The sequence below is a fragment of the Hippopotamus amphibius genome, chromosome X, assembly GCF_030028045.1.
Source record: "Hippopotamus amphibius kiboko isolate mHipAmp2 chromosome X, mHipAmp2.hap2, whole genome shotgun sequence".
NCBI lineage: Eukaryota > Metazoa > Chordata > Mammalia > Artiodactyla > Hippopotamidae > Hippopotamus > Hippopotamus amphibius.
The window spans coordinates 76,562,050-76,706,228 of NC_080203.1; the positions used below are offsets into that span (position 1 = coordinate 76,562,050).

A 144,179-nucleotide genomic window follows, 5' to 3' on the forward strand; every position below is an offset into this window, starting at 1 on the left:
GGTAACTCCTTCCTATCAGCATGAAACTTCATAAATATTTATTGCAATGATCACTTTTTATTAAACATATTTATTTATATGTCTATCTCTCATTCTAGACTTTAAGTGCCCTGCAATCAGAAACTGGACCTTGCTTTTGTATCAGCATCTAGTGGACTACTTGATAAAAACAGGTGGCTCAATAAATGCTGAATGAATGAATGAATACCATGTACCCATCCAATCAACCTAAACCAAAATTCTGGAAGCCATGTTCCATTCTTCCTTCTCCACTCACAAATGCCAATTAGTCATCAAGTCCTGTTGATTCTATCCCCTAAAGAACTCTTAAACTCATCCCCCTCCTCCCCATCTTAATGCCACAGCTCTAGTTCAGGCTCCATCATCACATGCTTGAACCAGATTTACCCCCCTCCAAACCATTCTCCATACTACTACTAGAATTTTTTTTTAATTTTTTATTACAAAAATAATACATTATTGTAAAAAAATTCAAACAATATAGAAATAAAAGCACAATACCCCACCCAGTATACAAACAAGCATGTAGCCCCCTCCCCTCCAATCCCATTACCCAGAGGTTATTACCATGAACAGTTTTGCGTATATCCTTTCAGACCTTTTCCTTTACATATACAAGTATATATAAACACATATAAATATACACACATGGTTTTATCATTTAGAAAAATGGTATCACACTTGTTACATGATTCTTCAATTTCCTTCTTCATTCAATACACAGAAAATTTCTAAAACACAAATCTGATTATATCACACCACTAGAGCTCATTGTTTCTCATAATATAAAATTCACATTCATTAGCATCAAATTCAAAGCTCTTGATGATATGCTTCCTGTCCATCTTTCAGTCTCATCTCTAGCCATTCCAGCATTGAGGGACTGGAACATAAACCACCCTAAATCCTTTCTGGAACAAGGCAGATACAAACAAACAAACAAACAAACAAACTAGGAACACACTCTGCCATTTGTGGAGTTCGGCCTTTTCACTTCATGTTATACTCTGCCTGGACTTTTCCATCTGGCAAGCTCCTACTAATTATTCAACAATCAGCTTAAACATTACCTCTAGGAAGACTGCCCTGACTTTTTCAGACATGATCACTCCTCGATTTCCCCCTATACTTTATATCTAGCTTCTTAATTGCGCTTATCTCACAGTACTATAATCATTTATTAACATATTTTGAATTCCACTCCCCCTCCTCCAACTTGATGGTGAGATCCTTTGGTAAAAGGAATGTGTCTTATTTAACTTTGCATCCCAAGGATCTGATAGAATGCTTATCATGGAGCAGATGCTCAATAACAAATCTGTTGAGGATTTTATGATTCTAGGAACATTTACTGAGTACCTATTCTGCACAGAACCATATCCTAAGCATGAAAAGAAACAGAAGACACAGTCTTTGCCCTAAGGAACTTACCATTTCCCTACCATTTCCCCTGGGGGGGGGAGGGACAGAACACATTCACATGGCAACATACCATTTCTGACATATAGGCTATTTCAAAGATATATAGCTATTTGCCTCCAATCCATTTAGGAACAAGGCATTGTATAATCAAATAATAAAATAATGGGCAGTTCAGTTTGTCCAATAGGTTTATGCTTTCAGCGTGGCACAGAGTCCACTAGAATCCAATTCTCTGTCCCAGCAGGGGGGCTGTCACCTGTTCCAGCCTGCAAATTAGAAAACTGAGAGGATACCATGCTTGGAAATTTTCTAAAACATCAAGAGGACATAAAGTTATTAGTTCTTTTATAATTTCTCTTCCTTTCCCAGGAAAAAAAATGATACTAAGAGCAATAAATGGAGTTAAAGGAGGGCACTGGAGAAGAAGGAGATTACTCTCTTTTTGTTAGTGGTAAGGGGAAGAGGGTTGCTTGGTTTTAAATCAAAAGGTGGTACAGCCCCAGGAAGATCAGCAGAGGTAATTTATTATCATTTACTTACTATTTTTTAAAGGCTACGGTATTAGTTAATCTGGTGATTTCAGGATCAGACACTGTACAAATATAAACAAATGGGGGAAAGGTGAATCACCTAGGCTGGAGAACAGGGAAGGCTGACCAAAGAGGCCCAAAGGAAGCCTCATTCATCAGAGTCCAAGTCACTGTCCCCAGCAATGGAGTGGAAATCCTCACTGTCCTCCTCGTCCTCTGACAGGTGGACCTGGCTTAGTACGCTCGGCCCAGAGCGCTGCTCTTCCTCCTCCTCATCTTCTTCCTCCTCTGATACCTCATACCCAGCGATGATGCTGAAGCTTGTGTCTTGGGTGTTCGACTTGGGATCAGGCTCCTCATAGCTCCCATAACTGAGAAGAGAAACATGTCATCTCTCAAGCTCGGACACCATCCTCTAGCTGACCAGTCCCGATCTTGGTGCCACCAAGGGATCAGCCCATCTCACATCCCCTGGACACTAAAATGACGGTTCTGGACTGTTCTACAGGTCCCTGAGAGAAAAATGATCCTATTCAAAAACATCAGCTTGCCAACTTCATATATGCAAGAATCAGAATGAAAGAAACTCCCCTACATCTAAACAACACACTGCCAGTTTACGTGACCATAAATGCTCTGACAGCCTCATAGTTTCATCTACCATTTACAGCTTCGCTCACCTACATATCCAATTAGTCAACAGTCCTGAAGATTCTACCTTTTCAATGTATCTTGTTTCTATCCCCTCCTTTCCATCCCTATTCTGCCTGCCTTGGCTTAGTCTTTTGTGATCTCTGGCCTGCACCACTTAAATCAGTCTTCATGCCTCCAGTCCTGCTCTCCCCCAATTAATTCTTCACATTTCTGCCAGAGTGCTCTTTATTTTTGTTTGTTTGTTTATTCTTAATTTTACTTTAAAAGAAACACAAGTAATGCATGTTCACTGGTTTAAAAAAATTAGAATATACACCAGAAAAAAAAATCACCAATAATTCTACCACCCAGAGATAATCTTTTGGTATATGACCTTCCAAATTTTTTTTCTATGCACTTCACTTCGATGCTTAAACATTTTTTTTTATTTACAAAATTGGAATAGTCTACATACTCTTTAGGAATCTGCTTTTCCACTAATGTTTATAATGAACATCTTTCCATGTCAATAAACATACATCTATAGCATCATTTTAATAGCTGCATGGTATTCCACTGTATGGCTGTAACATGATTTATTTCACAGTCTCTCACTAGAACATTTAAGCTGTCTTCAATTTTCCCACTATTAGAAACAATGCTGTGATAAACATCCTTGTACAAACATCTTGATGAAGGTACTTTATTATTCCCATGGAATAACTTCCTAGATATGGAATTTGGGGGCCAAAGGGGATGCACATCTTTTAAGTTTCTGATTTATAATGATAAATTGCTGTACCTCTCTCACCTACCCCATTTTATCAATTTACATTACCAACCAGTCGTTTCAGAATGCCTTTTTCCTCATGTCTTTTCCAACACTGGGCATTATCATTCATTTTAATCTTTGCCCATCTTATAGGTAAAAAATTGCATTTCATTGTTTTATTGCATTTCTTTGATTCTTAGGGAAGTTAATTTTTCATATATTTATTGGCCATCTGCATTTCTTTTGTGAATTGTTAATTCATGGCCTTCGCCCATCTTTCTTTTGGGGCACAGAGCAATCTTTCCAAAATACAGATCTGATCATACTACTCTCATTCAATGTCTGCCCCAAGTTTTCAGGCCCTTCATAATTTGGCCCCTACCTACCTCTTTAAACTGTCTATATCACACGGATCACGACCAAAAGCTCCAGCCACACTGAGCTACTTGCCTTCTCATGTGTTTCATGCCTCTGTGTCTTCATACATGCTGTTCTTGCGTCTCTGGGATGCCCTTCCCTTTCTTCTTCATTTAGCTAATTCCTATTCTGATTCCGTTTCTCTAACCAGCTCCCCTACTCCACTCCTACCTAAGTCCCAGAAAACTCCTGTCATTGCCTATCACAGCACTTTTCATGTTACACTGTGATCATCATCTGTTTGCCTGTTTTAGATTTCCCACTAGACTGAACTCCTTGAAGGAAGGGAGCTGCTTCCTTCCTAGTTGCTTTGGCACTTGTGATAAATACTTGCTGGATGAATAGACTCTTAACTGCTTGCTGCATACCTCTGGCTTAGCTGTATCATATATACCTTAAATCCAACATGTCCAAAGACAAATTCATTTTTTGCCCCCTTTCCCACTCCATCTAATACCTGTTTTTCCTCTTTCTTATCTCAGTGACATTCCCACTCATTATATATCTAATCTCCTTACCTCCTAAATCCAATTGATATACCCTCTAAACAGCTCATGAATATGTCCCTTCCCTTTCTTCCACTCCTAAAAGATCCTAGCCGAATTCCTTATCATTGCCGTAGAATCACTTAACACACAAATTTGATGTTACTTTCTTTTCCTTAAAGTGATGATTCCCATTAACCATAATCCAAATATCTTACCATGCCAATTAAGGTCCTCTACAATATAATCCCTTGCTCCCTCTAGGGTCACAACTCCCAGCAACCTCCCTTCAGTCTGGAATTTACTTTGCTATATTTCTATGCCTTTGAATATACTGCTCCAGCTCTAAGGATCTCCTCACCTGCTGCCACTTATCTACTTAGTAGATTCCTATTCATCCTGTAAGGCCCAGTACAAATCTTCCTCCATCTGTGACACTTCCCCTGATTACTCCAAACAGAGAGAGATACTCCCTCCTCAGTGGTGACTTGGCACTTTGTACTTAACTTAAGCTATATACCTCTTACCACACTGTATTTTTAATAATTTTGTTTGTATCAGTCTCTTCCACTAGACTGTGAGCTCCTCAAGGGCAGGATATGTCTTGCTCCTCTGTGTATCCCCAAGGGCCTAGCACAGTGCCTGGCCCTAGTAGGTGCTCAGGAAATGTTTGATGGATGAAAGTAATCTGATGCTGGGCCCTCTGACATCATAGCTGGGCACTGATGCCACAGCCCTGTAGAGTGTGGCTGCCGATTACCTGATGTTGCTATCCTCCAAACCATGAGAAGCCTCCCCACCGTCTCCCTCATAGGACATCATGCTTTCTTCATTTTCCATGCCCATCCTTGTGTTCTCCTGAAGCATGCGGGGCTGTTTGGGTCTTATCCCACCAGATCCCACATCCGAGTCACTTCCACTTTCACTCAGCTGGATAGCTGTGAAAAGAGACAGATCCTGAGATAAACTCGACAGAATTAACATCTTTGGCTTAGTCTTCCAGAACTAGTTAATCTCATGCATCTACACAGGCATCCTGCCTAGACTCCTAACCTCAGAGGATTGCCTAGGGTCAACATTGACCAGATCTGTAGTTTGGAAAGTGAATTAAAAAACTATTTCCTTTTTCCATTTCAGCGCAATCTATCTGGGTTTCTTGGTTTGTTTGTTTTTTTTTTTCCTATCACCTCCTCCTATACTCTTCCCCTGCCATCAACATTAATTCACAAAACATCCCAAAGCAGGATCTTTTTTCTTAATTTTCCTTCCTTGTTGCCACATATAACGCTTCTTTCTCATTTTTATCAAGTATTCAAATCAAAGCTGCTGCTTCGGCATTGCCTTTTACTCTGTCATCTTTTGTACTTCCTATGCTGTATTTCTTCACCTCTTCTATGACTAATGAATTTGATGATCCTATGAGCGAGTGCTCAGTACCCTGAGGTCTATTAATGGGACTTCAATAAAAGAGAAGCTTCTGGCAACAGCATATGTGGCCCAGAACTCCCTCCCGAATCCTGAGGGTGCCATGGTGAGCTACGTACCAGAGAAAGGATTATCTCCTTCTTCATCACTCCCGGCATCTTCCTCATCATCTTCTCCTTCAGACATAAGCAAATCCTCATACAGGACACTGGCTTGAGGCTGTTGCACAGTTCCCTCCTCTTCATCTGCAAGATCACCATCTGCATCTTCACCTTCCTGAATGAGACCAGTTGAGGATCAAAGTCCCATTAATTGACCAAGTAAGAGACCAGAAGCCACCACCAGCCCCCTCGTGCTGCCTTACAAGAAGTTAAGTAACTTTGGTGGATAGATTTGTTTAGCTGGTTCCAAAGACTAAACTCAGATTGGGCCTCACTATGGAGACCCTTTGATATCACCTGGGGATTTGGCCTGTCCTGTACTGTTGGGGCTCCTACCATATAAGGGTATAATGTAACCATAAGCTTTCTGTAAGCATACTCACTGGGGCTGGAGTCTTAGGTTTCCCATCCTCCTCCTCATCATCATACCCTTCAATATCTACATCAGAGTCTTCCTCGCCCAGCCTACCTCGGCCCTGGCGCATCTGAGTAAGGAACACAAACAGCACATCATTGAGGGACGTGCCGGTAGGAGGAGTTAACCAAGGGCTCTCACCCAGGACAGGTGCTCCTCCCTGATATCCCAGCCAACCCCACAGTTAGTGGGGGCTGTTTACACAGCTCAAGGCATGTGCATTTCCCCCCATTCATTCTTTGGAAATCACAGGTAGGGGTTAGGAAAAAAAATAAACCCAAAGAACAGGAAGGTCTTTGGTGTACTATTACTGTATCATCACAAGGAGACTCCTCCTTACTAAACCAAGCTTTCCCTAGCTTTTGTTGGACTCTTTGGGACAGGAAAAACCCTCCTGGATTTTGCACTTGCCAGTGAAACCCTGACTGAGATCAGCTGATAAGATTTCTGGCTTCACATCAGGAGGATCTGCTGACACCTCTAGAAAAGGCCAATTTTAAAGACTTAATTTTAAAAATAACTTTGATAACTCATATACAGTAAAGTAGCAGGGCAATTATTTTGAACTCTGTTTCTGAATGCAGTTGGTCTTTCTAGTCACCTGTCAGGCTACTGTGGATGCTTCACATACTTTTCACACTTGTGCCATCCCTTAAGTTCTGCTATGCCTGACCTGCCCACAGTGACAGAAGACAATGCCAGTCATATCACCTGCCACCATCCCACCCTGAAACCACATTTCCAGGCCTTCGTTCCCAGGGCCAAGGGGTCCAATCATCATCCTTAACACATGTCATATATCACCATCATCACTCCCCCATCCCTTACCCCCAAGCATACTACCAATCTCACAAAGAGAAAAAGAATATCCTACCTGTGTCATCTGCTTTTCTGGAGTGGCAGTGGGAATATCCAGGACAGACATATTGCTCTCATCTTGAAACACAGAGGCATCTCGAGACATACTGAGGGATGTGTTGGTATCATACAAATCAGGAGGCTGTGGCACAAACCATACAACTTAGCTTCTATTTAGTAAAGGGAGTAAGAAATACAGAGAACTCCCCTTTAGAGCATTCACTGCAGAAAAAGGTCATGCAGAACAATCCATTTAAAGAGAAAACATAGTTTTGACACAGCTTTATGGACAGGTTTTTGGGATTCTCACAAATGTTGCTCATTCTAGCAGAGAGGCATCTGATGTATATGATCAGAAGCCTGAAGCAGAAAAGCATCAAAGCTATGGGACAATTCTATGTCCTAACAGCCTTTATGGTCAATAACCTAATTTCTTCTAAGCCTTGTCTTACTGATTTTAGGCCCAGGGCTTCATACCAGTGCTATTTGGAGCCTTTGGTTTAGCAAATGAGATAAAGAAATTTCAATTCCAACCAGAGCATGGAATGGGGTAATAGCTTATGAGCTCACCAGAGGATGCTACAAGGCAAAATGGTATGGTGAAAAACCATGGACTTTGGAGTAAACTGCCCTGGGTTTGAGTCCTGGCTCCACCATTTGGTAGCTGAGTAACTTTAACAAATTGCTTAATTTCTCTAAGCCTTGGTTTCCTCAACTGTAAAACATGGATGATAACGTCTACCTCACAAGGTTGTTTGGGAGAATTAAGAGATGTGTATATGCTCCTTACCCAATGCTTGGTAGTCAACAAATTATAGCTCCCTTTCTTCTTCCCTCTCCTGAAGAGAACAGGGATTTAGCAAATGGACTATTCAGTGAAAGGAGGGCAGGAGCAACTAAAAAAGAACAGCCTGGAAAAGCAGGAAAATGTTCTCTAAATAGCTGGCTGAGGGTAGAAATATTACGCGGCTATTAAAAAACGTTTTCAAAGACTATTTACTGAAATAAAATGCTCACAATGTAATGTAACGTGAAAACAAGACACAAAATCATAATGACCAATTTCACTTTAAAAATGTGTCTATAAACACACACACACACACACACACACACGTTACAGATTTGAAACACACCAAAATATTCACAGTGGTTGGTTCTTTCTGAGTGGTGGACTTGATTTTAGCTAACTTATTTATTGTGTATATTTTCCAATTTGTCCCAATTGAACATTACTGTTATCAACAAAAAACCCACACGTGTTACTCTGTTGTTGGATTTGTTGTTGTTTTTAAAGCAAACAAACAAGGCCGATTGGGAACAGGGTTTTGGAGGAAGAGAGGCAAAATAGAATTCAAAGCATTACAGTGCAGATACAAACTGTTGTGGAACAAAAGAAGAGAAAATTAGGGAATGAAACGCTATGTGGGAAAATGTAAAGCAAGCAATTTTAGATAGTGTTAAGCTAAATGTATGGTGCAGTACAAGCTGGGTAGTAATAGTTGAGTGAAAATACATTATTGATTACCACCATTTAGAGCTGGAAGTAAAGTATGATTACTGTCATGTTTCTATACAACGAAACTGTATTATGGCAGGTTAAAACACAAACACACCTTAATAGTATTTGGGTTTGAGTGTAGTAAGGACAATCACTCATGTGCATCTCCTTCAGGTTTAGAGGTAATGAATTGGGCTTACTATTTTAAAAATGTGTATATATGAGTGAAGGTAATGATGAAGAGTGAACTGGAATAATGAAGAGGCAATATCTACATCCTACTCTTCACAGGAGATCCTCTAATAACTGCACCAAACAATAGCTACTGCTCAGGAGGGAGAACACTTGCCAGGTTTTCCTCAGCCATTTGAGATAGCGTGAGAGGGGAAGGGAAGAAAGGAAAATGACTTCTGGGTCTAAGGCTTTGACTCACCAAAAGGCTAGCCTTAGGCTGTCACAGACCAGAGAAAGCCAGTGCCACTCAGTTGCTAGACTCTCTTGACGAATGATGGCTAAAACCCGGCTTTAACTTACCAGAAAGGGTCTTGTGGAAGCTGTGGGCCTATTAGCAAATACGACCTTCCTTCCTGGGCAACATCACTCACCCAAGCCCCCTTGACCCAATCTGCCCACATACTCCAAAAGCCTTTCCTTGTTCTGGGCCTGGAAGAAGTATCTTAGGGCTCTTTATACTTGGCCCCTCAGTGACCTAGGTTTTGGGGTGAAAGAGAAAGTAAAAGATAGATGGGGAGAGTGCATGAAAGAGATATAGACAGCAATTATCCAACAGAGATCACACGTTATTAGTTCAGAGTGAAACCTGAGCAGGTGGGAAAAAGTTTTCCAGTAGGGAATTGGGAGGAATTTGCATTAGAATATTTGGTTAAATTTGAAAGGGTCTCTGAGAACCCTGTAGATGACTTTCATACAGATAAGGAAATAAACATTTACTGAATGTCTACTATGTGCTAGGCAAATGACCTTGTTTCATGTTTACAAATCTTGAAAAGTACATTTCAGAGAAAAGGAAACTGGATTAGAGAGGTTAACTTCCCAAGTTCACAAAGCTAGATAGTAGCAGAGCTAAGACTCAAACCCAGGACTGTTTTATACCAAACTTCATGTACTTTCCACTTTACCATAGTGCCTCCAATACAGTTATATTCTGGTAAGGCCTAGTCTTCAAATATGCCGGCCCTTTAAGAGTACAGTATAGATGAAACAGACTCTTAGTATATTCAAGGGTCAGATCAGAAAGACTAAAAATTTCTTATTAATCTGGCGCTCTAGTGTTTGACATGAAAATTTAAGAACATTTACCTGTCTTCATTTACGAGGAGAGGTAGTCAGTCCAGGAAAATGGGTGACATTTGAGCTACACTGAGATATTTCAGAGGAAATGAGTAATCAGGCATCTATAAGGCACAGGAACAACGTGGCCCATGTCTATACTCTAGGGATGTCCTAGAATCTCAATGCATGGCACAAGGGAGCTCCAGAGACTCAAGAGGATGCCTCTGGCCATGGTAATCAAGAATCTGGTATTCCTAAATACTGCCTAAATAACTAAGACTCCACCCCATTCATTCATCCCATACCTGTCTCTACTGGATTCAACAAGGCTACCAAGACCCATGGCCCTCACTCACCTTAGCCTTTGAGAAGACAAGAAAGCACACGAAAGGCATATGAAGAGGAAGGACAGAGAAGAAGGGTGTCTCAGTAAACACATCTGTTAACATGCTCCCAATTTCCCAAACCAATAAGAAAACTGTAAGAGGAGGTTTCTAGTCCTCAGACTCACCTGAGGTGTATAAGGCCCTGGGGTCATTGGGTCCAAGCTTTCTAATTCTGCTTCCTCCAAAGCTGCTTCTTTAGCTGTACAAATATCCTTCTCAAGTTGAGTCAAATGCTCATCGTACTGAGAAATAAAGAAATTTCGTGAATTCATTCAACAAAAGTTGTAAAAAGAGCAAAGGAAAATCCCTGTCTTCAAGGAGCTTCTCTTCTAGTGGCAGGACACATGTGATCATTAAAGTAAATAATTACATAGTTATTAAAAACACTTAGTGCTAGGTAAGAAAATAAAGCAAGGAAAGAAATAAGGGATGTGGGTTGAGGGTTGGGGTGGGATAGTACATTTTAAAACAGGATAGGCAGAGAAAGCCTCCTCATCGCTCTAGGGAACAAAGGGATTCCAGAAAGCTAGATCCTAAGGGGACTGCCTCTTTACCACTTACCTCAGTCAGTGTCTGGTAACAGATGTTCATAATCTCCTGAGCAGTCTTAGTATACTGACTTTCAGGCCCTATAAATGAAAAAAGAGAATGCCATTACCTTTGCAGACTTTAATTCCAGAAACTTACATTCTGTCGCCAGCAGTGGTGTCCCCTTATCCTAGATCCAAAAAATCATGCTTCAGCTTTAACTTGGACTCTTGCTCTACTTTCGGAGGTAGAAAATTTTAAACACATACAAAAACAGAGACTCTAATAAAATGAACTCCCATGTACTCAGTGTCGATGATTATCAATACATGGTCAATCCTGCTTCATTTACACCAACTTTCAAACTCTTCCTGAATTATTCTGAAGCAAATTCCAGCATTTCATTTCATCCACAAATTGTTCAGTATGTGTATTTAAAGACTTAAAAAAAAATAATTATGTATGATACTATAATGGTAGATACATGTCATTATACATCTGTCAAAATCCATAGGATGTACAATACCCAGAGTGAACCCTAATGCAAACTACGGACTTTGGGTGATAATATGTCAATGTAGATTCATCGATTATAACAAATGTACCACCTGAGTGGGGGACGTTGATAACAGGGGAGGCTGTGCATGTATGGGGCACAGGGTACATGGGAACTCTCTATACCTTCTGTTCAATTTTGCTCTCAACTGCTCTAAAAAATAGTCTATTTTAAAAAAAACCAACTATATTACACCTAAAATAGTTAATAATAATTCTTTAATATTATTAAACAGCTAGTCAATATTCAAATTTCCCTGACTGTTTTACAAATGTTCTTTGACATTTGATTTTTTGGAATCATAATCCAAATAAGGTCCACACACTGCATGTGACTGATGTATCTCTTTAAGATACTTAAGCTACTAGGTGATTCTTAACCAAACTACACAGTTCCCCATACAGCTTTCGTCACAAGTTGCAAACTGGTGTCTTGCAGGTCAATCCAAATATGGCTCAAAAAAAATCAGTTCAGGTGGTGATCGTTTTGTAATGTGCAGAAATGTCAAACTGTACTTTATACCTGAAACTAACATATTGTTGTAGGTCAATTACACTTCAATTAAAAAAATCACTTCAGTTTGTGAAAATGGATTAAGCTGTGCACTCATAATATATACACTTTTCTGTATGTAAACTATACCTCGATAAAAAGTGAAAAAAACCTTAATTAGTTGGCAACATTTAACAATCAAGAGATTTCACATAAAAACCCAAATGTCTGGCTCCTTTTAAAAAATTAAAAGAGGGGCTTCCTAGGTGGCGCAGTGGTTAAGAATCCGCCTGCCAAAGCAGAGGTCACGGGTTCGATCCTAGCTCCAGGAAGATCCCACATGTCGCGGAGCAACTAAGCCTGTGTGCCAAAAAAATAAAAAATTAAAAGATGTGGCAACACAGGGTCAGTATTCTCACAAGGCACCAATGGGCTGGATCTGAGTAGCAGCTGCCCCTTTTAGATAAGGCATGTGTTTCCCAGGTTACCATAGTCCCTACCAGGTCTGCTTAACTCCTTTATGCCTGGAGCCTGAAGGCATCTGAGTTTTTATTCCCTGCTTTAAGTGCTTTATAATATTCTTTAACATACTGTTCATTCACCTACTCATTCATAAAACATTTCTGAGTATCTTCTAGGTGCCAGACATTAAACACAGAAATAAGTAAGATATAGACCATATCCTCAAGAAGCTTATGGTCTAGCACAGTGAGATAGACTATAAACAAAGGGGGTGATACAATGCAGTGAAAAAATATATATAGGATTCAGTAGAGGCATAGAGGAGGAAGTGGCCAAATTCTGGGATGTAAGAGGGAAAGAAGAATTAAGTAAGGCTTCACAGAGGAAGTGTTCCTTGAATTAAACCTACTACTTATCAGGATGTAAAGGATAAAAAATATACCACATGTGAAGTTTTCATGCCATTGCAAGCTATTATACAAACAAATAAGTCTTCTTCAGTTAAAGCCTCTCATAAGCATAGGTCATCTATTCTTTATAAAAGATGTAAAATAAAGTTGTGTCCTCATACAAGCTGACTGTGCCAAACACAAACCAGAAAGAAAACTCAGTCAACCAAAAGATACTCAGGACACATATAAAGACAGCCAGAGCTGGCTCACAGTCAAGAACAGTTTGAGTGATAAGAAGACCGAAGTTTCTGAGTTCTAATCTCCTACGGCCACCAGTAGGTTGGTCCTCAAAGTACTGACAGAGACAGACTGCAAAAGTTATCAGACAAGCTTTCATGTTGATAGAAATGCATGACAAAACAGGCTGCACAGAGGTTACAGGCCTCCTTCACCAAGCCAGTACAACATCAGCTTATTACAGTATCCTGGCTCTTATACCTACAAGGACCTGACTCATCGCTAAAATTCCAGCCTATGGATTAAGAATTCAGCGCTTCAGTTTTGAAACCTAAACATAAACCAACCCTTTCAATATCTCAATGCTCTCATTTATAATACAGGGAAAAATTAGCTTTAATACATTTGCAAAGTTTTCTCTCTTACTTCAAACCATTTTAAAGATGTGACCTCTTCATTCCCCGTCTTCTTTGCAACACACAACTCTAAAGAAATACCCACTAATAATACCACCAGAATATAAAAAATACACTTATTTATAAAGCTGATACACTTCTCTATGTGTTTTGATTACCACCTGTGTCTGTTCTCAGTTTTTGACAGCCCATGCTCTCCAGAGCTACAAGGGTTTCAGCTATTTAACTCTATTACTCTACTATATGCAAAATGGCACTGATGTATAATATTTTTGATGAAAGATGGTGGTGGTGGTGGCAAACCACTGTTAACACCACCGTAAAAGGATAAAAATACCCAGATATTTTCTTATCCCTACCTATACCAGAAATTCTTGAATGGGGTGGTAATGAGAGAGATCCACGAACCTCTTGAAACTGTAAACAAAATTCTGTATGTAATATATATTTTTTCCGAGCAGAAGATCCATAGTTTTCCATCAGATTCTGAAAGGGGTCCATAACCACCTCCATAAAGCTAAAAATATTGCTCTACATTCGGCAGCAATCAGGTGCTTACTAAAAGTAGAACAATCAGCTTTAAGTTTCACAGCTTAGGAAGAAAAGAGTCATCCGGTGAAAAGACGTACACAGACAACAGGGCCTCTGCTGGAATAATAAAGATACTGGGGCTATTGTGGGGGAAAAAAAGAGTAAGTAGGAACTGAATTCCAATTTCCCAGTCCACAAAGGATTACTATACAGAAAATCAGAATTGATAGAGTAATTTCCAGAATGACATGAAAATGAATATGAAAGATAAGACTGTCTATGAATTATCACTGTGTCCTACAGGAGAACAAGCGACCCATTTCCAAAAGGAATGTTTTTTCTGAATATATCTTGTTCTTCTCTCTCCTTATTTAGTAAATCATGGCAAAGCAACTGCAAATGTCAAAGAAATATATTTATGTTTATACTTTGCCTCATTCATAAGGATTGGCAGTAGCCTACAGAATCACATGTAATTCAAATCCAAATGTCCTTAAATAGTGATAATTCCAATGACAGCTTTGCAAAGTTGATATTCCACCAAAATCAAAGAAAATTCCCTTTGTCATTTCTAAGTTAATTTCCCTCTTTAGTAATGTCAGGAGAAAAAAAGAAAGTTATAAGCTTTCTGGTTCTAGTTAGAGAGGAAAGCAAGTATTACTGCTATCTAAAAGGTTTCAGAGAAAAATACCAGTGGTGTTGGTGAGCTGTCCTGCACAACCAAGAGAAGGGGTTCTGTGATCACTCGGAAGCTCACATTTCCTTTGAGAACATTCCCACAAATTCTAAAAATAACCTTCCTCCTAAGAAGATGAGCACTGTGCCAAAACAAGCATAAATCATTATCCTGACAGTGAACGGCATGGGGGATATGCATGTGTTGCAATGTGACTCATTAAAATTAAAAAATAAAATCTCAGTAGCAGTAGAAAGATTTTTTTAAAAAATCAGTGCCAGATTTAAAAAGAAAAAATCTGCACAGCTAACTTCTAAAGAAACCAAAATTACTAAATTCAATCATGCATAGTCCACAGATCCCCCAAAAATGAGCTTGGGCTCTCCCAATTCTTAGATATTTATCTCAAACTAGGTCCAGAAAAGGTAAAAAGAGAAGTGAATCTAATCTTTCGGACTGTAGCTAGGCTCTTTACGTTAGGTATGACGTGGATCAAATGCAAATTAAGATGTTTAGTTTCCAAGATAAGAGGTTTGAGCTCTCAAACCAGAGTAACAGAACCTCACTCAGAATCTGGACTAGAAACTCAAGAAACTAGAAACTATCCAGAGGGGAACTGGGGTAATAAATCTCACTGGGCATGGGTAGGATTTACATTCAGGACCTACCTGATAAAAAGCCCCAAAGAATTAAAACACTTTTTTTCCCCAAATGGAGCATTCCATTAAGCAACTTAAAAAATAGCTAAACACTCATATGTCAACAATTAGAAAAATAACAATATAGACAATTCAAAACACCTTTTCCTATAGAGTAAAATTTATAACAACATAACTCTTCATTTTTAAGTACTTACTATAAGCCAGATACAGTGCCAGGCTCTGATGATACAAAGATAAAAAATAAAAAACAGAACAAACAAAAAACAAAAGATAAGTCCTTGTCCTTGATACCCTTTCATAGCTTCACGAAAGATAATTTCAATAACATACCAAGCACTAAGGGATGGTAGAAAAAGTAGCAACTGTGTTAGAGAATGAGGCAGTGTTAAAGAACACTTCCCTGACATTGTGTTCATCAGGTCAACAGTGATATGCCAACTGCCAAATCCACTCAACATTTTTCAGACTCAACCCTAGAAGTGCTATGTTACATTTACAATTGACATTCACTTTCTTCCTTGAAACTCTCTAAACTCGTGCTTCTATAGCACCACTCTCCATTTTTTCTTGGTACTGCACCTCTTTCTTTGGCCATTAGTTCATTCAACAGATATTTACTGAGTGTTTACGATGTGCCAAGCATTATCCTACACACAGGGGATATAAGACAGACGTGGTTCCTGCCTTCATGGAGCTTACAGCAATCACTTATTAGATTTAGGCCACTAAGTCTACCTGTGCCCATTTTTCTTTCTATACTCTTCACCTAACTCTATATGACACCAACTATAATAGCTTACACAGAATAAACACAGGGAAGTTAACATTGATTTATATCCCTCATGGTAATAAGGTTTTGTTTTGTTTCTCCTGGCACCACAGAAAATACACTGCCTTGAAAATACATTACAAAAACTCCCAAGCTGAAAGAAAGCCTGTTTTTCTATATCTCCTTTTTCTTTTAATAAAAAATAATCTTTATTTTCTGGAATAATGTTTTAGAAAATGTGGGTTTTGTTGTAGCCCTAACATTTTCTGGTGCATATTTGTTTTCTAGTATATTATATCTCACTCACCGTAAGTACAGGACTTTCAGTGAGATGCTGCCTTATAACAGATTGCTGTATCACTATTTACTAGCTCAATACAGTACATGAGAAGAAGGCAAGTTATGGACATATGTCTATTCCCTATCAAATTTAAGCAGATACTGAATTCTTGAACAAAGAAGTATTCTCACAGAAATGAAATCTCAAATGACAATTACCACTGGGCAATCTCCCTCTACTTCAGCCACAGTATTTTTGTTTACTTTGTATACATACACACACACATATATGTATATTATTGAGGTATAGATGATTTATATTATATTAGTTTCAGGTGTATAACATAGAAATCCAAAATTATCATAGATTATACTCTATTTAATTATAAAATATTGGCTGTATTCCCTGTGTTGTACAACATATCACTGTACCTTTTTTATACATAGGAGCTGCCACAGAATTTTTTTAAGTTGACGTATAGTTGATTTACAATGTTGTGATAGTTTCAGGTGTACAGCAAAGTGATTTAGTTATACATCTATATATATATTCTTTTTCAGATTCTTTTTCATTAGAGGTTATTACAAGATATTGAATATAGTTCCCTGTGCTGTACAGTAGGTCCTGTTGCTTATCTATTTTATATACAGTAGTGTGTATCTGTAAATTCCAAACTCCTAATTTATCCCTCCCCTCACCTTTCCTCTTTGGTAACTGTAAATATGTTTCCTATGTATGTGAGTCTATTCCTGCTTTGTAAATAAGTTCTTTTGCATTTCTCTGTCTGACTTACTACATTTAGTATGATAATCTCCAGGTCCATCCCATGTTGCTACAAATGGCATTATTTCATTCTTTTTTATGGCTTAGTAACATTCCATTGCGCGCACACGTGTGTGTGTGTGTGTGTGTGTGTGTGTGTGTGTGTGTGTGTGTATTACATCTTCTTTATCCATTCATCTGTTGATGGACATTTAGGTTGCTTCCATGCCTTGGTTATTGTAAACAGTGCTGCTATAAACATTGGGGTGCATGTATCTTTTTTTTTTCTTTTTTTTCTGGCCACGCGCCACACAGCATGTGGGATCTTAGCTCCCCAACCAGGGATTGAACTCGTGCCCCCTGCAGTGGAAGCATGGAGTCTTAAACACTGGACCACCAGGGAAGTCCCTTTGCATGTATCTTTTTGAATTAGAGTTTTCCTCTTTTCCAGATAAATGCCCAGGAGTGGAATTGCTGGATCATATGGTAACTTTATTTTTAGTTTTTTTAAGGAACCTCCATACTCTTCTCCATAGTGAGCAGCAACAGTATTTTTAAAAGCAAAGTAGAAATCCAATTTAGGTTTTTTCCCAGAAACATTCAAAATGATATTCAGTTCATTCTTTTGCCTTTTTGAGTCATATGTGGACAGATTTTACTTTAAAAAGGTCACATACTTAGAAGAATGAAAAATTTCCATAATATAATGTCAAGTGGAAAAAAGAAAATTATAGAACAGAATGTATGCTTTCATTTGTAAAAAAAAAAAAAAAAAAAAAAAAAAAAGTACATGGTATGTATAGAAAAAGGCCCAGAATGCTTCACACCAAAACTAACAGTACTCTGAAGAATGGGGTGGGAAGAGGGGAAGGACAGGGAGATTTTTCCTTTTCACTTTATACAATTCTATATGGTTTGATTTTTTTTTAATGTGCATGTAATTTTTTATGATAGAAAATTTTAATTTAAGTTATGTACTTGAATTTTACAGAAATAATTTGGCAAAGATTTTAAAACACTGATAATTTCCAGTGTTGGAAAGGTTGTAGGGAAACAGGCATTCTCCTTCACTGTTATTTTTATTTTTATTATAAACAGGTACGGCCCTTTTGGAACACAATTTTAGAACATCTATCAAAATTTCCTACAAAAATATTCCTACAAATGTGCAAGGATATCAATGATGATACATATATGTATGCTATGGAATACACTAAAAAGAATGATAGAGATCTCTATGTACAACAATAAGACAGGATCAGTAAAGATGTCAATTCTCCCCAAACTGATCTATAGGTTTAACTCAATTCCTATCAAAATCCCAGCAAGACTTTTTTGGAGATACAGACAAGATTCTTCTAAAATGTATGTGGAAAGGCAAAAGAATAAGAAAACCATTTAGAAAAAGAATAAAGTGAGAGGAATCACTCTACCTGATGATAAGACTTACTATATAGCTACAGTAATCATGGCAGTCTGCAGAGAGACAGATACATAGGTCAGTGGAACAAAATAAATCCAGAAATAGACCCACACACTTAACTGATTTTTTACAAAGGTGCTCAAAGCAATTCGCTGGAGCAAGAACAGTCTTCTCAACAAACAATAATGGAACAACTGGACATTAACAGGCAAAAAGAAAATGAACCTCAACCTAAATCTCATACCATATAGAAAAATAAATTCAAAATGGATCATGGATTTAAATGTACAACACTAAAACTATAAACTTTTAAAAAGAAAATATAGGGACTTCCCTGGTGGTGCAGTGGTTAAGAATTCACGTGTTAAGAATCCACCTGTTAAGAATCTGCAGGGGACATGGGTTCGATCCCCAGTCTGGAAAGATCCCACATGCCACAGAGCAACTAAGCCCCTCTGCCACAACTACCAAGCCTGTGCTCTAGAGCCTGCGAGCCACAACTACTGAAGCCCACGTGCCTAGAGCCCGTGCTCCACAACAAGAGAAGCCACCTCAATGAGAAGCCCGCACACCTCAAAAGAACAGCCCCTGCTCGCTGCAACTGGAGAAAGCCCACACACATCAACGAAGACCCAACACAGCCAATAAATAAATAAATAAAATTTATTTTAAAAAAATAAATTTTAAAAAAGAAAAAGAAAACATAAGAGAAAACCTTTGTGACCTTGGGCTGGTTAAGCAAAGACTTCTTACAGACACACTAGAAGCACAATCCAAAAAGAAAAAATTGATAAATTGGAATTCACCAAAATTAAACATTTCTGCTCTTCCAAAGTGACTGTCAAAAGACTGAAAAGGAAAGATACAGACTAGAAAAAAATCTCTGTAAATCATATATCTAATAAAGGACGTGTACCTAGAATATATAAAGACCCCTCAAAATTCATTAATCATAAGGAAACAACGCAATTAAAACTGGAGCAAAGAAATGAACAGAACTTCACCAAAGACAACATATAGATGGCAAATAAGCACATGAAAAGATGTTTAACATCAACAGCCATTAGAGGAACGCAAAGTAAAAACACGAGACAGATGAATAGATACAATTTTTTAAAACAGTGGTAATACTAAACACTGCAGAGAAACTGGATGATTTGTACCTTGCTGGTGGGAATGCAGAATGGTACCGGCACTCTGGAAAAGAGTGTGGCAGTTTCTCACAAAACTACACATACATCTACCATCACATTCTTGAGCATTTATCCCAGAGAAATGAAAATTTATATGCACACAAAATCGTGTACACAAATGTTCATAGCAAAATACTGGAAAACTGTATGTCTTTAATGACTGAATGGTTGAACAAACTCTAGTAAGATAGAACACTACTCAATTTAAAAAATGAATTACTGACATAATTTGGAGGGATCTTGACAGAATTACGCTTAATGAAAAACAATAAATCTCAAAAATATTGTATTATTCTTTATATAACATGCTCAAGTTTTAAAACTATAGAGATGGAGAACAGCTAAGTGGTTGCCAGGGAACAAGGAGAATGGTGGGTGCACGTGGAGGGACACAAATACAAAGAGATAGCATCAGGGAGTTCTTTTGTGATGACAGACCAGTTCTAAACCTTGACTGTGGTGGTGGTTATGTGATGGCATAAAACTGCATAAAACTATACACACACGCAAATGATACTGATTTTTTTAAAGGTGCAAACTGAGTAAAGTCTGTAATCTAGTTAATAGTAATGCATCAAGATCAATTTCCTGATTTTGATATTGAACCACAGCTGTGTAAGATGTCACCACTGGAGGAAGGTGGGTGAAGGGTATATAGGACTCCACACTATTTTTGTAATTTCTTGAATCTAAAAGTATTTCAAAATAGAAGCCTAAAAAAGAGGATCAGGATGTATTCATGAGCAAAGAGACCAAATTACAGAATAATTATCTATAAAAATGACAATTTTTGTAAAAAAAACAAAAACAAAAGTAAGTTAAAAAAACCTATTTATGTGTAATTATTAAACGTTTTGTATAAGTACAGAAAAAAGCACAGACGGATATACACCAAACTGTTACCTCTAGGGAATAAAACTATGGGAGATAGGAGTGGGAAGGCAGGAAGAAGCTTTTTTTTTTTTTCAGGAGAAGGAAGGATTTATTACTTGCAGCAAATAAGGAGAACACTGGGGATCTTTCCCAAAGCAGTGTCTCCAGAAGAAGCTTTAACATTTAATTCAATCTATTTCTGTATTGTTTGACCTTTTTATTAGTATGAATTATTAAAGAGGTCTATCTGACAGGAATGTGAATGGTAGGTTAGAAAGAGGTAAGTCTAAAGACTGGGACATTGGCCAGGTGACTATTTATGATAATAATCTAGGCAAAATACAATGAAGGTTTTAGTGATATGCGGGAAGCTGGGGATTTATTCAAGGGAAAGAATCAAAAATAACTCTGAGGTTTCCAGATATAGCTACTCAGTGATGCTAGTACCCCATTAAACCCAGATTGGAAATAGTAAAGGAGTGAGTCAAGTAAAGGACAGAGGGAGAAAGCTGGAATAGAGAAGGATAGTAGAACATTCAGTCTGAAGCATGTTTCAAGTCCCACTGGGACATCCAAGAGGAAATGTTCAGCAGGTGGTTAGGACATAAATAGATCTTTGCCCAGAATAGAGTTGAGTCATCAGCAAAGAGGTAGCAGTTAAAGTTGTAGGAACAGGCAGAAGAACATTCAGTAAAGGAGACTGAAAAGGAATGATCTAAGAGGTAGGAGGAAAGTTAAGAGCTGAAAGTTGTTATGAAGCCAATCATACTACAGTTTCAAGGAAGAAATGGTCAATAATGTCAAATACTGGGGCAGTGAGGTCAAGATAAGGACTGAAAAGTGGCCACTATACCTGCAATTACATAATCCTGTTTACTTGGTATGCTGGGCAGGGTAGAACCAGATTAATGCTGAGTGAGGCATGAATGGCAGATAAAGAATAGGAGAGAGATGTTATATATTCATTAAAAAAAAAAAGAAAATACAGAAATTCTGATTCATGCTACAACATAGGTGGTTGAACCTTGGAAACATTATATATGCAAAGTGAAATAAAAGCCAGACACAACCAATGACAAATATTCTATGTATGGTATGATTCTACTCAATGAGGTACCCAGAAGAGGCAAATTCATCCACAGAAAGTAGAATAGAGGTTACCAGGAACTGGGGGAATGGGAGAATGGGGTTATTGTTTAATGGGTACTGAGTTTCTGTCTGGGATGATGAAAAGGTTCTGGAAATAGACAGTGGTGATGGTTGCACAACATTGTGAGTGTACTTAATGCCACTGAATTATAAACTTAAAAATGGTTAAAAAGGTAAATTTTTATGTTGTATATATTTTACCACAATAAAAACAAAAAAGTCAGCTGTGAAGAGAAAGAGAAAGGATGCCAGCAAAGGGCTGAAGTAGGATCAAAAGAGATTTTATACTCTTCAATGATGTGAGAGACTTAACCTGTATGGAGGAATACTTATATCTTGGCTCCCAATCTAAGGAGAGTCATTGGCAGAAAAAAAGAACCTTAATATTTATTAACGGCCAAACTTACAGAGTAAGTAAGGATGGACTTAGAAACTAGTATACAGAAATACTTTAAGCATTATACTAACCTATGAACAATACTATTCTACAAACTGACTGAAACCTTTAGATTTAATAACCACTTTGGGTGGGGGGGAGGGAGCACATGTACAATAGTAGCAAAGCTTTTAAATTACCTAGGAATAAACTCAACAAGAAAAAAAAGTAGATGCTCAATATCAACAAAAACTATAAAACATATAGAAATAAATTAAACAAAAGATGCCTAGAAATTATACAAAAAAACCTAGACGTCTTTGTTGAGGGAGGTAAAAGAAAATGTGAATAAATGTAGAAACATGAGCTTCTAGATAGAGAAACGTATTATTATAAAGCTATACACTCTCTTCAAATGAATCTAAATTAAGATTTCAATATCTATCTATCTATCTATCTATCTAACAAGTTAGAATCTAACAAAAATGATCCTAGAGCTTATTTAGGATAATTGGGTAAAGATAGTCACAGCAGAGGAATTTAAAATTACAAAGTCTGCATGATGATCACAGTGATACTATCTGGTGATAATAGCGTAGATTAGATAAACAAAACAAAATAGAAAGCTCTAAAATAGGTTCAAGTATATGTAATAATTTAGTATATGATAAAGGTAGCATTTTGTACTAATGTATGAAAGGATAGACTATTCCATAAATACAACTTGGACACTTTGGCTAATCCTTTGGAAGAGAAAATAAGTTAGATATTTACCTTATACCTTAGATTCTATTTTAAAAAATCAATACACATTCAAATGTTTAAAATGTTAATATGTATTAGAAGAAAATATAGTTGGATATCTTGGGGGTAGGGAAGGTCTTTTAAACAATTATACCAAAGATAGAAATCATAAAGGCAAAGAGTGATAAATGTAACTACATAAAAATGAAGTTTCTATATGTCAGAAAATATTATAAAGCTAAAAGACCTCTGGGCATGATAAGAGTAACTGCTATCGGACTAGTCTTCCCACTGTAACCAGAAAACTGGAAAAAAAACATATGAAACAACTGTTTCCAATCAGGAAGTATAGGACTGTGATTGTTGAGAGAAAGGAAATAAAAGAAGAGAGCCCTACAATTGTCCTTGGCTTTCTGCTGAACCCAAGAAAAGCATAGCAGTCTCGCTAAGCCATAAAGACAGATATTGGAGTCTGAGGAGGCTAAAGCAGCTGGAAATTGAACTGGAGAGGAGGGAACTCCACAGAAAAACAACCTAAGATCTGCAGAAAGGCTCTCTCGGGTCTTCGGCTGAATACTAAGCTGCATATGTATTTGACAAAACTCCACAAAGAGTCCTACAAGCAGAACAACTATTAGAGCTCGCACAGGGTTGGGAGTTACTCAAACAAAAGTGTAGAAAAAAAACTACCCTACAGATTTTTGGGGTAAATTTATTTTTTATCTAATCTCAAGTGCAGGATCCCACTGAGAATTCTAAAACTTCAGGCACTCAGATTTTATGATATATGATCTACCTATCGTAGGTAAGATGGCTTCTTATTAAAATTGACTTTTTGGTTTGAAGAACACTGGAGGAGGAACTTGCTAGGAAATTCCTTGGGAAAAGGGATTTCGTCACGAATAGCTCAGCATCATCTACTGGTACAGACTGTGCAGTTTATCTTAAATTTAATGAAACATTAAGTATTAAGGCCTCTTTTACGACTTTATGGCTTTGTTAAGACAAGCAAAAAGTTTGGGTTGTGTTTTTCAGACAGGATTTCTTTATCTGTATGACTCTCTCACTGACATGGAATGTTGTGTGCCTTTTAAGACTACTACAAATAGTTCCAATCCCAAGTTTTGGGTTTCCTTGATTATTAATGTTCTTTCAAATTAATTTGAACATGAACAGAGGCTCTGAGATTAATTAATTAGTACCTATGTGGTATCGTGATGGCCTAAAGGACTGAACTCTTATATTAATGTGCAGTCCATCACCACCAGCTCAAAGTACAAGACTGAGTCCTCCAATGTGTGCTGCATACTTTCAGGCGCAGTTTCATCTGGAATATTACTTATCTTCCACTTGTTGTCCGATGATCCTAACCTTAGTACTAAGCATTCTAGCTATGTGCAATACAGCTCATGTGTTATATACATGACAATATAGGATAAGTCAATGAAGGTATACAAAATGCCATGGAAATATGCCACTATGCACTGTGATATTATGTGTGAAGGAGTTGAATGGAAAGAGTCAAAACAATGTTAACTAGAGATACCATTATACTAATTTTCATTAGTAAAAGTTTTTGAAATAAAAATTTTAAAGCAGGTAATAGATGCCACATGGACTTTGTTACTATTAATTAGAAACAGAGGCAGATTCATATCTGGCCAAACCAATGCAGTTTTAAACAAACGTTATTATTTTGTGTATAGTACCTGATGGTAGGAAACATCTCATATGTGCCTTCAACTCCATGATGGATGTCCTTTTAGTATAAAAAATGTCACATTTCTTATCTCATGACACCACTAACCCTTACAGCCCTATTCAGAGGTTTCTTATACTCTCACTCACTGGTTAAGGATGGGTGGAAGACAGCCTTCTGGGCTGTCCACTGCTGCTACCAAATTATTTCCTTTCCCTTGGGAAAAAAAAAATGCCTCCTACTTTGAGGCTTGTTCTCCACTATGCCAGAGGTTTAAAACCAGCTGCCTTGGAGCCAGATTTGGCCTGCAGGTAGATGTTTTTATTTGGCTTGCAGAGTTAAAAGTTTTTTAAACTATTTGCAAATATGTAAAAATTGGGAAATGTCACACACACATACACACAAATCCAGACTTCCAGCTTGTCCTGAAAAATTAAGATACCTAGCGACACTGGATACTCATCTCCTTAGGAAAACAATCAGATATAGTAAAGTACAAGCCTCTTTAGGTGGAATATGTACTTCTTCCAGTTTACCACAATCCACACCTGGCCCACCTCACTCATTTACATTACTTGCCTGGCCCCTATAGGCCACTTGAGTTTGAGATCTCTGCTTTTCACCTGTACTCACCATCATTAACCTATTCACATTCACCAAGGAGTTACACACTTGGCACAATCTTCTTGCCTCCAAATCCCTCCCCATCATGGTAGGTTACTCTAATGTTCACATGTACCACTCATCCAAAATCCCGCCAAATCTTCACGCCAATGGTTTGCACCTCCACTCCAGCCAAACATATCCACGGCTATATCCAGAATGCTGTCTTTACTAAAAACCACTTTACTTCTGAAAGTTTCAACTCCATATCCTACGCTTCCTTATCACAGCCTTGTATCTGTCTAGTTTTTTCATTCTCTCTCTATCTCTGATCTCAAGGAAACTTGCATCCCCATTAACTCCTGTCTCTATCAAGCCTCTCCTGGCTTTAGTTCAAAAACTAAGGCAATGTGTAGCAGTATACTGAAGTAAGCTATAGGATCACTGTCATTTATCTTTCTTCATCAGCAGTTTTCCTTGAAGATGGAGGTGGCGTGGGGGAGGATATAAAATAATTTGGTAAGAAATTCGAAACATGTTAAAGCACAAAGAGATTTTGCCTAATACAAAATGTGTATAAATTTAAAAGATAAGACATGAATTGCCAAAGAAATTTCAAGCTTTTGCAGAGCTGCTTTGGGATACTCCCCCAAAACCAGAGGCTATGTATTCACAATCCTCTGCTATAAAGGGACCTTAGGTGATGAAGTTTGAGACGCTGAACCATCAACCTTTTTTTTTCTTGCTAACACTGTCAATTCCCAATCTTTCCAACACATCCAGAAACAAAATCCCAATCCTGAATCAATTCTATCATCTGCCTTCTCAGTTTCCTAATGTGGTTTGATGAGCACTGACAAAGGAAATTACCCAAGTGTGCGAACTGATGCTGTTATAAAAATTAATGGTCTCCACCTTCAGCTGGACCCTCAAAGGCTGCTCAGTATTTCTGAAATGTCTCTAAGTCAGCTCCTTTTCAAATTTCCAATAACAGACAATTCCAAACCTTTACATTTCTCTTCAAATTCTCTCTCCTACTACCTCATCCACTCTTAGCAAAACACCGCACTTGCTACTCTGCAGAGAAAACGAGAGGCCATTGGCCAGAAACTTTCTCAATGTCTATATTCCCATTCTCATAGGAATCCTATCTCATATTCTTAATTTTCTTCTCTTTCACCTATACAAAGGTCCCCTCTGTCCAACTGCCTTCAACCCCTCCAACACATTGATTACAGTCTTCTGTCTTCCCTTCACAGGCAGATTTCAGTCTCCACCTAATTCTCATTCATTTATATCCTCTGCAGTCTGGCTTTCGATTCTACCACTGCACTGAAATAGGTGTTCTAATGACCGTTCTCTTTGGTCTTCTTTGGACCACTTGATCTGTTGGCCATTTTCCTCTTCTCTTGGTTTCCAGGACATTACTCTCTTCTGGTTTTCCTTCTTTCATCCTGGTCACTCCTCAGTATTCTTCGCCTGATCCCTTAAATGTTGGGTTGGTATTTGTCAAGTATACTCTCATCCTACATTCACTCCCTCTTTCTTTTTCTCTAAGTTTATTTATTTATTTACTTATTTACTTATTGGCTGCCTCGGGTCTTTGTTGCTGCTGCGCAGGCTTTCTCTAGTTGCGGAGAGTGGGGGCTACTCTTTGTTGCGTTGTGTGGGCTTCTCAGTGCAGTGGCTTCTCTCATTGTGGAGCATGGGCTCTAGGCATGCAGGCTTAGTAGCTGTGGCACGTGGGCTCAATAGTTGCAGCTCACAGGCTCTAGAGTACAGGCTTAGTAGTTGTGGCACATGGTCTTAGTTACTCTGCGGCATGTGGGATCTTCCTGGCCCAGAGATCGAACCCGTGACCCCTGCATTGGCAGGTGGATTCTTCACCACTGCGCCTACATTCTTAAGAGTGGTTCTTAACTTTTTTGGGTCACATACAACTTTGATAATCTGATAAAACTATGGACTGAAAAACATACAACCATATTTCACCTACAGTATCAGAGCGTTCAAGGAATGTACCCTACTCCTTATTTGAGCTCATCTACTTATATTTTTATATGATGATTTGAAAAAATATCCATAAATACAAATAGTACAGACTTCTCTTCTGAGCTTTGGGCCTCTATATAGCTAACTATCTACTTAAAGTCTTCACTTAAATGTCCTACCTCAATATAACATAGCTGGGTTTCCCTGGTAGCGCAGTGGTTAGGAATCCGCCTGCCAATGCAGGGGACACAGGTTCAAGCCCTGGTCCGGGAAGATCCCACATGCCATGGAGTTACTAAGCCCGTGTACCACAACTACTGAGCCTGTGCTCTAGAGCCCGTGAGCCACCACTATTGAGCCCACATGCCACAACTACTGAAACCTGCGTGCCTAGAGCCTGTGCTCTGCAACAAGAGAAGCCACTGCAATGAGCAGCTTAGGCACCGCAACGAAGAGTAGCCCCCACTCTCTGCAAATAGAGAAAGCCCATGCACAGCAAGGAAGACCCAGCACAGCCAATAAATACATAAATAAATTTAAAAAAATACAACACAGCCCAAATTGAACTCTGCCACTTTTCCTCCAAAACCACTCCTCCTATATTCCCTATTAATAGTCAGCTGTCTGTACCCACAGGTTCTGCAACCATGGAATCAACCAACCGTAGGTCAAAAATATTTGCAAAAAAAGTTTCAGAAAGTTCCAAAAAGCAAAACTTGATTTTTCTGCACACTGGCAATTATTTACATCGTATTTGTAACTATTTACATAGCATTTTTATTGTATTAGGTATTGTAAATAATCTAGAGATGATTTAAAGTATATGGGAGGGACTTCCCTGGTGGCGCCATGGTTAGGAATCTGCCCACCGATGCAGGGGACATGGGTTCGATCCCTGGTCCGGGAAGATGCCACATGCCACGGAGCAACTAAGCCCATGTGCCACAACTACTAAGCCTGCATGCTGCAACTACTGAAGCCCATGAGCCTAGAGCCCTTGCTCCGTAACAAGAGAAGCCACAATGAGAAGCCCACACATGTCAATGAAGAGTAGCCCCCGCCCGCCACAACTAGAGAAAGCCTGCGCAGCAGCAATGAAGATCCAACAGAGCCAAAGGAAAAAAAAAAGTGAACAACAAATTAGAAATCACACACAAAAAATAAGAAAGTATATGGGAGGATGTGTGTAGGTTATATACAAATACTATGCCATTTTATATAAGTGACTTAAGCAGCTGCAGATTTTGGTAATCCATGGGAGTCATGGAACTGATCCCTTGCAGATATCGAGGGACAACTATATTAGTAAATGGCACCACATGTTTGCCCAAGTCAGAATTCTGAATGTCATTTGACTTATCCATCCTTCCAAAAAACAGAAATTTTTTTTAATTACAAAAGTATTTCATGTTCAATTAAAAAATTCAAACACCTAAGTACAAAAAAGTATAAAGCGACGATTATCTTCCACCTCTCTCCCTTTAGTAATTCTACTCTATTATCAGCACTTTTTCTATGTATCTTTTCTTAAAAAGCATAACTGAGATGATATAAAGTTATGTGTTATGTCTTTCTCACTTAACATTCTAAGTACTTTTGTCATTAGTTTTTAAAATAAGCTTTCAATCTTTACACAACAATCCATCACACAGGTGGCACAATAACTAGTCATTCCCTTTACATTAACTGCTCAGGTTATTTCTCATTAATATAAATGACATTATCATGAACTGCTTTGTCTATATCTCTGATTAGGATAGGTTATCTTGCTATGTGCTAAGCACTTCCATACATTATTTTATTTAATCCTCATAATAGCCCTCTGAGGAAGGTATTATTATTTTCCCCATTTCACAGATGAAAAAGCAGAGTCTAAGTTACTTGTCCAAAGTCACACTGCTATGAAGCGGTGGGGCCAATATTCAAATTCAAGTCTACCTGACTATAAAGTCTGTTCACTTAACTATTTTTAAGTTTCAATTCTGTCAAAGAGCTTTCTAAAAATGTCTAACAATTTTATACTGCCAACAGCATATGTGAAAGTACCTGCCTCACTAGCATTCAATTTGCATTTCTTTGACTACTAGGTACAACTGAATATTTACCCATTTTCATTTGGTGTTTAATTTTTGTCTTCTGTGGTTTGTCCATCTGCCCTCTGCTCATTTCAAATAGCATCTTCTGGGTTTCTCTTGTTGCCTTACACAAGCTCCTCATAAATCTGCCCTCTATCTTAAGGCAGTCAATACCAGGCCAAGCATTCTCTCTGTAACACTCTTACTTGCTTATTACTTGTTACACTCATTTTTAGACACTTGTGAGCCTGCCAACTTCTATTATGAGAATTTTGGCTGATTAGCTTTAGGTGTTTTCAGGAGATAATAATGGAGACATAAATGACCTGACAGAGGGCACTTCCACTTTCCAATCAGCAATAAGAAGGGCACAAGGGACAAAGCAGATTCTTTTAACCCAACCCAGATGCAACGAAAACGGAAGGCTCATCTCCTACCACTTCTCTTAATGAAATAACATAGTTCTAGTCAAGTACAATTCCCTGAACTTGCCCTGTTCTTTCATTCCTCTATGATATTCTATTCTCTATACCCAGAGTACACATTTCCTCATCTGTCTTTCTGGTTGTCCCCTCCATCACCTCCTCCTTCTAATTCTCTGTCCCTTCTATCTGGCAAACTTACAGCCACACTACTTTGGCTGCTGAACATTGTGGGAGAGAAGTCATATACTCATGTGGATTTTTAGCTGAGACCTCAGTATGCTAGGCAATTCTCTCAAATGCCCTTAGCTCCCTCTTCTGTTTTGTTTCAGGAGTTATATGGGATTGTCATTTTTCTGCTTAATTCTTTCAATTTAGGATAAAGTAAAAACTCTTAAGTATGGCATATGGCATACACTAGGCCCTCTTATGATCTGACACCTGTCTACTTCTCTACATATAACCAGTCGTTTATCAACACGTACACTTAACTGCAACCCCAGTAACTTGTTTCCTAAACCCAAGATGTAATTTCAGGCCTCTGTGCCTTTACATATTGCCGTTCTCCCTGCCTAGAACGCTTTCTCCTCCACAGTTTTTGGTTAGCAAACTCCATTGATCCTTTAGAACTCAGCTTAAGAAAACTCTTCCAGAAAGCTTCCTCCAATCCCACTCTGATTTAGATATCCTGTTTCTATTTTCCTTTGGCACTCTGCGCATGCATCTAGCATATTTAAGTTCTGCAATTTTTCTTTTCTGTTTTCCCAACTAAACTATAACCAATTTGGGGGCAGAGAACATATCTAATTTGACTTATATTTGTAACATCTATCAGTACCAGTACATATTAGGTGCTCAATTGATATTTACTTAACAAGTAAGCCATTCTAAACTGAACTTTATTGTTTATGAAGCCTTCTCTAACCCTTAGGTGAAGGTGCTCCTTCCTTTCCTCTAGGGCACTTTGTACATCCTCCTAATATAGCTTCTGTCAAGCTGCATTTTAACTGTTTCTCTTCATTGACGTGAGGACAGTGATGCCTTTCCCATCAGTAGATTAAGTAGCTAGCATAGAACCTGGCATATGTTGTTCAAACAGTTCATATATTGAGCAAAAACTCCATACTCTGAGGAAGCACACCATGGTCTATATTTAACACATTTCCCTAAGCTCCGTCTAAGGGCCTGGGGCATAGGTGAGTTTTCACATCTCATGGAAAGCAGCAATGGCCCAAAGAAATATCCATTTGATTTTTATTCTCGTCTCATTTTTCTGTGCTTTCCAAAGTTTAGAAAATAAATATACATTGTTTTTTCATCATTAAACATAACATTAATGATACCAAACTGTACAGAACACACTAAAGTATGTGCCTGTTTTTTTTAAAAATGCAGAGTAAGTCACTTGACTGATGCTGCTGACTATCGCGGCTCAAGGCTGCTTTACGCACTTAAATTTTAATAATGCTAACTAATGTTGGATGGATATATTGATGGAAAGAGGAAAAAAAGGAGAAGTACCCACCATTGTATTTAACACTGTTGGCCAGAATAAGGTTGACATCGTCTAAAAAGCTCTCCCGACTCTGATACTTGTGCTTGGAGATATTCTGTGATTAGAAGAATCAGGGACTCAGATACACATACAAAGTTACTTGATTTTAAAAAGACATTTTAGACCAAGTCACTCACCTTACGTATGGTCTCTAAATCCATTGGACTGACAATCACTTTGTAATAATCTGGAACAAACTTCTTATTAACTGGGTGATGAAATGGCCAAGACTAGTAAAAAGAAAGCATGAGAAATTAAGTGGAAATCATTCTTTACACCAGAGATTCTCAACCCTCATTGGGTCACAAATATTCTTAAGACTCGGACAAAAGCTATATACCCTCTTCCCAGAAAGACACATAATCACACAAAACTGCATATAATTTAAGGGGGTTCATGGATTCCTTTAAGGGTTCATGTGCCTTGACAGGGTAAGGACCCCTGCTCTATATTCACAATTAAAATCTCTCATTCCCTAGTCCCATGCAGAAGGTTTATAGCATTACTGCATATACAACATAACGCCTACAATGCAAAAGGAAATGCAGTTCAGAATTCCCTAGGGAGGATCATTACAACAAAATGATACATGGAATCAACATGGTAGCCCTGCCATAAAGTTGCAAAAGACAAAAAATGAAACAAAAGACAACAAAGACTGGGTAATTATCAAACTTTCATTTGTTAAGAAGCAACTCTAAATCCAAAGCCTCACATTAGCTGGCATCCTAATTTCTCTCCAGGGCTATTCAGGAGCATTATTAAAATACTCAATGTCGAGGAAGTACGCAGGAGCCTCCTAGATAGCTTCCTCCACAAGAGGGCAGACAGCAGGATCAAGCAGTATCAGCAGTATTTCATTCTGTGGAACTGAAAACCACAGCCACAGAAAGATAGAGAAAATGAAAAAGCAGAGGACTTTGTACCAGATGGAGGGACAGGATAAAACCCCAGAAAAACAACTCAATGAAGAGGAGATAGGCACGCTTCCAGAAAAAGAATTCAGAATAATGATGGTGAAGATGATCTAGGACTTTGAAAAAAGACTGGATGCAAAGATCAAAAAGTTTACCAAAGACCTAGAAGAGTTAAAGAGCTAACAAACAGAGATATGCAACACCATAACTGAAATGAAAAATACACTAGAAGGAACCAATAGCAGATTAACAGAGGCAGAAGGGCAAATAAGTGACCTGGAAGGCAGAATGGTGATAATCACTGATGTGGAAAAGAATAAAGAAAAAAGAATGAAAAGAACTGAAGACAGCCTAAGAGACCTCTGGGACAATCTTAAATGCATCAACATTCACATTCTAGGGGTCCCCGAAGAAGAGAGAGAGAAAGGACCCGAGAAAATATTGAAAGAAATTATAGTTGAAAACTTCCCTAACATGGGAAAGGAAATAGCTACCTAAGTCCAGGAAGCGCAGAGAGTCCCAGGCAGGATAAACCCAAGGAGAAACATGCCAAGACATATCGTAGTCAAAGTGACAAAAATTAAAGACAGAGAAAAGTTATTAAAAGCAACAAGGGAAAAACGACAAATAACATACAAGGAAACTCCCATAAGGTTAATGGCTGATATCTCAGCAGAAACTCTGCAAGCCAGAAGGGAGTGGCATGATATATTTAAAGTGATGAAGGGGAAGAAACTACAACGAAGAATACTCTACCCAGCAAGGATCTCATTCAGATTTGACAGAGAAATCAAAAGCTTTCCAGACAAGCAACAGCTAAGAGAATTCAGCACCACCAAACCAGCCCTACAACAAATGCTAAAGGAACTTCTCTAAGCGGGAAACTTAAGAGAAGAAAAGGAACTACAAAAACAAAAACAAAACAATTAACAAAATGATAATAGGAACATACATATCGATAATTACCTTGAATGTACATGGACTAAATGCACCAACCAAAAGACACAGACTGGTTGAATGGATACAAAAACAAGACCCATATAAATGCTGTCTCGAAGAGACCCACTTCAGACCTAGGGACACATACAGACTGAAAGTGAGGGGATGGAAAAAGATATTCCATGCAAATAGAAATCAAAAGAAAGCTGGAGTAGCAATACTCATATCAGATAAAAGAGACTTTAAAATAGAAATGTTACAAGAGACAAGAAAGGACATTACATAAAGGTCAAGGGATCAATCCAAGAAGAGGAGATAATTATAAATATACATGCACCCAATGGAGGAGCACCTCAATACATAAGGCAAATGCTAACAACTATGAAAGAGGAAATGCAAGGCAGAAATAGAGACACAGATGTAGAGAACAAACATATGGACACCAAGTGGGGGAAGCGGGGCGGGTTGGGGGAGAATGAATTGGGAGATTGGGATACCAAATTGTACACTCTAAATATATGCTGTCTATTGTCTGTTAACTGTATCTCAATAAAAGTTCTTAAAAAAAAATTAACAATGAAAACTAAACAAAAATCCCCGAGGACAAAACATTTGATCAGCTTCGCAACCCAGTGGTGGCCAAGCTAACCTGTTTCCTAGGTTGGAGTTCTGTCCAGAGTTTGTCTAAACTCAGCAGGTTTTCCCCCTTTGCTTGGCTCTCATTAAAAAATTACTGTGTCAATCATAATTTTTAAAAATTATATAAAAAATTACTCAATGTCAACAACAGGAATAAAGAACCTCTCTATATCACAGACTCCTGGCCTCTTTGATTTCAATGATAATGCACTCATAAAGCAAAAAGGTTTCTTTTTAAAATTATATACCAGTTCGAATTGACAAACACCATGCTCCAGACTCCCCAACATATATACACATGTACACACCCTTCTGTCCTTTCCTCTCCCCTGTACTATCTTCACAGTATTTAACACACAAACCACTTACATCTGGAACTGCCATCATTTTCTGGGTGACAATGTTGTCCAGAATAAAAGAAAATGCCACTTGGTCATCATCATCCAGCAAGGGGTTGATAGCTTTCTCTAAACGAGCCAATTTGTCTTCTTTCTGACATGAAACAAAACAAAGGAAAGGCAGAGGTTTCCCTGAGATGTAATCACCATAGAGTATTAAGGATAATTTCAGGTTCAGTTGTCTATTGCCCTTGTCCCAAAAAGTGTAGCTTTGAATTATGGACTATTCAGTTCCAGACAAAAAGTCCAGATACGATAAATAATATTCCAGTAAAAGGATCAAAAGAGATGTATTCTATCTTCTATTCTTATAGATCATCAAAAATATACATCCCGGGGCATCAATAGCTTAGTTCCCACAACAAAAACACATTCACCAAATTAAGTTTTAATATCACACTGTTTTTGCCGTAAAACTATTGCTGAAAACACTGAAAAAATTATTGTTGATTAGTGACTTTGTGTAAGGGAATCTAACCCAATAAATTCACTTCAGACTGTACTACGAAAAAGTTTGTGTATCAACTGCTCCATATCCTCACCCACTAAAACTCAGCCTTTTGTTTTAAGTCTTTTTAAATTTTAGCCCTTCTAAGGTAGGTATGCAATGTTAACTAATCATGGTTTAAATTTGTATCTCCCCAATGATAAATCAAGTTGACAATCTTTTCATGTTTACTGGCCATTTGGTTATCCTCTTTTATGAAATTTCTACTTCAATATTATCATCATCATACATTTTTTAAGCCTGTAAAGGTGCCATTTTTTTGTGGTTAGGAAGATGAAATATAGATAATCTTTTAAAAATTAAAAATTCTCCCTGCCAAAACAGTCTCAGCTTCAGCTCACTTCCTGGGAAGTCAGTTTCCTTGGCCCTTTCTACAGAGTTACGTGAATCTTAGATTTTAATCGTAGCTCTAATATTTAATAGCCATGATGCCCAAGACAAGTCAGTTTCTTCTATGGACCTCAGTTTTTCCACCTACAAAAGGGAGGGATTAGACTATATGATTTCTAAGGTCCCCTCCAGACTCTAACGTACAAAAGACCCACTACTCCCTCATTTCTCTACTCTTCCTTCTGTTACATTCCCTACTTCCTCAATACTGGTACCTGCCAGCTTCGAATTCTACTGCCTTTCTCTCATTTTAAATGTCTTACCTCTTTAAGTTTTTCATCACAGAGATCCAGCATGGATTGAGAGATCTGGGTCAATGAGTGCTTCGGCCCTAGATTACAGAGGAACAGTAAGAGATGAGACCATTAAAAATGTGAGGCAAGAGCTAACAACACCTCTCTAGACTTTTAACTCATTTTCTTAATCACCTAATATGTGCCAGGCACTAGCCTAGCTGCTGGGTTAGACAGATACATCAGTCTCATCTCCATTTTTCAGTGCCTAACACATAGCAGATGCATGATATGGATGAATAAACTAACTTTAACTCTCTCCCTTATTTGTGTATATCCATACATATTACTGTACTGCTGTCGACACTGCTGCCTTTACTACCTTGAATATAATACTATGGATGAGGAATGACAATTTGTTTAAGGATGGCTAAAGAGATCAATGAATGATTTATAATCTTTCCATACTTAGCATACAAAATTTGTGATTGCAATTTTTGTTTGCAGAACTCATTGGTTGTGATGTCCACCTGCTTATGGCTACCCTAATTTTAGCTCATCATAGGGATAGTTAAAACATTTTCATCTAAAAAAAACAGTAATTCTGGGGGCTCCCCTGGTGGCACAGTGGTTAAGAATCCGCCTGCCAATGCAGGGGACACAGGTTTGAGCCCTGGTCTGGGAAGATCCCACATGCCATGGAGCAACTAAGCCCACGTGCCACAACTACTGAGCCTGTACTCTAGAGCCTGCAAGCCACGCACCTAGAGCTTGTGCTCCGCAACAGGAGAAGCCACCACAATGAGAAGCCTGCACACTGCAACGAAGAGTAGCCCCCATTCTCTGCAACTAGAGAAAGCCCAAGCACAGCAACGAAGACCCAACACAGCCAAAAATAAAATAAATAAATAATAAATTAAATTAAATAAACAAACAGTAATTCTAGCTACTTCCTTTAAATATCCTTTGCTTATCTTCCTCTGTCAATTCTTTCATGTAAGTGCTCCTCAGAGCCTAAACCTCAGCTCTTTTCTCAACTGCTTATTAATTAATTAGCAGGGATTTGTTTATTCATTCAACAACTGTTGACAATGTCAAATGACAACTGTCTGTGATGTGTTCAATGATGAGAATAAAGGGAAAATAAGACACAGTTCCTACCTTAAAGAGTTCTTGGTATAGTCAAAGAAAATGACATGAAAATAAATCACTGCAAGACAGGGTATAAGTGCTTGAAGTATCTATGAATGGAATGATATGATGTCTGGAAATACAGACTAAATAATGAACAAGATTGGCCATATGCTGTTAATTGTTGAACTGGTGAATAAGTACACTGAAGTTTATTTACTTTCTCTATACTTCCATATAAGCCTAACAATTGCCATAATAAAGTTTTTAAAAAGTGAGTGTAAGTGCAAGTAGAGGAATATTCTGATTACTATGAACTATGGAGGAGTTGCAACATGTTTTAAGTTGTTTTACAACAATTAAATCTGAGTACCAGGGAGGAGTAGGGAAGGCTTGTTGTGACTGACAATTGAGCAGTATCATTAAACAAGAGAAGTCTATCAGGTAGACAGTAGGGTAGAAAAACATTCCAGAGGGAGGAAAAAGCATGCAAAAACATATAAGTAAGCAAATTCATGGAAACATGAAGCAATATATTTCACAACAGGAATCACAAATAGTTTGGTACAACGGAATACAGGTAGGTATGTGTGGAGGAGAAACAGGAAATGGAACTTGGAGAGACAGAAAGGGACGTATTACAAAGGTCTCACAGGAGATACAAAGACACTGAAGATTTTAAGCTAGAGAGTAACTTTTCAAATTTGTGTATCAGAAAAAAAAATACCCTGTCAACAGTATGAAGAATTAAGGCAAGCAGCAGAGAGAAAGTCTGGAAGCTATTGCAAGAGGTGAAACAAGAGATGACAAGGGCTTCAACTAAGATAGCAGCAATGGAGACCAAAAGGAAGGGGGTGTACTCCAGCAAAATTTAGAAGGTACAATTATGGAACTTAATGATCTATGAGTGCAGGGCAGGGAGAGTGGAATCAACAATGACCAACATTTCTAGGTTGTACAACTAGATGGACAGTAATACTACTGATGGTGCTACTATTACTATTATCAGCATCTGGGTATGAGGAAGAAAGAAGATTAAGCTAGAGGGGGATTTAAGAAGGAAGTCATAACTTAAATTTCCAAATTTTTACTAACACTGCCACCTAAGTGATCCACAGGTACCTCAAACTCTGTATTTTCAAAGTTAACTGTTACCTTCCCATTGCCCTTCCAAGCTGATTTTTGTTTATGCATTTATCTTTGCCAACTTGAGTGATAGCTGGACCTAACAAATTTATTCTTCCTTTGTATGTGTCTGGTACTCTGCTAGGCCCTCGGAATACAAAGATGAATAGTCTCTCTAGGAGGTCACAAAGTGGTGGGAAAATCAGATATATAAACAATTATATATAACACAATAAGAGCTATAAAAGTTGATTTAATTGTGTTGGGGGGCACAGAGGAATGAAAAACAGGTACTTTGGGCAATTTGAATAAGTCTTCATGAAGAAATTTGAATAAGTCTTCATGAAAAGATGATATGAGTTGGTCTGGAAATATGAATGGAAAGGGAATAAAGGGCATTCCAAAGGGCGAAGACTGTGCAAAGGCATGAAGACATGGTATAGGATATTTAGTGAAATACAATGTTGAACGTGGCAGGAGTCCATAGCTATAGTAGGTATGGAAGCCAGTCACTGGAGACGAGACTGGATAAATGGCTCAGGCCTGCTTGTGAAAGGCATTAAAATCTAGGTACTACTATTGTCCCATGTGTACAGGTGAGAAAACTAAAGAGGCTATGGGAGGTTAATAAATTGTCTCAGGTAATTCAATTAGTAAGTGGCAGAGCCACGGTGCATACTCTATCTGTACCCTTAATCCCTACACTTACATATGAATGCTCAAGGATACAACTGGAAACCAGAAAACTTTAACCTCCATATGCAGGAGCTATACTGTTTCTTGAACTCTTTAAGACTCAGAAAACAGACTTCTTCCTCCTTGTCTTTCCATCTTTTGAGCAAAGTGGACATATAACAGCTCCTATAACAGATTTGTAGACCAAATCAAAGACAAATATGGTCACAAGCACACACTCGGCAGAAGTTCCATCCACACTGAATGCCTCTCCCTTCTATTTACCTAGGCTCACTTCTTTCTCCCACTACTCCCCACGAAATTGTTTCATTTCAACAGACTCCAAATTCTCTAGAGGGTACATTAAAAAGTAGGAATAAAAAGAAGCAATATTTATTAGATGATTAAAATATACATTACCTGATTTTCCTAAACCCCAAAAGCACTAATACATTGTAGGTCCTTTCAGTCAGTCCAATCTAGTCTGAATTTAGGACTAGTAAGGGATAAATAAAGATCTGACAGGTGACCTTTGCAGTCAAAGAACAGGTGATTCTTACCATTGTAGGTTGCACTATTTTTCACAATTAGCTCCAAATGCTCTCTGAACTCTTCCCGAGATGGGTAGAGGCGTTTACGCACATTTTCACGGAGCGTTTGTAAGTCCATTGGTCGGGTGATGATTTTGTAGTAGTCCTTTACAACCTTTGCATTGACTGGAGTGTGGAAAGGATATGTCTGTGCAAACAAGAGCCAGCACCATCCATGAGCAAAGAACATTTGTCAGAACCAATTTCTGAAGACTCCCACATCTTACCTGTCTCTACCTGGCCATCAACTCTCAAATCTCTCTAGATGGAGCAGGTCTGACTGTTTCCTCTACTAACTGTTAAAAAATAAACAAAAAACTATATCCCAAAGAATGAGGAGTTCCAGGTTTGTAGGACTATACTCTACTGCCCTCTATCTGAAATCAGACAGAACAAAGGGCCTTGCCATCCATACTGTAGATCTGAATGCAGTGAACTCACATTTGGAAGATCTCTCATGTCATTGATGATAGACTCCAAAATGGATGACAATGTCACCATAGGGTCTGTCCGGCGCCGGTGAATGGACTTATGAGGTCTCTAAGGAGAAACAAAAAATCACAATGCTTCTTTAGTTTAAAAAAAACAAACACAACACAAATATATTTTGGAAACCTTGTAATGAACAGTACACATAATTCTCAGGGCAAGGCCAAAGGGAAAATCTAAGGCTATATCAGGGCCATTGCTTAGAGGGCTGGGGGAATTAATGAGAACCCCATCTGGTCCCAGCAGCAATCTCAATACTCACATTCAAATAGTCACAGTGAACAGTGGTTCCAACTCGCCGTTTCTTCTTGGGAGGAAGTTGCTGTTTAGGGAACTTGAGAACCAGAGATTTTCTGCGAACCTCATCTGCACTGCAATCAATAACACTTTCATAGCGTGCAGTCCCTATTCCTAGTCCCCAGAAAAAAAAAGCAACTACGATGAAAAAGTCCAAAGTACCTGAGCATGAGCCTGGGGAGGAAAAAGCCAAACCAAAGGCCAGACATCCACATTCTAAGGCTCAGATCAGGCAAGGGCTCATAGGATCTCCAAATTAATAAAGAACTAGGCAAGTCACAACTTCACATTAGTTTCCTATTTGGAAGATAAGGGAACTAGGCTAAAGGAATTTCAAGAATCCTCCCAGCTACAAAATTCTACCTTAGGGTTAAAGGGCTAGGAAATTTAACTTATTCAGAATAGAAACAAGGAAGAAATTAAAGTTGGTTTGAAAAGAAAAACTAGTTTGTGTCTCCCTCAATCATTAAAAGCCCATCCACCTTTTTGCTTTCCATCATATGGGATCAAGATACTACATTTTCCTTTTCTAATGTGCTTCAAGATATGACTACTATAGATATTGATAAATTAAATTAACAAGGATGGAAAAAACCCCTCATGTCTAAACAGAAACAGAAACAAATGAATATAACTGCATAGCAAATTAAAAATTATACACTCAAAAAAGAATTCAAATATATTTTGACTATAATACCCTGACTGTACAACTTCCAATCCAAGGACAACAAATTACAGGAAACACCCTGAACCTACTTTACAGGTTTGTTGTTGGTAGTAGTATTGGTGTTGTAATTCTATTTTGTACATATCATAGGACAGAGCAAATGAATAAATACATTGATGCTGGGAGCCAAAGAAAGGATACAAATATAAAACAGAGGAAGATAAGGAAGAATCTGTAAATACAATTTGAATTGGAGTTATGGTTTTGGTGAAGTTGTGGTGAAGTTATGGTGAAGTTGTGGTGAAGTTATGGTGAAGTTGTGATTTACAATATATGTATATTTCCTAGTTCTGTCTACTAAGATCCTAGAAACAATGACATCTCAGTGGCAATGAGCATACCTAACACCTAAATAGTGGTTTCTAAATACCATTTCCCAGTAAAAGGAACCAGGACTCCCTGAGAAATGGCTGATTCTGGGTCTGGGACAGGGAAATTTCAAGGAGAGCCTGGAGCATCTCATGCCAGAAAGCAAAGAAGTTTTCAAAATTAATAGAGTCACTTCAAAAGGACACAGGATCTAGCTTGAAGGGATAAAATTTGGGACAAACTGGGCATCAAAATTAATAATGATGTTAATGGATTTTAATATATTAAAGTTTACAAAAGAAAGAATTTCAGAATCCATAGTAATACCCAAACAAAAAAGGGAAGGGGAAGTTCTTTACAGAATGCCAGTTAATGTAGAATGACAGAATTAGAAAAACCACCATTAAGCAACCCCCAGTGTAATAACTGAGTTAGGTAATGATCATCAATGGCTATTAAAACTATTGAGAGAGAGACTGTTAGAGAACAGGATATTCACCCACATGTTAATTACAATGGAACAAACATACCTTTATTATAGAGGAATCTGGGGATTACCACTTTAATAGGATGATCAAAATACTGAGAAAACCTGACATTATATGCTTCCTGATGTAGTGCAATAAGTACATAATATCACCTATGTTGTAGTCTTGCCAAAGACATTGACTCTGAATAGAATCAATGCAAAACCAGACAAATCCACAAGGTGGAATATTTTATGAGACTATTGGCCTGGGCTCTTCAAAAACATTCAAAGTCATGAAAAACAAAAAAGGTGGGGAGGACAGTTCTAGGTAGAGGGAGACAAAATACTTCATGTTAAGCAAAGTTTTTGAGCCTCAGATTATGCAACAGGGTTATTATAGTGATCGAATGTATGTAGAGCTCATAACTGAGATGCCTGGCTGATTGAAAGTATGCTCATATGTTTGTCTTTCTGACCCCTATCATCATATGAATAAAAATCTGTAAAATAAAAAAAAAATCACTTCTCCGAAAAAAAAAAAAACACCTTAATGTTTGAACTGGAATTGGATCCTGAATGGGGGTGAGGGGCAGGCAATAAAGGACATTGAGACAACTGGGGAAATCTGAATAAGGTCTGAATATTAGATCCTATTGAATTTATGTTAATTTTCTTAGGTGTAGTAATAGTAGGTTTGTTATAGCCTTATTCTTAGGAGTTGTGTACTAAAGAATTTGAGTGAAATGCCATGATGCCTACAACTTCCAAATTTTTCAGCAAAAAGAAAATGTTTTAGATATATAAAGATGAAACAAATGTGACAACTGTTAACAGTTGGTGAATTCAGAGGAACAACATACTGTATTATTCCTTCAGCTTTTCTGTAGGTTTGCAATTTTCAAACTAAAAGGTTAGGGGAGAAGTTTTTTTCTAATTTGAAAACTTTTCTACTTGATTATCAAATTCTCTGAGGGCAAGAGACAGGTAAGTATAAGCATAGTGTGTCTCCTCAATCTTTTTGGATGGTCCATTATCAGAACATCTGAGATCATGGACCTTACAAATATTACAACTGCCTGGAAGTAGAACAGGAAGAGCATCTACTATATGCCAGGCATTGTACTACATGCTTTATATAGTCTCCCTCGTTTTACCTTCATAGCTGCCCTTATAAGGATGACTCTACTTTGTAAATAAGGAAACTAAGCCTCAGAAAAGTTAGGTAGCAGGCCCAAGGGCAAGTGGTGGAGCCGATGAGCGCTTTACAAGACTGTAATCTTCATTACTGGCAACAATTACTGAGGAAAATCCATCAAAGTTCCTACGTCCTCAGTTCCATTTCAGAGAACACATCACATTCACCCCTGCCACCTCCAGCAGATCTCTCCCATCTGCTCTTACCTCTCAATTAGCTGCTTCCCTAAGACAATCTTGGTCCCTTCAACCTTGATAAGTTCTTCATTATCATTATGGATGACTGTCTTTTCCAACTCCTCCTCCTGCTCCTCTGTCATGGCAACAGGGTTGGAAGGTGGAGCATTTGTTTGATAGTAAAGGGGGCAGAATTTGTTTGTTCTCATGTGCCCAATGGCACCACAAGCCCCACATTTCAGCTGCAAAAGAAAAAGTATCAACATGTCAGAGGTAAGCAGGCTTCTTCATGTTAGCTTTAAGAAATATAGAGAAGGTAGAAGAGAAAGAAAGGCAGGTCTGGAACTTTTATTCTAATAGAATCGTTATATACCTTTCAAACAAAAGGCACTGGACAAAAGTGCATGTATGGAAATGACAAATTAAAAACAAAATGAAATCCAGAGACTGAACATTACTTTAAAAACCAAGTCAGGAAGAAAAGGGTGAGGATTTCTACCCCTAATTTAAGTTGTAAACTACGAAAATATTAAATATGCAGAAGAAAAGCTATTGGAAGCCCAAGGTTGCATTCAGCAGCACAGGCCGCCAGCATGGGTATATTCCCAGCCTCAAGGAAAAGGCTTAATAATACCAAGTCTCCAGGAATTCCCTGGTGGTCCAGTGGTTAGGACTCCATGCTCTTACTGCAGAGAGCCCAGGTTCAATCACTGGTCAGGGAACTAAGATCCCACAAGCCATGCGGTGTGGCCACACACACACACACACACACACAATCTCCATCTTAGTTTTGTAATTGCCCTCAGTTTCATTTGTAGAATGGGATCAATACTGTATCATACAATACTTATATAATATCACATACAAGAAAGAAACATTAAAATACTTAATGACTTCAGTATGTGTTAACAGCAGTTCACATTTGAGAATTTTACAGTTTATAAAGTGCTTCCTATGCATTATATCCCTTAACACAACACCACTGTGAGACAGATATCATTTTACAGAAGAGAGAACAAGCTTGGAGAAGTTATGGTCACAGAGCTACTAAATGGCAGAACAAGAACCTGAACCCAGATCTCCTCTTTCCAAGGCCATTGCGCTTTCCACTGTACCACAGTTGCCTCATTTTGTGATGCATGTGACAGTTATGCACAGTCATATCCGGAATTCCACCTAAATTATGCAAAGCAACCTGTACTGTATGTTTTTTTCTGTTGCTTCTTTTAACACATGGAATTTAAAAACAAGATGTAGGGGGGCTTCCTAGGTGGCGCAGTGGTTAAGAATCTGCCTGCCAAGGCAGGGGACACGGGTTCGATCCCTGCTCGAGAAAGATCCCACATGCCGCGGAGCAACTAAGCCCATGTGCCACAACTATTGAGCCTGCGCTCTAGAGCCCGTGAGCCACAACTATTGAACCCATGTGCCGCAACTACTGAAGCTCACGCACCTAGAGCCTGTGCTCCGCAACAAGAGAAGCCACGGCAATGAGCAGCCCACGCACCACAACGAAGAGTAGCCCCTGCTCACTGCAACTTAGAGAAAGCCCATGCACAGCAATGAGGACGCAACACAGCAAACAAATAAATAAACAAATTTATATATTAAAAAAAACAAGATGTAGGGGGACTTCCTTGGTGGTGCAGTGGTTGGGAACCCGCCTACCAATGCAGGGGACACAGGTTCGACCCCTGGTGGACTGGGAAGATCCCACATGCCGCAGAGCAACTAAGCCCGTGCACCACAACTAGTGAAGCCCGAGTGCCCTAGAGCCTGCGTGCCACAGCTACTGAGCCCACATGCTGCAACTACTGAAGTCCATGCACTCTAGGACCCACATACTGCAACTACTAAAGCCCTAGGGCCCACAGGCTGCAACTACTGAAGCCCACGCACCTAGAGCCCGTGCTCCACTGCAATGAGAAGCCACTGCAATGAGAAGCCTGTGCACCGCAAAGAAGAGTAGCCCCCACTAGCCACAACTAGAGAAAGCCTGTGCAGCAATGAAGACTCAAGGTAGCCAAATAAATACAATTAAAAAAAAACCAAGATGTGTTTATATAGGTACATAAATATACATGTTAAAAAAAATCCACCACACCTATCTCAACTCACAGAAAATATTTCCAATAGATGAAGTATAAAATGACACCCAATGACACCAGATTAAGTCTGGTATTGTCAGTGCCAGTTCCAATAGTACTGCTAACATCCAATTGGCCACATCGATTCAAATCTTTCCACAATACTGCCCTCATTACCAGTAAGGGAGGATGCCAAAAGCTAAGGGAAAAGGTATGCTTTCTTCCTTTGCTTTGTTAGTTATGATCACACTACATACACTTACTTTTAGATCAGGACGCTCCTTCATTTTTTTGGGCTTCTTCTCAGGAGGACCCTTAAGCTTCTCCTTTTCCTGGTTTCGCTTAAGCCGCCTCAGTTGCTCTTGAATCCTCCGCCGTTCTTTTCGCATCTCTTCTCGATGCTGTTCATCAAAAAGGGCAAATTTTCGACTAAATAATGGGAAAAAAAATCACAGGTCCATAAGCAAACTTAAACCAAGAAGACTATCCTGATAGCAAACCTCTCAGAACTAAAGTAATCATCGAGACTGAAACAAAAGAGGCTACCCGGCATTCCCATCTTCCCTGCTCATCAGTCTTCCATGTGCAGAGAGGTACCTCTCGCAGAATGAGAAGCCCTGAGGAGTCCCTAAGATTTCTGCCAGCCAACCAACGAAAACACAAAGGACCCAAGTGGAACTAAAAACACACCTTTATTTTGCAGCAAATTTGGAATTCTCCCTGTGATTTGTTTAAACCCAAAGTTCTAAAGGCAAGATGGTTTCCAATTAACACAGACTTCCAGGGACAACTGTGCAAAACCCTGTCACTGAAACTCAAGCATCCACCCTCACCCCCTTCCCCATCATCCTTCTTATCACACTGGGAAGTGGGGAGTCAAACTCACATGAATTCCTCATCTTTTGTGGTCCGTATGCGCACATAGGCATCAATGACAGCTGGCTTTCGGACCGTCTCACAGCGAACATATTCTTTCCCCTCTTCATCTCGAAACGTGCGATAAATCTTGAGACAACGGCCAGTGGCAGAAGAGTTAAGGCTAGTCACAGAAGCTGTGTCATCATCTCTGTGATTGTTTCCTGATGCTGCTGAGCCTGCTGCTGCAAGGCAGAAAAAGATTTCCACACATTCCCCCTACCACCCAAATGGGGTTGAGTGGAGACCCCGAGGCTCAACATGCCACAGAACTATGGTTCTACAGAAAGCACCAAAGTCACCACCAGCCCCAAGAATACAGAGTTGTCCTTTCCTGACTTCATTTTAACACTGTCAATGTTCTCATTTTTATAAGTACAAAAAGTTCTGAAAGGATCTCAAAGAAACGTGTGTTATATGGGGGATAGAAGAACAGTAGCTGTATTCTGATTCCTCTGAACAACAGTGCAAGAGGAAAGTCCAAGCAGGAAGTAGTTGATGGTCACATTACAGAAAAGCACCCAAGCACCCAGGGGAAAAAATGGCACCACAGAAAAAATTCAGAGTCTTAAGGCCTAGAGTATGCTTCTCAAACTTTAATATGAATCATCTGAGGATCTGAGGATTAGAAAATACAGATTCTAATTCAGTAGGTTTAGGGTGAGACCTGAGATCCTGTAAGCTCCCATGTAATGTAGATACTGCTGGTCCAGGACCACACTTGAGGAAAGGCTTTACAAAGTAGTCAGAACAACAAAATTACACAAAGCTTTTACAGAGAGGGAATAAGGGAAAGACTACTGTGAGTGACAGTAGTCATTTAAACCTTCATCTCCAGCCTTTATCCTCTCTCTCAGTATCTACATCCAAGTTTTCAATTGCCTGCTTGACATCTATACTGGGGAGTGTCATGGGGACCTCAAACTCCACATATTACACCTTTCCTTCTTAAACCTGTTTCTTTTTCTGAAATTTACTACTTTCATCAATGGTACCACCATCTTTCTAGCAAGCAAGAGTGAAATTTTAAGGTCACTATGATTTTTCTCCTCTTTTCATTCCCAATGACCACATCCCAAACCAGTTTAGGTCTTCATCATCCTCACCCTCAACTTATGCAATTTTGGGTTGGTGATTTTAAACTCTTTTTAGGGTCTAAGACTCCTTTGAGAATCTTCTTAAAGCCATGGATCTTCTCCTCAGAAAAGGCACATTTGCCCAGAATTGTACATGTGATTTCAGAGGGCTCGTGAACAACCCCCCAAATTCATCCACAGATTCTGTATTTAAAAATCTTACCCTCTAGATTCTGTATTTAAAAATCTTACCCTCTAGGATGAATGCTCAGAAAGCTCAATTGATGTACAGCATTGATAGCCCTGGCTTGGCCAGGCCTAATACAGACAGAGGCAGTAGTGGACTGGCAGTATCTCTTCAATTTGTGCCCCACAGACAAACCTAGAGTCCAGTTTGCAGAATCTTTCTACCTCATCTATAGGCTTTTCTACACACTCATTCCCTACTTCTTCTGCCTCCAGCTTTACCTCGGTTATTAGTGTGCAGTTATTTACACATTTTCAAACTTTCTTTTCCTTGTCTGTCTGTCTGTGAAGTCACTACCCTCACCCAGTAGCATCCGCTGCAGTTCCTTCCTCTCCTGCTCCTCCCGTTCACGTGATAGCTGAGAGCTGGTTTTCTTATTCTGCAACATGTTCTCAATGTTCTTTCCCATTTCCTCAAAGTCACTGTCTTCAGCTGAGCTGCTATCTGTGTCAGTTGATAAGACTTCAGTTGATGACAAAACCCTAAAAACAAAAAACAATGTTAAGAGAAGGGGAAACATAAAAGTGTAGAAAGAGCTGAAGAAATACACTTTTAGTTTAGGCAAGAGTAGGAAATTGACAAATCAACCTTAAAAAAGAAATATTCAAAATCCACTAAGACATGGGACCCTGAACAGAAAAGCTCCACAAAATTTTCCTAGAAATTTAGTCAACAAGGCAAGTTCAAAATATGAAATAGTACAGCAACTCTCTCATAATTCCTGGAAAAAGCCTGAGAAATAAATCAGTACATTGGTCATTTTTAATAGGGCATTACCATCCTCTAACCACTAAGCCTTAAAAAAAATCCCTACTGTCCCCTATCATGACTGTAATGGCCACCAGGCCCAAGTAGGCCACAAAAGTTGCCATGGAACCTAGCACTTCTTGCCATTCAAAACCTTTGCCAAATTGCTTTGAAGGGAGTAGGTACTCCGGCGGTATTATGAATAGATACCACCCTGAAATTTCAGATACCTGACCACCTAGTCACATTATTAGGTGACTTTCTCTTCACTATAAAATAATGTCTGGGACCCCTCCCCTTTCCAGCTTGGATTTTCTGCAGCACTAAAACAACACACTTGTTCTGCAGGTCGAAGATGCGCTGACATTCCTCTTTGTAACGCTCCTGATGCTCAGCCACAGAAAACCTTGATCCGCGGGCAAATTTACTCATGGGTCCCTCTCCAGAGCGGGCCTGTTCTGTTGACATTGTGCGTACTACGTCAATCACTTCCCAGCGGGACAACTTCTTAATCTAGAAGAGAGAGAGAGACACACACACACACACACACACACACACAAATCATTGAGGGATTTCAAAGGACAAACCAGGGCACACGGTTAGAGAGTTAAACCAAAAACAAAAACAAAACGAAAAACAAAAACAAACATAATCACCCAAAGCAGGTTAAACAGAAAGCTCTGGGAAAGCTATCTCCTGAAAAAGTATCTAAGATCCAATCTACCACAACCTACACTACAAATTTCTCCAGACAGTTCCTAACATCTGCCTCCAAGCTTTTCCCTCGCTATACAAAGCCCCTAGGGGCCTCTAAGTTTTCCTCTTCCATACCCACCTCTTCCTCAGGCACACCAAATTTACGTAGAAGTTGCTTGGCATTTTTCAGTGAAAGGCGACGGAGGTCTGCATCTGTTCCTGTCACTGTCTTCTTCACTGGCTGAGGCTCCTTATCATCCTACCTCAGAAACAAAACAAGACAGAATCCTAGTCGGCTGAACTCTTTATAGTAGGCATTTAAGTCACCCTGTCAACATATTACTGGCTTTCCAGATCCCCACCCATGCGTCTCCACTCCTTAACCTCTATTTCTTCCTCCCTTTATTTTTTACCCTCTAGAGATGCATACAGTCTCACCTTCTGCTGTGTTGGTTTGTTTGGAATCTTCACATAGGAGAATCCTTCACCACACCCTGTGGGATCTGCCACCCCAGTCACCTCCAGGAGACACTTGCCCTTCATGGCAGCAATGAAGGCCCTCGTGGTGTTCCAAGGAGCAGTGCGAACCTGAGGTATAGAAAAAGATTCAAAGGGTGATGGGAAACATTTGCTCTATGTCTAGCCATACTTAGAAGGTGGGGAAAATTAGAATGTATAATTTGATGCTTTCTTGAACTATCCACAGAGATCAGTAATTACATAAAGCTGCCCAGTACTCAGCCTGCTGTTCTTTCCTATGGTACTTAAGTCATGATAATAAATAGAGGCCAAGATCTCAGTCAGTGTAAGTAGGAACATGTGGAACAGTGGTACCCACTTCAGCTCCGTATCCCTTGGGATTGAATGAGAGTTCTCAAAGACAGTGTTGCCCCCACCCTCAAGATGCTCAAAGAGTTAAGTTAGATTGATGACCACATTTGATTATCCAATTGCTCAAACACTTTCTTTAGAATAACCTATATACTCTCACAATTAGATGACAACCACGCTTTACAAAGCACTGGCCCCAGTCCTAGTAGCAATAAACCAAAGTGTGTTCTACTTCTGCCACTGGTTTGCTCAAAAAGGCCTATTCTCTCCTGGGACCCTGAACGGTGTTCATCAACCCCATAAAATAATCAGGCAATTAAGACAAGGGGAATGTGCTTGTCCAAACAGACCAGTCAAGAGTATATATGATTAGCTAGAAAAAGCAGCCAATTCTCCATTCGAGATTCAATCTTGAAGGCCATTCAACAGAATCTTTACTTTTGGAAATTCTTAGACATCCACTCATTGTTCACTCCAACCTCAAAAGAATAGTACAACAATGCTTCTTTACTCACTCTGCCGGACCTCATTGACAATCATTCACTCATTTAGCAAACATTTATTGAATATCTACCACATGCCAAGCACTACTTTCTCAAGGACCTCAAGTTAGTGAGGGAGAGACAAACAAACCAACCAAATTCAATACTACATGATCAGTGCCATGACAGGAAAGTAAAAAGTGCTATATGTACACAAAGAAGGAAAAGATGGTGATCCAATCTGAATGAAGGGTTGGGAGTGAGGACAAGAGTTGGCAAAAGCTTCCGGGAGAATATAACTTGTAGATGAAGGTCAGATGATACAGGAGTGGAGAGAAAATATTCTAGGCAGTAGGAATAGCAGTTGCAAAATTCTAGAAGGCAACAGAAAGAAATTTAGGAAACTGAATGAACTTTAGTTATGTTTGGACATTAGAGTATAAGATGGGCAGTGACAGATGAGAGAAGGTGAGAGTTATATTACAATACAAGACCAAAATCATGTAGAGCCTTGTGAATCATGTTAAGGATTTCTTCCCAAAAGAAATGAGGACCCAAAGGAAGTTTTTGGGCAAGAGAGTGATATGATCAAATTTTTGTTTTAAAAGATCATTTAATTTTTTGACAAATGGTACTAAAATAACTGGACATTCATATGCAAAAAAATAAACCTTAATCTACACCTTGCACTCTAAACAAAAATTAACTCAAAATGGATCTAAACATAAGATCTAAAACAATAAAACCTTTAGAAGAAAATATAAGAAAAAACCTTTGCAACCTTGAGTTAGATAAAAATTTCTTAGATATAACACCAAAACCACAAGCAACAAAGGAGAAGATTTACAAGTTAGACTTCTGCTCTTCATAAGACATTGCTAAAACAATTAAAAGACAAGCCTCAGATTGGGAGAAAATCTTGTAAATCACATACCTGATAAAGGACTTGGATCTAGAATACATAAAGAACTCTCAAAACTGAAGAAAATAAGCAACTAATTAAAAATAAAAATGGGCAAAAGGGATACAGACCCTCAACCAAAGAAGATAACTGGGTGATAAATAAGCACACAGAAAGATGCTCAACATCTTTAGCTATTGGGAAAATACAAATTAAAACTGCAATGACAGACCACTTCATACCCACTATAGGCGGGCAATAATAATATTAATAATAAATGGAAAATAACAAGTGTCAATAAGGATATCGAAAAACTGGAATCCTCACACACTGCTAGTAGGAATGTAAATGATACAGCCACTGTGGAAAAGTCTGGCAGTTCCTCCAAAGGTAAAACAGAGTTACCATACAACCCAGCAATTCCATGTCTAGGTATCTACCCAAGAAAAAAAAGAAATATATGTCCATATAAAGATTTATACATGGATATTCAGAGCAGCTTTATTCATAATAGCCAAAAACTGGGAACAACCAAAATATCCTTTGACAGGTGATTAAACAAACTGTGGTACATCCATACTATGGAATATTATGTGGCAATAAAAGGAACAAACTATTAATACACACGACCACCTGGATGAATCTCAACATAATTAGAGTGAAGAACACAGAAGAGAAAAAACACATACTTTCAACAAATGGTGCTGGGAAAACAGAATACCCACATACAAAATAACAAAGGTGGACCTTTACTTTACACCATACAAAAAATTAACTCAAAATGCAACAAAAACAAATGTAAGAACTAAAAATGTAAAACTCTTAGAAGAAAAAACAGGGGAAAAGCTTCCCAACACTGGATTTGGCAATGATTTCCTGGAAATGGAACCAAAAGAACAGGTGACAAAAGTAAAATTAGGTAAACTGGACTACATCAAAATTTAAAATTTCTCTGCAACAAAGGACAACAAAGTGAAAGGCAACCTACGGAATGGGAGAAAGTATTTGCATAACATATGTCTGAAAAGAGGTTAACATCCAGAATATACAAACTCCTACAAAAACTCAACCACAAAAAAACAAACAACCCAATTCAAAAATGGGCAAAGGGCTTGAATAGACATTTCTCAAAATAAGACAAAAAACGGCCAACAAACACATGAAAAGATACTAATCATCAGGGAAATGCAAATCAAAACCACACTGAGATACCACTTCACACCCACTGAGATACTTATTTATCAAAAAAACAATGAATAACCAGTGCTGGCAAAAGTGTGGGGAAATTGGAACTCTTAACACCATTGATAAGAATGTAAAAACAGTGCGGATGGTTTGGAAAACATTATGGAGCTTCCTCAAAAAACTATTATAAAAACAGAATTAGCATATGATTCAGTAATTCCATTTCTGGGTATATATGAAAAAGAATTGAAAGCAAGGGTCTTGAAGAGATATTTGCACACCCATATTCATAGCAGCACTATTCACAACAGGCAAGAGGAAGAAACAATGCAAATGTCCATCAATGGATGAATGGATAACCAAAATAATATTCTGTGGTGTGTGTGCATATGTATATATTTTTATACATATATGTGTATATACATATATACACACACACACATATGTATGTATTTTAAGGCTGAATATTATTCAGCCTTAAAAAGGAAGGAAATTCTGACACATGCTACAACAGGAATGAACCTTAAGAATATTATGCCAGATGAAATAAATCAGTGACATAAAAACAAATACTGTATGACTCCACTTAGGTGAAGTACCTAGAGTAGTAAAATTCATAGGGATAGAAAGTAGAATGGTGGTTGCCAGGGGCTGGGGGAGGGAAAAATGGGGAATTACTGTTTAATGGGTAATAGAGTTTCAGTTTTACAAGATGAAAAGAGTTCTGGAGATAGGTTGTATGACAATGTAAATGTACTTAACACTATTGACTACACATTTAAAGATTAAGATGGTAAATTTTATGTTATGTTTATTTTGCCACAATTTTTTAAAAAAGGTACGTGTGGGGCTTCCTAGGTGGCGCAGTGGTTGAGAATCCGCCTGCCAATGCAGAGGACATGGGTTCGATCCCTGCTCCAGGAAGATCCCACATGCCACGGAGCAACTAAGCCCGTGCGCCAAAAAAAAAAAAAAAAAAAAAAAAGGTACGTGTAACTATGATTCCATTTACCTAAAATTCTAAAAAATGCAAACTAATCTACAGTGACAGAAAGCAGATCAGTGGTTGTCAGGGGACAGGGAGGGTAGAGAGAAGGGAGAGCAGAAAAAGGGATTTCAAAGAGGCACAAAGAAACTTGCAGGGGTGACAGATACACTCATTATCTTGTCACAACAATTTCACAGATATAAACATATATCAAAGCATACCAAATAGTACACTTTAGACGTGTGCCGTTTTATTGTATGACAGTCATCTCAATGAAGCTATTTTTCAAAAAACAGATAAATGGGACGTACGAATAAAGATTAAAACCTTACCTCATCATCAATCTTCATCTGGAAATCTTCCTCATTTTCCTCTTCTGGAGCAAAAAAGGACTTCTCACCATAGCCAGCATCCTGGAATAGGAGAAATCCATGCATAAGACAAAACACAAGTTTCACTGAATACCAAGTACAGAACACCAAAGCACATTTTGCATAGAGAATGGATTCTGTAAAGTCTCAGGTGTATCTATCACCATTCTACATCCTTAGGCTAATATATGTAGAAAGTTAAGGCCCATAAAGAAGCTGAATAGAGACGCTCATTAACTCAATAGGACAGAGTTGTGCTATCCCACCCCAGCTAGATCTTTCCTATTTTGGCCTGATAAGGACCTTATGCTTCTCTAAACCACACGTCCAGCACTATTATCATCTCTGCCCACCTGGAAGGCTGTGGAAAACAACTAAGTAGTACTTTCCCTGCTTACACACCTGTCTTACAAAGAATAGAGATTAAAGCTATCACCCAAATTAATGAGCAACCATTTTCAAAGCAAAACAATATGCCCTAAGTCCCTCACTAAACCTTCCCACTGGTATTTAGCTACAATGCATTTTACCCCAGAACTGATGTACACAAGAGTACCTCATTCAGTTTGACTTTTTAAATGTTTGGTAATAATATAGTAACCATCATTCCTAAACCAGTGAGAAAAGTCTTCATCCTCATCTCTCTGAAAAACACCCGTAAGTATAGTTAGTGCCTAAGAGAAAGGTGTTCACCTTCAGTCGCTGCTCTGCAGCTATCATGCTATAATAAGCACAACACTGCTCTGGAGACACCATAGCTCTGATCTCCTCTTCAGTTGGTAAACGAAAATCAGACTTTAGCACCCACCAGTTTGAGTCCATGCCTAGAAAAGAGAGAAAATGAGACCATTCTGAATTCCAAAGGCCCTTTCATTGACAGCAATAGGGACAGCACCCCAAGACTAAATCAGGCAATGTCCTAGAAGGTATCAGGCCTAGCCAGTTAGCCTGACTGTCTGGCCAAGAAAAGCCCTGCTGCTAGGTTTCCTACATCTCATATAAGACATCCAACAATCACACTGAATTTCCTGACAGACAAAATTAAACAGCAATCAGAGCCTCTGTAATTAGAAGATTTGCTATCTCCTTTTGATGACTTTATTTTTTTCCTATTTTAGTAGCTGTATGCTTATCTTTTAACTGGAAGCCCTAATTCCTTTGTTGGAGAGAAGCAGAGAGGACATATAATGTCACAACTGATGACCTGTGCGTTTGAAGTCAGCGCAGAGCTTTAGCCTCTTCCGGATGCTGCTTTCTGAATGGGAAGGAAAGGCTTTTTTTATATCTTCCATTCGGATCCGCCGTGGCCGATCTTTACTCTTCCAGAACAGGCGGTAAATAAAAACCTGCCCAATAAACCAAAATTTTTTCATTTGGGAAAATAAGGATAAAAGTCCTCACCAAGGCCCCTTCCCCTGCTAAGCCCCTATATGTTTTGATTTTTCCTGACGTGCCCCCAAATCCACATATCCTTTTACATACATCCAGACCCCCTCCCTATCCTCTCATTCCTACCTGGAGAAAGTCTCGAATATGTGTATTGGCTCTTTTGGAGTTGGGCCCAGGAACTTCAAACAAGGGGCACTGCTGTCCAACCACAAAAATATCCACTAATTCCCGAATATAGTAACCTTGTCTTGTGCGAATGATAAGGAAGTCAGTTTCTGGCATCTTATGAAGATAAATTGGAGCACGAAAAAGGTTGTTCTCAAATGCCTAACAAAAATAAAAACACAAAAGTTACATACAGAGAAGCCCTGGAAATTTAGTAAACCAATGAGAAAGGAAAATTAAGCTTGTTTGTTCTCTATCCCCATTATGCCATCTAAGGTCCATCAAATAACATAAACAAATTATAATATGGAATATCAAACAGGAGCGGACAGATAACTTTTTACCCACTGGCTACCTTTAAAAGCCAGTAGTGGGGAAACTACAGGATTTGGATTCAGATGACACTGGCTCTGCTACTCACTGTATGATGTCAGATAAGTTATTTGATATCTATGAGCTTACTTTTCCTCATCTACAAAACAGAGATACTTAAAACGCCTACAGCTCACAGGATTGCGATGAAGATTACACATGAAAATCACTTTATAAACTAACAAGTACCATACTACTACCCTAGACCCCAGAATAGGCCCTGACATAATGTAAGAGCAAAACATTTGTTAGGTAAATTAATAATAAAAAAAAAAACTAATGAATTAGAAAGTGTGTTAGAAAAGACAGACTAAACATGCAGGACAGAAACATTTGAGCTTGTTTAAGTAGCAGACAGATGAGGATCAACTATCATAAGAACCTGTGACTCTAAGGAAAGACTTCTCAAAAAAATCAGAAAAGTAGACAGAAAGAGGGAAGATCTTCAATACATAGGTGTGGAAAGAAAATTCTAAATGTGAAAAAGAGTTACAAGGGGAGATGAAAAAGGATCTCTAAGAGACTACAAAAGTAGCCACAAAAGAAGGGGATGGATTGGTAGAAAATTTCAACAGAAAGTTACAGTGATAGGAACGGTATGAAGGTGATACAGTTTTCCCACGAAAAATCTGGTGGGAAATGGACTACAGATGTAAAGGATAAAAAAAAATAATGTGCTTAGTAGATGCTTTAGGAGAATAAGCAATAGAAACAAAGGCATAAACTAGGTACAAGAACAGGTAAAATGGTTAAGATTGTCAAGAGAAACAAAGTGGGGCGGGAGTGGGGGGAAAACAAGGTAGGAGAGTGCTAAAGATTTCCTCACATCATATTGTGGACCTCTATACCTTCCCTTAACAAAATACATAAAAGCTAGGTTACCAGAGGGCATTTCTATACCCATCAGAACAAATTGGGGAAAAAAAACATTTCACTACAGCTGGGGACTGTAAATAGCACAGTTCAGGTGTGGTTCAATACTCAAAATGACCACAACTAATATAATCAAAACATACCAATCTTACACATACAAATTAAACACTCATAAATTAACTATGCTAAATTATTAATCCCAAGTTGACTTCCCTATGCCACCTAGATGTTTCTGGACTTCTTACCACCATGTATTTTCTTTTTTTTTTTTAATTATTTATTTATCTATTTTGGCTGCGCTGTGTCTTAGTTCAGCACACAGGATCTTCATTGTGGCATGAGGGATCTTTAGTTGTGGCATGCAGACTTCTTAGTTGCGTCAAGCGAACTCTTAGTTGCGGCATGCATATGGGATCTAGTTCCCCGACCAGGGGATTGAATCTGGGCTACCTGCACTGGGAGTGTGGACCACCAGGGACGTCCCCACCACTATGTATTTTCAAAAAACGATTTCAAATTTAACTTATTGAATAACATAATAAGGAGCCAGTTTTAATAAAGTGATGCAAAAACATTTTTGGATTATAATCATTTTTAGTTTATATTGCTCTTTCCCATACTTGATGTATAAATAGTATCTCAATCAACTAGAAATGGTTCTTTCTGGGCTGACTAGCTCCTCATCTGTCAATTCCCTTAGAAAAGAGTTACAACAGGAAGTAATTCCTCACCTGCAGTAACTGTCCAGGATGGAGCGAGCCTAGAAAAGGAGATGTATGGCAGTAAACAGTTTCTCCATATTTACAATCTGGGGCTCCGGGATCTTTTCCGGGTTTCTATAAGGAATGTAGCAGACCCAGTTACTATCCCAGAATATAATCAATAAACCTACACAAAATATCCCATGAGCATAGCATTCTATTAATAGTACTAACTGCAATATAGATACCATTCCTCTCTCCCAATAAATTTCTAGTATAAAGAAAACAAAATACACATTCACATATGATTGCTGGATATTTAACTACAGCTATATTAACAACAAAGATCTTCTGAGCAGAGACTCACCCGCTTATAGTAGTTTTTTATCTTGGTTGCCATGCCAACCTGCATCATTAATGGTCCATTTTCCTCACTATATTCTGCAAGAATAAGATCTCCATCTTTGCCTGTGAGGTCCTGAGGAGTGCGCATGAAAAACATCTCTCCACCACCTGAAGCTTGTCTCTCTTGCTCTCTCATCTGCCGAGAACAAAGACAATATAGTACAGCTACTGACAGGACAATAATTACATACAGTGATGTTGTTCATTAGGACATCCATGCCTTTTTTTCAATTTCACTGCAAAAATTCTCAAACATAAAGTCAAAGCTATAAACACTTATTATCTCACCACTTAGATATAACTTTACATTTTGTCATATTTGTTTTACCTATAACTATCTCTCAATAGATTTTGCTGAACCATTTTTGAAAGTTGCAGTTATCATGGCACTTCACTGTATTTTCACATGCATTTCCCAAGAATAAGGACATTCTCCTAAATAACCACAATAACATTCTATCACATCTAAGAAAATAAACAATTTCCTAAAATCATCTAATATCCAGTCCATCTCCCCCATTTGTACTCCAATGTCTTTTATAGCTGTTTTTTTCTAACCAAGATTCAATCATACCTTAGCCTTCTTTTTGATGTGCTTTAGCAAGGGCTGGACTGAGTGGGGACCTGGCTGAGATAGTGCCCCGAAGGAGTACTTCTTCAGAGGTGGGCGATGGAACTGCCGGAGTTTAATGGGCCCCATGTGGGTGGGGAAGAAGGGCTGCCGTAATTCCACGGCAGGAATTGAATGCTAAGACAGAAATATAAGGGTTCAAATTAAACTCCAAGCCTAGGCAAGACTTACCCATATCCTCCATCAAAACAAAGCAGTGGTTCCCATTCACCATAGAAAAAAATGCTACTTTTACCTGGATAATATTTCCTCCAAAGGTGCCTCGAAGACCTTGTTGCTTAGGGTAGTAATATTCATCATTGGAGAGATTCCATGGATCTTTCACTTCTGGCTGAGACATGTTCTAATGATAGGGCATCAAATAAACCTTAGTCAGACTTCCCTTCTCCATTACCTTTCACTGCTCTTCTAAACACCAAACCCCTTTTCCCTTCCCAGACCTGCTGTGGTTCCTCCTTGATGACTCCTGTTTTCCCTAACAGAATTCGACTCTTCTTCAGAGATGATTCCTTCTTACTCTCCTTGGAGGGGGAGTTAGAAGTAGCCTCTTCCTTTTCATCCGGAATTTCTGAGGAGGAAATAAAAGTCACCCCGGAGTTGTTATCCCTGAAGATTCACCTTTCCTACTGATACCTTTGCAATTCCTAACCAGATTTCTCATCCCTCTCCAGTCCATGATTAACTCCAACCAAACAACACTCTTGACATCTCTAAGGTACTACTTTCCAACATTCCCACATTATGAGTTTTCCCTAAACAATACACAAATACTAGAAACTGACAGCCACAAATTTGCTGTCTCAAACTACTATCTAGAAGCTTCTAGTCTTGACCTTCCCAACCCTTCTGATTTCCTCCTGCCCCCTGACATTAACATAGCAAGCTGTCAATTATGGAGGAAGAACACTGACCCAGCCAGTACCATACCCAAAATGAGGTTCTCATCATTGGGATCAAGTGTCAAAATAGGAGGCTCCAAGATCCGGGGCATGGACTGAGCATCCCAAATGATATTGTCCTCCCAGCGTCCATACACCAGCTCCTCATTGTCAATAGGAAAAATGGAGTACCAAGGCTTGTCATCATCCAGGGTTGCTGCAAAACCTAGTCAAAACATGAGGCAACAATAACAAACAAAACATTTATGTCCCCTTCAATTCTAGCAAAGGGAAAAGGAGCAAATGCTAACAGTTACTCATGTGGCTACTGAAAAGGAACCTAGTGGATACAGTGTATTTCTCACTTTTAAAAATGCTACAGGGACTTCCCTGGTGGTGCAGTGGTTAAGAATCCGCCTGCCAATGCAGGGGACACGGGTTCGGATCCCTGGTCCGCGAAGATCCCACATGCTGCAGAGCAACTAAGCCTGTGTGCCACAATTACTGAGCCTGTGCTCTAGAACCACAAGCCACAACTACTGAAGCCCGTGTGCCCTAGAGCCCGTGCTCCTCAACAAGAGAAGCCACAGCAATGAGAAGCCCATGCACTACCACGAAGAGTAGCCCCTGCTCACTGCAACTAGAGAAAGCCCACGCACAGCAATGAAGACCCAATACAGCCAATAAATAAATAAATAAATAAAAATTAAAAAAATTAAAATTAAAATGATGCAGACAAAATGTTCACTGCAATGTTTTTTATTTTTTATTTTTTTAATTTATTTGTTATTTATTTATTATTTATTGGCTGCATTGGGTCTCTGTTGCTGCACACGGGCTTTTCTCTAGTTGTGGCGAGGGGGGGCTACTCTTCAATGTGGTGCATGGGCTCCTCATTGCAGTGGCTTCTCTTTGTTGCAGAGCACGGGCTTTAGGTGCGTGCACTTCAGTAGTTGTGGCACATGGGCTCAATAGTTGTGGCTTGCAGGTTCTAGAGCACAGGCTCAGTAGTTGTGGCGCATGGGGTTCGTTGCTCCGCAGCATGTGGGATCTTCCTGGAGCAGGCATTGAACCCGTGTTCCCTGCATTGGCAGACAGATGCTTAACCATTGCACCACCTAGGAAGTCCCTGCAATGTTTTTTTATAATAGTCAAAATTTAAACAGCCAAATGTTTAATAAGGGACTGATTAAATAAATTATGGTAATAAATGATATGGTAAAATATGCTAACAATAAATGTAGTAAAATATGTTATATTTAAAATACAATAATTATTGGTAAATTATGAAAACATCCACATACAACTACTATATAACGAATAAAATGTTTAGATAGAATGGAAGGAAAAAGGAAAAAAACTATTTCTTAGATTTAAAAAAGATGTTTTTGGTTCTCCTCTGAATTATAAAAGAAATCCAGATTAACTTAAGAAAATTTGGAAAATACAGAAAAGGTATAAAGAAAACCGAGAAGCTCTTTGTGATCTTACAAACTAGAAAGAACCACTGTGAATCCCATAGTATATTCCTTTTTAGTAAACTTTCTGTTTATATCGTGTGCTTTTTTTTTCACTTATGCAAACAGGGTATCAAATATGCCACTTCATATCTGGATTTTTTTTCCATTTAAAATGTTTCCCATGTTATTAAAAATTTTTATGAAGAACTTTAAATGACATAAAATAATATTACATTAAATGAAAATCATAACCTGTAAAACTGTACCTACAGGAATGAGCTCAGCTACATACACACAAAAGACAGAAAACTGAAAGCAAAATACACCAAAAAGCTAAAGCTGATAGTCTCCAGATGGTGGGGTTACCAGTGATTTTTGACACTGTACTGTATTTTCAAAATTTTCTACATTAAGCATAGCATACATTTTTGTGTGTGCATGTATATTTAAGAAGAGAGAAAGCAAATTCTAGAATGATAAAGATTAAGGGCCTCTGGAAACAAAAGCAGACTATCAAGACAAAAGCACTGTTATAGTTCAGAAAGATCTTTAACTTCAAAGTAGTCTTCACATTTTTCTAATGAGAAATCAGAGTCCATCTTACCTTATTAATAGTGTAAAAAAATCATTACAGACTAGCATCAGGGCTCAGATTCAAAACATTTCACTGTCTCTCAGCAGCCAAGATCACAGCTAAGCCTACTTAAGAGGACTAAGATAAAGGACAGTGTGCTGGACACAGCAGGCATAGATGCACACCTTGTTGAACATTGTAAGCCATGGCATTCCTAGTCATGCTGGAAGGAAGCCAGCCTGCCAAGCTTGCACGCTGCGGTTTTGTGCCTTTGTGTTTGACATCTTCCCCATCCCAGATGATATCATCCTCCCAATGCAGCTGTGTCACCATCAGGAAGTTTTCATCAGCCAGAAGATCACTGCCACTGCTTTCCTCAAGTTTCCTGAAGTCCTACAGAAGTAGGGGAGGAACACAAATCCCTGAATGGTCACTGGTCAGAGTTCCCACTCCAAATCCCACAACAGGAACATCAAATGTGGTCCCTGACTTGAGAGAAGTACCTGATAAGGAAGGAGTATCTGCCTTCTCCCACTCCTAGTCTGGCACAGAACTCATTTCACAAACAGAATCCTTGCAATGGGACCAACTTGCCAGGGTGATATATCACACCAAACAAAAGGCTTAGACACCTCAGTCTCCCACCAAAGAAACCCTACCCAGTGTCTCTGCAATTGAAAAGTAAAGTTAAGTAAAACTGATAGGGCCCTGGGCACAGTGACTCCTTTCTTACACATCAGTGTTGCTTACCTCCATCATTCTACATTTCACCACAGGTTCATGTTCCATCTTTCTCAGTTTGAAGCCATAGTCAAACCCACTGCCATCTTCAGGAACACCCAGCATATCATACCACAGTCGAGCAGGCCCGTAACGCCACTCAGCCACTCTTGGTTTGGTGTCTGTCACTTTATCTATATCTCCAGTTGACTGGGAAAACTTGGACTCCACAGGAGCCATCATTGTGATCTGTAACAGAACAAAGTAGAAGAGGAGGAGGATCTCCTGACCCCAGACGCCCTAAGGCTATAGGGAGTTAACAGGCAGGGGGAGAACTTAGAGGAGCCATGAGGATGATTCTTGAACAGGACGGGAGTTAGAATGCAAACAATGGAATTATATCATGGCACACTCTGACTATCTTTCAAATTTCTTATTCACCAGTGTATCACCATCTGCCTGCCCGCAATACTCTTCTATTACAATAGGGAAGGGACAGCCACTGGGATTGAAATCATGATTACTTAATGAAAATCAGCACAGGACACTGCCTGCTAAGGTGTTCATTTCAATTTAGACATAAGCTAGGGAGAATTCATTTGTTCCCCTCCTAGGTCTTAATTCCAGATCTCTATTTTGCCTACTTCATCATCAGAGAGACACTGCTCTGGAGGTGGTGGTGGAGCGTAGTCGTAGTTCCACAAAGACTTTTGGTTGACTTCTGATTCTACTGAGCACTCCACCTCCTGGATCTGCTCTTCTTGTATTAGTTCACGGTGCTTCTTCTTCCTCTTTCTCCGAGCACTCCGCCAAACTGATGGGACATTCTTCCCTGGTCCAAAAAGACGTAGGAAGCGTAACACCTAGAACACAAAATATGTTTCCATGTCAGAGACTCAATGTCAGATAGGAAAACAGTGGCCCTGAGTCTGGAAACTCCCTTGAGGAGTCTACCCAACTGTGAGGAAGGGATCAAGAAATGCTGAAGTCAGATTTATAACATCCATCAAAAAAGTGAAGTGTTCCTTAATAATTTGGACTAGTTCTTTTAAGATAGAAAGGACAATTTCTAATGAGAACTATATAAATCACATGTATTATCAATGCATAAAACTTAAAAAAAAAAGACCCAACAGAATATCACTGAATAAGGAAACCTTTAAATTCTACCCATTCTATATTCAGCATCTTAACAACACAACTTAGTACCTACAAGAGGGCAGTGGTTTGCAATGTGGGCATTCTCCATAGAAAGTACCTTCCCAGGACGAAATTCTGGGAAAAGTTCTGTGACACTCGGCAACAGCTTGGTGGCATCATGCTGCATAATCCCAGCCAATGGTAGAGTCAGCTTTCCATCCTCAGATTCTGCCTGTGTTGCTTCCTGAGGTCCCATCTCAGATTCTGAGTCAGAGGAACTACTGAAGTCCACTTTCTCTGAGGCCAAAGAGGAAGGGGCAATGATGGAGGGCAAGATGATGCCTTCTCCATCCTCAGACACTGCAACAAGGAAGAGAAACCCCTTTGGCATGTAACTGTGAGCATATTTCCTCAAATTCAGCCAATATCCACTCTAGGCTTAAGCATGGCTCGATGGCAGGGGATACAGTTCCAAGCACCCAGATTACCAGTATGCAACCCAGAAAACTCATTCCAACTCATTATCTCCCACCATCCCCAACTCACCTTGTACCTGGTACCCTGGGGTTGTGATAAGAGAAAACAAACACTATTACTACATTTACTACTTTCTGTACGTATATGAAGTTAAAGAAATGTGACCAATAGGAAAATTACATAACACTTTTATACCAGTCAGGCCTTATCATGTCCAATTCAGGGACCCATAAGCTGGAGAGATTTTTTAAGCCCACAGGGTAACCATGAAATCATTTAACATAAAATAAGATCTATGCCACAAAGTTACCAAATGCTATTCAGCCTGCAGACTAAAAAGGAAATGGCTTCAAACTCTAATAGGAGGCATTTAGGTTGACATAGGCCTCAAAATACAGGAGATCAAAGACACTGCTCTTCCCCAATCTTCCAGCCTAGAACAGGGTTACTTACCACTGTTGCAGACATAGGAATAGGGAAGATGATCACAAAAGACCCTGCCTTTGAAATTTCTGAATCTGACAGCTGGCTCTAAATGATTTATACACATTCTAGGTGCCTTCCCATTTAATCATTTCTTTTAAAGAGAGTCATCTAAACAGGTAGTTTCCAAATACCAGTACAGATCAGTTGCATCAGAAATTACTTGGGGGAATTCTCTGAAATCCCTGAGCTCTACCCCAGATCTTCTGAATCAGATTCTCCAGGGGTGAGACTCAGAAATCTGTATTTTTTAAAGACTTGAGGTGATTCTGATGGACAGCCAGATTTGAGAACCACACTGACCTACACTACTTTTTCTTGAGAACATGTTAAAATACTGTTGTCAAATGTTTTAAAAGTAAAATTTCCCTTTAACACTGAAATTTGAAAATTGTATGAATCACTTCTAGAAGTTGCATCCTTTCCTAGCAGCTTAATTTTAATAGCCCCCTATGAGCATGCCAAAAATCTGCACCAGGAATGGAACTTGCTCCTTAGACAAAAGTAGACGGTCCCTACTTACCACCCGTTATAGCATCCTGGTCCTTATCCTTCTTCATTGGTCCTGGGGGTGGAGGTGGAGGAGGCATCAACTTGCAATCAATGTCTTCACAATCAGCATCATAGTCATCCTCATCATAATCTAATAAAACCAAGAAAGTGATCTCCTCAATATCCAGAATGTCACACAACAGCCTTGACCTCCTTTGTCATTCAAGAATTTAAAGCACCACATGAAGAATTATGCAGATTCCTTGAGAATACACAAGAGATGCAGCCTCTGCCTTCAGAAAGAGATGACACCATATCACCAAATGCTGTAACATTATGAATATCTCATACAGGAATTTAAGGAGCTCCTAAAAAACTGTTTAAAACCTTTGCTCCTTCTCCTGGTCAAACCCTGTTCCTTTATTTTTACCCTGCTCAATCTCATAATTGAATTTAACATTCTTATTTCTCTGTCAGTTTAAGACTGGACTTTTTTCTCACCTCCCAAGTCTCTGACACATTTTTTTTCTGTCTACCTTCTGTAGTCTGTTATTCTTTTCACTACCCTTCAACCGCTGGCATCACTCAATACTTAGTCCTGAACACTTTGCTTTTATTCCTCTATACACACTCTCCATTCTCTTTCTCAAGAATCACCTTTGTCCAGACTAAACTCAAATCTGTATGTCGACTCAGCTGCTCTACAATTGCACTGCATGTTCCGCTGCCTAAAGAGCCTTTCCATTCAGATATTCAAAACTGCATTTCATATCACACTGAAATATCCTTCAACTCTTTTAAATTCCCCTTTGTTATTATCCATACCACCTCCATCCTCATTTTCCCAGCTTATGATTTTAGCCTCCTGTCTCCTTCATCAATCTCTTACCACCAACACACCTTTTCCAATCAATCATTAATAGTAGTCGTTATAGTAAATTCTACTCATTGAGCTCCCATTATGTGCCAGGTATTTTTAGCTATTTTATCTATAATCCTTCCAATAATGCTGCAAAGTAGGAATTATTCTGACATACAGAAGTTAAGTGACTTACTCAGGGCCATACAGTTTTAAGTGACAAAGTCAGAATTCAAGCCTGGTTTAACAACAAAGTGTCTTTCCAACACACTTCCTCACTCACCAAGTCCTACCGATGTTGTATCAGCAACTCTCAAGTCTGACCCTGCCTATCATTTTCCACAACTGTCACCCTACTCCAGACCTTGATAACTTTTGATAACTTTACATCCAGCCCACAACAGTCTACAAGTTAGTCTGCCCCTTTACCCTTTTTGTAATCAAAACCCTAAAGCAACAAGTATCACTTTTCATTTTCATTTAGGAAGGAAAGACAACTAACATTTATGGAGCATCTACCATGACACTGTTCTATGTAGGTGCTTTCTTTCATACCATGTGATAATGAACTTAAATTCCCACCAAAGTCCTATTAATGAGGTAGATATTAATATACTTATTGCAGATAAGAAAACTGAGGGATTATTACAAATGAGAAATCCAAGCCTCAGGGACTAAGCAGCTTTCCCAGGGTCAAACTAAATATGGAGTCGGGACTTGAACCTATGACATTCTGACTTCAAGGTCCATTTTCTTTTCATTATACCATCCTGCTTCTTACTCAACAATCTATGTCAGTTTACAATTCTTTATATCATGAAATCCCAAGTAATGTGTACATAAAGATGCTGTCAAATTGCTCTATGGTTGGTTCTTACTGTTTGGCATGTGTTTTCCACTTCTTTCAAGAAAACCTGATGGCCAGTCCCCCCCACACTACTTGCTAATTTCTATCTCCAAATCTTTATGAAAGCCATGTTTCCAAACCAAAATGCCCTGCTACTTCCGCTCTGTCAAACCTTATCTTTCAAAATTTTGTTCAGAATTCACCTCCATGAAGCCTCTTCTAATGACCTCCACCTACTCCTAATTATTCCAAAGAAACACCCTTGTAAATCAAGCCATGTGAAGGGGCCAATGCCAGGGAAGGAGGAAGCTAAGGGTAAAAATGAAGGTACCCTCAGAGGACAAGAGAACTTGGAAATGAGCTTCCCAGAGTACTGAGACTCTATCAAATACAGCATCCTCCCTTTCCAGGTCACCTCATACAACCCAACTAAGAACCCTCCACCTATCCTCCTTCCTTACCATCCCTAGCCAAGACAACAAATCCAAACCTGAGAATTACAACATCCCCTGAAGATTAGAACTCCTACCACCTCCCCCTCAGCCTAATTCAGGGTACTCAAACTAATAGTTATGCTATTTGACTTAGCTAGTCTGGCAGCCCTTCAAAACTATACAGAAATATGAGCTGGCAACTGGTTTATGCCTTCTTATTATGAATAATTATGTTTTGCATTCATTGATCTCACCTTCCCCAAATGGTAATATCCCTGGAAGTAAGGCCTGTATCTTCTATTCTTCTAGGTTACCTCTTGTGCACATGGTACAGTTAATTCTCTTTATATAAGAAGCACCCAAATCCATTAACTGGCTCTGAAGAAACTAAGTTCAGCTATTTACCAAGGTTTTATCTACATTTCTCAGCAGTCTGAAATCTAATTCAAAGAGGTGGAAAATAAATAATGAATAACTTCATACAAAAGTCTCAAGCAGTGAAAGGTAGTACAGGGCAGATGAACTATGACCAGTAGATCTAGGTTCCAGACCACAGAACTGAGCTCGAAGATCAGAAAATGGATTTTATTATCTTTGTACTATACTATCACAGTTTGTACCACATAATGGGTGCTCAGTGTCTAATAAACTGAAATATTGAATTAATCAAGGTCTGCCACTAGCTAACTATAGAATTTTTGATAAAGTTCCACATTTTATTGAAGTATTCTGAAGTTCAAGTTTTCCATATCTATGATGAGGTTAAGAATAAATAATCGCTAAAACCCCTTTGAACTCTGACATTCTGATTCTATAATGTACCACCTTAAACCAGGGAGAAAAACCTATTTTGTAACCAAATATTAAGTGCACTGTGTCAGCATACAGGTAGTGAGTGATTAACGGAAGTTGAACCAATAAATACATGTGCTCATTTATATATGACAATGCATACTTAATCCTTCTTGAACTACCAATTCATTGAGAGCAAAGACTGAGTTTACATAGCATCTAAAGCAGTACTGTGAACCCCGTAGGTACTCAAATACCAGATTATAAGGAGAAAATCATTATCATTCTTATTTGGCATTCACCAAAAATTTGGGACTAACCAGTATGAGGAATAAAAGCCTGTATATAATAACACTGCCCCAGAACACAAAAGGAGAGCAGCTACTTGGAACTGAGCTGACAAAGGGAGAGAAGCAAAGACATAAAGAGCAGAAACAATGACAGAAAGCTTGGATAGAAACAAACTGGACGACACAGCAAGAAAATGTACTGCAATGCTCTTATTGAAGAATCACCTGCATGGCAAAGGGGCTGCAAGGTCCCCATTGTTTGCTGATATCTTCGGCTTTCATCTTCTGCTACCTCATTGATGTCTGAATAGTCCACAGCATCTTCTGTACTCCTGATCCATCCTATAAAAAGGGGGAGGGGGGTAAATCTAAACAAAGAGCAAGTAACTTTCACTCCCTTAGATAATTCCCAAGGAAAAGCACACGTACAATAAGTGGCTAGCCTCCTCCCCCATCTTACTCCCTATGACCCAGACTTCACCTTCATCATTTACCAGGGCACCTTCAGTCGCAGTCAATTCTTCATTCGCTGTGAGTTCAGTGATCAGGCTGCCCAGACCCAAAGCCCTCAAGCCTGCCAAATGTTTCTTACACTCCTGAAAAAGGACAGCACCAGAATCAAAGACAAAAACTAAACCTAAGTTTCCCACACCACGAGGTTTATTTCCCATACCCACGACAAAGCTATAAACCCATATGAAAAACGACTCAGCAGCTTGCTGAAAGGAGCATCCCATTTGAGAACTGTAAAGTACATCTTCCACTAAACTCCACATTAATCTGATCAACACGGCATGTCCAATTTCATCACCATCCTTTAAAGTAATCTTCAGATTATTCAAGGAACCACCACCAAGACTAAATAAATGGAACAGCAGTTCCCTGAATAAAGGCTAAGGAAACTGAGATCATTCTAATCTGAGAAAGCAAGGCAAGAAGTTTATTGTTATCTTTATTGTGTGTTGCAGGGAAGGTGGGATGTTGGTCAATATTCTCTCCTTGAGAAGATAAATTAAGATAGGTGAGTGTCAGTTGGGCACAGGAAACAATTTCATGAATGTTGGTGAACGGTGGGAAAACTATGTTAAGAAGTGCACTGGGACCAGAAGGGGTCTTCCCTGGATTGTTTGAACATTGGCTGTTCTAAGAACTGGGCCTGAACCACATGATTTGGTGCAGGTCCTGTTCTCTGGCTCTAGAGCCATCTCTAGTCAGCGATGTAACAAAATGCAGTTTCAAGAATCTGCAACAAGATTCCCATAGCAACGGTTTGAAAGCAATCTCACGACGTTACAATGTTATTTTCCCTCCTGCCAGGTCAGGAATAACTAGCTCCAATCAGCGCTGCTGATGTCCCAGAGCTTGCCTACCGTTCTCCCCTCTTGTGCCCACCCTCGCCCAGCACTAAGCCTCCTTGCTCTCCGTTACTGCACAATCTACTAGCATGGCAGCGGCTACTCTTGTCATCTTCGTGTACGCTGAGTTCGCCCTCTCACTGAGGGAGGGCCACATCTCCGTCTCTTCTCGTTTCCTAAGCACCCTCAACTCTCCTCACTCCCCCTTTTCCTCAGCCGATCCATCTACAACCCTATGTACCCACGCCCACACCCTCACATCGTCCAAGACGCTTTCCCCCTCCAGCTGCCCGGCTCCATTGATGTTCCCGAAAAGGAAACCGGTTAAAGAAAATGGGCCGCCTCCAGCGGAATCTTCATCGCTGTCCGTGTCCGACATGATGGCGGCATCAGTGCCAGCAAAGGCTACGGGCAGCAGCAAATCCAAGCCTGACCCCATTCCCCGGAAATAAAAAACTGAGTCGCCCAGAAGTGACTCACAGAGTTCCTTGACCCTACCAGCCCCCTACCGGAAGCGGAACAAAAAAATAGAACCGGAAAGACCGCCCGTCCTACGAAAGGAGAATTGGTATCACTACCTTACTAGCAGCTTCTGATTGGACTATACGCGATCAGGAGGCTGGATCTGTGAAAAGCTGTTGGTCAAAGAAACTTCGGTCCCGCCCCCTTCCACTTTTCTGCGCAGGCGCCATCTCAGTGCACTGGAGGGAGAGCAAAGGAACCTCCTCCAATCAGAAGCCGCCTCCTAAGTCATGTGATCTACGTTCTGTTAACCGCACGTCACCACGCCACAGTACGCGGAAGTAAGGATTAGAACTGGTATTTCTTGTCTGTGGTGTCTCCTCTCGTAAGGCTTCGTCCCAAGGAGAAACTAGCTGTCTCGTACTGTTCCAAAGGTACCTTTGCAAGTTAGTGTTGAATTGACATTTCCCCATAGAAATGGATTCCCGCCCCTTTTCTTTTTCAGGAAATATGGAAATAAAAGATAAGGAAAATGAATAGCTGACCCTTCACCTAGATTCATAATTTTAACATTTTGCTAGGATTTTTTTTCCTGAACCACTTGAAAGTGGGTTACAGATATCGTGATTCTTCACCCCTAAAAATAGACTTTTTTCTGCATAACCACAATACCATTAGCACATCTTTAAAACTTAACATTAATTCAATATCTTTTAACATACAGCCCCTATTTAAATTTCCTCAGGACTTCCCTGGTGGCACAGTGGTTAAGAATCCATCTGCCAATGCAGGGGACACGGGTTTGAGCCCTGGTCTAGGAAGATTCCCACATGTCAAGGAGCAATCAAGCCTGTGTGCCATAACTACTGAGCCTGTGTGCCACAACTACTGAACCTGCACTCTAGAGTCCCTGAGCCACCAAATAAATCCAGAAATAGACCGGCACAATTAATTGATTTTTTACAAAGGCGCTCACAGCAATTCACTGGAGCAAGAACAGTCTTCTCAAGAAAGATTTTAGCATCTGTTGATGATCCTTGCCGGAATCAGTTATATTGGGAGAATGCAAAAGGGTGATTTTTCTAATTCTTAATTCCTTCTACATTTATTAACTGGATTTATTCAGTAAAGAAGAACTTTCCCTTATCTCCTTTCTTGCATTTTTATTTTAACGTGTTACAATCTAACACCATCATTACCGTTTTTGATCCTCAAACTGTTGCAAATTTGTGCAATTTTGGAACCACTTCACTCTGGCTCCTGTGTCCTTTTGACATGACCCCATTAGTCTTTGAGCACTTCCTCGCTTTTTGGCACAAGATGTTCCAGGTTCACTCTGTGCATTCCCTGTCCTGGATCTGATATAAACTATTTTTCCAAGGAGCCCTGGTTCCTTTTAGTGGTTAATGGTGTTTAGAAACTGGGGCATCAGGACTTCCCTGGTGGTCCACTGGCTAAGACTCTGCGCTCCCAATGCAGGGGCCCCAGTTCAATCCACATGCCACAACTAAGAGTTCACATGACACAACGAAAGATCCTGCACACTGCAACTAAGACCTGGCACAGCCAAATAAAAAATAAATAAATAAATATATTTTTAAAAAGAAAAGAAACGGGCATCATTGCTTGTAAGCCCTTTCAGTGGAGAGAGCTAAAAAATTTTGAATGAGTTTATACTAATACCTTCACTTCAAATCTAACACCACAGTGTTCTCCCTTGCCTTTCCCAATTTCATATTTGTATCTTGCTTCTCTTACAGTGAAAACTCTGGTTCCCACCACCAATATATTTACTCTTTTCAGAATTACAAGACCAATACCACTACCAACAATTAACCTAAGCAAAGTTCAGAAGTTCTTTACAATTTTCTGTCCTCAGACTATATCTCATTATGGATATACAGTATACTGTGTTTAAAAATTATGCAAATCATTTTTTTCCTCTGTGGAGTTGTTTCTGTTGGTATTCAACTTTAGGATTTGCTTTATTGTCTTTTTTTAATAAAAAGGATTAAAATTTTATAAATTTTTTATTTATTTTTATTTTTTAAATATTTATTTATTTGGTCATGCCGGGTCTTAGTTGAAGCAGGAGGACTCCTTAGTTGTAGTAGGTAGGCTCCTTAGTTGTGGCTTCAGAGTGCCTTAGTTGCAGCTTGCTGGCTCCTTAGTTGCAGCACATGGGCGCCTTAGTTGTGGAATGAACTCTTAGTTGCAGCACGCATGTGAAATCTAGTTCCCTGACCAGGTATGGAACCCAGGCCCCCTGCATTTGGAGCATGGAGTCTTATCCACTGAGCCACAAGCGAAGTCCCAAAATTTATTTTTTTATTTTTTATTTATTTTTTTGGCTACATTGGGTCTTCATTGCTGTGCGTGGGCCCTCTCTAGTTGTGGCGAGCAGGGGCCACGCCTCACCACAGTGCACGGGTCTCTCAGTGCAGTGGCCTCTCCCACTGCAGAGCACAGGCTCTAGGCATGGTGGGCCTCAGCAGTTGCAGCACATGGGCTCAGTAGTTGCGGCACACAGGCCCAGTTGCTCCGCGGCATGTGGGATATCCCCAGACCAGGGATGGAACCTACGTCCCCTGCACCAACAGGCAGACTCCTAACCACTGTGGCACCAGGGAAATCCCCAAAATTTTTATTTTTTTAAAAAAATGTAAACTTCTATGTGGTTCAAAGTCAAAACTATATAAAAAGCTATTTCCAGAGAAGTCTTGCTCCCATGCCTATGGCCTTTGCCCCCTGCCCCATTGCCACCCCCTCCTGTAAGTAACCATTTTCATTAATTTCTGGTTTATCCTTCCTGTGTTTATTACTTTTTCAGTTGAGGTGTAATTGACATTAACATATTAGTTCCAGGTGTACAGCATGATTCGCTATTTGTACTTTCTGTGTTTCTTTTGGCAAATATATGCAAATGAGTGTATATATTCTTATTTCTTCTTTTTTGTTACACAAAAGATAGCATACTATATACATTCTTTTCACCTTGCTTTTTTTTTAATTAATTAATTTATTGTCTGCATTGGGTCTTCGCTGCTACACACGGGCTTTCTCTAGTTGCGGAGAGCGGGGGCTCCTCATTGTGGTGGCTTCTCTTATTGCGGAGCACAGGCTCTAGGCACGTGGACTTCAGTAGTTGCAGCACATGGGCTCAATAGTTGTGGCACATGGGCTTAGTTGCTCCGCAGCATGTGGGATCTTCCTGGAGCAGGGATTGAACCCATATCCTCTGCACTGGCAGGCGGATTCTTAACCACTGTGCTACCTAGGAAGCCCCCTCACCTTGCTTTTTTTTCACTTACTAATATAGCCTGGAAATCACACTGTACCACTTCATAGTGCTCTTCCTCATTCTTTTTTTATGTCTGTTTAGTACTTCACGGCATGGATGTCCCATGGAATATTTTAATAGTAGTTACGTTTTCTAGGCCAGAGGACAAAGGTCTGCCAAAACCTGCATCTAGCTGAAATGCACTTTGGTACTGAAAAGTTAATAGAATACTATTGCTATACTAAAAGGCAAAATGGAATATATATTTTTAATGTATCTTATATTGTCCCTTGATGCTTGTGCTTGAGGAAAAGCGGGTTCAATGAGAGGTAGATAGAGGCTTGTGGAATGTGGAAGGGGACTTAAGATACTACAAATATTAAAGTTTCCATTCTTGACTCAAAATGTGGTTTTGCATTAATTTACTATATGTATATGACCCAGCAATTCTACTCCCAGGTATATACCCGAGAGAATTGAAAACATATCCACACAAAACCTTCTATATGAAGGTTCACGGCAGCATTATTTGTAATAGCCAAACTGTAGAAACAATCCAAATTTCCCTCAATTATGTGTAGATAAAACATGGTATATCCATACAGTAGAATATTATTCAGCAATAGAAAGAAATGAAGTACCCGTACGTGCTACAAAATGGATGAACCTTGAAAATATTATGCTAAATGAAGGAAAAGAGTTCCAAATGACCACATATTGTTTGATTCCATTCATATGAAATGTTCAGAAAAGACAAAGTAGATTTGTGGCTGCCTAGGGCTGGGGGTTGATATGGGGATTAACCACATGAGGGATCTCTTCGGGGTGATGGAAATATTCTCAAACTTAATTTTGGTGATGGTTGCATGACTCAGTAAATTTACTAAAAATCATTAAATGGTACACTTGAAATGGGTGAATTGTACAGTATGTAAATTATACCTCAATAAAGCTGTTTTTAAAAAAACAAAAAACATGGTTTTGCCCTTCCTTCCTCATGCACTTACTAGTGTACCAGCACTATTTACAGTTGCCAGCCAGGATTAGGGGTTATGGGGTTTGTTTTTGGGGGGGGGGGCGGGGCAGGAGGGGATCGAACCCGTGCCCTTGGCAGTGAAAGCACAGAGTCCTAACCACTGGACTGCCAGGGAATTCCCTAGTTCATTTTTATAACAGGAAGATTTTCCTGAGATAATTGGAAGAGGCAAAATATATATATATATATATATATATATATATATTTTTTTTTTTTTTAGTTCTAAATGCAGTATTCTTTTTTTTTTATTTTTTATTTTTTTTTGGGGGGGTACATCAGGTTCAATCATCTGTTTTTATACACATATCCCCGTATTCCCTCCCTTCCTTGAGTCCCCCCCCTCGAGTCCCCGCCACCCTCCCTGCCCCAGTCCTCTAAGGCATCTTCCATCCTTGAGTTGGACTCCCTTTGTTATACAACAACTTCCCACTGACTATTTTACAGTTGGTAGTATATATATGTCTGTGCTACTCTCTCGCTTCGTCTCAGCTTCCCCTTCACCCCCCGCCCCCTCCCATACCTCGAGTTCTCCAGTCCATTCTCTGTATCTGCATCCTTATTCTTGTCACTGAGTTCATCAGTACCATTTTTAGATTCCGTATATGTGAGTTAGCATACAATATTTGTCCTTCTCTTTCTGACTTACTTCACTCTGTATGACAGATTGTAGTTCTATCCACCTCATTACATATAGCTCCATCTCATCCCTTTTTATAGCTGAGTAATATTCCATTGTATATATATGCCACATCTTCTGTATCCATTCATTTGTTGATGGGCATTTAGGTTGCTTCCATGTCCTGGCTATTGTAAATAGTGCTGCAATAAACATGATGGTACATGTTTCTTTTGGGATTATGGTTTTCTTTGGGTATGTGCCCAGGAGTGGGATTACTGGATCATATGGTAGTTCTATTTGTAGTTTTTTAAGGAACCTCCAAATTGTTTTCCATAGTGGCTGTACCAACTTACATTCCCACCAACAGTGCAGGAGAGTTCCCTTTTCTCCACACCCTCTCCAACATTTGTGGTTTCCAGACTTTGTGATGATGGCCATTCTGATTGGTGTGAGGTGATACCTCATTGTGGCTTTGACTTGCATTTCTCTGAGAGGCAAAATATATTAAATGATATATATTATCTTTACAACCCAGCCCCTAACACAGTCAAGCCTATAACATAGGAGCTTGATAATTTTTTACTGAATGTAGTGTAGTAAGTGAGAAAAATCACTGTCAGGGAACCACTGTCATTACTGAACCATCTGTCATTATTGAAAACCAGGAAATGAAGCTAAATCCTGAAGATGAGTAAGTGGGGGGTGGGCAGGAACTAGACAATCAATGTTAGCAGGGCAGACAGTTCCTTACCCTGATTATCTGATGTAGAAAAATAAGTACAGTTACACATAGGTTCCATGTGCAGTATAACAATTATAGTTATTTCATCCTTTGCAAGTTGAAAAGCATTTAGAAACCACTCAAAACAAAGGGGTGGTGGTGAGGAACTGCTTTGATTTTTAGAAAGCAACAGACCCAGTAAAATCAGAAAAGTTTATTACCATGCCTTATGAATAATTTAAAAGTGATATTAGCATGTTAGTCTTCATACAAATTCCTTTTAAGTATAAAAACCAAGATGTCAGTGCATGCTTAAGACTATTAAATCAAACCAATACAAAACCACTCTCTCAAACTTGTGGATCACACCTCCATTTATTAGAGGACACACGTTTGCCCAAACCAAACCCAGGCTTACATTTGGGAATTTGCCAGGCAAAGGGAGAGCAGGAGTCACTATTAAATTAAAAGCCAACCTAAAAGATTTCAGTAGCTAAACAGAACATTCCCAGAGACCCAGGTGACAGCCTTGTTTCTAACCCCTTTCAACCATGAAGTCCTGTGAGCACCCAAGGTGGCATCAATCAGAACATCCTGAGGCTGCAATACACTCTCATTTGGCTGCCTCTGGGAAAACCCAGTGACTCTACACAAGGGCAATGGGCACAATGCCCAGAAGCCAGTTGACTTCTACAGTGACAACATTACTGTAATAGCAGCCCCACTTTCCAAAGTGCTACTGGGCCTTGAGGAGGGCTCCCCTCACCCTCTTCCAGTTAACACACTTCTCATACAGAATCCCTGCCAGCCCCAGGAGGCCGAGTCACACACCGGAAAATAGATACAGTACATTGGAACTGAGATAGAAGGCAAGTGTTGCACAACAGTATTCATCCTGGATCCTCCACAGCTTTAGACAATCAACAGTGTAGAAATACACACCAATGAAGTACTGCGTGAAGTGGCAGGTACAGTGATGAAGGAAAAAGAAAACAAAACACTTTAGTCCATCGTGAGGCAAAAGGGAAACCAGAAGAAAAGGAAGAATAGAGAATTTACATAACCATTTTTTAAAAAATATTTATTTAGGCTGCACCCAGTCTTAGTTGCAGCACGCAGGATCTTAGTTGCTGCATGCATGCAGGATCTAGTTCCCCAACCAGGGATCAAGCCCGGACCCTATGCATTGGGAGCAAGGAGTGGTACCCAATGGACTACTAGGGAAGTCCCTACATAACCTTTCATCTTCTAGCAATACTTGATATTTGCTTGACCTCCAGTTTCCAGATTCCCCAAGAGTACGATTGCCAGATTTAGCAAATAAAAATACAGGATGCCCCTTTAAATCTGAATCTCAGATAAACAGCAAATAATTTTTTAGTGTAAGTATGTCCCAAATATTGCATGGAACACACTTATACTAAAAAATTATTGTGTTTTATCTGGTAACCCTATCCAGGAGGTTCAGTTAGCCTGAGGTTACTCTGATCATATCCCGTCAAAGAGCAACAGCAAGATAATCAAAAAGCAAAGCACAGGCACTTCACCCACCCCAAGGGGAGGTATGTGGTCCTTTTAGCTCCATTTCCCAAACTCTCAAAAATCCCATGCTATTCTGGCAGGGTGAGAGGATATGTGCACGGCAGAGTTGCCAACCACTATCTGCCAGGTAGAGAAGTTAATTTTTCCTCCTATATCAAATGAAGAAGGTCAAAAATAAAACTAGGGAGGAGCAGCAGGCCCACTGGGATATGGAATCTGACTCCTTCTGCCCGAGAGCAGGTTGAGCAACTCCAGCGAAACCCCCACAAGGGCGATGACAGCCCTGCGGTCTGGAAACTCAACCTATCCCAACTCTCTTGGAGCAACCTCAAAAGGCACACAGGGCTGAACACACACACAGGGAGATGCACAGAAGAGGGAGGAACAGGAAGAGAGCAAGGTAGCCTTTATAGTGACTCAGAGGAATGACAGAAGAAAAGAAATCTCAGTGGGAATCACAGAACCCCCCGACAATGACTGGCAGGACATTTTATTTGTTTGGTTTCATTGGTTTTATTTAGGGGGTTAATCTTCAATGGTCTTTCCTTAAAGCAGAAGGATGATGAAAGAAAAAAGAGCCACACAGACGCCTCAGAGACACAGCTTTTCAGAGGGATTGTTAATTCCACATCACCGTGCCCATTGTGCTAGCAGAATCTGAGAGCAGATCTGAACATCAGATCCCACAGCCAATGTACTAAGTGCCAACCCCCCTCCTGAGGATGGAAGAGGAACCAATAACAAGGCCATGGCTGGTAAACATTCCTCTCAAAGGCATGAAGAGGGAAACATCACAAAGAATAGGACCACATTATGCTTTTTTCACAGTCTCCTCCTGGGGAATTCCCAGTCCCTAGTAACCCAGCATCTCTGACACTGTGTTCCCAGAGATGTTAATAGGTGTTGCACGGGACCAAAAAACAGAAGTTTGGTGAAATAAGTTTGGGAAATATTGCATACTTATTAAAAGTTATAACTTCCGGCAGTAAAATAAACTATTCAGCATTATTTAAATCACTGGTTCCTGCCTTATCTGACCATAGAACCCTTTTAAGAAACAACTATTACCATCTCACAGAACTCTAGAAATGCTGCTTAACCATTATTGCAAAAATGTCTCAAGAATGGAAAGAGCATGTCAACATTGGGAATACCCAGGAATCACACATAAAATGGTTTCCAAAAATTAGTATATCAGAAAGCTTAAGGCAATGATTTGAAAGCTTGGAGAACCTTGTCCTTCTGTGAGGCATTTGCTCAATGGTAAATACAGCCAGGAAAGCTGAAGTTAGATTTCAAACAGCCAAGCAAAAGCCTACAAACAACAGTAACTAGGCTGCTCTGCTTAGTTGTGGCCTGGCCAGGACAGAAAAGAATAGCACTTGATGGCGTCTCCTCTTACCACTTCAACAGGGGAGACACACACACTCTCACTCTCTCAAACTTCCTCCAAAAGGTTCAGACCGAACTTCAAAGCAGCCAAGTACAAACTAGCCTCTCTTTGTTCCTCCAAAAGCTGAATAACCTGGAGTCTAGGGTTTCCAAGCGAAGAGATAAGTGGCTCACACTGGCATTGTTAAATGCTGTCAAAGGAATTCCCCCTTATTCTCTTCAGGTGCAGTCCCCAAGCAGAACCCCAAAAGCTATAAGAGGACACACTTCTTGGTGTTCTTCTTTGTGGCAGGGTAAAGCACAGCCCGGACAGCTTCTGAAAATACCTCATGGACCCCATCCTGCATCAGGGCTGAACATTCCAGATACTTCACAGCCCCCACCTGCTTAGCCAGGGAAGTGCCTTGCTGAGGAGTTGTGGGCACTAGGCTCTGTTCCTTCAGCTTCTTCACTGTCTCAATGTCACTCCGCAGGTCCCTCTTGGTGCCCACCAGCAAAACAGGTACATTGGGGCAATGATGGGAGACCTCTGGGTACCACTTATGCCTTACATTGGCATAAGAAGATGGGTTGCCAATGGAAAAACAAATGACAAAGATATTGGTCTGGGGGTAGGAGAGTGTTCGCAGTCGGTCATACTCTTCTTGGCCAGCTGTATCCCACAGGTTCAGGCTGACGATCTGGCCGTCCACAGATGTCTGGGCGCTATAGTTGTCAAAGACAGTGGGGATATACTCCTCAGGAAAGGCGTTTGTTGTGTAACTGATGAGGAGGCAGGTCTTACCTACAGCCCCGTCTCCCACAACCACACATTTGATCGTCTGCATTCTTCCCTTGGAGTCCTATGTACAAGAGAGAAAGAAAGAATGTTCACAGATGTTTGGTTAATTTAGGGAGCCTAAGCTGTATACACATTTCTTTCTGAGGAGAAAGGAGGTAAGATACCCTCCCCACCCCCCACCCCGCCACTGCCTGGCCTCCTAACACCATAGACGAGTCGGCTGGGAAAGGTTGTATAGGGCAAGAATTCTTACCATGGAGTCCATGGACTACTAGAGGATAGACTTCAGTAGATTCTAGAAGCCACCTCCTTAGTCGTGTGCAATATTATGCGCATAAGTAAATTTTTCTGGAAATAAGATCCAAGGCTACCATCAGACTCTCAAAAAGGACTGTGACCCCAAAAAGATTAAAAACCATTGTATACATAGATACTTATGTTACAGTATTATCATAAGGTCTGCATATACTGTACCAAAGGTCCTAAAATATAGCAGATGCTAAATAAATGTTAACTAATTTTTAAAAATTTGTATAGAAAGGAAGTTTCCACAGTTGCAACAAAAGGAAACACATCTCTCATTTTGGATCTGTGGCTATAGACTCAGCAAAGGAACACTGTTCCTGAAAAACAGTGACATTGTAATATTAGGAAGGTAGGTCAGTCAGACTCAGCCATATAGAGAAGTGGCTTAGAGTCCAGACTCTGAAGTCAGACCGCCTGGAGTCGAAAACCAGTCCTCTCTTTTCCTAAGCTTTGTGAACTTGGGCAAGTCTTTAACCTGAAGCTTAAATGAAAGAATGTATGTGCTGTATTTATTAGTGCCTGCCACATAGGAAGTACTCATTAAGTGTTAGAAGCTACTATGACTTCACAAAAATTTTCATTCTGCTGGGGAGGCAAAAGCTCTACAATGTGATTATAATGCTAGACAAACCAGGGGTCTCATCCCTTCTGATTTTATCTGAGTAAAACTACAGGTCATAACACCACTATATTCTCGTCCATTTCTTCATGAATCAAGTATCTGCGAGTTAATGGTACAACACAGATGATCTATCTCCAAGGAGCATGTTTACTATAAGCTCCCATGTTTATACTCTCATATTAATATCCTGTCAATGTGCTACCACGTCAGTGCCCCCACAGCACTCCATTTTCTTTAGCTTCTTAACTACTGCCCTAATTTCAGATACAATCCTTACAGCATTAACTTCAAGTGTCAGAACATGGAGGAAAGGGGACACATTATCATATGTATTTGATTATAGAAAAAAAATTGAGAATCAATTAGCTTCTCACCTTGGGAATTCGGGGGAATAGATCCATTCTCCCATCCTATTGTCTTATTAGCTAAGGTCTACATTAGGCCACATCATAGACAAAAACCAGACAAAACAAAACACCTCACTTTGGGTCAAGGTAAAGAAAAGTTGGCCTTCTCAGTATGCTTCGCACAGGCCCACTAGGGGTAGCTCTTTCCTCACACAGCCAATTCTAACCAGTGAGGCATTCCACCTTTAGAAGCCTTTCTTTACCTGGCACAGGGCCCACAGCTAAAAGTCCAGGGCCTAATTCAGCTCTAGTAGGCAATCATCCCAGAGTATTCACTGACCATCAGCTCTGTTTTTTTTTTTCCATCTAGGAACAGGCATGAGGATCAAACACACAAGGTCAATGGAAATAGGGCAAAGTCACCACCACATTCCTTGAGAAGAGCCTTCCTTGACTTTCCTAGTTGGGATTAATTTCTTTCACTTCTGATAGCAATCACTGCCTGTACAACTCATCTTCCCAGCCTCCTCTAGGTATCATCCAGTGTCAATGATCAAAGTGACTGCTTTCAGGACAACTGTGCATCTGAGGGGGTTGTTGAATCAGAGCAAAACTCTTAGGCACCAAGACCACTTTGCATTCCAAGTTCAGCTCCTCACTTCTTTAACTAGGAAAAGCTGTCTACCCTCCTTTCTACTTGTTTACATCTACCAGTACTCCTGGCATAAAATGATGTGCAGATGGGCACGCAAGTCACACTGATGGCAGGCCCACATGATGAAATGCACCTAGAACATCCCAGGTCTGAACAAAACCAAAACATCCTCACCTGTAGCAAACTCTCAGTGAAAGGGAGGGTTCAGCAAAAGGGGGAGGGGCTGCTTTGTACAGTTGACTCATTTATTCAGCCCATATATTCATTATATGATTTTCTCTACTTGTGTGTGTTTGAAATTCTCCATAGTTAACATTTAAAAATAATACTAAAAAATATAATCCAAGAGAATTAAAGACAGGACCTCAAAGAGATAACTGCACACCCATGTTCACTGCATCATTATTCACAATAGTCAAGAGGTGGAAGCAACCTAAATGTCCATCGATGGATAATTGATAGAGAAGAATTATATATACATTTTTATGTACATATATATATAAAATTCAGCCTTAAAAAGAAAAAGGAAATCTTTTCATATATCACAACATGGATGAACCTTGAGGACATTATGCTAAATGAAATAAGCCAGTCACAAAAAGCCAAATATTGCACAATTCCACTTACATGAGGTATCTAGAATAGTCAAACTCATAGAAACAGAAAGTAGAATGGTAGCTGCCAGGCGCTGAGGGAGGGGGAAATGGGGAGTTGTTTAAGGGGAATATAGAGTTTCAGTTTTTCAAGATGAAAAAATTCTAAAGATCTGTTGCACAAAAATGTGCATATAGTTAATGTTACTGTACTATACACTTTAAAATGGTTTAAAATGCTAAAAATAAAAATAATACCTTTTAAATGGCTGGGAGCTCTGAGAGAAGGCTAGACGTTAAAAGAGAAAGGCAAATATTCTGTTTATCACTGATATGAAAAAAGCTTGTTTCATTTAGCTCCAGCATCCAACACAATGATGTCCAGTGACAGATCACCCACAGCTTTCCCCTCATCACCACCGCTTTCTGCACACTCTCCCAGGTACTACTATGCACAATGCACTGCTAGGAGAGACTCAAAAAAGGGTTAAAAAAAAAGAACGATGATAAACGCTTATAGTCTTACAGTAAAGGCAGGACTTTTATAAAAAGGTAAACAATAAAACACAGTAATGCACGGCCCAGAGAAAAATAAGTTGCTATGAGGAAGCAAGGGGAAATTAAAAATTGAGAGCCTGTTATAGGCATTGTGTAAAATACTTTCACATATCTTTTTTAAGCTTCATAGTAGTATTGTGAAGTAGATCACTAAGTATGCCTCTAGGGTTGGAAACTGGAAGGGGCCTGGAGCTGCAGAGACCAACACCCCAGAAAGCATTCTTTTAACCTTGGAATTACAGTTTCTTTGAAATCTTCCAATCTCATCTAACAAAGCATCCTTCTTCACATGTACACTGCCCAGCAGTCAATTTTCTCCTAGGTTAGAGGCACAACATAAAAGACCCAGTAACAGTAGACAAGAATGCAGCTCAAAGTATTACTATTTCTAGAACATTCTCCTCTAAGTCTCACCCTTTCCAGATGTCTAATCCATTTGAAATCATTCTATAACTTTCCGAAACTAAAACGATTCAGCAGAAGACCCTCATTTTTATTTACTACTTTCTGCAACTTAGTTATCTACTAAATCCGGGAAGCTTTTTCACACTGAAGACTGACATTATGGTTCAAGTCCAGTCAAAGATGACTTTGAGACACTCCGGGGAGAAGGAAGCCATATGAACACTCCCCAACCCGGAGCCAGGGGAGACTATCTTGCGCTTGGAAACTTAACCAGAGAGGCAATTCTAGTGACCCATCGATAGCTACCGCAAGCCCGCTCGGCACTTCCCTCACATCCTTTCCACCAAGGGTCCTTCGTTCTGGGACTTCAGGTGGACTCGTGAGCCTGGGACTGAGAGGTGCCTCACGTCGGATTAACAAATAGGAAGAGCTGGCTCAATCTCCCCGGATATACATACAACTCACCCCACTCTCAAATCTCTTCCATCCAAGGAGTGGCTCATATACTAAAGCAACCGTCCCGCGGATGGGGAGGCTCGAGAAGAAAAAAGCGGACGAGGGGGCCTCCTGAGGGAATGGTTCTCGATAAGGATTACCCGGCAAAGTGGTCTTCCTCCTGCGCTGTTCAACCGCAGCGGGCTGAGCCTTCCAGACGTCTCCCGCTGGGCTGGGCAGGCTCGGCGGGCTGGGCGCCACATCCGGGAAGCGACCGAGTCCCGCCCCCGTCGTCGGACGCAGTCTCCACCCGGCGCCCCGAGACCTCCTGGGAAATGGAGTTCCAGCGCCCGCCGCTCGGTCTGCAAGTCATTGGCTTCTAAACTACCCCTTTGGGTAATCAAGGATCACTGGGGTCTGGACTCCAGCACCAGTTCCTCGGTTCGGAGGTCCCCGAGCTTCACATTTCCCGTGACTAAGTGAGGCCACCTCCTCCTCACCAGACACCTGTGCGCTCCTCAAGACAAATATTAACATAAAGAGGCAGTCAAGGAACTGAAAAAGTGTTAGTAAAAATGGAGATGATAAAAGAAAATGTGGTAGTGAATTAAGGTAGCTGTCACCATATATTAGTTTGCATTTTCTAGAGTTTTATATAAATGGAATCATACAGTATGCACTCTTTTTTTAACAGCTTTATTGAGATTCAATTCATATACCATACAATTCACTCATTTAAATTGTTTATTCAATAGTTTTTGGTATATTACATTATTAATTTTTTTAAATAGTGGTAAATTTATATAACAGAATTTGCCATTTCAACCATTTTTAAGTGTACAATCCAGTGGCATTAAGTACATTCACAATGTTGTGCAACCATCACCATTGTCTATTTCTGAAACTTTTTCATCACCCCAAATAGAAACTCTGTACCCACTAAGCAATAGCTGCTCATTCCCCTCTTCCCATAGCCCCTGGAAACCAACCTCTAATCTACTTTCTGTCTCCATGAATTCGACTTTTCTAGCTACTATTCATCTATTGATGGACATTTGGGTTGTTTCCAACTTTTGACTATTGTAAATAATGCTGCAATGAACATTGGTGTACAAGAATGTGGTTTTGTTGATTTTTCTCTATTCTTTTTTGTTTTCTATCTCACTGATTTCCACTTTGATCTTCATTATTTTTCTTTGGGTTTTATTTGCTCTTCTTTTTACTGAAGTGAAGGCTGAAGTTATTGTTTTGAGACTTTCTTCTGTTCTGATATAGGTGTTTAGTGCTTAAGAATTACCCCCTAACTATTGTTTTAGCAGAATGTCATAAATTATATGGTGTGGTTTCATTTTCATTCAGCTCAAAATATGTTCTAATTTCTCTTTTGATTTCTTCATCCCATGTGTTATCTAGAAGTGGATTATTCAGTTTTCAAATATTTGAGGATTTTCCAGAGATGTTTCTGTTATTGATAGGTAACAAATTCCATTATTCATATTTTGTATGACTTGAATCCTTTCAAATTCACTGAGACTTGTTTTGTGGCCTAGAATATAGCCTATCCTGGTAAATACTCCATGTACACTTCAAAAGAATATATATTTTGCTGTTATTGGGTGGACTGTTCTATAAATGTCAACCAGGTCAATTTGGTTGATAGTGTTGTTTACTTCTACTATATACTTGCTGACTTTATGCCTACTCATTCTATCAATTATTAAGAGAAGAGTATTGAAATCTCTGACTAGAATTGTGGCTTTGTCTATTTCTCCTTGCAAGTTTATCAGTTTTTGATTCATGTTTTGTCTGTTTGTTTGGCTGCACCGTGCAGCATATGGGATCTTAGTTCCCAGACCACGGATTGAAACTGCACCCACTGCAGTGGAAGTGTGGAGTCTTTTTTAAAATATTTATTTGGCTGCGCCAGGTTTTAGTTGTGGCACTCAGGATCTTTAGTTGTGGCATAAATGTGGGATCCAGTTCCCCGACCAGAGCTCAAACCTGTGCCCCTACATTGGGAGTGAGGAGTCTTAACCACTGGACCACCAGGGAAGTCCATGATTCATGTATTTTGTAGCTCTTATATTAGATGTACAAGGGTTTAGAATTGTTATGTCCTCTTCATTAACTGACCCCTTTGTCATTATGAAATTACCTTCTTTATTCCTGGTGTCTTTGCTCTGAAATCTACTTTGTCCAGTATTAATATAGCCCCTCCAGCTTTCTTTTGACTAGTGTTATCATGGTACAATCTTTTTTTTTTTACATACTTTTACTTTTAACCTATTTGTGTCTTTGTATTTAAAGAGTATTTCTTGTAGGCAGCATATGGTTGGGTCTTGCTTTTTTTACCCAATCTGATCATCTTTACCCTGTAATTGGGGTGTTTAGACCATTTACATTTAACATGATTGTTGATTTGTTGAATCTGTCATCTTGCTATTTGTTTTCTACTTGCTCCACCTCTTCTTTGTTCTCTTTTTCCACCTTCTTTTGGATTAATCAATATTATTTTTATTCAATTTTATCTCCTTTGTTGGCTTATTAGCTATACCCTTTTTTTTTTTCCCCATGCCACGCAGTGTGTGAGATCTTAGTTTCCCAGCCAGGGATTGAACCCTCACCCCCTGCATTGGAAGCACGGAGTCTTAACCACTGGACCACCAGGGAAGTTCCTAGCTATACCTCTTTTTTTGTTATTTTAGCGGTTGCTTAAAGGTTGATAGTGTACATCTATAACTTACCAGTCTGCCTTTAAGTGTTATTATACCACTTCACAAAGAGTATAAGAACCTTATAATATACTTCCTTTTCTCTCTTCCTGGACTGCTCTTGTTATGCATTCTACTTTTATCTCATAATACATTGTTATTATTTTTGTTTAAAGTTACTTTTTAACACTGTATTTTTAGAGCAGTTTCAGGATCACAGCAGAAGGTAGAGAGTCCCCATGATCCATTTGTTACAATCAACAAACCTACACTGACACATCATTATCATCCAAAGTCCACAGTTTACATTAGGATCTGTTCTTGGAGTTGTACATTCTATGAGTTTTAACAAACGTATTCACCATTATAGTATTATACAGAATAGTTTCACTGCCCTAAAAATCCTCTGTGGCCTGCCTCTACATCCCTCCCTCCCTCCTAACCCCTGGCAGCCACTGATCTTTTTACTGTCTCTTAGTTTTGCCTTTTCTAGAATGTTATATAGTTGTAATCATACAATATGTGGCCTTCTCAGATTGGCTTCTTTCACTTAGTAATATGCATTTGAGTTTCATCTGTGGCTTTTTATGGCTTTATAGCTCATTTCTTCTTTTTTTTTTTTTTTAAATAGAGTTTATTTTTCAGAGCAGTTTTAAATTCAAAGCAAAATTGAGCTGAAAATACAGAGAATTCCCATATATTCCCTGCCCTCTCACCTGCACAACGTTCCCCATGATCAACATTGTGCATTACGGTGGTATATTTGTTACAACTGATAAATCTACATTGATGCATTACTACTATCTGAAGTCCATAGTTTGCATTAGAGTTCACTCTTGGTGGTGTACACGCTATGAGTTTTGACAACTGTATGATGACATGTGTTCACCATTATAGTATCATACAAAATAGTTTCACTGCCCTAAAAATCCTCTGTGGTCCACCTATTCATTCCCCTATCCCCACATACCTGACAACCACTGATCTTTTTATTGACTCCATAGCTTTGCTTTAGTTGGAATCATATAATATGTAGCCTTTTCAGATTGGCTTCTTTCACTTAGTAATGTGCATTTGAGGTTCATGTCTTTTCCTGGCTTGATAGCTCATTTCTTCTTAGTGCTGAATAATATTTCATTATCTGGATGTACCACAGTTTATCCATTCACCCACTGAAGGATATCTTGGTTGCTTCCAAGATTTGGCAATTATGGATTAAGCACTATAAACATCTAGGTGCAGGTTTTTGTGCAGGCATAAGTTTTCAACTCATTTGGATAGGTATCAAGGAGCGTGATTGCTGGACCATATGGTCAATTATCTTTTTAAAACAGCTTTATTGAAATATAATTTACATACCATTCACTCATTTTAAGTGTACAATTAAATGATTTTTAGTAAATTTACAATGCTGTGCTACTATCATCACAATCTGATTTTATTATTTATTATTTTACTTTTGACTGCGTTGGGTCTTCGTTGTTGCGCACTGGCTTTCTCCAGCTGCAGCGAGTGGGGGCCACTCTTCATTGCAGAGCACAGGCTCTAGGCACGCAGGTTTCAGTAGTTGCGGCACACAGGCTCAATAGTTGTGGCTCACAGGCTTGAGAGCACAGGCTCAATAGTTGTGGCACACAGGCTTAGTTGCTCTGTGGCATGTGTGATCTTCCTGGAGCAGGGATCGAACCCGTGTCCCCTGCATTGGCAGGTGGACTCCTAACCACTGCACCATCTAGGAAGTCCTAGAAAAGAGTTTTATTTGAGCCAGACTGAGGACTATAGACTGGGAGACAGTCTTTCAGATAACTGAGCAAATGCTCCAGAGAAGCATGTTTTTCAGCAGTTTTATATCTTGTCAAAACAAAGAACATCAAACAGGTCGGGGATACATCCCTTCAAAGTTTGAAAAAAAGCAAATCAGTACATACACAGTGAGTCTCTATGGATACTAGCACCTGGGAAGGGAGTCTTATCATCGAAGGAGTAGTAGCATTGGCATCCCAAAAGGGTGGCATTTAATCTTTAACATGGACATCCTTTATTGCTGGTCAGTGTACCCTTTTCTTTAATAATTACAGCAGATGTACAATCTATGCTTGATAGGCCACAAGCAACCTGTTTTAATCAGCATAAAATTCAAGTTAAATCATGTATAATCCAGAATGACTTCCCTCATACCTCAATATATGAAAATTTCTTTCATCACATTGTATATGATAACTTGATAGTTACCTTCTTAACTTGTATAGTATTTTGATTTTTCACAACCCATGAGCTGCTAATTATTTGCTCAGCATAATATTTCTGAGATTTATTCATGTTGTGGGGCATAAGAGTAATTCATCCCCTTTTATTGCTTAGTAGCATTCAATCACAAAGATATATAGCAGTTTGTTTCCAGTTTGGGGCCATTATGGATAAAGTTCCTATGAATATTTGTGTATAAGTCTTGTTGATGAAAATAATAAACAATTTATAATAGGAATAGAAAGGAGTTTTATTTAAGCCAAACTGAGGACTGTAGCCCAGAAGACAGCCTCTCAGATAACCCTAACTGCTCCAGGTAAGCATGGTTTTCAGCATAATTTTATATCTTGTCAGAACAAGAACATCAAACAAGTCAGGGATACATTCTTTCAAGCTTTCCAAAAACAAACAAACAAAAAAACAGATCAGCATGTACATAGTGAGTCAGTACTGGCCTTGGCACCTGGGAAGGGAGTCATCATGGAAGGAGTATCAGTATTGACATCCCAGGAATGGAGGCATTTAATCTTTCTTTTTAACATGGACGTTGTTTACTTGTAGTCAATGCATCCTTCTCTGTAATAATTAAAGCAGAGTTACAGTGTACGTTTGATAGGCCACAAACAGGCTGTGTGCATAAAATTCAGGTTAACTAATGTATAAGCCAGAATGACTTCCCCACACCTCAATATTTAAAATTTTCTTTCATCACTCTTTTTGTGGACATATGTTTTCATTTCTCTTGAGGGATACCTAAAAGTGGAATTGTCGGGTCGTTGGGTAGGTGTATGTTTAACATCGTATGTTGAACATTCTTAAGAAACTACCAAATAGTACACCAAAGTGGTTGTACCATTTAAAATTCTAATGTGAGAGTCCCAGTGACTCCACATCTTCACCATCACTTAATATTATCTTTTTAATTTAGCAATTCTAGTGGGTATACATAGTGGTATTTCACATGCATTTCCCTGATGCCCAATGATTTGAGCAGCTTTTCATTTACTTAATTGCTTTGGATATATCTTTCCTGGTGTAGTGTCTGTTCAACTCTTTTGCCCATTTTGTTATTAGGTTGTTTTCTTATTTGGAGTTGTAAAAGTTCTTTATGTATTCTGGATATAAATACTTCATCAGACATAGGTGGTATTGTGAATATTTTCTCCCACTCTCTGGCTTGCCTTTCATTTTCTTAAATAGCATAAGTTTTTAACTTTGATAATGTCCAATCAAATTTTTCTTTTATTTTTAGTGCTTTTTTATCCTGTCCTATGTAAGAGAACATTGCCTATATTCTTATATATTTTATAGCTTTTGTTACTATTGTGAATGAAATTTCTTTTCATTTTTTTCTTTTTTTCTAAATTAATTAACATTGATTTTTGGCTGCGTTGGATCTTCATTGCTGCATGCGGGCTTTTCTCTAGTTGTGGCGAGCAGGGGCTACTCTTTGTTGCAGTTCACAGGCTTCTGAGTGCAGTGGCTCCTCTTGTTGCAGAGCACGGGCTTTAGGCATGTGGGCTTCAGTAGCTGCAGCACGTGGGCTCAGTAGTTGTGGCTTGCGGGCTTAGTTGCTCTGCAGCATGTGGGATCTTCCAGGATCAGGGATCAAACCTGTGTCCCCCTGTATTAGCAGGTGGATTCTTAACCACTGCGCCACCAGGGAAGTCCAAGCCAAAAATATTTAAAAGTGAAATGATACAATGTCTATGATATGCTTTAAAATACTACAGCAAAATTTTAATAATAATAATAATATTAATAATAATAAATGAGAGGGATAAATAAGACAATAATAACAGTGTTCATTATTATTGAAATGGGCAATGGTACGTGGGGGCTCATTATATTATTCTCTCTTCTTTGTATATGTTTGAAAATTTCCACAATAAAAGGTTTAAAAATGCATAGTTTGGAATGACCTCCAGGATATGTTGTTAAGACAAAAGCAAGATTCAGAACATGTGGATGGTATGCTATCATTTGGATATGAAAAAAATTAAAAGAAAGACCACGAATATTTGCTTGTATATGCATAGAATATCTCTGAAAAGATACTCAAGAAACTGATAACTTTAGTTGTTTCCTAGAAGGAGAACCAGTATGGCTTGGGAACAAGAGTGAGAAAGATTTTTAAATTGTATATCCACTTAAAACTTTTGAAATTTTGAAACTATGTAAATATTCAAAAAGTAAATAACACTAAAAATAAATAATTTCTGATAATATGGTTGTGACTTTTGTACAATTGTTAAGAAAGGATTCCTAAAAAAATAAAAATAAAAAATAAAAAAGAAAGGATTCCTAAAATAAATGGTATAATGTAGCCAAGAATTTTAATAAGCCTAGAATCAAAATTTCAAATAATTTTACAAAAACATTAGAGGTGGGGAAGAAATATGGGGGGAGAACTACAGGTAATAAATAATTATTGCTATGTACAGAAAAAGTGTAAGTTTACATATGTTTTTAATATAGGAGTTATTACTCATTGACAAGAAATAACTAGAACTAGAGGGAAAAAAGAAACAGGGACAACTTGATCAACCAAGCAACAAGACAGATCAATGCAGAAACAGAAGTCTTGAACACAAGACTATAAACCAGATGACTGTTGGCTGGGGGCTGCTGGATAGCCTCAGGATGGGAGGTGATAGCCAGGGGAACCGACCATGTAATTAGAGGATTGGAACTTCCAGCCCCATCTCCTGACCTCCAAGGGAGAGGAGCTGGAGATTGATATAATCACCAATGGCCAATGATTCAATCAAACATGCACCCCCCCCCCATAAATATCCTAACCAAAGGAGTTTGGAGAGCTTCCAGGTTGGTGAACGTGCAGAGGTACTGAGAGGGTGTCACACCCAGGGAAGTCATGGAAGCTCTGCCCTTCTTCCCCCATAACTTTGTGTATCTCTTCCATCTGGCTATTTATCCTTTTATAACGAACCAATAATCTAGTAAGTAAACGGCTTTCCTGAGTTCTGCGGGCCATTCTAGCAAGTTATCAAACCCAAGAAGGGGGTTATGGGAACCTCCGATATGTAGCTTGCTCAGTCACAAACACAAATAACAACCTGGACTTGCAATTGGCATCTGAAGTGGGGGCACACTTGTGGGACTAAGCACTTAACTTGTGGGGTCTGATGCTATCTCCAGTTAGACAGTGTCAGAATTGAGTTAAATTATAGAACACCCAGTTGGTCTCCTCTGAGATCTGGAGAATTGGTTGGTGTAGGAAAAACACACATTTGGAATACAAAAGTATTCTATGGGTAGAGGAAATGAGTATGTCCCTTTCACAGACAATCTACCAAAAACACCCCATAGAGAAATAGAAAATCTGAAAAGACCTATAACTAGTAAGGAGATTTAATAAGTAATTGAAGACTTCCCAACAAAGAAACATGCAGGATTAGGTGGCTTCACTGGTGAATTCAATCCAACATTTAAAGAAGAATTAACACCAATCTCAGACTCTTCCAAAAAATTGAAGAGGAGGAAATACTTCATAACTCACTCTATGAGGCCAGCATCATCCTGACACCAAAGCCAGATAAAGACACCACAAGAAAAGAAAACTACAGGCCAATATCCCTGATGAAGATGGATGCAAAAATTCCCAACAAAATACTAGGAAACTTATTTCGACAGCACATTAAAGGGATTACATACAATGGCCAAGTGGGATTTATCCCTGGGATGTAAGGATGGTTCGACATACGCAGATCAATCAAACTGATACATGATATTAACATAATAAAGGATTAAAAATCACATGATCATCTCAATAAATTTATACACACACACACAATTGTAGGGAAAAAAGTGATCTACAGATTCAGCACAATCCTGATCAAAACCCCAATGGAACTTTTTGCAGAAATAGAAAAATCCATCCTAAAATTCACTTGGAATCCGAAAGGACCCTAAATGGCCAAAGCAGTCTTGATAAAATAACAAAGCTGGAGGACTCACATTTCCATATTTCAAACAACAAAGCTATAGTAGTCAAGATGTGTGGTACTGGTATAGGGAAACAAATATAGATCAATTGAATAGAACATAGAGCCCAGAAATAAACATATACAGTTAATTGATTTTCAACAAGATGCCAGAAAATTCAGTAGGAAACTGACAGACTTTTCAACAAAATCACAGGCAACAAGAATAAAAAATAGATAATTGGAATGTATCAAAATAAAAATCTTTTGTTCACTAAAGGATACTATTGAGAAAGTGAAAAGATAATATATGGAATGGGAGAAAATATATCTGATAAGGGATTAATACCCAGAATAGAAAAAGAACTCCCACAACTTAAAACAAAACAACAAACAACCCAATTCAAAGATGGGCAAAGGGACTTCCCTGGTTGTCCAGTGGTTAAGACTCTGCGCTCCCAATGCAGGAGGCCCAGGTTCGATCCCTGGTCAGGAAACTAGATCCCACATGCTGCAACTAAGAGCCCGCATGCCACAACTAAAGATCCAGTGTGCTGCAAGGAAGATCCCAGATGCCACAACTAAGACCTGGCACAGCCAAACAAATAAATAAGTAAATAAATAAATATTTTTTAAAAAAACAAAGATGGGCAAAGGGCATGAATAGATATTTCTTCAGAGAAGATACATACAGTTGGCCAATAAACACATGAAAAGATGCTCAACACATCATTAGTCATTAGGAAAATGCAAATCAAAATCACAATGGGGTACAACTTCATACTTATTAGGATGGCTATGATAAAAAAAAATGGAAAATAACAAGCGTTGGTGAGGATGTGAAGAAACTAAAACTCTAGTCAATTAATTTATGACAGAGGAGCCAAGAATATACAATGCAGAAAGGACACTCTATTCAATAAATGGTGTTGGGAAAATTGAACAGTCACATACAAAACAATGAAACTGGACCACTATCTTACACCACACACAAAAATTAATTCAAAATGGTTAAAGATTTAAACATAAGACCTGAAACCATAAAACATCTTGAAGAAAAAACATAGGTGGTAAGCTCTTGACATCAATCTTGGCGATGATTTTTTGAATCTGACAGCAAAAGCAAAAGCAACAAAGGCAAAAATCAACAAGTGGGACTACATCAAGCTAAAAAGCTTGAGCACAGCAAAGGAAACCATCAACAAAATGAAAAGGCATCTGATTAAATGGAGAAAATAATTACAAATTATATATCTGAAAAATACAAAGAAACTCATACAACAGCAAAAAAAAAAAATCTGATTCAAAAATGGGCAGAAGATCTGAACAAGACATTTCTCCAAAGAAGACAGCTGCTGCCGCTGAAGGAGAATCCCTGGACCAAAAAGCCTCCCCAGCACCTGTCCCCTGCTGGGACAGGGCTGCCACCGCTGCCCCCATTGGAAACCCTGGAGGCAGAGCTCAGTTCCCCAAAAATTATAAAAGCAGGAAAACTCAAGACAAAGAAATCCAACAAGGCTAGTGATTTCAGTGATATGGCAAACTAGCCAACACCAAGTTTGGCTTCAATAGCCAAAAGGTAGAAATGATCCAAGTGTCCATCAATAGATGAATGGATGAATAAAATTTGGTATATACATGCAATGGAATATTATTCAGCCATAAAAAGGAATAACATTCTGATATATGCTACAATAAATATGAACCTTGAAAACATTATGCTAATTGAAACAGGACAGAAAAGTTCAAATATTGTACAATTACACTCATATAAGGTACATACGATAGGCAAATTCATAGAGACAAAAAGCAGAATAGAGTTTACCAGGGCTGTTGTGAAGGGACAATGGAGAATTATTGTTTAATAGCTATAGAGTTTCTCTTTGGGATGATGAAAAAGTTCTAGAAATAGTGGTGAAGGTTATACAACACTGTGAATGTACTTAATGCCAATGAGCTGTACACTTTAAAATGGTAAATTTTATGTTATATATATTTTGCCATAAAAATGCAAAAAGAAAATCAAAGCCCAAAGGAGAAATTCAGAACATATATTTCAACCCACATAACAAAGGCCTGATTTACTTAGGATACAAAAAGCTTTTACAAAGCAATAAGAGAAATAGAGATAGAAAACTAGGCAAAGGACATAAGCAGTACACACATTCACACACAAAAGGAAATACATGTGAGTTTTAGGTATATCAGAAAGCTTAGGGACTTCCCTAGTGGTCCAACGATTAGGACTCTGCACTTCCACTGCAGAGGGCACATGTTCAATCCCTGGCTGGGGGCAGCCAAAACAAAACAAAAAAAAAAAACAAAAAAGCTTAACCTTACTCATGATAAAAAGATTGTGTTAAGATACCACTCTTTTCTTATAAAAATGGCAATATCAGAAAGTTTGATAATATATTGTTTTGGCAAGGCTGTGGAGAAACACTCATATTTTGTTGTTGGATTGTAAATTGGAATATCTTTTGTAAGGCAACTTATCAAAAAAATTTTAGGGACTTCCTAGGTGGTGCAGTGGGTAAGAATCCACCTGCCAATACAGGGGACATGGGTTCGATCCCTGCCCCAGGAAGATACCACATGCCACAGAGCAATGAAGCCCGTGCGCCACAACTATTGAGCCTGTGCTCTAGAGCCCGTGAGCCACAGCTACTGAGCCCATGTGCCACAACTACTGAAGCCCACGTGCCTAGAGCCTGTGCTCTGCAACAAGAGAGGCCACTGCAATGAGAAGCCCATGCACCACAATGAAGAGTAGTCCCCGCTCACCGCAACTAGAGAAAGCCCGTGTGCAGCAACGAAGACCCAACACAGCCAATAAAATAAATAAATAAATATATATAAATAAAATGAAAAAAAATTTTTAAAGTGTGCTCACTTCAGCAGCACATATACTAAAATTGGAACGATACAAAAGATTAGCATGGCCCTGCGCAAGGATGATATGCAAATTTGTGAAGCATTCCATATTTTTGAATACAGGTATAACTGAATCACTTTGCTGTACACCTAAAACTAACACAACATTGTAAATCAACTATACTCCAATAAAATTTTTTTAAAAGGAAAAAGATTTTTAAGTACATATGCCTTTTTATTGGTAACTAACAGAAAATCCAACTCCAGTAGGCTTAAACAATAAAGAGGATTTATTGGTTCAAATAACTGCAAATTCCAGGGGATGAGTGGGCTTTGAAATTGGTTTGATTCTGTGGATCAACAATATCACCAAGGACCTAATTTCCTTCCATCTGTCAGTTCAGTCTTCCAAAGTGTGGGCTCCACTGTAAATCAGACTCCCTTCTTGGTAGCAAAAGGGCTAAAGCACTTGAAGTCCTCACGTTAGCTACACTATTCTGTCCAAAAGAAGAGACAACGCTGGCTTTTGTTCTCTCTCAGAAGAGCAAAGAACAAAAACAAAAACAAAAACAAAACCTTCTTCTCCCAAATACTTTAACAAATATCCTCTAACATTTCATTGACTTTCATCACTGGCCTATTCCTGAACTTTTGCCTTGACTGGACAATGGTATATGTTGATTGGCTAAGGCCCGGGTTGCTTGAACCAGTAACTGAGGCATGGGGGATGGACTTACCCCTATTGGGTTACACAGGTAGTGCACCCCTCCAGAAGCTGAGAATGAGATCAATTGCACCCCCTTCAAACTTTATGACTGCTGAACAATGGGGAAGATATGGAGTGGATGTTGAGCAGGGAATAACATTGACCACTATACACTTTGATACAGCAACCATACTTTTAGGAATTTATCTTAAAAATATACTGACCCATGTGTACAAATAAGTATGTTCAGGGAGATCATTTGTAATAACAGGATATTGGAAACCAAAATGTCTGGGACTGGTTAAATAAATTATAATGTAGCCATACAAAACGCAGCTGTAAATGAGAGAGATGACACAATCTCAAAGATACATTAAGTGAAAAAAGCAGAGTGATTAGCCGGCTACCATTTGTGGAAAAAAAAAAAAAGAGAGAAGAAATGATATATGGATGTGATATATTTTAAATGAAAAAAGGATAATAAACTTCCATTTTCATCAATAAACCAGACATTGATATCCAAATGCATGTGCATACACACACATATACACCCATTTATACTTGTATATCCATGGTTTGCATAGAATATATCTGGAGGATAAACAAGAAACTGACAGTGGGGATGGTCTCTAGAAAGGGAACCAAGGGAACTAGGGAATGGGGGAAATGTATAACTTTAATTGTATATCCTTTTATATTGCTTGAGTTGTTTTTTACCATGTGCATATATTTTTAGTTAAAAACCAAAAATATTTAGTAGTTATAGGTTTCTATTTTTTACCTATCAGATTGTCAAAGATAATAATATTTCTTAATAGTTTTTTTAGGGACTTCCCTGCAGTCCAGTGGTTAAGACTTGGCCTTCCAATGCAGGGGGTGTGGGTTTGATCCCTGGTCGGGGAGCTGGGATCCCACATGCCTCGCAGCTAAAAAGCCAAAACATAAAACAGAAGCAATATTATAACAAATTCAATAAAGACTATAAAAATGGTCCACATCAAAACAAAAAAAATTTAATAGTTTTTTTTATTGGTCAAGATGGCAGAGTAGGAAGACACTGAGCTCACTTCTTCTCACAGGCACACCAAAAATACAATTATTTACAGAGCAACTATTGATGAGAAAGACCAGAATCTATCAGAAAAGATCTTCTACAACTATAGACATAAAGAAGGAACCACAATGAGATGAGTAGGATGGGGCAGAGTCACAGTATAGTCTAGACCCATACCCCAGGGTAGGCAACCCACAGATGGGAGAACAATTACAATTGCAGAGGTTCTCCCCAAGGAGCAAGGGATCTGAGCCCCACATCAGGCTCCCCAGCCCAAATGTTCAGCATCAGGAAGATGATCCCCCAGAACGTTTGGCTTTGAAGGCCAATGGGTCTTATTTTCAGGGGAACCAGAGGGCTGTGGGAAATAGAAATTCCATTCTTAAAGGGTGCACACAAAATCTCACACACTCCAGGACCCAGGGCTGAAGCAGTAATTTGAAAGGAGCCTGGGGCAGATCCACCTGCTGATCTTGGAGAGTCTCCCAGAGAGGCAGGGGACACCTGGAACTCACCCTGGGGACACACACACTGGTGATAGCAAGTACCATTTTTGAATCCTCCCTCTAGTTTATTAGCTTGGGGACCCAGCCCCGCCCCTGCCCACCAGCCTGTAGGCACCCATACTGGGATGCTGCAGGCCCAGCGACTAGCCAGGCAGGGACAGCCCCACCCACCAGCAGGCAGGCTGTCCTGAGCCAACAGCTTCCCCTGGACAAGGCCCTTTCCACAGAGGGCCCAGGACCCAGCCCCATACACCATAGTACAGGCACTAGACCCAGGACCCCCAGGGCCCTGCAGCCAGAAACCCCAGGACACAGCTCTTCCCACAAGTGGGCAGGCACCAGCCTTAGGACACCCTGGTACCTGGACCCACCCACCAGTGAGCAAGCTCTAGCCTTGGAACCAGCCTCACCCACCAGTGGGCAGACACCTACCCGAGGACCACTGCAGCCCCGCAGCCTGCCATGGCAGGACATAGACCACCCACCAGCAGGCTGGCACTAGCCCTGGGACCCATTGGGCCATGACCTCACCCACCGGCAGGCCAACACAAGTTCTGAGACATCTTGAAGCCCTCAGCCAGCTGCTTCAGGATCCATCCTCAATCACCAATGGGCTGACACCAGCTTCGGGATACATAGGACCCTGAAGCCAGAGACACCAAAACCTGGCTGGCATACCAGTAAGCTGGCACTAGCCCTGGGACCCCCTGGGCCTTAAAGACATCTACCAGCAGACCAACACCAGCTCTGAGATGCCTTGGACTCCTCAGCCAGCCACCCCAGGATCTAGCCCTATTCACCAATGGGCTAGCACCAGCACTGGGACACTCAGGAATCTGCAGCCAGCCATGTGAGAAACCAGCCCCACACACCAGGAGGCCAACACTAGATCCAGGGAGCCCAGTCCCACAACCACTCACCCTAGAAGCCAGTTCTGCCCACCAGTGAGCAAGCACTAGCCTGGGACCCCCACAGGGTCCCTCAGACAAGATCTTGTGACATCGCCCTGCCAACCATCAGTCAGTGGCCTCCATACAATGCAGGGCCTGACAATCAACCAAACCAGGGGTGAGCCATGCCTATGGGACCACCCACAGTAGTCAGCCCACCATAACAGAAGGACCCACCCAACCCACAAAGGGGTCACCCCTAGAGCATATAGTTTGGGCGACAACAGGGAGGTGTGCTGCTGGGACACACAGGATGTCTCCTACGAAAGGCCACTTCCCCCAGGCTGGGAAACATAACCAACCTACTAGATACAAAGAAATAAAAACAGCAAATTAGGCAGGATGAGGTGACAGAGGAACACGCTCCAAATGAAGGAACATGATAAAACCCCAGAAGAAGAACTAAGTGAAGTGGAGACAGGCAACCTACCCAATGAAGTGTTCAAGGTAATGATCGCAAAGATGATCAAAGAACTCAGGATAAGAATAGATGAACAGGGACTTCCCTGGTGATGCAGTGGTTAAGAATCTACCTGCCAATGCAGGGGACACAGGTTCGATCCCTGGTCTGGGAAGAACCCACATTCTATGGAGCAACTAAGCCCGTGTGCTGCAACTACTGAGCCTGCGCTCTAGAGCCCACAAGCCACAACTACTGAGCCTTCGTGCCACCACTACTAAAGCCTGTGCACCTAGAGCCTGTGCTCTGCAAAAAGAGAAGCCACTGCAGTGAGAAGCCTGAACACTGCAACAAAGAGTAGCCCCTGCTCTCTGCAACTAGAGAAAGCCTGTGTGCAGCAATGAAGACCGAATGCAGCCAATAAATAAATAAGTTTATTTAAAAAAGAATAGATGAACAGAGTAAGAAGTTAGAAGTTTTTAGCAAAGAATTAGAAAATATAAAGAAGAACCAAACAGATTAAGAATACAATAAGTGAAATGAAAAATATACTAAAAAGAATTAACAGTAGACTAAATGATACAGAGAAATGGATCAGCAAGCTGGAAGATACAGCAGTGGAAATCACTGAAGCAGAACAGAAAAAGAATAAAAAGAAATGAAGACAGTTTAAGAGACCTCTGAAACAACATCAAGCACACTAACATTCACATTACAGGGGTCCCAGGAGGAGAAGAGAGAGATAAAGGCTCTCATTCATATTTGATGTAGAGTTCAAAAGTTTTACAGACAGGCAAAAGCTAATGAGTTCAGCAGCACCAAGCCAGTTTTACAAGAAATGTTAAAGGGACTTCTCTAAGTGAAAAAGAAAAGGCCACAGGTAGAAACATGAAAATTAGTAAAGGGAAAAACTCACTGATAAAGGCAAATACAGTAAAGGTAGTAAATCATCCACATACAAAGCTAGTAGGAAAGTTTTAAAATAAAAAGTACTAAAATTATCTATATCTGCAATATTATTATAGACTACAAGATGAAAAGATGTAAAATATGATGTCAAAAAAGTAATAATGGGGGGAAGGGAGTAAAAATGCAGGATTGTTAAAATGCATTTGAAATTAAGATATCAGCAGCTTAAAGTAATCACATATATGTCTGTATATGTTGAGATATGTGTGTGTGTGTATCACAAACTAAAAATCTATAATAGACACACACACACAAAAAGAAAGGAATTCAAACTAACACTAAAGATAGTAATCAAATTACAAGGGAAGAGAACAAAAGAAGAAGAAAGGATAAAAAAATTACAAAAAACAACCCCCAAATAATTAATGACCTATCAATAACTACTTTAAATGAAAATGGAATAAATGCTCCAATCAAAAGACATAGAATGGGGGATTTCCTTGGTGGTCCAGTGGTTAAGAATCCACTTTCCAATGCAGAGGACATGGGTTTGACCCCTGGTCGGGGAACTATGATCCCACACACCACGGGGCAACTAAGCCCATGTGCTGCAACTACTGAGCCCACACACCACAACTAGCAAGCCCATGTGCCACAGCTACAGAGCCCATGTGCTCTGGAGCCCATGCACCACAACTAGAGAGCCTCCACACTGCAAATACTTAGCCCGTGCGCCACAACTAGAGAGAAGCCCATGCACTGCAATGAAGAGCCCATGCACTGCAACAAAAGATCCCGCATGCCACAATGAACATCCCAAATGCAGCAACTAAGACCTGAGCTGACACAGCCAAAAATAAAAATAAAGAAATAGTGGGGGGAAAAATGACATAGAGTGGAACTTCCCTTGTGGTCCAGTGGTTAAAACTCTATACTCCCAATGTAGGGGGCCTGGAATCGATCCCTAGTCAGGGAACTAGATCCCGCATGCCGCAACTAAGAGCCTGCATGCCACAACTAAATGATCCCACATGCTACAACTAAAATATCCCACATGCCACAATGAAGACCCCAGGTGCCGCAATGAAGATCCCACATGCTGCAACTAAGATCTGGCACAGCCAAATAAATAAATAAATATTTTAAAAAAAGGATATAGAATGGCTGAACAGATACAAAGACAAGACCCATATATACACTGCCTACAAGAGACACACTTCAGATCTAAAGACACACACAGACTGAAAGTGAGGGGATGGAAAAAGGTATTCATGGAAATGGAAATCAAAAGAAAACTGAAGTGGCAATACTTATATCAGACAAAATAGGCTTTAAAACAAAGACTGTAACAAGAGACAAAGAAGGATATTACATAATGATTAAGGGATCATTCTAAGAAGAAGATACAACAAATGTAAATATATATGCACCCAATATCAGAGCATCTAAATACGTACAACAAATATTAACAGACATAAAGGGAGAAAATGACAGAAACACAATAATACTAGGTGATTTTAACACCTCACTTACATCAATGGACAGATCATCTAGACAGAAAGTCAGTAAGGAAATTCTGGCCTTAAATGAAACATTAGTCCAAATGAACTTAATAGATATGTGTGTCTGTGTGTGTGTGTGTATGTGTGTGTGTGTGTATATGTGTGTGTATATATATATATATATACATATAGTACATTCCATCCACAAACAGTGGAAAATACATTCTTTTCTAGTGCACATGGAATGTTCTCCAGAAGAGATCATATGCTAGACCACAAAACAAGTTTCAATACGTTTAAGAAAACTGAAATCATATCAAGTATCTTTTCCAATCACAACATTATGAGTCTAGAGATCAACTATAAGAAAAAAAACACTACAAAAAACCAGAAACACATGGAAACTAAACAATATGCTACTAAACAAACCAATGGATCACTGAATAAATCAAGGAAGAAATAAAAAAAATCAATACCTGGTGACAAATGAAAATGAAAACACAATGATCCAAAATCTATGAGACACAGCAAAGTACCTCTAAGGGGAAGTTTATAGCGATACAAGCTTACCTCAGGAAATGAGAAAAATCTCAAATGAACAACCAAATCTAACACTTAAAGGAACTAGAAAAAGAAGAACAAACAAAACCCATAGTTAGTAGAAGGAAAGAAATCATAAAGATCAGAGAGAAACATGAAATAGTGACTTAAAAAAATTGAAAAGATCAGTGAAACTAAGTTAGTTCTTTGAAAAGATAAATAAAATTGATAAAACTTAGCCAGACTCATCAAGAAAAAAAAGAGCGTCCTAATCAATAAAATCAAAAATGAAAAAGGAGAAGGTGCAACTGGCACCACAGTAATAAAAAGGATCATAAGAGATTACTACAAACAACTATATGCCAATAAAATGGACAACCTGGAAGAAATGGACACATTCCTAGAAATGTACCATCTCCCAAGACTGAACCAGGAAGAAATAGAAAATATGAACAGACCAATTGCCAGTAATGAAGTTGAGTCAATAATAATAATAAAAAATTTCCTAAAAAACAAAAGTCCAGGAACAGATGGCTTCACAGGCGAATTCTACCAACGTTTAAAGAAGAGTTAACACCTATCCTTCTCAAACTATTCCAAAAATTGCAGTGGAAGGAACACTTTTGAACCCATTCTACGAGACCAGCATCACCCTGATACCAAAACCAGGCAGGGATATCACAAAAAAATAAAATTATAGACCAATATCATTGACGAACTTAAGATGTAACTATCCTCAACAAAATATTAGCCAACCAAATCCAACAATACATTAGAGGATCATACATCATGATCAAGTGGGATTTATCCCAGCTATGTGAGGATGATTTGATATCCACAAATCAATCAACGTGATACACCACATTAACAAAGTGAAGAATAAATAGATGCAGGAAAAGCTTTTGATGAAATTCCACATCCATTTATGATAAAAAAAAAAACTCCCCACAAAAAGTGGGTATATAAAAAAAGGGAAATTCCCTGGTGGTCCAGTGGTTAGGACTCTGCACTTTCACTGCCGAGGGCCCAGATTCAATCCCTGGTTGGGGAACTAAAATCCCACAAGCCGTGCAGCACAGCCAAAAAAAAACCCAAAAAAAAACAAAAAGAGAGAGAGAGAGAGAGAGAGAAAGAAAGAAAAAGAAAGAAGGAAGGAAGGAAGGAAGGAAGGAAGGAAGGAAGGAAGGAAGGAAGGAAAGAAAGAAAGAAAGAAAGAAAGAAAGAAAGAAAGAAAGAAAGAAAGAAAGAAAGAAAGAAAGAAAGAAAGAAAGAAAAGTGGGTATAGAGGGAACGTACCTCAACATAATAAAGGCCATATATGATAAGCCCACAGCTAACATCATAATGAAGTGCAGAAAGCATTTCCTCTAAAATCAGGATCAAGACAAGGATGCTCACTCTCACCATTTTTATTCAGCATAGTATTGGAAGTCCTATCCACAGCAATCAGACAAGAAAAAAGAAATAAAAGGCATCCAAACTGGAAAAGAAGGAAAATTGTAATTTTTTTACAGATCACATGGTACTATACATAGAAAATCCTAAAGACATCACCAAAAAACTACTAGAGCTCATCAATTAGTTTGGTAAAGTTGCAGGATACAAAATTAATATACGAAAATCTGTTGCATGTTTATACACTAAAAACAAACTATCATAAAGAGAAATTAAGGAAACAATCCCATTTACAATCAAAATGAAGAAAATACCTAGGAATAAATCTAACTAAGGAGGTAAAAGACCTGCACTCAGAAAACTATAAGACACTGATGAAATAAATTGAAGATGACACAAACAGATGGAAAGATATGCTGCATTAATGGACTGGAAGAATTAACAGTTAAAATGACCATACTACCCAAGATGATGTACAGATTCAATGCAATCCCTACCAAATACCCATGGCATTTTTCACAGAAAAGGAACATATAATTTAAAAATTTGTATGGAAACACAAAATATCCCAAATAGCCAAGACAATTTTGAGAGAGAAGAACAGAACTGGAAGAATCACACTCCCTGACTTCTGACTATACTATGAAGCTACAGTAATCAAAAGAGCATGGTACTAGCACAAAAACAGACAAATAAATCAATGGAACAGAATAAAGAGCCCATAAGTAAACCCACACACCTATGGTCAATTAATATATGAAAAAGGAGGCAAGAATATACAATGGAGAAAAGACAGCCACTTCAATAAGTGGTGCTGGGAAAACTGGACAGCTACACGTAAAAGAATGAAATTAGAACCCTTCCTAACACCATACACAAAAATAAACTCAAAATGGATTAAAGACTTAAATGTAAGACCAGAAACCATAAAACTCCTAGAAGGCAGAACTCTCTTTGTCATAAATTGTAGCAATATTTCTTTGTACCTGTCAACTAAGGCAAAAAGAAACAAAATCAAAAATAAACAAATGGGACCTCATTACACTTAAAAACTTTTGCACAACAAAGAAACTATCGAGAACTTCCCTGGTGGTGTAGTGGTTAAGAATCTGCCTGCCAATGCAGGGGACATGGGTTTGATTCCTGGTATGGGAAGATCCCACATGCCTCAGAGCAACCAAGCCCATGTGCCACAACTACTGAGCCTGTGCTCTAGAGCCTGCGAGCCACAACTCCTGAAGCCAGTGAGCCTAGAGCCCATGCCCTGCAACAAGAGAAGCCACTGGATTGAGAAGCCTGAGCACTGCAAAGAAGAGTAGCCCCCACTCGCCACAACTAGAGAAAGCCCTTGTGCATTGACAAAGACCCAATGCAGTCAAAAATGGATAAATAAGTAATAAATAATTTTTTTTAAAAAAGAAGCCACTGAGAAAACAAAAAGACAGCCAACTGAATGAGAAAAAATATTTGCATATTATGTGACCAATTAGGGGTTAATATCAAAAATACAGAAATATCTCATACAAGGCTTCCTGATGGTGCAGTGGTTAAGAATCCGCCTGCCAATGCAGGGGACATGGATTCGACCCCTGGGCCGGGAAGATCCTACATGCTGTGGAGCAACTTAGCCTATGCACCACAAATACTGACCCTGTGCTCTAAAGCCCGTGAGCCACCACTATTGAGCCCATGTGCCACAACTACTGAAGCCCGCACACCTAGAGCCAGTGCTCTGCAGCCAGAGAAGCCATCACAATGAGAAGCCCACGCACCACAACGAAGAGTAGCCCCTGCTCATCACAACTAGGGAAAACCCGTGCACAGCAACAAAGACCTAATGCAGCCAATATAAATAAATAAATAAATTTATACATAAAACAAAGAAATACCTCATACAGCTCAACACCAAACAAACAACCTGATTAAAAAATGGGCAGAAGATCTGAATAGATATTTTTCCAATGAAGACATACAAAGGGTCAGCAGATGCTCAACACTGCTAGTCATCAAAGAAATGCAAATCAAAACCACAGTGAGGGATATCTGTATGTGTATGGTTGATTCATTTTGTTGTGCAGTGGAGGCTAGCACAGCATTGTAAAGAAACCACACTCCAATAAAAATTAATAAAAAAACCACAATGAGATATCACCTCACATCTGTCAGAATGGCTATCATCATAGAGACAACAAATGACAAGTTTTGGTGAGGATATGGAGAAAAGGGAACCCTAGTACACTGTTGGTGGGAATGTAAATTGGCGCAGCCACTGTGGAAAACAGTATGGAGATTCCTCAAAAAACTGAAAATAGAACTACCATATGATCCAGCAATTCTACTCCTGGGCATACATCCAAAGAAAAGGAAAGCACTAATTTGAAAAGATACATGTACCCCAATGTTCATTGCAGCATTATTTACAATAGCTGTAATATAGAGCAAGCTAAGTGTCCATCAACAAACAAATGGATAAAGAAGATGTGTTAAACAATGAAATTTTTCCACTTGCAACAACACAGATGGACCTGGTGGGTATTCTGCTTAGTGAAATAAGTTAGTCAGAGAAAGGCAAATACTGTATGTTATCACTTATATGTGGAATCTAAAACATCAAATAAATAAATGAATATAAGAAAACAGAAACAGACTCACAGATACAGAGACCAAACTAGTGGTTACCAGTGGGAAGAGGGATGAGAGAGGGCAAAATAGGAGTAGGCGATTAAGAGGCACAAACTACTATGTATAAAATAAATAAGCTACAGGGATATGCTGTATAGCACAGGGAATATAGCCAATTTTTTTTGTGTGTGTGACGCATGGGCTTAGTTGCTCCGCGGCATGTGGGATCTTCCTAGAGCGGGGATCTAACCCATGTCCCCTGCATTGGCAGGCAGATTCTTAACCACTGCGCCACCTAGGAAGCCCACCAATATTTTATAATAATTTTAAATGTGACATCTATAAAATTTTTGAATCACTGTTATATACCTGAAACTAATATAATATTATAAATCAACTATACCTCAATAAAACAAACTATTAATAGTTGGCAAGGATGTTGGGAAACAGACCCTTACATATACTGTTGGTGGATTTATAAATTCATACATCCTCTTTGGAAGGCAATTTGGCAAAATCTATTAAAATTAGTAATGTACATAATATTTCACTTAGCACTTACACATCTAGGATTTTATCCTACTGATATACATATTGGCAAAGATGCATGAATAAACATATGCACTGCAGTAGTGTTTGTACTAACAAAAGTCTGAAAACCATTTATATATCCATCAATAGAGGATTTGTTAACTACATTGATATATCCATAAAATGGAAGTTAATTTTAAGAAAGCAGAATTCTACACAGCAATGAAAAAGAACAATATATACATATATATATTTGGCCACACTGTGCGGCTTGTGGGGATCTTAGTTTCCCCACCAGGAATTGAACCTGGGCCCCCGTCAATGAAAGCCTGGAATCCTAACCACTGGGCCGCCAGAGAATTCCCAAGAACAAACTACTGATATATTCAAAGTAGATGAAGCTCACAGACGATGCTGAATGAAAGTCAGCTGCAAAAGAGTATACACTGTATGATTCCACTTATATGAAATTCAAATACAGGCAAAACTAATCTATGACTATAGAAGCCAGAAAATGGTTAATCTTGGGAATGAAAAATGACTGAGAGAGGTCACAAGGAGCTAGCCTCTGTAGTGCTGGAAATGTTCTGTATTTTGACCTGGGGGAGGTTTCATAGATGTATAGATACACAAAAATATATACTTCAGATTTGTACATTTTACTATATGTGAGTTATACCTCAATCAATAAAAAAAGAGGGCTTCCTAGGTGGCGCAGTGGTTAAGAATCCTCCTGCCAATGCAGGGGACACAGGTTCGATCCCTGCTCCAGGAAGATCCCACATGCCACGGAGCAACTAAGCCCATGCACCACAACTATTGAGCCTGTGCTCTAGAGCCCGTGAGCCACAACTACTGAGCCCATGTGCTGCAACTACTGAAGCCCACGTGCCTAGTGCCTGTGCTCTGCAACAGGAGAAGCCACGGAAATTAGGAGCCCGCGCACCACAACAAAGAGTAGCCCCTGCTCACCGCAACTAAAGAAAGCCCACGTGCAGCAACAAAGACCCAACACTGCCAACAAATAAATAATTTATTAAAAAAATAAAATAAGAAAAAAAGAAATGAGGTGAATATACTGATATGGAATGAATTTCAAGATATATTTTAAGTGTGTGTGGAGATACATATGTATCTCTGTCCATACATACATATATGGTGCACTGGCAGTAAAGCAGAGGAAACAATGAATAACTACAACTCTACTGGGTAATTGCTGGAGCAGACTTTTGCTCTGAAGTCATCTGATCCCTGGTGGCCTACAGCCTTAGTTTTTAAAGCCCCATACTTACAGGTGATATCTAATTGGAGTTCAGGCAAAGAATAGAGAAAACAATGGAGTAGCAGTATTTGAAAAGAAATAGCTGAGAATTGATGAAAATGCCAATCTTAAAACTCAGGAATCCCAAACAGGAAAAAGAAATCAAAAAAAGGAATTCCCACCCAGATACATTTTAATGAAACTTCAGAACATTAAAGAGATCTTAAAAGGAACAAGAGATCTATTTTGTCTCTACTTATAGAAGTATACAATAATACCTACGATATATTCTTGCCCCTCAATAGAGGAAAAAAATAGAACCTAAATCTAAATCTAATCAAGACTCTAGATCTAATCAATGTTCAGGAAATACAAGGAAAAGGGAAACATTACCACAAGGATGCAATTGCTAAAATCCATTTTATGGAAAGTGCTACAGGACAAACCACCCAGTTTCTTCCACTAATAAATCCCATGGGAGAAAAAAAAGGGGGTGAGAAAGAAGGGGCATCTACAGATTAAGAGATTTAAGAAACATATCAACCAATTGCAGTGTATAGCCTGTATTTGGATCCTGATTCAAACAAACTAAAAATAAACACACAAACATTTATGAGACAATCAAGAAGATTTGAACAATGTCTGTACATTTGGGACTTCCCTGGTGGTGCAGTGGTTAAGACTCCTCACTCCCAATGCAGAGGGCCCGGCTTCCATCCCTGGTCAGGGCACTAGATCCCACGTGCATGCCACAACTAAGAGTTCAAATGCCACAACTAAGAAGCCCGCCTGCTGCAACTAAGACCCAGTACAACCAAATATAAATTAATTAATTAAATATTTTTTTACAGACTGTACATTTGATGACATTAAAGAATTGTTAATTTTTTAGAGGTGGTGGTTTTGTTGCAATGTTTAAGAAAAGTCCTTATATTTTAGAGACACATACCAAAATATTTATGGATGAGATGAAATAATCTTTGCTTCACAGTAATCTTGTGTGGGGGGAGGAGCAGGGGTTAGTGAAATAAAGATGAAACAAGATTGGCTATGAGTTAATAATCACTGAAGCTAGGTGACAGGTACATGGGAATTCAGTATACTATTTTCTTTTCTTTTGTATGGTTGAAATTTTCTATAATGAAAGTAGGGGGAAAAAGCCAGAAAGAAAAGACAGGTTTATTACCTATAAAGAAATGACTGACAGCTGATTTATCAACAAAAATATCAGGGTTTAGAACAGTGTTTATAGTATGCCACTATTTGTGTAAAAAATAACATATTCACATATGTGCTTTTTTAAAATAAATTTATTTATTTATTTATTTATTTATTTATTTATTTATTGGCTGCGTTGGGTCTTCATTGCTGCACATGGGCTTTCTCTAGCTGCAGCGAGTGGGGACTACTCTTCATTGTGGTGCATGGGCTCCTCATTTTGGTGGCTTCTCTTGTTGTGGAGCACTGGCTCTAGGTGCACAGGTTTCAGTAGTTGCAGTACACGGGCTCAATAGTTGTGGTTCACAGGCTCTATAGCACAGGCTCAATAGTTGTGGCACAAGGGCTTAGTTGCTCCGTGGCATGTGGGATCTTCCTGGAGCAGGGATCGAACCCGTGTCCCCTGCATTAGCAGGCAGATTCTTAACCACTGCACCACCTAGGAAGTCCCCACATATATGCTTATATTTGCATTGATTTATCTCTGGTAGTTCACCTAAAAATCGTTAATAGGAATTGCTTCTTGGTAAGGGAACTGGAAAACTGAGGAATACAAATGGGCAACTCTTCACACACCCTTTTGTACTATTTAAAGATTTTACCTTATGCTTGTAGTACCTTAAAAATATTTTCTCAGTAGGCTAGGGACAGGAGAATTTCATAACTTGATAAAGGATATAGAAAAGAACTGCAATCATCATACTTAATAGTGAAATACCAGTGGCATTCACCTTAAAGTCAGAACAAAACCAAGAATATTCACCTGTTTTCGTAACTATTACCGAACATTGCTCTGCAGGTTCTAGTCAAATTATTAAGACAAAAGAAGATAAAAGTTACAAATGTTGTAAAGGAAGAGTCATAAAATGTCCCTGTTTATATGTGATACATAGATAATCTAAGAGAATGAACTGAGATACTATCAAAACTAAACAGCAATAGAGTTTAAATTTTAAATCAATAACTTTTCACTATAAAAACAATATCCAATTAGAAAATATAATGGGGTAAAAAGATCCCATTCACAGCAGTGAAAAAAAAAGATAGGAATAAACCTAACAAGAAACATACAAAATATTGACATGAATAAAATTACAAAATATTACTGAAGGCTATAAGTATGAATATTTGACAAATGGATAGATATATAATATTTCTTAATAAGTTTCATAGTTTAAAATTTTTTTCAATAAGTATAAATTCTTATAACAATCTCATTGGGATTTGAGAGGATAGGGTGGGAGTACTGAACAAATTGGTTCTGAAGTTCACCTGGAAGAACACATAAACAGAACCAAGAAACTTTTAAAAGATAGAAATGAGGGAAGACTTGCCTACTGGATATCAAATTATCATATAAAGCTGTGACATGGTTCAAGAATAGACAAATATACCAATGGAACTGAATAGAGAATTTAGCATATGACAAACATAGCATTTCTTTTTTTTTTTTTTTTGGCACACGGGCTTGGTTGCTCCGCGGCATGTGGGATCTTCCTGGAGCTGGGATCGAACCCGTGACCTCTGCATTGGCAGGCGGATTCTTAACCACTGCGCCACCTAGGAAGCCCAAACATAGCATTTCAAACCACTTCTGAGGCACCACTAAAAGTGTACCAAAATAATATACAATATGTGTACAAACCCAAAAGGACAAAAAGTTCTTGGGGTTTTTTAGATGCAAGAAAGCCATTTGAGAAATGGTAGCTGAAATAGTAGCTAGGAAGAAATTTTGGTCTAGTATAGAGGAAACAATAAGAAAGGGCCATTTTACCAGTAAAACTATGGGAAGGTCCAAGACACCAGGTATAGCAGATGATAGACATGACATATGGGGCTGAAAACAGAGTTTAATTGAAAGTTTGTACATTAATACAATAATCCCCCTTACATGCAGGGGATACTTTCCAAGACCCCCAGTTGATGCCTGAAACCATGGATAGTACCAAAACCTATATATACAATGCTTTTTCCCTATACATACCTATGATAAACTTTAATTTATAAATCAGGTACAGTAAGAGAATATCAGAGTTGTCAAGCACCTACTCTTGCACTTTGGGGCCATTATTAAGTGAAATAAAGGTTACTTGAATACAAGCACTGTGATACTGAGACAGTTGATCTGATAACCTCCAGGAGGTTACTAAGTGACTAATAAGAGGGTAGTGTATACAGCATGGATATGCTGGACAAAGGGATGCTTTACATCCTGGAGTCACAAGATTTCATCTTGCTATTCAGAACTGTGTTCAATTTACAGAGGACATGGAGATGGCCAATAGGTACACGAAAACATGCTCATCATCACTAATTATTAGAGAAATGCAAATCAAAACTACAATGAGGTACCACCTCACATCAGGCAGAATGGCCATCATTAAAAGTTCTATAAACAATAAATGCTGGAGGGTGTGGAGAAAAGGGAACGCTCCTACACGGTTGGTGGGAATGTAAACTGGTACAGCCACTACGGAGAACAGTATGGAGATTCCTTAAAAAAACTAAAAATAAGGACTTCCCTGGTGGTCCAGTGGTTAAGAATCCGCCTTCTTGGGGGCTTCTCTAATGCCCGTGTACCACCACTACTGACCCTGCGCTCTAGAGCCTGTGAGCCACAACTATTGAGCCTGCGTGCCACAACTGCTGAAGCCTGCACACCTAGAGCCCGTGCTCCGCAATGAGAAGCCACCGCAATGAGAAGCTTGTGCACCGCAATGAAGAGTAGCCCCTGCTCGCCACAACTAGAGAAAGTCTGCATGCACAGCAACAGAGACCCAACACAGCTAAAAATACAAGCAAATAAATAAATAGATAAATAAGATAAGAGAACAGCATTTCATTTAAAAAATATTAGCAATGCAAAAGACCCCAAATAGCCAAAGCAATCTTGAGAAGAAAAGATGCAGTTGGTGGAATCAGACTCTCTGACTTCAAACTATACTACAAGGCTACAGTGATCAAGACAGGATTGTACTAGCACAAAAACAGAAATATAGATCAATGGAACACAATAGAGAGCCCAGAGATAAACCCATGCACACATGGGCACCTTATCTTTGACAAAGGAGACAAGCATATACAATGGAAAAAAGACAGCCTCTTCAATAAGTGATGCTGGGAAAATTGGACAGCTACATGTAGAAGAATGAAATTAAAACACTTCCTAACACCATACACAAAAATAAACTCAAAATGGATTGAAGACCTACATGTAAGGCCAGACACTATAAAACTCTTAGAGGAAAACATAGGCAGAACACTCTATGACATACATCAAAGCAAGATCCTTTTTGACCCACCTCCTAGAATAATGGGAATAAAATCAAAAATAAACAAATGGGACCTTATGAAACAAAAGCTTTTGCACAGCGAAAGAAACCATAAACAAGACAAGAAGACAACCCTCAGAATGGGAGAAAATATTTGCGAACGAAGCAACTGACAAAGGATTAAATCTCCAAAATATACAAGCAGCTCATGCAGCTTCATACCAAAAAAGCAAATAACCCAGTCCACAAATGGGCAGAAGACCTAAATAGACATTTCTCCAAAGAAGACATGCAGATGGCTAACACATGAAAAGATGCTCAACATCACTAATCATTAGAGAAATGCAAGTCAAAGCCACAATGAGATATCACCTCACACCAGTCAGAATGGCCATCATCAAAATATCTAGAAACTATAAATGCTGGAGAGGGTGCAGAGAAAAGGGAACCCTCCTGGACTGTTGGTGGGAATGTAAATTGGTACAGCCACTATGGAAAACAGTATGGAGGTTCCTCAAAAAGCTAAAAATGGAACTACCATATGACCCAGCAATCCCACTCCTGGGCATATACCCAGAGAAAACCATAATCCAAAAAGAAACATGTACCACAATGTTCATTGCACCACTATAATAGCCAGGACGTGGAAGCAACCTAAATGCCCATCAACAGATGAATGGATAAAGAAGATGTGGCACATATACACAATGGAATATTACTCAGCCATAAGAATGAAATTGAGTTATTTGTAGTGAGGTGAATGGACCTAGAGTCTGTCACACAGAGTGAAGTAAGCCAGAAAGAGTAAAACAAATACTGTATGCTAACTCACATATATGGAATCTAAAAAAATGGTACAGATGAACACAGTGATAGGGCGAGAACAAAGATGTAGATGTAGAAAACGGACTTGAGGACAAGGGGCGGGGAGGGAGGTGCAAAGGGGAAGTCGGGATGAAGTGAGAGAGTAGCATTGACATATATACACTACGAAATGTAAAACAGATAGCTAGTGGGAAGCTGCTGCATAACACAGGGAGATCAACTGGATGATGGGTGATAACTTAGAGGGCTGGGATAGGGAAGGTGGGAGGGAGTCTCGGGAGGGAGGGGATATGGAAATATATGTATAAATACAGCTGATTCACTTTGTTGTACAGCAAAAACTGGCACAACAGTGTAAAGCGATTATATTCCAATAAAGAGCTTAAAAAAATAAAATAAAAAATAAAATATAAATAAAATATATCAGCACAAATATTCAAAGATATATGTATAATGACTTTCATTGCTGCATAATTTGTAACAATAAAAAATTATAAACAATTTGTGTTCACCAATAATGGAATAGTTAAATCAATCATGGCATATCCATACAATAAAGTACTATGCAGCACAAAAAAGCATGTCAGAGATCTATATATATTGACACGGAAGTATCTTCAAGGACAATAAAGTGATATGCTTAATGATTAAGTAGGTTACAGAAAAATATTATAGAATGATTCCAAACTGGCCAAAAAGAAAAAAACAAACTTCTCCATATGAATGTAGGTATCTGCTCAGACTTTTACTACGTCTCTACATGTTGTATGCCAATATCTGTTTGTAAACGTATAGAAAATGTTTGTAAGGATATACACCAAACTGCTAACAGTGACTTCCTCTGAGAACAATTTAAGGGTTTAAATATTGTATTTTCCATTTTATTCACATCTGCAAGTTTTTTTGTTTTTTAAAGATGAAGGAAGTTCATACTAATAAGTTGAATGTTTGTGGCACATTGACACAGATGATACTCAAGTCTATCTTCAGTGCATACTTTTCTCACGAACTCTAATTTTGCATTTACAATTAACTGCCTACTACCATTTCCACTGGTATGCGTTGCCATCATTTCAAACTGTTACCTAAAATAAAATTCACTATTGGAATATTCAAATAATATTAGTTCTAGTTCCTGGTTTTCCTGTTTCTGTTAAAAAGCACTAGCCTTCTAGCTGTTACTTAAGTTTGAAGCCTTGGAGTAATTATCTTATACACTTCCCTCCCCTATTAGAAAAAAAATTAAGTCCAAGGTTTTTTTTCTTCTTTTTAAATAATACCTTACATGTCTCCGTCCTATCTTTCTTTGTCACCCTAATTCAGGTCCTTCATTCAACATTTATTAAGCACATATTATATATGTGCTAGGCAGTTTTAGGTTCTGGGTATAGCACAGAACAACTTACATGCTAGTGAGAGAAATAATGTACAAGCAAAAAAATAACTACGCAATAATATTGTTAGCATTTATAATGCTTATCTTGTACTAGGCACTGTGATAAGCTATGAGATAGACATTAAATGAGATAGATATGTTATTTCATTTAATATTCCTAATGATCCTATGATATAGGCACTGTTATTAATTCCATTTTATAGTTTATACTCAGGCCCATAGCTCTTAAGTAGTTTAAGTTCACATAACTAGTAAGTAGTCAAGATTTGAACCCAGGCAGCCTGATGTTATAGTTTGTTCTCTTAACTGTAATGCTATATTGCTCCTCATGTAAGGAAACCTCTGTTGATGATAACAGATATGGGGACTATCAAACAGGGTAATGTGATAGTAACTTGGAGAGTAGGTGCTAATTTAGAGAACAAGAAAGCCTTCACTGAGAGGTGATTTTTTTTATGGAAGAACTCAAGTTTGATGTGTGAAGCTTTTTACTCGGCATTTTGCTAATTGCATAGGCATCATGTACTTCCTATGTCTGTATTTCCTGTAAATTGGCAGCTGGATCCAAAGGCTAGATCAAACTCAGCTTCCACCCCTTTTGTATGACTATAGGATAGACATAATGTCTGATGTCTTTTTATAATCTTAGAAGCTGCTGCTGCTGCTCACTATATCTATCAAGGATTGCAAAATAGTGATATTCTAATTTTATTTCTTTTTATTAATTGGAATAGTTTTGGAAAATGACATGTCCGTTCATCTACTATTTTGTTACCCAGTTCATCTAGGAAAGGCAGGATAAATGCTTGATTCTCTCCCTTCATTGATTAATTTTTGAGACAATGAATTGTTTCCCTATCATGAGTGATGATATTTGAGCTGAGACTTGAGTGACAAGAAAGAGCCAGCTATTCAAATACCTGGAGGGAGACTATTCCAGGCAGGGGGATAATACAGAGGCACTGAGGAAGGACTGAGTTGTATAAGTCCAAAGAACACAGAAGACCAGCAATGGGACTTCCCTGGTGGCTCAGTGGTTAAGAATCCGCCTACCAATGCAGGGAACACAGGTTTGATCCCTGGTCTGGGAAGATCCCACATGCTGCGGATCAACTAAGCTCATGTGCCACAACTACTGAGCCTGTGCTCTACAGCCTGCGAGCCACAACTACTGAAGCCCGTGCCCTCTAGGGGCCCGCATGCCACAACTACTGAGCCCTCGTGTTGCAACTACTGAAGCCCGTGTGCCTAGAGCCCCTGCTCGGCAACAAGAGAATACACTGCAGTGATAAGCCCGCACACAACAAAGAGTAGCCTCAGCTCTCAGCAACTAGAGAAAGCCTGCTCAGCAATGAAGACCCAATGCAACCAAAAATTAAAAAAAATTTTTTTTGAAATAATAAAAAATAAATTAAAATAAAATTTAAAAATAAAAATAAAGAAATTAAATTAAAAAAAGAAGAAGACCAGCAATGGCCACATTACTTTCACTCCTACCTGTGTTATGGATTAAATGTTTGTGTTCCCCTAAAATTCATACATTGAAATCCTATCCCCCAGTGTGATGGTATTAGGAGGTGGGGCTTTGGGGAGGTAATCAGGATTAGATGAGGTCATGAATGGGATTAGTGCCCCTATCAGAGTCATGAGAGAGCTTGCTTCCTCTCTTTGTTCTCCACCTGATAGAGCTCCCTCACTAGAACTTGATCATGCTGGCACCTTGATCTCAGACTTCCAGCCTCCAGAACTGTGAGAAATAAATTTCTGTTGTTTATAAACCACCTAGTCTATGGTACTTTGTTATAGCAGCCTGAACTAAGACATATCTCTTAAATGCATTATTCTCTCCTCCATTCTTACTACCACACCCACTTAGTCTGAGGTCTCATCTTTCTCCCCTGCACCCCTGTGGTTAGCTTCAATTGGTTTCACTGCCTCCGAGTATCTACCTCTTCTACCCTAGTCAATTAAACTTCTTACTCACCAAAAGCTTTCAATTCAGTATATAATTCTTTTGATAAGAATGCATCTATAATTTTATTAATGGATGTCATTGGCAAAATAACTGATTTAATGGAAGGAGGTGTTTGCTGGAAAATATGCTGGACATCAAAGAGCACAGGCTTTGTACTCAAACCTGGATTTGAGTCCCAGCTCTGTAACCTAGGGAAAATTATGTAACCTCCCTGAAGCTCAGTTTCCTTATCTATTAAAAAAATAATGCTTTTAATACATTGTTGTGAGAATTAAATGAGAATATATATTCTCATTTGATATATATATAATATATAGAGATACAAATATTTGTATATATATACATATTTTATTACAATGCTTAGATCATAGTAAAGAGTAGTTTCTTAAATTACTCCTCCCACCATGTGTCTTGCAGAAATTCCAGTTTTAGTGATGAATTCCACCTGTTTAAACTTCAGTCATTGCTAAGAGCTGTCCGAGAGCCATCTGAGAATATCTAAAACCTAAGCACCCAACTAGGATCTTAGAAGAGGACCTTGATATCACACCTCTCTAGCCTAGCAGAGTCCCTTTGACAAGCCTATCTGGAAACCAGTGAGGCCCTGAGTTGGTCAGTGATATCTCACATTGATATAACACTTTCCCAAACCACTTTTTGTCTCTGATTACCTCATCCCTAACCTAAGTGGGGTCCCTAAGTACTTTACCTCTCACTTCATCCAGATCAGTAATTACCTCCCAGTTACACCAGATTTAGTGTTACTGACTCTGGGGCCCCTGCCTCCACTGTCCTCTTTCTCCCTTTCTGCTCTTGAAGTCCCAGAACACTGGTAGAGGGAGAACCAAGCAGACCAATATAAATTCAGGCTGTCCAATTTCAACTCTGCCCTTGCAGCTGCTCAGCAACCCTTTTATTTGTCTCATACATTCCCTGGCACTCTCCCCACAGAGGCTGTTCCAGACCTTCCTCTTTCTCCTCAAACTACAAATTCCAATTTCCCTGCTTCTACTTCCAGATTTCATATTAGAGACTTTTATCAGGTTAACTGTCCTTCCTGCAGCAAATCAGTAATAACTTTCTCCCTTCCAGCCCTGTCCTCTAGCCATCCAGTTTCCTTCCCGGGAAGCAATCAGTGTTCTTGATCTCTTATTTATCCTTTCAGAGATATTTTATGATGCTACAAGCAAAAATATGGAAAAGAGGGAACTTCACTGATCATTAAAGGTAAGTAGGATTTGGATAGGTGGAGAGAAAGGAGATTATATTCCAAGCAAAGGAAACACTGGGGCAAAGGCATAGAGGTGGAAATGAATAAGATATATTTAGAAAACAGGGTATAGCAAGTAGAGTAATCCCCTGAGAAATAATCCCAGCTGCTGCCTCAAATGCTACCTCTCCTTTTCTAGCTCTGACTTCAGCCTGATCATTGCTTCCCTGACTGTCCTGCTCTACATACCAGCAGAGTAGAAATCTGACACTACATGGCCCCTCACCCATCCTATCTTGCCTGGACCTCCGTTACTAATTACCTGAGGCATCTGTTTCAGTCCTGCTAAAGAGGTCCTAGCTCCTTCCTAAGTCACTCTCTGGGCCAGACACCTTCCATTTCTTTGGTCGTATGGACAATTTCCCCACTCCATTGAAAACAGGACAATGAATATAGAATATGCATTGTACAGACACTATTGATCTTACCAATACACACAACAAACAGAGGTCAAGGAAACGTGTTAATCTATACAACAGAGATGGAATTTGGCAAAACCCAGACTGTGAAACTACTGGAAAACAATTCAACTTCCTTGACAAAAAAATTGCAAGGAAAAAAGAGACGAAGGGGAACCTTCAGTTTAAAAGTGATATATAATACACATCCACCAATCACAATGTGTGGATTTTATTTGGTTACTGATTCAAACCAAAAAAGCTGTAAAAATTCTTTTGATATTTATGAAACTATTGGAAATTTAAATGCTGACTTGGTATTTGATGATATTAAGGAAATATTGCTTATTTTGTGTGTGCTAATGATATTACCATTATGTTTTTTTTAAAAGGATGCTTACCTTTTAAAGATACATACTGAAATATTTAGGTATGGAATGATGTCATGTCTGGGATTTGCTCCAAAATATTATGGGATGGAGAAAATAGATGAAACGAGTGCCCAAGAGTTGATACTAGTTGAAGCTGAGTGTTTGGTAAATGGGGATTCATTATACTATTCAATCTACTTTTGTACGTTTTAAATTCTCCATTAAAAAGGTTTTAAAAATGTTATTGAATTGTCAAACATCTGATGAAATTGTGTGTACTAGTCTGAAGGAGTGGAACAGGAGGATATATGAGAAGAGAATATGAGAAGAGGAAGGTCTGGAACAGCCTCTGTGGGGAGAGTGCCAGGGAATGTATGAGACAAATAAAAGGGTTGCTGAGCAGCTGCAAGGGCAGAGTTGAAATTGGACAGCCTGAATTTATATTGGTCTGCTTGGTTCTCCCTCTACCAGTGTTCTGGGACTTCAAGAGCAGAAAGGGAGAAAGAGGACAGTGGAGGCAGGGGCCCCAGAGTCAGTAACACTAAATCTGGTGTAACTGGGAGGTAATTACTGATCTGGATGAAGTGAGAGGTAAAGTACTTAGGGACCCCACTTAGGTTAGGGATGAGGTAATCAGAGACAAAAAGTGGTTTGGGAAAGTGTTATATCAATGTGAGATATCACTGACCAACTCAGGGCCTCACTGGTTTCCAGATAGGCTTGTCAAAGGGACTCTGCTAGGCTAGAGAGGTGTGATATCAAGGTCCTCTTCTAAGATCCTAGGTGGGTGCTTAGGTTTTAGATATCTCAGATGGCTCTAGAACAATGACTGAGGTTTTAATCAGTAGCCATGTTACCTTAAGCAAGCTATGTCCCTCTCTGAGCTTAGGTTTCCTCATCTATAAAAATCGGGGATAATAATACCTACCTCACAGAGCAGGTGTGAGGATTAAGTAAAATAATGTGGGTAGAAGTGCCCCACACAGTGGCATTCTATACATGATACTTTACTCCCTCAGCAGGTGAATACAGTCTTCCTTAATCCTGAAGTTGATGCAATGGTATGATAAATACATTATCACTTTATAGACTTGCAAAACCTGAATGTCAAGAAAAATCCTATTTTCAGGGAATTCCCTGGCGGTCCAGTGGCTAGGACTCAGTGCTCTCTGCTGGGACCCAAGTTCGATCCCTGGTAAGGGAACTAAGATCCCAAAAGCCATGAGGCACAGCAAAAAAAATAAAATAAAATAAAATAAAATAAAATAAAAAAATCCTATTTTCTTACTGAAACATTATAAAACTGGATATTGGAAATGTCTCCCTCCTATCAAGAAAAAAAATTACCCCGTCCTTCCCAATAGGCCAAGGTGAAAGCTTTTGGTGAAGAGAAAGAGGAATAGTAGTGGTACTAATAATAGCAAACACTTATATAGTACTTACTATATGCCAGACACTGTTGTAAATCTGCATTAGCTATTATTATTATAATACACAGATCTGGACCTCAAAGAAAAGATTTGGCCTAGAGATAAGAATGTGTGAGTCACCTCCATGTGGGTGGTATTTGAAGTCATGGGCATAATTCAGAGTCTCTAGAAGAGACTTATATGTATATATAAAGAGACCAAGCCTAGGACAGAGTCCTGAGGAATTTCATCATTGAATGGCCAGGTGGAAGAGGAGGAGCCTGTAAAGGAGACTGAAAGGAATGGCCAGAGAAGTAGGAAGACAATCAAGAGGAGTGATTGGTCATAGAAGCCAATGTATGAAATGTAATTCAAGGAAGAAACCATCATGAATGTCAAATTTTGCTTGAGAGATCAGGTAAGATGAGAACTAAAAGTATCCATTGGATTTAGTGACTTGGTGGCCAGTGGTAACCTTGTCACCACAGATCGAGGGGGTTGAAAGTCATATTGAAGTATGTTGTAAAAGGACTAGGAAGAAGGAAATGGAAAAAGAGTAGTTATTTCAACACGTTTGGTTATAAAGGAGAGAAGAGAGTTAAGTAGTAGCTGGAGAGTGATATGAAGTTAAGGGAAATGATTTTTGTGAAACTGGAGAGACTTGGGCTTGTTTAAATGTCAACGAAAACATCCAATGAGAGGGAAAGGTTGAACAAACAGGAGAGAGAAAGGATAATTAATAGTGTAAGGTTTCTGGGACGGTGTGAGGGAATAGGACATAAAGCACAGTGGAAGGAAATGAGAAGTATAAAAGGAGGCAGGGAGAGGGTTTATGAATAAATATGTAGCTCTGATGGTGGGAAGTGGGGGATTAAATGAGATAATGCATGCAAAGCACTTATCATAATACTTGGCAAGTTAGTTTGTATCAGAAACAGTAGCTATGGTTATTGTTGCTGTTGTTAATAATATTATACAACTGCTTGAAACATATTTTGAGCTTTGGGCTATATAAAAGGAGCTAGTACACTACTTTATTAATGTTGTAAATTTGAAGCTTTATACATGTAGTTTATATACAACAAGGGTTACTTGAAATTTTTGATTCTTCACCTCCATCCTCTCCAGGAATTCTGAGTAGTTGCTGGTCCCCTGATTTTGATAAGATAGAAAAAAGTTGTACATTTAAGATTAGTGCACTTTATGCACTCTTCTATACACATTTTACACCTCTAAATTTAAAAAAAAAGTCCTCTGAAGCCCCTTTTGATGTTTACTCACCCACAGAAAAATGACACTAAAAGTAAACTGCTGCCAGGGTTAGAAAGGATCTGAAGGGTTCGGTTGAGGGGGAAACTTTATTTGCACTTCACATCCACAGAATGAGAGAACAGAGAGCTGAGCCAGAATTGTTGAATATCCTGGAGGTCCAAGAAGCCCCTTTACCTCTGATCAAACTTCCCTGCAAGGGAGAGGTCATACCCTGATGCATTTCCAATATCCCCTAATCTTGCCTCAATTTCTAAATCCTCAGCCGTGCTATGCTGTGATCCCTCACCTTTGCTGCCCATGTCCATTCTCCCACCTCCATCTTACTCCTAGGTCCCAGTGAAATCTTATGTTCCTTGAATCTGAACTGAGACAAAAGAGTGCTATGAAAAATACTTGAGATCACCTGAGGCTTGGTGAGCTTCCTAGTTTGATGTTTCTTGGAATCTGAATCTCCCAGATTCTTGGCCACCCTGTTGAGAGAGTAAAGCTGACTCAAGAGAGACTCAAAAAAGAGATGTCAGTCCTCTAGTTAAGAATGTACATTTAAGGCAATTCCCTGGCAGTCCAGTGGTTAGGACTTGGCACTTTCACTAGGGTGAGCCTAGGCTCAATCACTGGCTGGGGAACTAAGTTCCTGCAAGCCACATGGCGTAGCCAAAAAAAAAAATCTACATTTAAAAAGAAAAGATCTATAATGCTTTTTAACTCTCTTTTAAATCATGTTCAAAATCCTTGGTCTAGAATTTTAGGCTCTTCCCAATCTAGCCACACTTCACTTGACTTTTTTTGTTCCCTTGCTTAAACATACCCTCTGAGGGAATTCCCTGGTGGTCCAGAGGTTAGGGGTCCTCACTTCACTGCAGGGGGTATGGGTTCAATCCCTGGTCAGGAAACCAAGATCCCGCATGCCTCACAGCCAAAAGAAAAAATACCCTCTGATATGTTAGCAGTGGTTACAGACAGCAAAACGAATAAGCTTGGAGAGAATCTGAAGAGGGGCGTTTACTTCTCACTCTACATATTTCTGCACTGAGTCTTTTATAGTGACAATGTATTGCTTTTGGAATTTATAATAAAACACAAAAAGTAAAACAGAACACCTTCTTACCCAAGCCTGGCTCTCCCTACTCTTCCATACCTATCCAAATTTCTCATTCTTCAAATTTCCATTCAAAATGTATTTCTTGACCCTCACATTTATGGTTAATTGGTTTTCAACTAGGGTGCCAGGACAATTCAATGGGGACAGAATAGCCTTTTCCACAAATGGTGCTGGGACAACTGGACATCCATATGCAAAAATATAAAGTTGGACCCCTACCTCGTACCACATATAAAAACTAACTCAAGATGGATCAAAGACCTAAATATAAGAGCTAAAAGTATAAAACTCTTAGAAAACACAGGAGTAAATTTTCATGACCTTGGACTAGGCAATGGTTTCTAGGATATGACATCAAAAGCATAAGCAACCAAAGGAAAAATGGATAAATTATACTTCATAAAAATTGAAAACTTCTGTGTATCAAAGGACACCATCAAGGAAGTGGGAAGACAACACAGAGAATGGGAGAAAATATTTATAAATCATATATCTGATAAGAGACTTGTCTCCAGAATAAATTTTTAAAATACAACTCAATAAAAAGACAAGCAACCCTATTAACAAATGGGCAAATGATTTGTATAGACATTTCTCCAAATAAGATTAAAAAGTGGCCAATAAGCACATGTAAAGATGCTCAGCATCATTAGCCATCAGGGAAAAGCAAAGTAAAACCACAATGAGATTCCACTTCACACCCATTAGGATGGCTAGAATAAAAAATGACAAGTAACAAGTGTTACCAAGGATGTGGAGAAATTAGAACCCTCATACACTGCTGGTAGGAATGTAAAATGGTGCGGCCTCTTTGGAAAACAGTCTAGCACTTCTTCAAAAGGTTGAAAGTTACCATTTGACCCAGAAATTACATGCCAATTGCACTCAGTATACATCCAAGAGAAATGAAAACATATGTCCACATAAAAATTTGAACATGAATGCAAGGGAGCATTATTGTAGGAGCATTATTCATAATAGCCAAAAAGTGGAAACAACCCAAATATACCTCAACTGATGAAGAGGTAAACAAAAGTGGTATATCTACACAGTGAAATATTATTTGGCCATTAAAAGGAATGAAGTACTGATAGATGTTATAACATGGATAAACCTTGAAAACATTATCCTAAGTGAAAGAAGCCAGTCACAAACAACCACATATTGTATGATTCCATTCACATGAAATATCCAGAAAAGGGGAGGCAGAAAGTAGATCAGTGGTTGCCTAGGGCTATGAGTATGGGGGGAAATTGGGAGTGACTGATAATGGTATAGGGTTTCTTTTTGGAGTGATGAAAACATTCTAAAATTGATTGTGGTTGCACACCTATGAGTATACTAAAAACAAACAAACAAACAAACAAACACCCTGAATTTTACACTTTGGGCAAATTGTATGGGATGTGTATTGTATCTAATTAAAGCTGTAAAAAATGTACTTTTTCCTTGGAGCTTTCCCTTTCTGCTACAGTTCACATTGACTCCATTCTCTCAAATCCTGCAGCTTTTAAAAACCGTACTGCACAATTTAGCACTCAAACTACCTGATAATGTTTATTATTATCTCATGTAGATTAGCCTTGCTTGACTTGTCAGCCAGACTACAATTTTCCTGAGAGGAATGAATAAGTCTTCTGTTTCTCAGATATCTCTAAACCACCTAACATATAACTGGGCACATAGTAAGTACTCAGTAAATACTTGGTGGTTGTGAAGAATTGATTGCATGTGCTTGTTTTCACACATGTGTGTTGCACACACACAGAAGTTGGAGGGAATGAATACAATCTTAGATAGTGAGGTGAGAGAACGACACTATGTGAAACTGCAGAATACAAGATTTATTTAAGGGAAAAAAAACAGAATGGTTTGGATGCTTTGTTCTCCCCTCCTTCTGCCTCCTGCTACTCAGTGACACCACATGCCAACCATATCCTGGTCTCTGAGATCCTAAGGGAATCAAGGTCCTATCTAGACACTTGACTGTCTGGTGTCACTATTCCCCCATCGCTTCCTCCTCTTCCTCCTCCTCTGTCCAGCTCAGGTCATCATCTGAATCCTCAGATTCTTCCTCATCCATCTCTAACCCAACCCCTGCCTTAGCCTTCTCAGCCAGTGCATCGGGGTGCTCCAGCTGGGCCCAGGATCCTGGGTCAGCCTTGACCAGGGAGATTTCAACCCGAGATGGCATCAAGGAGACAGAGCTCTGCTCCACGTTTATGACCTGAGGAGGAGGGAAAGATAGAGGAACACAGAAGAGAAAATGAGGAAATCAAAGGGGTTGGGGTCAGAGTAGAATGGTGATGAGTGACATGGAGAAAAATTTAAAAATGCCAGATGGGGAAAAATATAGGAAAGGAATAAGTAAGGGAGAGAGAGAAAGAGGAAAGATAGGGGAGTTGGGGGGAGAGGGAGAAAAAGAGGGAGGAAGAGGGAGAGAGAGAATATCAAAGCAAATGAAGAGAAAACCTCCACTTTCCCATTACAACTCCTTCCCTCAAGACACCCTCTATTCATTCCATTCTGGCCCTTCTTTTCACCCCATCTTCTTCCCCCTCCTGTGCCCATTCCTTATCTTCACTTACCCCCCAGAGCTTCATCTGTGCTTGGAACACACGGTTACCATCAAAGACAATATGGATATGAAGCTGAGAGAAAAGAATTACAGGAGTAGTAACAATCCCAGAAGGTCAGAACAAGTCATTACAACAGAGAAGCAGACCAGTGGTGTAATCCCTACATCCACAGGTCAGCCAGATAACCCTGACCTAACAGCTCTACCTTCCTCTCAGAGGACTATGGAGCCTACATGTTAACTGCCTACAATGATTCTGCCTGTAAGATTATAATATCACCCAATTCACTGGCCTCCCATCCAGCATCAGGCATTCCTCACCTTAGTTTGAGTGGCCTTCACCCAGTTGAACGCAGGAAGTGGAATCTGGCCGTATACAGTCACCACTACTAAGGAATCTGTCTGGTGCCAATCATGACGGCAAGACGCTGGCAGCTACAAAGAAGATGTGAAATGTGGGTGGTAAGAATGAACTCTTAACCCAAGGGGCGACCTCATGGTATATGTGGAGAAGAGACAGAGAGTCTCAGAAAGATTAACACTACCTCATATTGCAAAACCGCTGGGCTAGTAAAAGGTAAGGAGCAGAATCTTATTTGGTCCATGCAAAAGGGAGGAGAAATTATTTTGGAATTGGGTTCTAATCAAGAGTTCAGGAAAGTCAGGACTTACCTGCTTCCCCCAGTCATGTCTACCAACTCTGCATCCTGGCTGTGCCAGGAATGCCCCAAAATCCAGGGTCTGGATACCACAACAGCTCCAAGATTTAATCCTGAGGTAGGAATAGAATTCAACTGAATCTCCTTCCCCTCCCCACAAGCCCCCCACTTCCATCTTAAGATCAACATTGGGAGAAACCTGTCTCACAGCCCACCCATTCCCCTCCATCACCCCTCATGAAATCGAGGTGCTCCTGGGTGGTAGGTACATGGAGCAGCATCACTCTCCGGGCCTCGGTAAACCTAAGACAGACAAAGAAGAATCAGGAAAAGAATTGGGTCATTTCAAAATGTACCCTATGCAGCCTCATATCTATACCCAGTCATCCCTCAGATGCAGCATCTCTCAACCACATGCTTGAATCCTCCACAAACTCTCACTCACAGCATCACATCCTGGGTTCTGGCAGCTGACACCAGTCCGGATCAGACTACTATCAAGACCTGGGCAAAGGAAACAGAGTCAGGAACCCTATTCATTTCCTCCAGCCAACTGCCACTTTCACTAAATTCCAGCCTATGAAGCCTGTCCTACTAATAACACACTTACCTGCTCCAGGTTCTTGGTCTAATTCCTTCTGTTCCAGTGCCATTTCCAGGGCTTGGGATATATTTAGCGGAAGGAGCTTTGGAGGCAACTCTGACCTAGGGAGTATGGGTGGGGTGATTTAGTCCTGACCCACTAACTGTGATCAACAGCCCCAACCTTCCCACCAGTGGTAATGGAATCAAAGAAGTCTGGTGAAAGTGAGGCAGGGTTAGAGAAGATGGGTAGCAACCCCATTGCCAATTTTCTTCTCTGTGGACATGCCAAATCCTTGAACCCCGGGGAATTCCCCAGGGTTTCTCTTGCCCGTCTACTCAGTTGCTCTAAATCCAACCATATTTCTCTGCAGAACTGCATCATTCCCACTGCTTCTTCATCTAATTAATTGTAGACCTAATATGACTTTCATCTGTTGCTCATACTATTTCCACAAAATTAACTTATTCTTCTCTGCAGCCTCCTGGCTGCCAATACGACACCCTTTTCTTGATGTAAAACTTATTTTAAAGCTCTTTTCCAAAAAGAAAAAAAAAAAGTCATTCTCAACAATCTCCCTTGTACTATAACTAAGTATGTTATTTGTGAGAGGCTATCTACTCTGTTGTTTCAAAATACCTATCCCAGGACTTCCCTGGCTGTCCTGTGGTTGAGTGCACTTCCACTGCAGGGGGCACAGATTCCATCCCTGGTCGGGGAATTAAGATCCCACATGCCACGTGAAACGGCCAAAAAAAGAAAACACCCCACCCCCCGCCCCTGCCACAGAACACCTATCCCATCACCCCATATCACTTTAGAGCAAAGTACATTATTTCCGGACACAAATTTCCCCTAAGGCACAAAATATACACCCAGCCCTGACACTTGGGTCTCCTCACATCTCTAGTCCCTAGTTCCCAAACCTGTGACCCATTAATCACTCCTAGGAACCTCCATGAATGTAGGAAAAACCCAGGGACCTCCTCCTATTTACTTGGGCCTCTCCCGGCGCAAAGTCTCTGCTGACTTTGGAATCGTATTCGGTTTTTGCTCCTGAAGTGAACTGCTTGTGTCAGGGCCCTCAGGTTGAGGGGCCTCAGGGAGCTTCTCAGCACAGTGTGGTCCCACAGTACAGCCCTAGTACAGATAAGGAGAGAGGATTAGGGATAGACTCCTTCTACTCGGGGCAGAATCCCAGGAAGTAAAGAATTTACCTTGATGTTTAAGAACTCAGAGAAATCTACAGTTCGCTTCCGGCAGCAGGACCAACCCTGATAACAAGAGATCCAGCTCAGCTTAGATTCCTGGCTATATTTCTTTGGGAAAATGCTCTTGCTAACCCCCCTCGACTATTCCTCACCTTAAGTGCATCATGGAAGATTGGGACCCCAGGGTGATGGCAACAGGAATCTGTGGATACCGGTAGAAGGATCAAGGAAGGAAAGAAACTATGCCAAATATCACTTCTTACCTTTTTTCCAGGTTTATATGCTTACAATCTTTCCGTATGATGTAAATAAAAAAAAAATCAGTAAAGACTGAAAATCACCCAGACCAATTAACCTATGGCAGGTAGTTTCTTTCTCTGTTCCTTTAACAGACTGCTCACAGCTGACAACTCCCCCAGCACCCACAGCACTCCTGGCAAGGTCAGGATTACTCACCAGGAAGGTTGGTTTGGGGGTCAAAGTGCTGCCCACAGCCTTTGTTATGGCAGAGTAGAGACATGGAGGCGTTGGTAGAATTACCAAAAGGGTATTTCAAGGAGTCTGGCCGCCGACTGGGGAACACCTCTTAGTCTGGAGGATTTTAGCTGCCTAGAAGGGCCAGCTGTTTCTATTTTTAGTTTAGGAGGCGTACACCTCCTAACATGGGCAAGGGAACTTCAATTGGTCTTCCCAGCCAATAGGAGAGCTCAGGAACATTTTAGCTCTGAGGCTCAAGAGAAAAGGGTCAAGTAGAGTAGGGCTTGGAACTTGGGTGAGATCAGCTAACCACCGCTGAGACACTTTTAGACTTACCATGCCAATTCCAAGCCTCTGACATGCCAGCAGCTGCTCAGAAATGAACACTAATTTTGAGCCCCCTCCCAACTTGGTGAACATACCCCAATTCCTCCAGCCCATTTCCTTCCTCTTTCAAAGCAGCAGCTTTCCTCCCATCCTAATTACTTCTGTATACCACCAACAGCCTCAGATCTCCGTCAATCACTTCAGCCATAGCATGCATCCAACCTCCTCAATGTCTGCCTAGATAGATGATTAATACTCTAAGCAGAAGATCATAAAGGATTATTCTTATAGCCTTGTACTCATCTGAGACAGTAATCCCCTCCCTCCCCCTTCAAAAACAGCACAGAAAATTAAAAGGCTTAAAATGTATTTTAATAAGTCGATGTTGCATTACTTCATTTCTGAGAAAAACTCCAAAGGTATAAGGGACAAACCAAACATCATACACCAATAAAAAATGCACAGCATAACTACCTAAGATAGGCAAAACTAAGAGCTACTGTCTGACCTTCAGCATACAGCAACCCTGTTCTCAAAATTGTACTAGGCCTATCAAGAAAAGCTGTGAACAGCAACATCATAGACACAAAAGGGCCATTTCTGGGTTGTCCTTACCCCAGAAAAAGATGGAGGCAAGTTTAACACAAGATTTTTTTTTTTTTTAAAGATATACTAAATGAAAATCTCTAAGAGAAAATGTCTTCCTTAGGACATGAAGGGGTAATACATGGGATACAACAGAACCGTATGCATGTTGTCTGTGACCTCTGAGGACATCTGCCTGAATTCCCACCTGGGAGTGAATGGAGCAACGGAGCCAAGGTCATTGGGGGATGTTTAGTTTTTGTGGTATATGTGGCAGTGTCTCTGGGGTGGGGGAAGTATGAGAACAAGAAAGGAAATAGAACAAGGTGGACAAAGTGGAATGATTAAGATTAACGGGGGCGCTAACTGGATCCATTCTGCCATGGCTCCCCGCCCCTCCCAGGCTCTCAACAATCACGAGACTTCAGGAATGCACCACATAGAATTGGTTAAAGGATATACCACACAGAACTGATTTGTTAAATATCACCCCTCCCTTACCCTCTGCCTCCAGCATACTCCCTAGAGTACTACAGGCAGGGAAGACCTAACTATTCGGAGGAATCCCTAACATTTTTCCAGGGTAGAATTCAGCTAGTCCAAAATGGGTCCTTCTTTTAAGGGTTTTGGGAAACTAGACACTGCAATTTTATTAGTATCGGCGACGTTTGTTTGGAGCAAATTCAGCTCCAGGAGCTGCACGGTTGAATGCAGGAGGGGTTCCACCAATTGCCCCAATTCCTTCCATTGTAGCAGCTTGGCCAAAGCGTTCAGTTGTTGGTGGGGTCTTAAAGAGAAAGAGAGCAATGTTATCATAGAACCTATGCCCTAGCTTCCCACCCATCCATAGTCCCTCCCCTGGAGGCCATTTCCACCCAACTATTCAAGATGGTAGGGTTGACCAAGTCTGTTCAGAACTCTAGTGGATATCCCTAAAAGGAAAGTTAACTGAAATACAGTCCTACCGAACGATACCACCTTTAACTTTTTATTCCTATTCCTACATGCTAAGCAATATTACATACTAAATTCCTAGGCAGGGTAAACACTAGCCAAGTTCTTTTTCCTGAACTAGGGATATAGACAAGGGCAGGCCAGGCCATCACTCTTTAGCAATCTTAAGCCTATCCAATGTAAACATTTTGACACTAGAACTAAAACCATCTCAGGACTGTATGAGCCATAAAGCTTTTGGACTCACATCTACTTTATGTGATGATGCCTAGCCTTTGTTGCCTTCTCTCCAACCCAGGGTAGCAACTAAACAGTCAATCAAGACTACTCGGTCAGACAGTTATTTGCTTGATAAATAAAATATTTATCCTGGATAAAATATAGTTTCAGACTGGGTTTTGCACATTTTATTTATTTAATTTTATTTTATCCTGGATAAAGTATAGTTTGAGACTGGGCTTGCACGAGACTCAAAACAAAGATTCTGAAGTAACATTTTATGGATAAAAATGATCCTAAAAACTGTCATCTGCAGCAAAATTGTGGCAGGCCCAGGAACCATGAAGGCAAAGTCCTTCTTCCTCCTTTTACCATTTAGAGTTACTATAAGACCCTGCAGTTTATTACCAATCCCAAGGTTCCATCTGGCATCATAGTGGCAGGTCCTGGAGGAGCTGGGGTACCAGCTGGCACAGGAGCAGGGGGCATAGCGCCTCTGTTGTTTATGCCCATAGCACCTAAAGCAAAGTAGTGTGGTCAGTATAGGAGACAGAGATTGTCAGTCATTTTCTCTGCCAAAGTAAACAATTCAAGATCTCTGGGCTAAGACATGTTACCCTCCCACCAAAATGATGCTCCCAGAAATGTCAAGTCCCTTAAACTTGGACTAGGTAGAAGCAGCTACATCATTTACCACAGATGAGACAAAAAAAGGAAATCAGAGTCATTAACCTCCTAAATCCTTACCTCCCATAGCCATCTGACCCATCCGTATCTCCTGCTCTCTCTGAAAAACAAAAAAACACTCAAGACAGTCCAAGACAGCACTGTATTTATGCTACCACAATCCACTGCGGACCACATACTAAGGGAAATAGACAGTGACAGATAACACATGCTAAGTACACTGAGACCAAGATGAGGAACATCAACAACAGCTCCTTGAACTCATTGTAGTTGTACAATGAATTCAAGGTTAGAGCTACTAGGACACAAGTCAAGAGTTTCCTACTAGGAACAGGAGGAGAGATGAAAGGAGAGAGACAGCTGATTTCTTCTAGGGCTCCAACCTGTGCAACAACTGCCAAGGACATCAGAAGGCCAGTCAAGGCTGCTATAGGACTGGATCTATCTGATCCTGCAGTCACTGCGTTTAAACAGCATACACTGGCCCCAGCTTTTCATCCTAAATTGCCTGTGAGGCAAGAAGAGCTTCTCTTCAAACCTTACCTTTCCTTCCTATGAATGCTTGTTTCTATAAGGACTGTCACAGAATGGAAAAATTGGTCATAGCCTAGTGTGTTTTATAGTCCTAGTGGATAACTCATGATGAATTTGTCATATCATGGGCACATGGTAGATAATACCGCATCAGGGAATGTTCCCTTGAATCCTTCCTGCTGTCGTCGCATCATTTCTTCTTGTTGCCGCCGCATCTCTTCCTCACGGCGTCTGCGCTCCTCCTCCTGCCTACAGAGACGTCACCAAGATATTTACGGAGAGGCATTCCAGAACTTGAACAGATTCTTGTAACAGGGGACTCGACCAAGGAGATCAAGAGCCTACTAAAAACTATCATAGCTCTCCAGGAAACTCACTGTTAAATGTCCCCAGCCCTAAAACAACCCAGATGTATCCTTCAGGGGCAAAGTTCTTTCCCAAAGGAGCCAGTCTTATGAAACCAGCACTCAGCTGCTTTCCTCTTTAGCGCAGTCCCAGGAATTCCTAGAACCATGGGCAGCTCCCATCTAAAGGGAGAACTTGAGAAGCAGCCAGGAAATATCTGCCAACATATTCACAAATGCATGGTGGTAGGAAGCAGGAGTGAGACATTACCTTTTAGAGCTGTCAGAGAAAAAGGGCTGGAGAAAAGAGTTACCTGAGCTCCAGCTGCTTTCGTTTTTGCACTTCTTGGTTGTGCAGCTCTTCCATCCTCCTAAGTTCTTCTTGACGCCTCATCAAATCTAGAAGAACAACAGATTGATTGAGAGTATTCTTCATTCTCCTCGTATAGGCCCAGTAATTTTCCATTAAGATAAATGCAGAAAGCAAAGGGGATATTGAATCCCTGAGTGGCCATCAGAGGTATCCAGATTCCAAAAAGGAAGCTGAACCTATTATTTCCTTCTCCATAGAATCCAGTATCCTCTGCCACATCTCCAAGCTCATTTGCCTACCAAGATCAACAAAATATTTCAGGGAATAAGAGTTGAAGTTTAGGCCTTTCTCTACTGACTAACACAAAGAAACTCCTGAAAAAAGGTATTTTGTCCTTCTTCTAGTTTTAAGACTTATAGGCCGATACGCACCCTGCCTCATTAGCATGACCTGGTGCTCATGGCGAGCAGCCTCCATCTCCATCTCCAGCTTCTCACGAGCTTCCTTGATGTTTCGGTCCACTTGGTCCTGCTGCTGCTTCTCCATCTCAATAAGTGCCTTCCAGCGCATGGCATACTCATACTCAAAGGACCCAGGCTGTGCAAATCTGGGTGGCTGCTCTCGCTCCCTATAAACAAGGTTCCTAGGTTACTGAAACTTTGTCCAAGATTCTCACAACTAAACACTACATTCTCCTCCCAAGGGCCAAGACAATGGCTGCCAGTGAACACATACAGCAAAGGCACATGCCTCTTTTACACATTCCCTTACAAGCTTCCTTAATAATAGACAAACACCTAACGGAGAATCTATCAGGACCACATACTTGTGAAATTGCTGGTTCTTTATAACCAGCTTCTCTGGGAGTCCCTCTTCATCATCTAACTGGTCCATGGGCTCCACAGTTACAGGTCGAGGAAATCTGGGAGAAAGAGAGATGCTCAGTGTTAATCAAATTATACCCTACATTAGGCTTCCCTTTCTACATGAACCACTGGCACGATGAACTAGTTAGGGGTCACGACTAGACAATTAAACATACTTTTGAAAGGGTTTTTACACCCAGTCCCAAGTAACCAAGCTCTTTTAATGGCATTATGTGGAATCTGGGTTTGACAGGATAGTTCAGGTTTCAGATTTCCGAATACAGCCTTTAAGGAGGTAGAGTACTTAAGTAAAGCCTTTATATATGGTATCTATAGAACTCAAGACAATGACTCGGAGTAAATACTAAGAGAGATGTTGCATGCACAAAACAACTTTTTAGAGTTCTAAAACTTCACAGTAAGGGGAGACTTAATATTGACTAAATGACAACCTACTGAAAGACTAAAAAGGTTTATTTTTTAATCCTCATACCATTTCTATTAATTTAAGATTACACTGCCTTAATTCACACCGCAGAGGTAAGTTATATCAAGTCTTTAAATGAACACAGAAACATGGTTCTTAGAGGCTAACTCCCCAGACCACAGAAGGAAGTAGCATTTAAGGTATGTTTCTGAAAATGACCCCTCACTCACGTGGTTAGCAGGAAGGAGCCTTCACTGCATCTGTCCAGAGCTTTCCGAGCAGCTGGCTTCCCTGAGAATTCAACAATGCCTTTTCCTGAGGGCCTTCCTCGATCATCCACAATGACTACAGCCCTCTCCACCTGGCCGAACACAGAAAAGGCTTCCTCCAGCAGTTCATTGGACACATACTGAGGAAGGTTTCGGACTGTAAGGGATGCACTATGGCAGGCAAAGCGTACACGCAGCTGCTTTCCACGGAGCGGCATGTTGTCCAGTTCCACTTTGGCGATCTCTGCCAGGGTTCGTGTTTCCTAGGAAGCAGAGGAAAGTCAGAATAACAGTTCTGACTATTGGACAAAGTCAGTTGGACAAAGACCACCTACACGGCCATCAAGAGTCTAAAGTAGCACAGCTCAATACCTCAATGTCTCCAAAAAAACCAAAAAACCCTTGGCAACAAGCACACAAAGAAACATAGATAGAACTGGAAGAACAGAAGATAGAATTGGAAGAATGGTGTCATGTATTTCAGATAACTCTTTTGCTAGCCTAACTGCTCTGATGGGCCTTGCAACAAATCAACTAGAAATTCTAGAGTTAATACCACTTACATGGTCATCAGTATCAAAGGCTATTCTCTGAAGTGTTAACAGATCATCTGGACAACAATGACCAGCATAAAACCTACCCTTACAATACAGTGGCCAGAATTATTCTAATTTTTGCTAGCTACATACCAGTTTAACCAGAATCACTATACCTCCAAGAGGCCTCTTTAGAACTACAGACCTTGATGGGACCCCCTCCACATTACTAAAGAGGAACCTGAGTCCCAGAAAAAAATGACTTGCCTATATAGTTAGTGATAGATCTGGAATGAAGACTAGTTCTGACCATAACATCCAGTGATCCTGCTAGCACAATATGTTCCTCATTTATGGAAATAGATAATGCTCAGACATGTTTCCCTCATGCACTTAAATACATTTCTTAAATCAAATCAGATTTTAAAAAAAGATCTACACTTAATTTTTTTTTAAATAGATACAAATAAAACTGTCCCCTTAAGGTTTTGAAGAATCTTAAGTAAGATAATATATGTGTAAGGGCTTTGGAAATAAATTACATAAATCTTGATCATAACTAAAATAAAAACCTTTTTTCATTTTTTCTAGAAAAAAATCTAACTCACTAAAATATTTGGGGGGGCAGTAAATAGGGGAAGGGTAGAGATAAAACAAGACTATGAGTTGACAATTATTGAAGCTGGGTAACAAGTATGTGCAGGTTCATTATACTATTCTCTCCACTTCTGTATGTTTGAAATTTCCCAATTAAAACACAGAAAGTTCCAAAGGGCATACTTTAGCTCCAGAGTCTTAGGCAAATAAACCTATGTTGTCCTTGAAACAAAACAAAAACCTATGAGGAAAAATTAAAATAAAATCTCCATTTTTGTCCTGTTCCACCAACTATAAGCTTTTAACAAACATCACCTGAGAATTATTTCTACTGCCTAATTTTCCATATCCATCATCCCCCAGCTTCCCCATCTTTTAGAGCACATGCTCTAAAAGCCCACAGTTGCTCACCAAGCGGATAAAGCCAAAGCCCTTGTCCTTATGAATGAAGACTTCGCCTGCCTTCCCATATTTCTCAAATAGTTTCCTCATTTCCTCCTCAGTGATGTCAGGAGGAAGATTGCCCACAAAGAGCCGGCTACGCTGGGTGAAGGTCTTCTCTCCTGGTTTCCTAAAATTCTTCAGGTCAATAGTCAAGCCTTCATCTGAGAGAAGACACATAGTCACTCAAAAGATTGGGGAGAGATTTACAGTCACATTCTCAGAGTTACAACTGCTGCTAGATAGGCAACATAATTGCTGCAGAGAAGTCAAACACCATTTCCCAATGGAATCTATCCACTAACCACTTATCAGTAAATTGCACCTTAGAATGTGAAAGCGGTATGCAGAGATCTGGAGGGACTTCTCAACAGCTCTACTATGTGCCAGGAGCCAACCTGGACTAACTCAGAGACAGAAAGAGAAAATTAAGCATGTCAAGGAGCCCTATGGAGCTACTGCCAAAGAGAAAATTAAGCAAGTCAAGGAGCCCTATGTCAGAAGGGATCAGATTTTTACATTTAAAACATAATTGCTCCATTTCCCAATCCCTCACCAATCTTCATCACCTTAACAGTTCCCATTCTTTCAGGCTTGGGGTAATGGAATGAAAAGAATGAGTTAGGAAAGAGTATCCTTTGTAGGAATCTCTGGAAATAGAGGGTTGAGGTTGGTTGTAGTCTTAGACGCACACAACAGATGCTCAAAATTTTCTGAATGGATGGGAACGTCCCTTTAAAGACCTTTTATTCTGATTAAAAATGGGGTGACACAGGTCCCAGGATAAAAGTATAATACTTCGTACCAGACTTCTCCATTAAGTCTTTTAAAGACCTTTTCTATATTTTCTCTACATACTAGTCATCTGATGATTACCTCTAAGAACCAATCTCTGAGGTAAAACATGTAGCCATCTGCCTGGCAATAGAATGTGCCAATGCAGCAAAGCAACCTGTACTCAACTGCTATACTACATGTCTGCTCCTTATTTCAGAGAATCAGCCTTTTCTATCCTAAGTATTAAGAGGTAAACAGGGAAAAGAACAACAAATGTGTGCCACAGAGACCCATTACTTTATAATCCCAAGAGTCTAATCTAAAAATCAAGAAACTATTCCCAAGAAGGAAGCTATTTCTACCCCATTACCTAGCATGTACTTACTCTGGCTGCTGGCTTGCTGCCCATTTGCAGGTATTGGTGGAGGTGGTGGCTGCTGCTGTTGCTGCTGGTGGTGCTGTTGATGGTGATGCTGATGATGCTTCCTTGGAGTGTGGTTTTGTTTCTCCAAGTTAAAAGTTTTATTGCTCTGCATTTTTGCACCCTAAAAAGAAACGGTGAAATCTCAAATAAATTCAGCGCTAGGAACACAATCAGTCATCTTCCTGATGACTTATATGTCATTAATTACCTCTGGTATTATGCTCAACAAGTATGGCAAAGAAGTACAATTCAAAAATCTAAAAACTACCAGCACTAGCAATTATGTTGCACACAGAAACTAGACAAGTACTAGATAAGAAGAGCCTGCACTAGAATGACTTGAGGAACCTTCCAGTTCAATAACTATATGCAGTAATAGGAAAGTACTTTCTCAAAAGAATCTACTCCCTAAAAAATGGCCTTATCATAATATTAAAGCTCACTTTAAAAACACAATTGAAGCAGATTCTAGTTATCATAAGGACTAATAAGTCTTGTTCTTCTCTGGTACCCTGCAGTCCTAGCCTACAGTAAATACTGTGGAATGAACACCAGGAAAGGTATGGGCTGTGGAGTTATACTTAGATTCGAAGCATGGTCCTAATACTTACTAGCCATGTACTACTTAGTAAATTACTTCTGCACCAGTTTAAGCTGTTATAAAGGGGATAATAAAAATACCTACCTCAACATAGCTATGAAGATTAATACATATGTGAAAACACGAGTTCTGTATGGGCATATAGTAAACACTTGGTAAATACTATTATTAATTACAATGGAAAGATAAATGACTACCAAAGCAATGAAACTAGCAAATACAAATATATACAATCACAAAAATCTTAAATTCTGTCATTTAAAAATCAACGTAAGGGAATTCCCTGGTGGTCTAGTGGTTAGGATTCCAGGCTTGCACTGCCACGGCCCAGGTTCAATCCCTAGTTGAGGAACTGAGATCCCATAAGCCACAGAGTGGCCAAAAAAAATCATCAACATAAGATTAAAAGAAAACAAAATGAAAACTCCTAGTATAATCCAGACTGAATATGAAAGTTGATGGTTTTAAAATGAAAATTTCCTAATGGATCAGGTTAACAAACTGAGGACCATCTTCCTCATCCAAAGGCAGTTCTCCAGTAAATTACAGGGCAAAATCAATCCTGAATCTTTTCCCCTAAACACAAGACCCTCCAGTCAGATTTATCTAAAGGAAAGATGCAGAAAGGGACCTTTTTCCTGAATACTGTATTAACATCATATGATTCCTTTAAAATAAATTATATTCCTCAGATGAAAAAAATGTGACAAAGACTTAACTGTTGATTCTGGATGATGGGTGTACAAGAATTATGTGTATAAAAACTTTCTAATACATTTTACATCATATCCTACCAAAACTGAAAACATCAATGCAATTAAGTTCTGTATCCAAAAGTTGTTTCATAAGACAATAGGTAACAAGAGCTATCAAGATGTTTATATTCTTTAACTCAGGAATTCTACTTCCTAAGAATATAATTTTAAAATTTAAAAACTACATCCATGAAATACTGTAATGGGCTTTCTGGTAACAAAAATGATAAAAATAACTTCAGTACCCCAAATTAGGGGCAATGCTTTTAATAAATTGTGGTACATCTATATAATGGAATGTTGCACAGCATTAAAAATTATAAAGATCATGTAAACATGAAAAATGTTTGATGCTTTAAGAGGGAAAGGGTTTTTATAAATGCATGAATGTAGATAAGAAACAGAAGGTAGGCAAAAATGAAATCTGTCTTGCTTGTAGATTGATAATTTTTTTTACTAATTTTTTAAACTAATTCATTCAACATATTTTCACTGAATGCTTACGATTTGCTAGGCACTATTCTAGGTGCTTGGGATGCATCATAAACAAAGCAGATTCTTGCCTTCAGCAGTGATAACCTTCCAGTGAGAGAAAATATACATAATAATTAAATTACATAGGACTTAAGAATAGGTTAAGTTTTAGGGGAAAATAAAGGGGGGGGCGGAGTAAACAGGGAGTGCAAGGGGGATGATTGTAATTTTGAACAGAGCTGTGAGGTTAGCCTCACTAGAAACCTGACATTCAAGCCAAGACTTGAATTCTCTTATTTCGTCAATCTTTTGTTTCTCATTAATAAAGCACAAAATACATCTTTAACATAGAAAACTTAGAAATAAAAACAAAGATAAAATAAAAACCCAAAGACCCACCACTTAAAAAGTCACTGCTAACATTCTGGTATACCCTTTCAGTCATGATTTATATATTTGTATGCACTTTAAATGGTATATTCCATGTCACTAAATCTTCTACATTTACTGTTAATGGACAAAGTATTCAGCTGTCAACCAAGCCCCTATCGTGTTGGGACACTTGGGCTGTTTCTAACTTTTCACCATTATAAACAACGCTCACAGCTAAATCTTGGGGCACCTCCATGAGTAAATATTCCTCCCAACAACTTCTATTTTTGCGTATTTACCTTTAAAACATAAATACATTGTCACTTCAAAACTGCAATGATAAATGCATTGTTGTATATTCACCCTTTCCTCATTTCTATAGTGTCAACTTAATTATAATTTTTAATGGCTACATGAAGTCCAAATAGATGTATACTAATTTACTAAACTACTCCTTATAAGACATTTAGGCTGTTTTCGGCTTTTTCCTATTATAATGCTGCAATAAATATCTTCTTGCTTATACCTTTCTGCTTATTTCCTTAGGATAAATTCTTTAAAATAGAATAATTAAATGCTTTTGTGACTCTTGCCACCTAATGTAACACAACTTTAAATACCATGAATAAGTATACCAGTTTGACAGCAAATGGGATACCTTTAAAAAAAAAAAAAAGGAAATGTTTTTAAAAATAATTTTATAAAAATGGGAAATTAAAATAAAAATCTAGTCTACCCCAGCTACAGCTGAGGATAGGTAAAGCGGGCATTAGAATCAGATTTTTTCTTATTTGAGTCCCACGAATTAAATACCTCCCCTCCCCTGACCCCAAAGTGGCCTATAGCAAAAACCTGAATTCTCATCTCCACAGCCATTTCTCCAGCTAGTTCTTCTTACCTCTGGCTAGAATCCAAGGAGAGTCTTTTTTTTTTTTTCCTCCAGCCCTTAATTTAGCAGTCAGTGGCTCCAGCCTCAATACCTTTCCATCCCATTCAGCAACTCACAATGTATATGTTAACAGAAATGCTCATAGAGATCCACTCAAAACTGAAGTATTAAAAACTCTATATTTACATCCTAACGACACCTCACCACTCCATTTCAAAAAGGCCATTTTGCAACTTCTTAGCAGAAATGCTCTCCTTAAACACTGGGATGTTCTAAACCGTTTAGAATTACTTCAAGGGATGTTATTTTTGGTTTTACAAAGTGTAGCCTGGTAGTTAAGATGATAGTACCAAATATTTATTGATCACTATTTGTCAGGCACTGAGCTAAGTCTGTATTATCTCATTTAATGCTCACAACTCTCATTCTTCTGAATAAGAAAACTGATGCACATCCAAGATCACACAAAAATGGGATGGAGCATGGAGTAGAACTCAGGTCTGTTAAACTCTAAAGCTCATACTCATCACTATGCTACAAACTGTATAATCAAACTCACCTTGATTTTAGAGTTTAGAATCCAAAAATCTTACTAAAATGTCACGTAACCTCTGAGCCTCAGTTTCCTCAACTGTAAGATGGAGGTAACACCTATCTCAAAGGGCTGGTTATTTTGACTAAATGAGATCATGTACACAGCAATCACTTGTTTCTGCTGGCAAGCACTACCCCTATTTCTACGTAGGGTGGGTGCTCCAGTTAGACAAATGTTATCAATTACATTCTTCCCCTGTTCCTCTTCATTCTGTCAAAAATTATTTTTACAACCAAATTGCCTACCTTTGTGCTGAATGTCTCCATAATGCTAATCTTTATAATCTTTCCCTTCAGTATTTTATTTCCCATGCAGGCATTCAATGGTGAACACTAAATATTATATAAATCACCTAAAACAGTTACCACAAAGTAACAAGTACTCAGTAAATATTGTCCCTATAATGTACTTCTAATGATGACCACCAATATAATTTGAAAATATGTACAGATATCCGGGTAATAAATTCACTGTCCCCTAACCACTGGGCCTCTGAGAACAAAGCACATAGTAAGGATTCCTGTCTATTTATCTGCCCTAAAGACTAACCCTGATAGATTTTCTTGAGAGAATATACATATTGTTGTTAGAAAAACTGGGGCTATTTGCAACACAATTGCACAGATGTTGTTTAGGTACAGGACCAAACACTACATCACATCACATATATCTGAAATCTAAATAAACGTCCCCTTAATTTTCAGAAAAAGGATCAACTTTTTAAGTGGAAACTGTGGGGGGAAATCTGGTAAAAATCTACCAGATAGAGATGGCTGTCTGGATGTGAACCAGCCTGAAAGCTGTAGGAGACACTGGCATGGTAAGGTTCTTTCCTAAGAGTCTCTTAGGACCTTTCATTTAGTAACAAGGAAGTTGGACAAAGAACCAATATAAATCTAACCAGTACCCTCCCATTAGAGTTGCCAGATGTAGCAAATAAAAACACACTACAGTTAAATTTGAATTTCAGATTTTAAATATGAATGATTTTTAGTATAAATCCTATGCAGCAAATACTAAAAAATAATTTGTGGTCTATGTAAAATTCAAATCTAATGAGGTGTCCTATATTTTATCTGGCAACCCTAACCCCTACACCTACCTCAACTTCAACTGAAGATACCAAACTGCCTCCCAGTCCTCTCTAATCTCGACTTCTGTTAAAAACACACAAAAAAAGCATCAACTTACAATAGTTTTTCCAAATGTAAAACACCCGATAGGAAATCCATAAAATAAATTTTCATTTTAAAAAGTGATGTCATAAATGGGTCGAGTAGCTAGGCAACAAGACCAAAAAAAAAAAAAAAGCCTCTAGAAACCTGCCTAGGAAAGCGGAGAGCGCTGGACTAGCAGATGAACTTCCCAGCTAAGAGTTTTGACAAAGAAACATCGCAGGAGGGGGGCACTTTCTCCTCCGGAATTAATGGCCTCACGAGGTCGAGAGGAGGAGCGCCCGACAAAGCACCTCCTCCCGCAGCCGCGACTTCAGGGCTCTCGGATAATAGACCCCACACCCGCAGGCCCAGGGAGGCTCAAAGGCCGGGGAACTTACTGGCACTGCTCAGATTCCAGGATGTGTCGCACAAAGAAACGAGGCGGGAAGGGAAACGGGAACCAGGTTAAAGCAGAAGGCGAGGCCAGGGCAGAGCGATGGGCCCCCGCGAGTGGGCAGCGGAGGCCGTGTGGCGGCGGGGACAAGGCCTCAAGGGGCCTCGGAACGAACGGCCCACCTCCCTCCAAACCCAGCCTCGCCCTCGCCGCTACCTTTACCGATTGTCGCGAAAAATCCTACTCCCCTCTCCAACGAGAACTAAGTCGTCCCCAAACTCACCCTCTACCGACTGTTTTCTCCTTAGAGTAACGGCGACGCTACCCGGCCTCTACCGTCCCGAGAAAAGAGCGCGCGACCGCCGGAAACGAGACGACGGAGCTCGGTGCCTCCCAAGGGGTACAAAGTGGCGTTCCCTATTGGTTATCTGACTTGCCAATCAACATTTATCTCCAGAGGCGGAATCAGTTTTCCACCATTTCCTCGATCTTATTGGCTACCGAATGCGAAAGACTTGAGTTCGTGTGAACGACAGATGGGGACAAAGAGCGAGGCTTTGTATCGAGTGAGCATGCGCAAGTTGCGTCCGCTATTGGCGGAAAAGGAAGGGGGGAGGGGGATAAAGGAGTAGGTGGGTGGAGGGTCGGAAGGAGACACTTCAACGGACTAACGGAAAGACTGAAAGACTAAGTAGTGGGAGGGGGAAGGGAGAGAGGAAAAAAGTGAGAGAGGAAGGTGGAAAGAGAGGGAAACAGAAAGGGAGAAAATGTGCGCGTAGGCGTGCTTTGAGAATTCCTGCACTGCGCCTGTGCAAGCAGCTAGAGTAACAATGTCATTGTATTCAGTGTAGTAGATCTAGCCTTTTCCTACTGAAAAAATGCCCCGCCATGTTTCTTTTTTCACACTTCCTCATTAGGGCTCACACTCTGCCACTTCTTACTTAATCTGATTTTCTAGTTGCTTCTGCTGCTAGGTCTACTCCTGAAGCTCTACTGAAATAGTCATCACTATGGTTATGGTTATAGAAAGGGATGGGGGAGGGGGGATCGATACTTTAGTCTCTGCGTGATTACACAGAATTGTAACCAGTACTCTCATTCCCATGGTAACCAGGGAATCCAGCAGTCCAAACATCACTATTGTTGCAGTGATTTACAGAGATTCAACAGGTGTTATCATTGCCATGGATACATTGGAGGCCTCCAGATCAGACTGATTCTATATTCCAAAGGATGCCAATTAGGTAATCACCTTCATTTTTCAGTAACACCTAACTAACCCTGTGGTTAATCAAGGGTTACAACGCTCAAGTGATAGGTGTTTGTAGTTAATTCCCACTGATTAACTAATTCACACTCAAAGTTTCAGGATGTTCTGACTGGCGCCACCTTATGTGGGGACAGAATGATCTAGACCTGCACTGTCTAGAACCTTCTGCAATGACAGAAATGTTCTATATCTGCTGTGTTCAATACAGTAGCTACTGACCGTATGTGGCCACTGAGGGCTTGAAATATGAAGAGTGCGAATGAGGAACTGAATTATTAATTCCACTTCATTTTAATTAGCTAAAATTTAAGTAGTCACATATCGCTAATGGCTACCATACTGGACATATCTAGACCAATGGTTCCCAAACTTTTTGAGAATAAATAACACCTCTATTATGAAAAAAGAAATAATACCTCTAGTCTGAAAAAGGCTTTCTTTTCCCTGCTTACAGAAAAAAAAAATCAAACAATACCCAAGAGTAAAAAGAGAAATGTCTCTCCCTCTAGTCACTCCAGTGGTTACAATTATGACTACAGTCTTGCATTTCTATTTTCTATGTTTGTACTGTTCTGGTCAAAGAGAAAAGTTTATTCCTTTTCATACATGTAGGATTAAGCGATACATACTTTTCTGAGCCATGACTTTCTCACTTAAAAAATTACTTTAGGACTTCCTAGGTGGCGCAGTGGTTAAGAATCCACCTGACAATGCAGAGGTCACGGGTTCGATCCCAGCTCCAGGAAGATTCCCACATGCCACGGAGCCTGTGTGCCAAAAAAAAAAAGATAAACTTGGAGAAAATATTTGTAACACACATGGCAGGGGGATAATATCCCTAAAAATAAAAAAAAAATTACTTTAGCTACCTTTCCATATAAATGCATAAAGATCTATGAGGACTTTTAATATCAAATATTTTATAGACTCCAGCATGATGGAGTCTATATCTGTTGAGTGAAAAAATACATAGTTACAAAAAAGCTACTATGGATTCAATAACATTTTAATGAACTTTGTTAGTCATGACAGCTGTTTACACCATTAAGAAACTAAAATAAATTAAAGGAAAAATTGTTGCACTTTTGTGTATCTCCTAAAGGCAATCAAAACATAAGCAGAGAAATGTTAATGTAAACAAATAATTTCAATACTGTAGGCAAATAAAATAATAGTATCACATTAGAGGTAAAGGTAGCACAGCTCTGTTTGAGTGGATCAGGAATGGCTTCACAGAAAAGAGCACCTTTGTCTCTTCCAACTTCTGGTGGCTGCTGGCATTCCTTGGCTTGTGGCTGCATCACTAAAATTTCTCAGTTTGTAGTCACATGGCCTTTTCTTCTCTGTATGTCAAACCTTCCTCTGCTTCGCTCTTACAAGAGCACTTGTCATTACATTTTGGAACCGCCTGGAAAATTTCCCCATCTTAAGATCCTTAACTTGGGACTTCCCTGGTGGTCCAGCAGTTGAGACTCCTTGCTCAATATAGGGGGCCCGGGTTTGATCCCTGATCAGGGAACTAGATCCTGCACACCACAACTAAGACCTGACACAGCCAAACAGATATTTTTTTAAAGAAAGATCCTTAACTTAATCACATCTGCAAAGTCCTACTTTTTTGCCATATAAGGTAACATTCACAGGCTCCAGGAATTAGGACATGGATATCTTTTTTTTTTGCTGGGGGGAGGGGGGAGCATTATTCATCTTACCATGATCACCCTGGCAACAATGTGTAAAAAAGATTGGAGGAGATAATCCGGGAGATAAGGACACCAGCTAGAATACAATCATAATTATTTCAGGAGAAAGATGGGGAAGGCCTGAACTAAGACAGTGGTTGTAGGAATAGAGACGAGGAAACCAAATCTAAATAATTAGAAGGTAGGATCAAGGGGACTTAATCAATTAAATGTAGGAGGTAAGGAGTAGAAGACTAGAATGATTCACAGGTTTCTGGTTTGGGTGCCTCGTTGTCTGGTTATAACCAGGATGGGAAATAGAGGCCAAGGGAAAGTCAATCAGTGCATTTTGGTTTAAGGTGAGAGGAGCCAGCCAAGCAACAGATGAAAAGCAAGGCTCTGAGAGATCAATTTTTTTTCCAATTATCATTACCAATCACATAATACTTACGGAATATTTTCAAGGTACTGAACATAATAATATGGGGTTTTTCAGTAGTAAGGATGACTTCTGTCCTCAGTAAACTACCAAGCAACTAGATAAACAGGTAACATCAACCAAAAAAAAGTGGCCTAGTGTGCAAGAACTATAAGTGGATGCCACTTGTATTCAACATTGTACTAGAGGTTCTAGGCAGGGTAATTGGCAAGAAAAAGCAGTAAATGGTATCCAAAATGGAAAGGAAGGAGTAAAATTATCTCTACTTGTAGATGACATGATCTTGTATACAGAAAATCCTAAGGAATCCACTAAAAAAAGATTAGAAGTAATAAGTGAGTTCAGCAGGGTTGCAGGATATAAGATCAATATACAAATGTCAATTGTATTCCTATATACTTGCAATGAACAATTTGAAAATGAAATTAAGAAAATTCTATTTACAATAACATGAAAAAGAATAAAATGCTTAGGGACAAATTTAACAAAAGAAGTGCAAAACATACTCTGAAAACTATAAAACGTTGGAAGAAAGTAAAGAATATCTAAATAAATGGACTTTAATCAGATTACAGGTGTTAGCAAAGATGTGGAGAAACTGGAACTCTGCTGGTAGGAATATAAATTAGTGCAGCTACTTTGGAAGACATTTAGGCAATTCCTCAAACAATTAAGCATAGAGTTACCATATGATCCAGAAATGCCACTCCTAGTTATCTACCCAAGAGACCTGAAAACATATGTTCACATAAAAGCTTGTAAAAATGAATGTATAAACATTATTCATAATAGCCAAAAGGTACATCAACTGATGAATAAACAAATATGATATATCTGTACAATGGGATATTATTCAGTCATAAAAAAGTAATGAAGTTCTGGTACTGAATCTTGAAAAGTGAAAAAAGTGAATCACAAAAGACCACATATTATATGATTCTATTTATATGAAATGTTCAGAATAGGGGAATCGATGAAGAAATAAAGTAGAATAGTGTTTGCATAAGGCTTTGGGAGATGGAGAGATGGGGAAAGATAGCTAAAGGGTATAAGGTTTCTTTTTAAAATGATGAAAA

At 39.4% G+C, this 144,179-nt stretch overlaps 4 protein-coding genes and 1 non-coding gene across 21 annotated transcripts; 1 reads left to right on the top strand and 4 right to left on the bottom strand.

The window, feature by feature from the left end:
- Nucleotides 1-378: 378 nt before the first annotated feature.
- Nucleotides 379-68,691, bottom strand: TAF1 (TATA-box binding protein associated factor 1). 8 transcript variants are annotated; one of them, XM_057719239.1, is made up of 39 exons: nt 68,513-68,689; nt 67,380-67,494; nt 67,124-67,240; nt 63,708-63,827; nt 62,343-62,584; nt 61,729-61,947; nt 61,115-61,333; nt 60,550-60,757; nt 58,380-58,556; nt 57,893-58,020; nt 57,688-57,795; nt 57,396-57,569; nt 56,784-56,957; nt 56,447-56,551; nt 54,432-54,632; nt 54,121-54,262; nt 53,610-53,740; nt 52,878-52,958; nt 48,597-48,746; nt 48,298-48,417; nt 47,800-47,975; nt 47,019-47,197; nt 45,364-45,577; nt 44,741-44,906; nt 42,421-42,632; nt 39,480-39,588; nt 39,170-39,268; nt 38,699-38,876; nt 35,238-35,305; nt 34,048-34,170; nt 31,321-31,413; nt 31,154-31,238; nt 10,878-10,945; nt 10,442-10,558; nt 7,156-7,281; nt 6,250-6,351; nt 5,825-5,981; nt 5,041-5,218; nt 382-2,344 (listed from the first exon to the last, which is right to left on the bottom strand). In XM_057719239.1, exons 1-39 carry the CDS (start codon nt 68,630-68,632, stop codon nt 2,122-2,124), a joined length of 5,724 nt encoding a protein of 1,907 aa, XP_057575222.1. In that variant the 5' UTR covers nt 68,633-68,689; the 3' UTR covers nt 382-2,121. The 8 variants fall into 8 exon arrangements, with proteins under 8 accessions (XP_057575227.1, XP_057575222.1, XP_057575223.1 ...); XM_057719240.1 differs by having other exon boundaries at nt 45,364-45,574; nt 68,513-68,681; XM_057719242.1 differs by having other exon boundaries at nt 383-2,344; nt 62,343-62,521; nt 68,513-68,681.
- A 5,896-nt stretch (nt 68,692-74,587) lies between these two features.
- LOC130842542 (rho-related GTP-binding protein RhoG-like) lies at nt 74,588-82,270 on the bottom strand. 2 transcript variants are annotated; one of them, XM_057719195.1, is made up of 2 exons: nt 82,169-82,270; nt 74,588-78,147 (listed from the first exon to the last, which is right to left on the bottom strand). In XM_057719195.1, the coding sequence occupies exons 1-2, from the start codon at nt 82,268-82,270 to the stop codon at nt 77,557-77,559; spliced, it is 693 nt and encodes a 230-aa protein (XP_057575178.1). In that variant the 3' UTR covers nt 74,588-77,556. The 2 variants fall into 2 exon arrangements, with proteins under 2 accessions (XP_057575178.1, XP_057575179.1); XM_057719196.1 differs by having other exon boundaries at nt 82,038-82,170.
- A 3,797-nt stretch (nt 82,271-86,067) lies between these two features.
- ITGB1BP2 (integrin subunit beta 1 binding protein 2) lies at nt 86,068-126,699 on the bottom strand. Of its 8 annotated transcripts, none has more exons than XM_057717493.1 (12): nt 126,155-126,699; nt 125,851-125,900; nt 125,705-125,761; nt 125,485-125,627; nt 124,515-124,609; nt 124,350-124,408; nt 124,137-124,207; nt 123,918-124,017; nt 123,567-123,680; nt 123,256-123,318; nt 119,407-119,445; nt 86,068-87,541 (listed from the first exon to the last, which is right to left on the bottom strand). In XM_057717493.1, exons 1-12 carry the CDS (start codon nt 126,216-126,218, stop codon nt 87,527-87,529), a joined length of 870 nt encoding a protein of 289 aa, XP_057573476.1. In that variant the 5' UTR covers nt 126,219-126,699; the 3' UTR covers nt 86,068-87,526. The 8 variants fall into 8 exon arrangements, with proteins under 8 accessions (XP_057573476.1, XP_057573475.1, XP_057573474.1 ...); XM_057717492.1 differs by having other exon boundaries at nt 119,386-119,445; XM_057717491.1 differs by having other exon boundaries at nt 86,069-88,616.
- LOC130842722 (U6 spliceosomal RNA) lies at nt 93,795-93,898 on the top strand. The gene has a single exon (XR_009050523.1). It is a non-coding gene; the product is annotated as a U6 spliceosomal RNA (small nuclear RNA).
- A 153-nt stretch (nt 126,700-126,852) lies between the features above and the next one.
- On the bottom strand, nt 126,853-140,095 carry NONO (non-POU domain containing octamer binding). 2 transcript variants are annotated; one of them, XM_057717487.1, is made up of 12 exons: nt 139,996-140,072; nt 136,336-136,410; nt 134,437-134,596; nt 133,245-133,438; nt 131,662-131,963; nt 130,965-131,060; nt 130,570-130,766; nt 130,140-130,224; nt 129,628-129,730; nt 129,008-129,047; nt 128,669-128,778; nt 126,853-127,874 (listed from the first exon to the last, which is right to left on the bottom strand). In XM_057717487.1, the coding sequence occupies exons 3-12, from the start codon at nt 134,585-134,587 to the stop codon at nt 127,740-127,742; spliced, it is 1,413 nt and encodes a 470-aa protein (XP_057573470.1). In that variant the 5' UTR covers nt 134,588-134,596; nt 136,336-136,410; nt 139,996-140,072; the 3' UTR covers nt 126,853-127,739. The 2 variants fall into 2 exon arrangements, with proteins under 2 accessions (XP_057573470.1, XP_057573469.1); XM_057717486.1 differs by lacking the exon at nt 136,336-136,410 and having other exon boundaries at nt 139,996-140,095.
- Between the last annotated feature and the right edge of the window lie 4,084 nt (nt 140,096-144,179).

Bases quoted from the DNA above. Each gene is read 5' to 3' on its own strand.
- TAF1 (XM_057719239.1), bottom strand. From the start codon at position 68,632: ATGTCGGACACGGACAGCGATGAAGATTCCGCTGGAGGCGGCCCATTT. The intron at 31,414-34,047 runs GTAAGTGGTTTG...TCTTTTTACTAG, and splicing joins AAATGATGGCAGTTCCAGAT to TCTTGGCCATTTCATCACCC. The intron at 10,559-10,877 runs GTAAGTGGTAAA...TTTATTTCTCAG, and splicing joins GTTACCAGACACTGACTGAG to TACGATGAGCATTTGACTCA.
- ITGB1BP2 (XM_057717488.1), bottom strand. From the start codon at position 126,218: ATGTCTCTACTCTGCCATAACAAAGGCTGTGGGCAGCACTTTGACCCC. The intron at 124,610-125,484 runs GTAAATAGGAGG...CATACTCCCTAG, and splicing joins TTGCGCCGGGAGAGGCCCAA to GTCAGAGTTGCCTCCAAAGC. The intron at 124,208-124,349 runs GTGAGTGAGAGT...TGTCTGTCTTAG, and splicing joins AGAACCCAGGATGTGATGCT to GTTTACCGAGGCCCGGAGAG.
- LOC130842542 (XM_057719195.1), bottom strand. From the start codon at position 82,270: ATGTGGCGCCCAGCCCGCCGAGCCTGCCCAGCCCAGCGGGAGACGTCT. The intron at 78,148-82,168 runs GTAATCCTTATC...TCTTGTACATAG, and splicing joins GAGGAAGACCACTTTGCCGG to GACTCCAAGGGAAGAATGCA.
- NONO (XM_057717486.1), bottom strand. From the start codon at position 134,587: ATGCAGAGCAATAAAACTTTTAACTTGGAGAAACAAAACCACACTCCA. The intron at 129,731-130,139 runs GTAACTCTTTTC...ACGTCTCTGTAG, and splicing joins CGAAAGCAGCTGGAGCTCAG to GCAGGAGGAGGAGCGCAGAC. The intron at 128,779-129,007 runs GTAAGGATTTAG...ACTTTGCTTTAG, and splicing joins GGGTCAGATGGCTATGGGAG to GTGCTATGGGCATAAACAAC.